The 107,340-nt window shown below is 62.3% G+C and overlaps 6 protein-coding genes and 1 long non-coding RNA gene across 11 annotated transcripts; 4 read left to right on the forward strand and 3 right to left on the reverse strand.

The window, feature by feature from the left end:
* Window positions 1-4,237: 4,237 nt before the first annotated feature.
* LOC138099135 (vasoactive intestinal polypeptide receptor 1-like) lies at window positions 4,238-14,458 on the reverse strand. The gene is made up of 13 exons (XM_068996202.1): window positions 14,390-14,458; window positions 12,490-12,595; window positions 9,563-9,670; window positions 8,274-8,383; window positions 7,991-8,088; window positions 7,409-7,541; window positions 6,333-6,486; window positions 5,760-5,820; window positions 5,360-5,426; window positions 5,164-5,255; window positions 4,839-4,968; window positions 4,531-4,572; window positions 4,238-4,330 (listed from the first exon to the last, which is right to left on the reverse strand). Exons 1-13 carry the CDS (start codon window positions 14,456-14,458, stop codon window positions 4,238-4,240), a joined length of 1,263 nt encoding a protein of 420 aa, XP_068852303.1.
* Window positions 14,459-20,587: 6,129 nt separating this feature from the next.
* Window positions 20,588-33,964, forward strand: LOC138099136 (uncharacterized). The gene is made up of 11 exons (XM_068996203.1): window positions 20,588-20,722; window positions 21,355-21,502; window positions 21,941-22,058; window positions 23,958-24,067; window positions 24,727-24,863; window positions 24,987-25,057; window positions 31,519-31,652; window positions 32,336-32,511; window positions 32,618-32,713; window positions 33,128-33,200; window positions 33,375-33,964. Exons 1-11 carry the CDS (start codon window positions 20,588-20,590, stop codon window positions 33,602-33,604), a joined length of 1,428 nt encoding a protein of 475 aa, XP_068852304.1. The 3' UTR covers window positions 33,605-33,964.
* Window positions 33,965-36,559: 2,595 nt separating this feature from the next.
* Window positions 36,560-48,998, forward strand: LOC138099308 (alpha-2-macroglobulin-like protein 1). The gene is made up of 36 exons (XM_068996477.1): window positions 36,560-36,665; window positions 37,010-37,199; window positions 37,535-37,697; window positions 37,941-37,993; window positions 38,623-38,643; window positions 38,764-38,917; window positions 39,042-39,126; window positions 39,215-39,311; window positions 39,472-39,586; window positions 40,179-40,288; window positions 40,401-40,565; window positions 40,695-40,922; window positions 41,238-41,295; window positions 41,544-41,689; window positions 41,874-42,023; window positions 42,190-42,297; window positions 42,524-42,611; window positions 42,813-42,972; window positions 43,122-43,347; window positions 43,573-43,699; window positions 43,936-44,057; window positions 44,224-44,275; window positions 44,469-44,543; window positions 44,700-44,876; window positions 44,985-45,066; window positions 45,159-45,315; window positions 45,423-45,497; window positions 45,663-45,819; window positions 46,473-46,690; window positions 46,769-46,984; window positions 47,055-47,173; window positions 47,265-47,355; window positions 47,487-47,555; window positions 47,645-47,747; window positions 47,905-47,946; window positions 48,363-48,998. Exons 1-36 carry the CDS (start codon window positions 36,598-36,600, stop codon window positions 48,377-48,379), a joined length of 4,284 nt encoding a protein of 1,427 aa, XP_068852578.1. The 5' UTR covers window positions 36,560-36,597; the 3' UTR covers window positions 48,380-48,998.
* Window positions 48,999-49,047: 49 nt separating this feature from the next.
* FTSJ3 (FtsJ RNA 2'-O-methyltransferase 3) lies at window positions 49,048-56,398 on the reverse strand. The gene is made up of 21 exons (XM_068996483.1): window positions 56,156-56,398; window positions 55,973-56,078; window positions 55,756-55,802; window positions 55,521-55,600; window positions 55,301-55,400; window positions 54,822-55,016; window positions 53,903-54,018; window positions 53,290-53,394; window positions 53,114-53,214; window positions 52,927-53,007; window positions 52,698-52,850; window positions 52,353-52,488; window positions 51,991-52,187; window positions 51,778-51,907; window positions 51,444-51,537; window positions 51,031-51,184; window positions 50,865-50,941; window positions 50,604-50,706; window positions 50,331-50,514; window positions 50,026-50,120; window positions 49,048-49,805 (listed from the first exon to the last, which is right to left on the reverse strand). Exons 1-21 carry the CDS (start codon window positions 56,220-56,222, stop codon window positions 49,616-49,618), a joined length of 2,511 nt encoding a protein of 836 aa, XP_068852584.1. The 5' UTR covers window positions 56,223-56,398; the 3' UTR covers window positions 49,048-49,615.
* Window positions 56,399-57,059: 661 nt separating this feature from the next.
* PSMC5 (proteasome 26S subunit, ATPase 5) lies at window positions 57,060-60,558 on the forward strand. Its single transcript, XM_068996482.1, has 12 exons — window positions 57,060-57,166; window positions 57,622-57,693; window positions 58,189-58,258; window positions 58,499-58,596; window positions 58,790-58,846; window positions 58,917-59,147; window positions 59,227-59,353; window positions 59,433-59,623; window positions 59,705-59,803; window positions 59,900-60,010; window positions 60,083-60,169; window positions 60,448-60,558. Exons 1-12 carry the CDS (start codon window positions 57,128-57,130, stop codon window positions 60,499-60,501), a joined length of 1,236 nt encoding a protein of 411 aa, XP_068852583.1. The 5' UTR covers window positions 57,060-57,127; the 3' UTR covers window positions 60,502-60,558.
* Window positions 60,559-60,655: 97 nt separating this feature from the next.
* Window positions 60,656-76,524, reverse strand: SMARCD2 (SWI/SNF related BAF chromatin remodeling complex subunit D2). Of its 4 annotated transcripts, none has more exons than XM_068996480.1 (13): window positions 76,229-76,524; window positions 69,229-69,416; window positions 66,391-66,433; window positions 65,834-65,956; window positions 65,386-65,505; window positions 64,959-65,054; window positions 64,095-64,196; window positions 63,397-63,444; window positions 63,158-63,255; window positions 62,659-62,794; window positions 62,444-62,566; window positions 61,736-61,837; window positions 60,656-61,646 (listed from the first exon to the last, which is right to left on the reverse strand). In XM_068996480.1, exons 1-13 carry the CDS (start codon window positions 76,382-76,384, stop codon window positions 61,593-61,595), a joined length of 1,389 nt encoding a protein of 462 aa, XP_068852581.1. In that variant the 5' UTR covers window positions 76,385-76,524; the 3' UTR covers window positions 60,656-61,592. The 4 variants fall into 4 exon arrangements, with proteins under 4 accessions (XP_068852581.1, XP_068852580.1, XP_068852579.1 ...); XM_068996479.1 differs by having other exon boundaries at window positions 63,397-63,558; window positions 69,229-69,413; window positions 76,229-76,520; XM_068996478.1 differs by having other exon boundaries at window positions 63,397-63,558; window positions 76,229-76,520.
* A 4,527-nt stretch (window positions 76,525-81,051) lies between these two features.
* LOC138099289 (uncharacterized) lies at window positions 81,052-87,281 on the forward strand. Of its 2 annotated transcripts, XR_011146695.1 has the most exons (4): window positions 81,052-81,462; window positions 83,854-83,947; window positions 84,118-86,275; window positions 86,898-87,281. It is a non-coding gene; the product is annotated as an uncharacterized lncRNA (long non-coding RNA). The 2 variants fall into 2 exon arrangements; XR_011146694.1 differs by having other exon boundaries at window positions 84,118-87,281.
* The last annotated feature ends 20,059 nt before the right edge of the window (window positions 87,282-107,340 follow it).

A 107,340-nucleotide genomic window follows, 5' to 3' on the forward strand; every position in this document is an offset into this window, starting at 1 on the left:
CCGGGCCCACAGCCCTGACACCCAGGGATCTGGGAAGTGAAGTTCCTTGGATTGATTCTGCTTCTCCCTGCGTGATTTTCCTTTCCTGTGTGAGGCTGTGGGAATGAGGCAGAGCCGGAGCTGTTTCAGCTCTCCAGGGAAAACTGGAGCAGGATTCGCTCTGTGCAGGGATGCCAAAGGTGTGCTTTGGGAGGCATAGTTTGGATTTCTTCAGTTAAAAATCAGGGCTCTTCTGGCTGGCTTGGAGCCCTGAGCAGGCTCAGAGGGATAAAGCCAAGGGAAGGAGGGAGGGAAGAGCTGGGATCAGCTCCCAGGGGCGGCTGCGGGACAGGGCTGGCACTGGGAGCCCACTGGGGGCTCAGCAGCAGAACAGCCACGATCCCTGGGCACGGAGCATTCCCTGCACATCCTGGGCCAGCAGGCTTGGCTGGGGGGAGAGCGGGGACAGGGACAGGGACGGGGACAGGGACAGGGACAGGGACAGGGACAGGGAAAGGGAAAGGGACAGAGCAGGGACAGGGACAGGGACTGGGACAGGGATGGGGACGGGGACAAGGACAGGGACAGGGACAGAGCAGGGACAGGGACAGGGACTGGGACAGGGATGGGGACGGGGACAAGGACAGGGACAGGGACAGGGACAGGGACAGGGACAGGGACAGGGACAGGGAAAGGGACTGGGACTGGGATTGGGACTGGGACAGGGACTGGGACGGGGATAGGGATGGGGATGGGACAGGGACAGGGACAGGGATGGGGACAGGGGCAGGGACAGAGCAGGGACAGGGACAGGGACAGGGACAGGGACAGGGACAGGGACGGGGACAGGGGCAGGGACAGGGACAGGGACACCCTCCTGCTGTGGCTGTGGGGATTTCCACTCGCTCTGTTGGTCACAAGGGAATTCAGGGGATGTTTGGTGGCTCCCAGCAGCTGCCCCAAGCCCAGCCCAGTCACCACGGGAGGACTTTTCAAGCTGTGCAGATCCATTTTTGCTTTTCCTGGACTAAAAGCAAGCCTGGAGTGAGGCTGGAACCTCTGGGATGTGGCTCCTGCCCTGTGGATGGTGGGGACACCCGGGGTCCCCAGCAGGGCACAGGGGCACGGTTCTGTCTGCAAATCCAACTGAATCCCGATGGGAATGGGAGCTTGGGGTATCCAGAGGTACTGACAGCACTGATCCGGGTGGGTGGGAAAAATGTGTCCTTGTGTTTCCAGGGTGGGATCAGGGCAATGCTTGGTCCAACCTTGGGGACTGTGGGTTGTTTGGGGTGCCCTGGCTTGTGGTGCTGGATTCACCACAGGATCATGGAATGGATTTGGTTGGAAGGGACCTCAAAGCCCACCCAGTGCCAGCCCTGCCCTGGCAGGGACACCTCCCACTGTCCCAGGCTGCTCCCAGCCCCAATGTCCAGCCTGGCCTGGGACACTGCCAGGGATCCAGGGGCAGCCCCAGCTGCTCTGGGCACCCTGTGCCAGGGCCTGCCCACCCTCACAGGGAACAATTCCTGCCCAATCTCCCATCCATCCCTGCCCTCTGGCAGTGGGAAGCCATTCCCTGTGTCCTGTCCCTCCATGCCCTGTCCCCAGTCCCTCTCCAGCTCTCCTGCACTGCCAGCACTGTCCCCGCCGTGGGACTGGCAGCGTCCCCGGGGCTCTGCGGGTCCCTGGGCACAGCCGGAGCTGCCCGCACAGGGAAAGGTGGGAGCTCCCGCTGTGCTGGGACACGGCGAGGGCGAATTCCCCGAGCTGCGGAGCGGGACCATCCCGGAGCGGGATGAAGGCGCAGATGGAAGCCCAGGGCACCCTGTGCGCCCAGGCAGGGAGCCCTGGCAGCTCCGGAGGAGCGGGGAATGCGGGCACGGACAGCGGCATCAGGCGCGGCGCTCCCAGCCCCCGGCCCCACTCCCGTTCCCATCGCTGGTTAACCCTCACCTGGCCGGGCTGTCCCAGCTCTTCCTGAGTGGCCAGAGCAGTGTGCCCCTTGCCTCACTCGCTGGGGCTCTCGGGGTCGGGGGTCAGTGGTCGCTGTCACGGCGGGGTGCCCCCGCTGTGCCCGGCGCGCTCCGCGGGGACACCGCGCTCCAGCGCTGCCACCCCGGGCCGCTGTCGCCGCTGTGGAGGGGCCGCAGTGCCACCCTCCGGCTCCAGGCACAACACCCCCGTCCCAACACCGCTCTGGCCCCGCGGGGACCTCGTGGGTGATGGGGGTGCCAGGCTGTGGCACTGCCGGCCACGCTGGAGAAGGGATGCGGGAAAGCGACCCTGCTGTGCCCGGGCTCAGCCCTCCCAAACACAGCCTCAGGATCGGTTAGGTTGGGAAAAATCCCTAAGATCGTGAGGATCTTTGGAAGAAATTCCTCCCTGGGAGGGCGGGGAGGCCCTGGCACAGGGTGCCCAGAGCAGCTGGGGCTGCCCCTGGATCCCTGGCAGTGCCCAGGCCAGGCTGGACATTGGGGCTGGGAGCAGCCTGGGACAGTGGGAGGTGTCCCTGCCATGAGCTTTAAGGTCTTTTCCAACCCTTTAAGATCCCTTTCCATGACCTTTTGCAGCTGGAGAGCCTTTGGAAAACCTTCCCTGCCGGCTGAGGGGGATTCCCAGTCCCCTCCTGGGCCCACACTGGGCTCCTGTCCTGCATGGTCCCCATGGGGTTCAGAGCCCAGAAACCCCAGAGGGTCCTTTGGGGTCATTTATCACCCCAGAAACCCCTTTGCAGCTGGAAATAGGTGCAAATCCAGAGTTTTTCAAAGTTCTATGGAAGCAGATGTTCCCACTGAGCATCCCCAGGCCTGGCTCAACCCACTGCTGCCCCATCCCTGCCAATCATGCCGCCCTCCTGATGATGGAGAGGGGTTCTGTTCACCTGAGGTCCCTTCCTGGCTGCGGATGGGGATTTATTTGACAGCTCCTGAGCTCCTCCGGAGGGTTCCCAGTGGTTCAGGATGTGCTGGCTCTGGAGGGTTTTCTAATGGAACATCTCCCATCTCACCCCAAAGCAGCTCTGGGGCTCCGTTCCCCTCTCAGTGCCCTCCCAGATGAGATCTCTGGAGATCCTGCAGTCTGGACAGGGGCCAGCGAGTGGGGTTTATTTAGGGAAGGACACGTGGCACCACGGAGAAATGACAGCCCAGGCAGAGTGAGAAGCGAGGCTGGGATCGGGTGGCTCCGGTCTCGGGAGCATGGGAGAGGCCAGGAAGTTTGGGGAAAGGGCATTTGGGGCCTCTCTCACTCCTGGAGGCGCCGTTTGCCAGGGCAGGAGCTCAGTCTGGGAGGACAAAGGATGTTCACAGTGAGGGAACAGGGCCAGGCTGGGGGGTGGTGGTGGCAGTGCTGGCCCCGAGGGGACAGGGTACCCCAGGACCTCTGGGACAGCTCGTGGGGCTCTTCCTCACCTTCCTCCTCTGTCTCCTCCCTGTGAGCTTCACCAGGCAGGGCAAGAGCAGAGATTTCCTGGGAGCTACTTCCAGGCATTCCACCATGGGCAGGATTTCCATCCTGCAGCACCCCCAGTCCCAAATTCTCTGGGTTTGTGGAGCAAACCAACCCTCTGAAAAGCGAGGTGGGACTTGAGAACGAGATTTTATTGGCAAAACCCTTCCTATCCCTGGGAAATGAACCCCAGGGAAGCCAGGGGAGTCCCATTCCTCAGTGCCAAGGGCTGGGAGAGCTCTCATGGCAAGGGAACAGCTCCAGCTCAATCAGACACGGGAGGGAGGCACGCGGGGAGGAACTGAGGCCACTGGGGGCTCCTGTGGAGCTGTGGGGTTTTGCCTCTCTCCGGATCCTTCCCCCATCCCCAGGGTGGCTCCTGGCTGTGTTTAGGACTCTTCCCAGCAGGGAAATGATTTTGTAAAGCAAGGAAGGGGGAAAATATCCATCAGTGAATCCCTTCAGGGTCGGGGCCGCTCATTTCCCTTCCAGTGCAAGCAAAACCCACCAGCTGTCCTTTGAAAAAGGGGTTTTGTGTCTCCTGCCCAGAAAAGTGGAGAACTTCCCTTCCCTTCCCTTTGCCCAAAACTCTGCCCCGAAGCAAGAAGAGCTCCGGGTGGGTGAGATGCCACCACAGGGTGCCAGATCCACCAGCACTGAGCGGGCAGAGCCTCCCCATGGCTGTTCTCACCACCCTCTGAGGGTGCCAGACCCGGAACTGCCAAAATCGAGGGGTTTGGGTCTTTCTGGGACCGCAGCCATGGAGCTGCACCTCCAGCAGCTCCACTCGCCTGGAGTGCCGTGCCGGTCACGCTGTGAAGTCCTGGGTGGCCAGGTTGAAGACGTTGCTCTCCATGGACCTTTGCCACTTGCCCCAGTTCCTCCTGATCTCAGCCCGGACCTGCACCAACGCCACGGGCCGTGCTGGCACCCAGGGACACCGGGCAGCGCCCAGGGACACCGGGCAGCGCCCAGGGACACCGAGCAGCGCCCAGCCGAGGGGACTGGGGGGGCAGGGGAACTGTCCCTGTGCCCATGTGTGGCTTTGGGGCACCCTCGGCGTGTCCCTGTGCCCGGGGCTTGGGGGGGACACATGCTCACCTCCCCGTTGAGGAAACAGTAGAGCAGAGCCACCAGGAAGCCCTGGAGAGGATGGGAGGAGCAGTTTTCACCCAGAGGAAGGGGCCAGACCCCTCTGTGCTCCTCTCCCCCCCGCCTTTACCCCCTCCCACAGCTCTGACCCACCCCAGGGCAGAGGAAATCAGTGCCAGGTTCTCCAGGCCCAGCCCTTGTGCCCTGCCCCAGGGGTCGGGGGACGCCCTCTCCCAAAAGGGGCCAAAGCCCCACATCCCCGGGGCTCCCGGTGGGGTTTGGGGTGGGACCACGGGGGCTTCCCCTGCCCACCTCACCTGGTAGGAGCCGAGCACCAGCTCGAAGTAGAGCCGGGCGTCCACGCCCACGTGCTCGGGGAAGAGCGCGAACACCACATAGTGCACCCCGAAGAGGGGGATGAGGAGCAGCGTGGACTTGGTCAACCTCCTGTGGGGGGTGAGAGGGGTCTGGGTGCTCCTGCTGCCCCACCAGGCCTCCCCAAAATCTTGGTCTTAACCCCAAGTGGGTTCTGTGTGCAAGGCAGGCCTCGGAGGCTGCAAGATTGTCCTCTGTGCTCCTCCCAGGAGGGTCCCTCTGGCCCAGGAGCCCAGACCCCGGGTGGGCACAGCCCTGTCCCCTTACAGGTACTGCTGCTTGTGGGTTTTGCTGAGGTCTGGGCACCGGATCTTCTGTGCCAACATCCTGGTGACGTTGAGGAAGATGAGGAAGTTCACCTGCCCCGGGAAGCCACGTCTCAGGCTCTGCACAGCCCCTGGCTGGGCTCCAGGCCCTGTGGGACCCCTGGCTCGGGGCTGGGCCTTGCAGGGAACACACTCACAAATATGGCCAGGAGGACAGGAGCCTTGATCACCCACCAGTATGGGCTGGAGTAGTCATCCCAGCACCTACGGGACAGGAGAGGTGGCTCTGGCACCCACTGGGACCCGTGTGGCCCAGCTGTCCCCCTGCCACCTCTTTGGCCAGCCCCCTGCCCCCTTTGCACCCCTCTTGCCTTGGGACCCAGCAGAGAACAGAAATAACATTTCCATAAAGTGCTGGCCCCGTCCTCCCCTCCTGAGCCAAAGGTTCGCCCCCAGGACTTGGACTGGGACACGTGGCCGAGGTGGCCTGGAGAGGGCCAAGGTGGCCTGGAGAGGGCTGAGGTGGCCTGGAGAGAACTGAAGTGGCCTGGAGAAGGCCATGGTGGCCTGGAGAGGGCCGAGGGCAGCTGCTCTTACCCGTGGTTGTCGTACTGGAGCCTGGTGAGCACCCACACCCCGACTGTGACCATGGGGACACCTGCAAGGACAGGACACAGGCAGGGATGGTCCCTCCAGTGCTCTGGGGGGTCCCTGTGCCACCCCTCTGTCCCTCGTCCCCAGAAACGCATGTCCAGGTCAGTTCTGGATGTGGCAGGAAGGTGACAACCTTCCCACCTTCTCCAGGAGAAGGAAATGGTGCCACTGATGGCGCTGTGTCTGTGTGTCACCTCCCGGCCACCCTCCTGCCCCCGTGTGCTCTCACACCCACCCAGCACCTGGCCTGGCTGTTCCCAGCCCCGGCTGGGTGTGGGATGAAGGGAGGATCTGTCCTGGATCAGGCCACGCTTCCCCAGCAGCTCCAGGGGCTGGCAGGAGCGGGTGGTGCCCACCAAGGCCAGCCAGGGACATGCTGGGGTGGGGCCGTGCTGGGAGCAGCCCTGGGGACCTCAGGCTGGGGACTTCTGGCCGGGTGGGTCTCGGATCCGGCCATTCCCAGGTGGTTCCTGCCCGTGGATGTGACGGGGGTGTCCGGGGTGTCCCCACACCCACCCCAGCCGACGAGGATGTAGCCCCAGGTGTAGCTCCTGTCGCAGGTGAAGGTGAGCAGCAGCAGCGTCTGCAGGTACAGCCCCTCCACCAGCAGCCAGTAGAAGTTGGCCAGCACTGAGTACTGGAAGAAGGCGATGGCTGCTTTGCAGGTCACCTGCCAGGGGACGAGGGGGACGCTCAGGGTGCACAGAGCCTGTGCTGGGACCCAGGGGGTGTCACCCCCAACTCAGGGTGCACAGAGCCTGTGCTGGGACCCAGGGGGTGTCACCCCCAGCTCAGGGTGCACAGAGCCTGTGCTGGGACACAGGGGGTGTCACCCCCAGCTCAGGGTGCACAGAGCCTGTGCTGGGACACAGGGGGTGTCACCCCCAGCTCAGGGTGCACAGAGCCTGTGCTGGGACACAGGGGGTGTGACCCCCAGCTCAGGGTGCACAGAGCCTGTCCTGGGACACAGGGGTGTGACCCCCAGCTCAGGGTGCACAGAGCCTGTCCTGGGACACAGGGGTGTGACCCCCAGCTCAGGGTGCACAGAGCCTGTGCTGGGACACAGGGGGTGTCACTCTCCCCATGCCCCTCCTGAGGACACCTGTGATGACCTTTCAGTGATGACCCTTCAGTACGGCCCCAGGGACTCTGCCCCAGTCCCTCACGCCATCTGCACCAGGTTCTGCTCTGCCTGTGCCCCACGGGCAGGTGAGCACGGGCTGGTTTTGTGGGACCTTTAAGAACCCCGTGGTTGTGTCCGTGGTGCTCTCAGTGTCGTATCCTCTCTCAGGGCTCTGTTTTGATTGAAAACCCCAAATCTGAGCAGTACCTAGTGCTGCTGGGGTTTGGCCCCACTGGGACACCACTGGGGACACTCAGCCTGAGGCCAGGGGCAGCTTTGAGGACAGAACCTGTTCCCTGCACAGACGGAAATGCAGAAATGCTGAACCTCCCCACGGCAGGATTTCCTCCACCTCAGAGCCTCTCTCTCTCCTCTTCCCTATAAAATCCACCCCGAGTCCCACCAACCCCTTCCCACGAGCTCCTGCTGCTCTCCCTGCCCCGTTCCCAGGCTGTGGTTTGGGATTTACCGTGGACATCGTGCAGTGGTCGATGGACTCGTCCGAGAAGAGGACGCCGTCCTTGATGAACACGGCGGTGCCCCGCAGGACGAAGGAGGTGAAGAAGTGGATGTGGATGGAATTCCTGGTGCAGTGCAGTTTCCTGTGGGAGGGAGGGATGGGCTGTGCCCGAGCAGGGGCAGAGACGGTGCTTTGGTGTCCCCTTCCCTGGCCAGAGCCCAGCCCAGGGGTCACTGCTAGTGATGGTCACAAAGCCCTGGAGTTTTCCTGCTCTAAAACCAGGAAGGACCGGGCTGTGCTGTGCTTGGGGCTGCTCAGGGACAAGGGGAACATCCCAGAAACCTCTGGAGAGCCCAAATCTGCAGCACAGGGAGATCTGCAAACCCAGAACTCAACAGGGCCACCCGAGGGTTTGGTCTGCGCCACCAGAGAAGGACAACACTGCCGTTCCTCGCCTGCCTTCCCGGTGGTCCTGTCGGCAGGGATGGATCCTGGCTGCTCCGGGAGGGGACAGGCTGAGGGCAGCCACCCCTGTGGGGATTTATCCCGTGTCCCTCCAGCCCCTGGAGCTGGAGCAGCTCCCAGCCCTACCTGAAGCAGGAGAAGATGCCGATGGCCAGGAGCAGCGCTGCCAGCGACGTGGAGTAGCCGCAGGTGTAGAGCACCTTCATGGTGACAAAGTGGCCTCTCTGGAAGGGACAGCACCAGTGGAGTGAGGGGACACGGACTGGGAAGGGCTGGTGTGGCACAAGCAGGGAGGTGACAGCCCTTGCCCCCCCAAGGATGAGGCCAAATGGGATAACCCTGGGAGCATCTCCGTGTGGGGAAGGGGGACATGGGGACAGCTCCCCGCAGCCCCAGGGGTCCCACGTGCCGTGGCCTCGGTGTCGTTGTTGCTGCCGAGGGTCTCCAGCCGGCAGGCGCTGTGGTAGGGAGGGCTGGGGAGGCTCCATCCCCACTCGGTGCAGTTCCTCTGGATCAGCCCTGCAGGACAAGGAGGGACCTCAGGGGAGCCGAGGGTGTCACCTCTGGTGGCATCCCCGAAGTGCCCGGCCTGGGACAGACTGGGACAGCAGCGTGGGACCTGAGTGGCCCGGCTGTCCCACCCCCACTGCATCCCATCACTCCCTCCTGGATCCCATCACTGCCCTGTCCTTCCCAGATCCCATTGCCCCTCCTGGATCCCATCACTGCCCCATCCCTCCCAGATCCCATTGCTCCTCCTGGGTCCCATCACTTCCCCGTCCTTCCCAGATCACATTGCTCCTCCTGGATCCCATCCCTCCCTCCTGGGTCCCATCACTGCCCCAGATCACTTCCCAGATCACATTGCTCCTCCTGGGTCCCATCACTCCCTCCTGGGTCCCATCCCCCCAGATCCCATTGCTCCTCCTGGATCCCACTGCTGCCCCGTCCCTCCCAGACCCCATCACTCCCTCCTGGGTCCCATCACTGCCCGATCCATCCAGATCCCATCTCTACCCCATCCCTCCTGGATCCCACCACCCCCTCTGGCCCCGTGCCTGGAGCTGCCAGGAAAACTTCGGGCAGGGTGTGAAAACAAGCACGGATCCCTCCAGTGGGAGGGAATTGGGAATTGAGGCTATAAAATTGCTCATTCATCCTGTGAGGGCCCCATCGAGCCTCTCCCGAGCTGTTCCTGCCCCAAAGCAAACATTTTCCAACATTTTCCAAATTACAGGAGTAATTTCTTTCTCCGAGGAAGCGCTCAGAGACTGCGGCAGCGCTCGGGTGCTCTGGGTGGGGTCTCCACCAAGAGGGGTGGAGGCAGCTCAGGAGCACTGGGATGGTGTGTGGGACAGGAGGGCACCAAACAGCAAGGGAACCGTCCTGGCGTCACCGGGATGGAGGGTGAGGTCCTCCCACAGAGTGATCAAAAGGATTTGCGGACTGTCCTGGTGTCACCAGGATGGAGGGTGAGGTCCCCGCGGGCTCCACCCACACAGGGATGGAAGGATTTGGGTCCTGCTGCGGCAGCTCCCTGGTTCTCTGCCTTCCCCAGCCCCTGCCTGGACTGCAGTTTACTCCAAGGACATTTATTCTGGAGGGGCAGGAGCTGCGGGGTCAGGGCTGGGGTGGCACAGGGGTCCCAGGCAGGGTGGGTGGGTCCCGCGGGAGGAGCGATCCCGGCTGGATTCAGACCTTTGGACTTCTTGAAGACGTGCAGGATGTCGGGACAGGCGACAGCTCGGGACTGGCCGAGGGGCACGGCGGGCCAGCAGCTCACCCCGTCCCACTCCGTCGGGCAGCCTGGGGCGGAGGGAGGGGACAGCTGGTGACACCGGGAGGGGACGTGCGGGTGACCCCGCAGCCCCGGCCCCCCGCGGCTGCAGCGGGACCATCCCCCGATCCGGGGCCGGGCCGAGCCCCGCGGGAACCGGGACCATCCCGGCTCCGACCCCGGGAACCTCCTCCCCCGCCGCTGGGATCCCCTCTTAGCCCCGGACCCGGCGTTTCCCGGGGCTGCATCCGACCGAGCTCCCATAGGAACAACCCGGGTATGGGATGGGGTGGATTTGCCCGTGGCTACTAAAATAACTCAGATTTATGCTGGATTTTTGCACCTGGAGGCTCAGCTCAGCTCGGGATGCGTCCCCACGGACAGGAGAGAGCCGTGCAAGGCTCTCTGTGAGTGATCGGCTTAAGCAGCTTTTGCTTCCCCCTCCAGCACCGAATTCCTGTTTAAATCACTCTCCAGTTTTCTTGGGAATGAGCACGGCCAGGCAGACTCAGGGCCTGGAGGAGTCTGTGACAAGGACATCCCATCCCAGGCCAGCTTCTGCCCCAGCACAGCTCCGTCATTAACCTGGAAGATCCACATTATCCACCTGGAGCTCACCCATTCCCAGCCAGGGAATGTGGAACTGGACAAGGCCCCTGAGTTTCCTCTGATTTCAGCCTGGGGGTGTCAGTCCAGGCAGGGAGGGATTTGCATCCACAGTGCCAAGGTGGGGATTAATTTTTGCTCTGGAGAATCAGGGAAGTGAGCAGAGATTGGGATCATCACTGAGAGCGGTCACTTCTTTTCTTGGGGTTGTGGAATCAGGGAATCCTGGAATGGTTTGGGTTGGAAGGACCTCAAAGCCCACCCAGTGCCAGCCCTGCCCTGGCAGGGACACCTCCCACTGTCCCAGGCTGCTCCCAGCCCCAGTGTCCAGCCTGGCCTGGGACACTACCAGGGATCCAGGGGCAGCCCCAGCTGCTCTGGGCACCCTGTGCCAGGGCCTGCCCACCCTCCCAGCCAGGAATTCCCAATTCCCAATCTCTCATCCATCCCTGCCCTCTGGCACTGGGATCCATTCCCTGTGTCCTGTCCCTCCATCCCTTGTCCCCAGTCCCTCTCCAGCTCTCCTGGAGCCCCTTTAGGCCCTGCAAGGGGCTCTGAGCTCTCCCTGGAGCTTCTCCTCTCCAGGTGAGCACCTCCAGCTCTCCCAGCCTGGCTCTGGAGGAGTCTTTGGAGCATCTCCAGAGCCTCCTCTGGAATTTGTAGCCCCCACAGCCCAGAGGATGCCATGGAAAAGGTGCAGGGAATAGCAGAGCTCTGCCATGAGGAAAGGCTGGGAGAGCTGGGAATGGTCACCTGGAGAGGAGAAGCTCCAGGGAGAGCTCAGAGCCCCTTGCAGGGCCTAAAGGGGCTCCAGAAGAGCTGGAGAGGGACTGGGGACAAGGCCTGGAGGGACAGGACACAGGGAATGGCTTCCCAGGGCCAGAGGGCAGGGATGGGTGGGAGATTGGGAAGGAATAAGGAGATCCTAGAGCTCTCCTCCCACCCTGTCCATGGGATCTGAGCCCATCCTCGGGTCATGCTCCCCACACTGGCACAGGCAGGGAAAGGGGTGGATGCAGCTCGGGTGGGCAGGGGGGCAGCAGGAAGCCCAGGACTGAATCCAGATTTTAATTCTGCATTCCTGCTTCTCGGATATTTTCCTGCAGTGAGATTCCTTCCCCTCGGCTGGCACAATCCGGGCTGCAGAACGGACCTTTTCCAATCTCTTTGGCTTTTCCCTGCTAAGCTGAAGGATGAATGACACCTCTGCAGAGTTACTTCAGCAATGACGCACCTTCGTCTGCATTTATTGCTTAATTTTTCCATTGCTGTGAGATGAAGCCCCTGGAATGACGCATTCCTTATTCTCCAGGTGACAATTTTTGCCCGGGATTTTTGGGCCATTCCGCTTTTGGATGGAAACTGAGACGCTATTGAAGAAAGGATGTCCAAAAGCAGCACTTGAAAATTGGGTTTTCAGCGGGTGAATTGGTGAATTGAAAACCCCAGACATGGGAAAATGGAGTTGCTCAGAAAATGTTTGGCAGTAAAATTTCCTGAATTAGGAAGGGGAGCAGGTGTGGGATGGTGACACCACGGAGTGGCCCTGGTGCTGGTGGCCACAGCCCTGGCATCAGTGCAGGGGCGTGGAGGGGGCTCCAGCACTGCCATATTCCATGAATCCCGCCCTGTGCGGGTGAGAAACCTCAGAGCCCCTTGCAGGGCCTAAAGGGGCTCCAGAAGAGCTGGAGAGGGACTTTGGACAAGGGATGGAGGGACAGGACACAGGGAATGGCTTCCCAGGGCCAGAGGGCAGGGATGGATGGGATATTGGGAATTGGGAATTCCTGGCTGGGAGGGTGAGCAGGGGCTGGGCTGGAATTCCCAGAGCAGCCTTTGGATCTGCCCTTGGATCCCTGGCAGTGTCCCAGGCCAGGCTGGACATTGGGGCTGGGAGCAGCCTGGGACAGTGGGAGGTGTCCCTGCCAGGGCAGGGGTGGCACTGGGTGGGCTTTGAGGTCCTTCCAACCCAAACCATTCCCTGATTCCCTAAATTCACCAGGACTGAGTCCCTGCTGTTGTTTGTGTCCCTCAATCCCCTCTATCCCATTCCAGCAGCATTTCTGGGGCTCTCCAGGGATTCTCCTTGACCTTTGCCTTGGTGCTGCTCTCCATTTTCCTGGAAATCCCTGCTTTTCCTCATCCATGCGTGCTCTGCAATCCCCTGCATGGATCACCCTCCAGGGACCCCTCAGGAATTCCTCCCTGCTCCCGAGGGAGCTGATCCCAGGCTCAGCCTCACCTTCCTGCCCAGGGGTTTGGCTCTCACTCCGGATCCTCTCCAGACATTCTGCTTCTCGCTTCTGGAAGTGGAGGACGACAGAGCAGTCGGGATGAGTCCCTCGCACCTTGGGAGAGGGGGAAAGGGCAACCAGAACAATCTGTGAGGAGCTGTGGGATGGGTTGGGTTGGAAAGGACCCCAAATCCCATCCCATTCCATCCCCCCGCCATGGGCACCGGCGCCTCCCGCTATCCCAGTGGGATGTGGGCACGGCAAACGCCACATTCCCAGCTCTGGTGATGGGAACACCAGGGAGAACGTCCGGATCCCGAAAACGTGAGAGCTATGGTGGCTCAGTGTGCAGGGATTGGATTGTCTGGGAATTGCCACTTTGGGATTTGCCTCCTCAGCTCCCAGCTGGAGAATGGGAGACTGAGGCTGAACTGAGAGCAGGCCGGGAATTCTGTGTGCCCATTCCCGAGGATCTGAGCCTATTCCCGAGCCTATTCTCACCCGTGTCCATACCCAAGCACTCCCTGCCCAGGGGGATGCAGTGGGGGCTGCACCATCCGGATTCAGGATGTCTGGGCCAGGGATTTGGGGCCCAGACCTGGGATTGGGGTGCCAATTGTTTTAGGTGAGGGGCCAGAGATGTAAAAGCTGGAGAAACAGAGGGATGAGGGTGGATCCATGAACTTCCCAAGGGAGGGGAGTGTGGGACATGGAGCATCCCTTGGCTGAGCCTTGCCCTGCCCTGTCCTGGCTCTGCAGCCGCTCCTCAGGGTCCCTTCACCTCCCCCAGGAGATTTTGTTTCCTTTTCCTGCTGAACACAAGATTCCAAGGGAATTTCCAGCCTGGAAAAGGCATTTTGGGGATGGCTCCGGGCACAGTACCAGGAAGGCCCAGGAATTCCTGCCAGTGATGGAGGACCTGGATGGGGCAGAGGGGTCTCAGCCCCTTTTGGCTGCAGAGCTGCTGGGTTTGGCTTGTTGTTTATGGCAGCAGGGCCTGGATGCTGGAGCAGGAGCAGGGAATGTGCAGGGCTCCTTCCGAGCTCCCTGCAGGGCAGGGAGTTCCTGCTGTGCCTCAGTTTCCCCCTGGAAGGGGCCTGATGCCATCGGTCTCCTCTAAAACCCTCCAAGCCTCCAGTGCTCCCACAGCCCAGCCTAGCCTTGCCTTGCCTTGCCTTGCCTTGCCTTGCCTTGCCTTGCCTTGCCTTGCCTTGCCTTGCCTTCCCTTCCCTTCCCTTCCCTTCCCTTCCCTTCCCTTCCCTTCCCTTCCCTTCCCTTCCCCCTTTCCCTCTCCCATCCCCCCTTTCCCCTGGAGCAGCCTGGGTTCAGGGGTGTTTCCCTCACTCTGGCAGCACACCCCCCCCATGTCCCCCCCATTCCCACAGGGATTTGGTGCCAGCCGTTCCCACGGCTCTGTCCCAGGATGGGGAACACCCGCGGCTGTCCCTGTGCCCTGCACCCTCTGCCACCCCAATCCTTGTGCCTGTGGATGCTCCCCAGGGAGTTTGGGCTCCTCCGAGGGGTGCAGGACCTGGGAATGGTGTGGGATGGAGGATCCGTTCCCAAGGGATCACCCCTGGAATCTGAACCCGTGGGACCTCTGCCCTGAGCGCTGCCCAGTCCTGCGGGGTCCCAGCACCACCCTTGGCATCTCATTGTCCCCAGGAGCTGTGGGAAAGTGCCCAGGGGGGGCTCGGAGGTGTCCCCCGGGTCGGGAGCACAACAGATGGGGATGGGATGGGATGGGATGGGATGGGATGGGATGGGATGGGATGGGATGGGATGGGGGGGATGGGATGGGCAGTTCCCACCCTGGGCAGGAGGACCCGTCACCACTCCCGGGCCCTGGGGGGCTGGCACTGGCGGTCCCCCCCACCCTGTCCCCGCGTTCTCCCCAGGGCCACTCACCTGAAGCGTGGGGAGGAGCAGCAGGAGCAGCAGCGAGCGGGGCCGGGGGGGCTGCCAGGGACCCCCCATGGCTGCACCCAGAGGGGTCCCGGCTGTGTCCCCGAGGGGTTGGGGACAGCCCGGCTCCTCCTGCGTGACCCGGGGGTGCCCCAGCACCTTCCTCCCCTCTCCCCCTTCCCTCCCCAGCCCTGCCCCGTGGGCCTCAGGACCCTTCCCTGCCGCGGCTCTCGGTCCCGCCCGGCTGTGGCTGTCTCCTGCCGGGGCTGTCCGCGAGCCGGGATGTCACCGCTCCGGGATTTGGGATCTGGGATCTGGAGCTCCTCCCTCCGCTCCCCTCCCCACTCCGGGGTTGGATGGAGCAGCTCGGGAGGGACCCCCAGGCTTGTCCTGCCCCCCAGGCTGGCACTGCCCCCCCGCACCCACCGGCGACACGGGACCCGCGGCTGGGCCCCGGGGCACGCACAGCGGGGACACCGAGCCCTTCCCGGCTCCCTGGGTGCCGCCGGGCTGGAAAAGCGCTGGAGAAAGGCTGCGGGAAGTGGGGGCGCAGCCGGGACGGGGTGAGGGGTGCCAAGGGTCACATCCGTGCCCAGGCGGGGACAGGGACGCCCCTTCCAGCCCTGCCCAGCGCGGCTCTGCTGGCCCCAGGGTGACCGGCAGCGCTGCGTCCCTGTCGCAGCCCTGTCCCCGTGCCCACCCTGCCTCTCCTCCGAGGACACCCCCGAACCCCTCCCCAAAATTCCCCCTTGCCCAGAAAGTCCTGGGATGGGCTCTGGGGGTGTGACAGCCCCACCTGCTCTGCAAAACGACCCCAACTCTGCCCAGCCCTGGGTTTGGGGTCATGATTTTGGGGTTTTGGTGGGTGCCGGGTGTGGTCGGTGCCAGAGCAGAGCAGGGTTTGGGGGACCCCAGGAACAACCTGGGATGGACACAGAGCAGGGAACACCGGGAGCGGCGTTCCTGAATGTCCCCCAGGGATGGGGCTGCCCTTGGACCAGAGCCTCGAGCATCACCTGGGCTCTTCTTATAGAAAAAAATAAAAATTCATCTCTGTAAATATAGAAATATCTATAAAATCCATATAGATATGCGCTGTGGATATGTAAAATCAAGGTATTTCTAGAATTCTCCCTGCGGGAGAGCCCCAGCCCCCTGAGCAAGGGGAGTCCTGCCTCAAACGTCACCGTTTTAATGATTTTAATAATGGGACTCCCAATTTTGGGGACATTTCGGCGGTCCCAACCCATATTTTGGGGAGATCTCTAGGGGTCCCATACCCAATTTTGGAGACACTTTGGGGGTCCCAAACCACTCTCTGGAGGAGTCTCTGGGGGTGCCGTCCCCAACACTGGGGAGAATTTAGAGGTCCCATTCCCAATCTTGGGGACACTTTGGGGTTCCCACCCCCATTTTTGGGGAAAGTTTTGGGGGGGGTCTCTGGGGTTCCCACCCAAACTTTAGGGGAGACTTTAGGGGTCCCATCCCTAGTGTTGGGGGGACGTCCCATCCCAAATTTTGGGGGATCTCTGGGGGTCCCATCTCCAGTTTTGGAGAGACTTTTGGGGGTTTCTTGGAGCTCCATTCCCAATATTATTGGAGATGTTTGGGGGGTCCCATCTCCAGTTTTGGGGGGGGGGGGCTTCTGGGAGTCCCATCCCCAGTTCAGGGGAGACTTTGAGTGTCCCATCCCCAATTTTGAGGAGGGCTTAGGAGTCCCATTCCCAACTTCGGGGGAGTCTCTGGGGGTCCCATTCCCAGTTTTGGGGGGGTCTCATTGAGAATTTCTCTGTAAATGGGATCACCCTAAAAACCACGGGTGGGAGAAGCGGGCCCGAGGGAATTCCGAGCCCTCGCTTGCCGCAGTGAGGAGGCAAAGGCTGAGCCCGGGGTTGGGCTGACACCAAAGCTGCCGCGGCCGGGCCAGGCTCATTAACATCTCAAATGGAACCACCCTAATTAACCATTTAATTTTCCAGCAGCCCATAAACACTTGGGACAGAGCTTAAAGCCCGAATTAAACCCGAATTAAAGCGTCCCTGCTGCAAGAACCCCGTGCCCCCTCCGGCACTGCCCCGCGGGGGCTGCTTTGGGGTGGGGGTGACCTCCAGGTACCCCCGGTGTCCCCACAAGGCCAGTTTGGGCTGCGGGGTTTGTCCCCAGCTTGGGAGGTGGCCGGGCTGGTGGCAACGCCAGAGGAAATCGGGAAAGCCTCCCTGCGGTGGGAACCCCTCTCCCCTTTCCCAGGAGGATGGAGAGCCCTGGGGTCCTTCGGGTGACTCCCAACCCTCACATTCCCGAGCTGCTCCCGATCTTCCCCCAGAGAGGAGGAGCTGGGACAGGCGCTGCTGGCCTGACCCCCTTCCCGCTGGGGTGACCTGCCCAGCCCTGCTGGCCTCGGCTCATTGTCCCCTTTGGCAGGAGCCGGGGGAAAGAAGTGAGGAGCCGCAGCCAGCCCGCTCTGGGCTCCCACCGGGCGGTCCCGTCCGTATGGGGTGGCTGTGTCCCTCCATGCGACAGTGACAGGGACAGCGGTGACCGGCGGAGGGGACAGGACAGGATAGGACAGGATAGGATAGGATAGGATAGGATAGGATAGGATAGGATAGGATAGGATAGGATAGGATAGGATAGGATAGGATCATTTGCCCCGGGCTGCCGTGTGGCAGCACGGCCCCTGTGTGCCGATTGTGTCCCTGCCGGCTCCCCAGGGAATGTCCCCAGGGGCTGCCCCGCGGGTGTTCCCACCCGTCCCGCCGGGAGCTGGGGGTGACTCGGCGTTCCCAAAGCTGGGGAAGGCACTGACAGGAATCTTCCTGCAGCTGACAAACGCTCATTGAGGAGGGGCTGGGATCACCGACTGTACTGTGACAGTGGGGTCCGCGCCCCGCTCCGGCTGCCCCTGCCTGGATTTTGGGCTCCGTGCGAGGAAACACGTCTGGGAAGGGAAATTCGGAGGAAGAGGAGCCCTCGATGGCTGGGTGACAGCTGGGGGACGATGAAGATCAAAGCACCGGCAGCGTGAGAGCTGCTGGAAAGGGAAAGGGGATTTTTGTAATTCTCGTTCAAAATGAGGAGCTTAAACCCATTCACGGTCCCGGACACGCAGAGCGTCCCCGGAGGCGTGTCCTGGGTGCCACAGCGGGATGGGGACAGCCCGGGGGACCGCAGCTCCCACACTGCCGCCCATGGCCGGGGTTTGTCCCCGTGCGCAGTGACAAACTGGTCTGGGACTGGTCTGGAACTGGTTTGGGACCAGTCTGGGACTGTTTTTGGAGCTCCTGGGAGGCTGCAGGGGCGGGGGGATGTGTTGCCTCAGCGGCGCTTTCCTCACCTTCCCCGGCTCTTGGGCGTGGCTGCTGATCCTGCCGGGGTTTCCTCACTTTGGGAATCTCTCTGGCTCCGAGTGGTTTCCCGGGAAGGGAAGTCCACAAGGGATGTGCTGTCACCTCCAGGGCAGCTCTGGGTGTCACTGCCGCCGTGTCAGAGCACGGCTCATCCCGGCTCCATTCCTCACCCTCCCGGTGTTCCCGGTGCTCCCGGTCGGACCGGCCACCGTGCCCTGCCTGCCTCTGCTCTCTTACTTTGCCACAGTTTGTTGATGCCCTGCAGAGAGGGGCTGGATCCCGCTGATCCCATTCCAGCAGCTGGAGCAGCACCCACACGGCCCAAGGGGTGGCAGAGCGTCCCTGTCCCTCCTGGTCCCCAGGGACTGACCCCGTTCCAAGGCCTTGGTCCTGAAAAACAAAATCCCTGGTGGAGCCACCCGGTGCCTGAGCAGGGCCAGAGCTGAGATCCTGGCCCTGGGCTGGCTGCAGGGGGAGATTTGGAGGCTTTCCAGAAGAGGAAATCCCAGAGTTGCTGTGAGAGAGGGGCTCCAGAGCTTCCAAAGGGAACAAATCATCTGCTGGGCATCCTCGGGGTGTCCTTGGCACACGGCTCATCCTGGGATCGGGTGGCTCTTCCAGGGGACAGCTGGAATCCTCTGATCCCCCCTGGGCTTTCCCAGATCCCGCCTGGGTTTTCCCGGTGGATGTTTCATGTGTCCCACCAGTCGCTCCGAGGTGGGAACACAAACCGGTGCAGGGCTGTCGCCGTTCCCAGTGTGGGTCACTCAGATGAGGGGGGCAGCAGAGGTGGCACCTCCGGCTGGAGCATCGTTCCTGCCTAGGAGAGGTGACCCAGCAGTGTCCTGGGGACAGCACAGCTGCCTTTGTTCCCATCCCAGCTGCCTCGACGTTGGCATTTCCCTGTGCCCAGGCTCTGCTCTCCTGGCCAGTTCCTGTCCTGCCACTCGGATCCCTCTGGCCGTGGATCCTCCTGCTCCTCCAGAGGGCCAGGAGAGCTCCTGCCCTGGACTGTCCCCACCCTGACCTGCAGCCCCAATTCCGTGACCCTGAGTTTGAAGAGGTTTGGGAGCTGGGCTGATGGGATGTTCTGGGGGCATTGAACAGGGACAGGGGACAGGCTGGAGCCAGGCACAACTCAGAGCTGAGCCCAGCCTGAGCCCAGCCCTGCTGCACAACACACTTGGGCCCAGCCTTGGTGGTGCTTGCTTTGGCTCCAGAAAACTTCCCAAATTCCCTTCCCTCCTTCTCCTTCTCCTTCTCCTTCTCCTTCTCCTTCTCCTTCTCCTTCTCCTTCTCCTTCTCCTTCTCCTTCTCCTTCTCCTTCTCCTTCTCCTTCTCCTTCTCCTTCTCCTTCTCCTTCTCCTTCTCCTTCTCCTTCTCCTTCTCCTTCTCCTTCTCCTCCTTTCCTCTTCCTCCTCCTTCCTCCTCCTTTCTCCTTTACCGTCTCCTTTTCTTTCTTGTCCTTGTCCTTGTCCTTGTCCTTGTCCTTGTCCTCCTCCTCATTCTCCTTCTTCCTTCTTCTTTTTCCTCCTCTTCCTTTCTTCTCCTTCTCCTTCTCCTTCTCCTTCTCCTTCTCCTTCTCCTTCTCCTTCTCCTTCTCCTTCTCCTTCTCCTTCTCCTTCTCCTTCTCCTTCTCCTTCTCCTTCTCCTTCTCCTTCTCCTTCTCCTCCTCCTCCTCCTCCTCCTCCTCCTTCTCCTTCTCCTCCTTCTCCTTCTCCTTCTCCTTCTCCTTCTCCTTCTCCTTCTCCTTCTCCTTCTCCTTCTCCCCTCTCTCAATAATGACCTCCCCGGAGGGGCTCAGGCTGCCCTGGGGGGGCTGAGGACATCCCGAGCAGGTCCCTGTCACCCTTCCTGTCCCACCCCTGGCGCGAGGCTCCCTCAGAACCCTCACCCCTCATCCCGGTGCTTGAATCCCTTCTGAGGGGAGAGAAGATCGGGATCAGCCCAGCCAGGCTCTGCCAAAACGGGCAGGAAGCAGCACAGTAATTAAATGGGCAAATAATGGGAATTTAGGATGATAACAAAAGGCAGAAATGCAATCCAGAGGGGGTTGGGAAAATGAGGAGCACAGAGGAAAATCCAATCAAGCAGAAAATAGCCCGGGCTGGAGCCAAGGGCTGGGGGGCTGAGGCAGCCGGGCTCAGAGCTCCTCCCTGGAATTTGGGGGGTCTCCGGTGCCGTTCTGGGGCAGAACAGAGTTTTGGGAGAGATCCGTTCCAAGCAGAGCTGGCCGCGCGCTGGAACCCTGGGGAAAGCTCCCAGACCGGCGCTGCCGGGGCACGGCAGATCTGGGATGGGAAATCCATGGAAATCTGCCGGAGGAGCGGCCCGGGAAGCGCTGCTGGGGGAGGCGGAGGGGAGGCGCCTGAGGCCGGGGGGGCTGGGATCGGTTGCGGTCTCTGGGCGGACAAAATGGATTTTGCTGGAATTCAACGTTTCCTGCAGATTCCCCATTCCCGGGATTTCCTGGGATGAGCTGGGACACGCTGAGCTCTCCGCCGGGGGGAAACAGGAGCTGGCTGTGCCCTGCTGGGCACGAATCCCCTTGGGAATATCCTGGGAAGGACCCGCGGCAGGGGTCCCCGGGGGTCCCATCCCCAATTTCGGGGAGATTTTGGGGGCGGGCTCTGTGGTTCCCACCCGCAATTTTGGGAAGACTTTTGGGGGCCTCTGGGGTTCCCACCCAAATTTTTGGGAAGACATTTGGATGTCCCATCCTCAGGGTTTTTTTTTTTGGGGGGGGGGGGGGGGTTCTGAGGGTCTCATCCCAAATTTTGGGGAGGCTCCAGCAGCAGGCTGAGCCAGGCTCTGCTGCCGGCACTTCCCGCTCATTCCCGGGTTTCCGTGGGGAATGCAGCGGTCGCTCATCCAGGGGGAGGCGGCGCAGGAGCTGCGGGACAGCCCCACGGCGCCTGGCACGGTGGCACGGACAGCCTGGGCACCCCTGGCACCGAGGCTCAGTGACATCCCGGGGACCAGCCCCAGGGTGGGGGGTCCCGGGGTCCCCACCCGTATTCTGGGGGGGTCTTCTGGGGATCCCATCCCCGGCAGGGGGGGGGATTTTAGGGGTCCCATCGCCAGTTCTGGGGAGGCTTTTGGTGGTTCCCGAAAGTGCCATTCCCGGTATTAGGGGAGGTGTTTGATGATTCCATCCCAAATTTTACAGGGGTCCCAGGGGGTCCCACCCCCAATTTTGGGGAGACTTTTGAGGGTCCCCACCCATATGCTGGGGAGGGGTCTCTGGGGGTCCCATCCCCAATTTTGGGGAGATTTTGAGGAGGTTTCTGTGGTTCCCAAGCCCAGTTTTTGTTGAAAATTTTGGAGGTCTCTGGAGTCGCCACCCAAATTTTAGGGGAGACTTTGAGGGTCCCATCCCCAATTTTGAGGAGACTTCATTAACCCAACGCCCCTCCCATTCCCTAATCAGGTTCAGATCCCATTAACTGCTCCTTCCACCCCCCCCCCCCATCACGAGGCACAGGGTCGGGGACACGGCCCAGCCCCGAGGGGACACACGGACACCCCAGTCCGGTATCCCCAGGACCTTTCCCGGGGATTTCCTGCCGGGAAAACCAGCCCGGGGACATTCCTGGCCCGGCCGGGCCTCCCTCCGGGCAGGGTTTGTTTCTCCCGGGAGCCCTGGAGACGATCCCAGCTCCCGCAGCTCCGCTCCCCTCGCACCCGAGCCATGGAGGGGGGAGCAGCCGGGGACCTCCGCGGGCTCTGGGGGGACCCCCCAGCAGGGACCTTCCTCGTCCAACACGGGGTGAGCCCCGGGAGCGCTCCTGCCTCTGGATTTGTGGGATGAGGGTGGGAGATGGGATGGGGTGAGAGGGGGAGGGCTTGGGCTCGGGGACTTGGGTGGGCACTGGGGCACCCTGCAGACCCCGAGCGGCCATCCCGGCACAGGGACGTGTCCCCCGAGGTGGGGACTCCCCGGGTCTGGAAGTCACCCAGGATGGGAGGGCGGTGTCCCCGGGAAAACCAGGGGAGAGCGACCATTCCCTTCTCCAGGGCTCGCGTCCTGCTCCCCCCGGGCCACCTGCTCCTCCTGCCACCACCCCTGTCCCCTCCCTCCTGCCACCACCCCTGTCCCCTCTCCTCCCCTCCACCATCCTCGTCCCCTCTCTCTCCTGTCACCACCCCTGTCCCCTCTGTCCTCTCCCGCCCCAGGAATTTGCAATCCCGGGGTTTTTCCTTCCAGCTCCGCTCCGTGGGATCCCCCCCCGGAGCCGCCCCCGTGTCGAGGCCGCCGCTTCTGATCCTCCAGCAGCTCCCGGGGCCCGGGGCCGCCCCCGCGGGACCCCCGCCCGGCCGGGGAGGTGCGTGGGGCAGGGCTGGGAGAGGGCAGCGCTAAACCCGGCCTGGCTTCAGCTGCTTCTCTTTCCCAGCCTTTTCCAGGGTGAGAGGCAGCGGGGCTGAGCCACACTCGGAGCGTTCATCCCGTCCTTGGATGGAGTTCAGTCCCACGGGATGGGATTTTGGGGGGTTTTACCGAGTGTGGGCTCCAAGATGCTCCCGGGGAACAGTTTGGGGCTGGATTGTTTTTTTTTTTTTTTTTTTAATTCACCCGATTTTGTTCTCCAAAACTCCATTTCCTGTGGGCATCCCCAGGGAAAGCCAGGGTGCCACGGGCTCCTTGGGACTGCGAGGGGGGATTGGAACCCTGGGCTGTGTCCAGAGGGGCTTCACCCAACCTTGTGCCCCCCAGGCTGCAGCAATCTGGGCTCAGGGGTGACAGCAGGGACAGGGGTTGGGGTCACTGGGGACAGCAGGGACAGGGGCTGTGGTCACCAGGGACAGGGGCCGTGGTCAGTGGGGACAGCAGGAACAGGGGCCGTGGTCAGTGGGGACAGCAGGGACAGGGACTGTGGTCACCAGGGACACACCACGGGCAAAGTGACCTCGCGCTGTGGGGAGGGGGAAGGTGGAGCTGCCCTTAAAAATCCGGGGAGGAAAAAGGATGCTGAAAATCAGCGTGGAAAGGAAAGAGAGCCCCAGCCTGGCCCCTGTGGGACGGGTGGGATCCACTCAGAGCTGCCAGTGCTCCATGTCCCAGCCCGGTTGAATTCCTGGCTGCTGGGATGCTCCTGGATCCGGCTCAGCAGAGTCCCAGGATGTGCTGGGATGCTCCTGCTTGAGGGCCAGCCACCTCCTGGTGTCCTGGGGGCCCAGCCTTGCAGCTCTGGAGCCTCTGGGGATGTGGCACATGGGGTACGGGGAGGTCCAAACCCTTCTTTACCCCAGGTCCAGGTCATGGAACCAGGGAATCCCAGAATGGTTTGGGTGGGAAGGGACCTCAAAGCCCCTCCAGTGCCACCCCTGCCATGGCAGGGACACCTCCCACTGTCCCAGGCTGCTCCAGGCCCCAATGTCCAGCCTGGCCTGGGACACTGCCAGGGATCCAGGGGCAGCCACAGCTGCCCTGGGTGGATGAAGCCAACAGGATCTCAGGGGAATCCAACAGGTTTATGGGAATTTTCCAGGGGAATTTCACACCTGCAGAAAATGGGGATGCTTTTTGGGCATGCAGAGCCAGATTTGGGGTTTCCTCTGTGGGGATTGGCCTCAGCAGCCACCCCCAGTGTGGCCACCCAGCCCTGGGGACAGGGACACTGCCCTGGGCCAGCTCCTCGTGTGGAGCCAGGCAGGGGTGGAGGAGGCTCTGAGCATCCCCACCCTGCTCCTCCCCTGGATCCAGCTCCCAGGAGTGGGGATTGGGATCCAGGGATCACCCCCAGAGGTCCAGCCCCAGCTTCTGCCCCTTCGGGGGGCTCTGAGCCCCTGTGCATGGAGCAGAGCTGACCCTGGCGTGCTCAGTGCCACCCAAGGTCGCTGCCTCTGCCAGCTGGTGCCAGGGCAGGCGCTTCCCAAGCCCCTGAGCACTTCCAGGGCTGAAAAAATTCTCCCCGGAATGGGTGGAAAGTCTGGTGCCTCCAGCCCCAGTAACCACCCCGTGTGAGCCAGCCCAGATGTTCAGTCACATTTGCAGGGAAGAAAAGGCTCAAATTTGGCAATTTTCGAGCTTTATCCAAGCCAAATAATTTTTAAACACCACCCGGGGCTTCCAGATGGGCGTGGAGGAAGTCTGGCTTTGCTCCCACTGCTTGGGAACAGGGAGGAGCCCCGGGGCCGCCCCATCCCAGGCACTCAGCCCAGGCTGTGCCCTCCTGCCCTCCACCTGCTCCCTCTCTGATGCAGAATCTCCAATTCTCCGGCAGATCTGATGGAGTTGATGCTGATTCAGAGCTCCCAAATGCACCAGCTGCTGATGCACAGCCTGGCCATGGCAGCTCTGACATCCCCCGGCGTGGGGCCAGCCCCAGCCCAGGTGAGCCTCAGGGGGGCTGGGTGGGCAGAGGGACCAAAGATGGGGCAAAGAGGGACCTTCCCAAGGCTGTCCAGGAGAGTGGGATCCCCACATCCCGCTTTGGGACCCTCTGGGTGCAGCACCTGGGGGGTCCCAGCCCAGCTCAGCGCAGCCCTTTGGGGTTTGGGGCTCTCGGTGGTGGTTGGAGCCCCAGCTGGGACAGCTCAGGCCCCGTCCAGGCCCTTGGGCAGAGGTTCAGCCCAGCTGGGAAGGGCCGGGGCCCTCTGGAAGCACAGCCCCTCAGGCAGGGGCTGGCATTTAACCGTGCATCTCGAACCAGAACCACCCTGAGCACTTCATCTCCTGGGGGGAGCAGCGCTGCTCCGGGGGCAGGGCCGAGCTCGCTGCCAGCTGGCACCGCCTGGCACTGCCCCCCTGCCCCGCAGTGCCACCAGCGCAGGGCCGGCTCAGACGGCTCCCGAGCACACCGAACAGGCTCTTCGGTCCCACCTGCGGGGCCGCCACCCCCCTGCCCCGGGGCTTTGTGTGGGACCGAGCCCAGCCAGGGGAGCAGCCGGGGCTGACCCCTGGGCAGCGGCGCTCCGGGAGCCCCGGGGCCGGCCCAGCCCTGCCCTTGTCCCTCCTGCCCTTGTCCCTCCTGCCCTTGCCCCTCCCCGCAGGCGCCGGCGGGGCCCTCGCAGGGCGAGGAGGAGGAGGAGGAGGCCGTGGTGTTCCACCATCACTACATCCCCTACCCCGGTCCTGCTCCCGTCCCGGTTCCCGTGCGGTTCCTGCGCTCCTCACCTGGGCACGAGGGGTGAGTGACGGGGGCTCGGTGCCACCTGCCACACGCTGGCCTCGGTGTGACAGCGCTCCCAGCCGCAGCGGGGACACAGGGACACCGTCACTGCATCGCTCACCTGTCCCTGCTCCGCTCCAGCAGAGCTGTGCCCCCCCCGCCGCCCCCCAGTGCCACCGGGACAGTGGGACCCGACGTCCCCCCAGCAGCGGGTAAGGTCACCATGGGGGCCATCGTCCCCATAGCCCCACAGACAGGAACAGCTTTCCCTCAAGCTTCCATCACCCCATGCTGAGCTTCCCTGCTCCCTGAATCTATTGCATCCCATCCCATGGATCCCATCCCACCCCATCCCACCCCATGGATCCCATCCCATCCCATGGATCCCACTCCATGGATCCCATCCCACCCCACGGATCCCACTCCATGGATCCCATCCCATCCCATCCCACGGATCCCACTCCATGGATCCCATCCCATCCCATCCCACGGATCCCACTCCATAGATCCCATCCCACCCCACGGATCCCACTCCATGGATCCCATCCCATGGATCCCATCCCATCCCACCCCATGGATCCCATCCCATCCCACCCCACGGATCCCACTCCATGGATCCCATCCCATCCCACCCCACCCCACCCCACGGATCCCATCCCGTCCCATCCCATGGCTGGAACCCCCGGCACGCCCCCTTGTCCCACAGAGTTCTACAGCGCAGAGGAGCAGAGACCGTGAGCTCGGCACCCTCGATCCCGAAGATCCCGGATGGACACTCCACGACTCCCATCTTTTGGGGTGGTTTCCCCCCGTGAGCCCCCCAGGGCAGGGGTGTCCCAGCCCTGTCACCAACCCCGGTGCCCCCCCGGTCCCAGCTGGGCACTGCCGAGCCGCGGGGCCGGGCTGGCACGGGCTGTGCTGTGTGCCCGGGGGCGGGCACAGGAGGATGTCCCCAGCGCAGGTGGTGCCAGCCCCTCCAGCCCCCAGTGCAGCATCGCCTGCGATTCATTGGCTTTGTTAACAGAGCACCCTGCTGTCGCTAATTAAGCGCCTGTAATTACATGGGCTGGTGGCTCCGTGCCTGAGGGCAGCGGCTCCCTCGGGGCTGGGGGGGGGGGGGGGGGGGCGGTGGTCTGTGAGTGCTTGGGGGCTGCCGGGGTGATGAGAAGGGTCCTGGGGGGTCTGTCAGAACTTGAGGGGTGCTGGAGGGGTCGGGGGGATGCTGGGGGGGTCTGTCAGTGTCTGGGGGGTGCTGAGGGGGTGTTGGGGGGGCTGTCTGTACCTGGGGGTGGGGTCAGGAGGGGTCTGGGGGGGATCTGTCAGTGTCTGGGGGGTGCTGGGGGGGTCAGGAGGGGTCTGGGGGGGATCTGTCAGTGCCTGGGGGTGCTGGGGGGGTGTTGGGGGGGTCTATCAGTGCCTGGGGGTGCTGGGGCTGGTGCTGGCAGCTCCAGGGTGGGATCTCCTGGCTGAGCACAGCGAGAGCAGGATCTCGGTGGGGCCGTGGTTGGGAGAGCGGCCTGAAAGAGGAAATCGCAGAGATTCCCGGGATCCAGCGACCCCTCTGCTCCGCAGGCAGCAGGAGGAAGAGGGCAGTGGAAGCTTTGGGGTGCCGGGAGCTGTCCCGTGTGCCACCTCCCCAACCCCACGGAGGGTCACCAGCCCTGCTCTGCCCTCGGGGGTTCCAGGCTTTTCCCTGGAGCAGAGCTCCTGGCAGGAGACCTCAGCCCAGTGGTCTGGAGCTCAGAGGATGCAGAATGGCGCCTTAAACCCCTCCTTGGGCTGCCCTGCCCCTCCTGTGCCCCTGGAAGGCAGGATTTAGCCTCCCCGTGCTCTGAACGGGCAGATCTCCCCCAGCCTGGCTCCTGGAGCAGCTCCCAGGTGCGGAGCAGCAGAGGCACGGTGCATTCCCTGAGGAAGGTCCGGCTCCTCCAGCTGGGAGGGACTGGAGGAGCCATCCAAGGGCAAAGCTGGGTTTGATGGGAGGGATGGGAGGCCAGGCTGGTGCCCAAAGGTGCCCACACGGACACAGAATGGGAAGGAGGAGGTGAGGAGTCACCTGGGATGGGCTGGACAGGAAGGGTGGGCTCGAGATGTGACCCAATCTTGGCTTTAATATGAGAATAATGAGAGGAATGGGAGGGTGAAGCAATCGATGGGCATTGCAACACCCCTGCTGGACGTAACCCCGGGGTTACTGGTCAAACTGGGGCACCCTCCAGCATGGCCAGAGCCTGGGGACATCTCTGTCACCTGCAGGGGTCAGGGAAGGTGTGGGTGGGAAGAGCAGCCGGGCACAGCGGGGACGGCGATGGCTGGGCTGAGGGCAGGTCCTGCTGGGGAGGGGGGCAGGAGGGCTGGGATGTCCCAGGGGATGTGACACCTCCCCAGGAGCGGCCAGGGGGGACTGGAGACCCCCGGAGCCCCCGCTGGGGCTGTTGTGGGGAGGCACGAGGGGATCTCGCTGCTCCCAGCTCCTGACTGGGGTCAGGACTGACCCGATGGCTCCGGGCAGCAGCACAGGGATGTCCCTCCTTCCCCCCTGGATCCCTGGCAGTGTCCCAGGCCAGGCTGGACATTGGGGCTTGGAGCAGCCTGGGACAGTGGGAGGTGTCCCTGCCATGGCAGGGGTGGCACTGGAGGGGCTTTGAGGTCCTTCCCACCCAAACCATCCCGGAATTCTGTGATTCCCTGATTTGGACCATGGACCAGCGGGGCTGGGAGAGGCTGCTGGGGGCTGGCACCAGCCCGGTGTCCCTGCTGGGAGGAGGAACAAATTGGGACACCAATTTTGGTGTCCAAAAGCAAGGCCGGAGATTTCAGGCGGCTGGCCTGGATCCTGTGTGTGCAGTGCGAGGCACCGGAGCAGGAGGAGAGGTTAATTACAGCCTATGCTAATTGCACTGCAAAAACACCTCCTGCACACAGCTCCTGGCTGCCAACTAGGCCAAGGGCTAGCAGCGGGGGCTGGCACAGCTCAGCCCCCAGGCGCTGTGGGGACCTTGGGGACAAACGCTGGGCCCTGGGAGGGGAGGGCAGAGGGGCTCCTGCTGCCCGGACGGGGCTGGGAGCGCTGGTGCTGCTCTCCCGCTGCCACTCCAGGTGGGAGATGCCTGCCAACAATGCGATGCTGTGCAGGGGAGGTTTGGGTGGCTGCAGCCAGCCTGGCTGGGGTGATGGCCACGCAGCAGGAGCAGCTCCTGCTGTCCCCAGCAGCTGGGACTCCCTTTCCCAGGGCTGGCACCCCCGTGGCCAAGAGAGGTTCCCAGGACAGGGGCACTTGTGAGCAGCAGATCTGATCTCGTCAATCTGGAGCCACTGCCACGGCTCCCAACAGCGCGGCGGTGACACCTCGGGTGACTCAGGGTCCCGGTGTGACTCACGGCCACTCTCCGCCCTTGGGGGGGTGTCCTGCTTCCACCTGAGCCGCTCCATCCCCGGGATGAGATCCACGCTGAGCCTTCCCCTGGGCCAGCCCCAGCCGCCCACGCAGGATGCTCCTGATTCACCTGCCACGCTCCTGGCTGCCCCGGCCACTCGCCCGATCCTCTCCCGGGCCGTGGCTGAGCTCCGGGCGGCACCATGGACGTGCTGCTGCTCCACGGGCTGCTGCTCCTGCCCCTGGCAGCGCTGCTGCTCTACAGGTGCAGCCCCCCCTTCCAGTACCTCCTCAAGGTGGCCTTTTTCAACTGCTGGATCGTGGCCATGGCCACCCTGCTGTCCCCCTTCGCCGCCTTCCGGGGCCGCTCCGTGGAGAACATGAAGTGAGTGTGGGCTGGGGAAGGGGGAACTGGCTGGGGCTTGGCTCAGCTGGAGGAAATCCCGTGGTTTGTGGCCACGGGCTCTGTCCTGCCCTGGATGTGTGACCCACAGCTGGGTCACAGCTGGTGGCACTGCCCCGGGGCCACGGTGAGGGCTGTGGTCACATCCTGTGGCAGCGAAGGTGCACACTGTGGTGTGAGAGGTGCTGGAGGTGCCCAGGGAGGGTCAGGCCACGATGGAGTTGGGATTTGTGGTCCCTGAGGGGTGAGATGACATAAAAGGGATCACTCCTGGCCATGGCAATGTTGGGGTCATCACTGGGGTGGGTGACAGGGGAGTTTGGAGGTGCCATCAGGGCAGGGGGCAAACACACGCCCAGTGCTGTGAGCCTGGCACGGGTTTTGCCCATGGGAGACCCGGGAACAGCACTTTGGCAGAGGGATTGAGGGTGGAGAGGCCCTGGCACGTTATTCCATGGCTGCCCCTGGATCCCTGGCAGTGCCCAGGCCAGGCTGGACACTGGGGCTGGGAGCAGCCTGGGACAGTGGGAGGTGTCCCTGCCAGGGCAGGGGTGGCACTGGAGGGGCTTTGAGGTTCCTCCCAACCCAAACCATTCCATGGTTTTATGATTTTGGGATGTCTTGGTGCCGTCAGCTGTCCCGATCACAGCCATGTCCCCGTGACAGCCATGTCCCTGTCACAGCCATGTCCCTGTCACAGCCATGTCCCGATCACAGCCATGTCCCGATCACAGCCATGTTCTGATCACAGCCATGTCCCGACTCGTGCTTGCTCCCGGGGGTGGAAGCAGGGAGGTAACATCACTGAGATGAAATCACTGTGCAACACCAGAGGAGGGTCTGGGTGCTCTCAGGGTGTCGCAATCCCGTTTCTGGATTCCTGGCGGGATGAGCACACGGGAAGGGATGCAATTACGGCACAGGGAAAATATCCCAGCTCGGGGAATTTACTGGGGCTTTGTGCGGATGGATCCCGGTGGATCCCGGCCCTCGGCGGGAGCGTGGTCAGAGGTTCGGTGTTATCAGAGGAGGTTCGGTGTTATCAGTCAGAGGTTTGGTGTTATCAGTCAGAGGTTCGGTGTTATCAGAGGAGGTTTGGTGTTATCAGTCGGAGGTTCGGTGTTATCAGTCAGAGGTTCGGTGTTATCAGTCAGAGGTTCGGTGTTATCAGAGGAGGTTCGGTGCTATCAGTCAGAAGTTCGGTGCTATCAGTCAGAGGTTCGGTGCTATCAGCGGAGGTTCGGTGCTATCAGAGGAGGTTCGGTGCTATCAGCGGAGGTTCGGTGCTATCAGTCAGAGGTTCGGTGCTATCAGCGGAGGTTCGGTGCTATCAGCGGAGGTTCGGTGCTATCAGTCAGAGGTTCGGTGTTATCAGTCAGAGGTTCGGTGTTATCAGAGGAGGTTCGGTGCTATCAGCGGAGGTTCGGTGCTATCAGCGGAGGTTCGGTGCTATCAGTCGGAGGTTCGGTGCTATCAGCGGAGGTTCGGTGCTATCAGCGGAGGTTCGGTGCTATCAGTCGGAGGTTCGGTGCTATCAGCGGAGGTTCGGTGCTATCAGTCAGAGGTTCGGAGCAGCCTCTCCCGGGCCGTTCCCGCAGGAATGCTGCGCGCTCCCAGCACCCAGGGCCGCTCCAAGGCTTCCGGCTCAGTGGAAATCCCCGAGGGAGGCAGAGGTGACTCCCCTGCCTTATCAGCGCTGCCTTATCTTGTCCCACCGACACCTCGGTGCCCGGCGCAGCACGCCCAGCTCCCTCTCCTCCTAATCCCAAAGCCTGCGGCTTGCAGTGCCTCCCTGTCATTAGTCCTGGCTTTGGGGCACCGCTTCTCCTCGGATCCCCAGGGATCCCCGAGCCCGCGGCTCCCGAGGGATGGGCGATACCGCGGACCCGGCGCCTCCTTCTCCCTTCCCACCCCGCCTGGCGCTGAGCCCTTCCCTGTCCCCTGCCCTGTCCCCAGATGTGGGGACCCTGGCACAGACACTCTGGGCTGCACAGTGCCCCATTCCAACACCGGCGCGTCCCGGGATTTTATCTCCGGAATCCCTGGTGCTCCCTGCTCCCTCCGTTCCTCTCATTATTCTCACACTGAGCGAGCGTCACCTGTCGCTGCCATCCCGATATTCCCCTTCCTGTCCAGCCCTGCCGGGGTGTGACACCCCTTTTCCGCCCACATCCAGCTCTTCCTGGCACTTCCCGCAGGTCCCCTGGAGCGGTTTGTGATTCCCCCAAGGAATGTAGCCGGGCTGGTTTTCCCTTCCCCGCTCCTTCCCTTCCCCCTGCAGCACCAAGCTCTGCAGGGGCAGTCCCTGGAGCCACCCGCATCCCTGGGGATCTGCCTGTCCCTCTGTCACCCCTCCCCAGTGCTCATCCATCCCAGCTCAGCTCCCGTGCGCTGGGATCCGGCTCTGGCTTTGGGAGTCTGGGATTTGATTTCCGTCCCACACACGGACCCAGATGAGCACCTGGGGAGGCTCCTCTGGGCAGAGGCACTTTGTCCTCGCAGGGATGTGAAGATCCCCATCCCCATCCCCATCCCCATCCCCATCCCCATCCCCATCCCCATCCCCATCCCCATCCCCATCCCCATCCCCATCCCCATCCCCATCCCCATCCCACCCCTTCTCTTTTTGCTTTCCCATCATCCCTGGACATCAAAATCCTGGTTTTTCCCTCCCACCACCTCGTGCTGGTCACTCTCCGTCCCCAGCAGCTCCCTGTGCTCTGAGCCAGGAGCCGGGCTCGGCTCAGGTGGGAACAGCTGCCAATGTGTGAGAAATCCGAGCCTCCCTGAGCCTGAGCCCGGCTCCAGCCTGGCCCAGCCCGCTCCCCCGGGCCGCTGCAGATCTGCTCCCCACACGTGTCCCTGCGCCTTATCTCGTCCCTTATCTCTGGCAGGATCCTGCGCGCCGCGATCCTGCCCCTCAAGCGCTTCTACGGCATCAGGATGCGGGTGAGCGGCTCCGAGCGGCTCCGGCTGCCCGGGCCCTTCGTGATCGTCTGCAACCACCAGGCTTCCCTCGACCTCATGGGTGCGTGCGGGGCAGGGCGGGGGCGGCCCCTCGGCACCTCGGGGGGCTCCAGGGGTGCGCCAGGATCGCTCTGCGGAGTCAGCACCGGGATATGGGCAGGGATGTGTGGTGGGAGTGGATCAGGAGAGCTTTTGGGACGGGGCTGTGCCGCAGGGAGAGGACTGGGACAACGGGAGGGGATGCCACGGGTGGTTCTGGGTGTAGGGACAGCCTAAAGTCCTTTGAATCAAGACTAAAAACACCCAACCTGGTCCTATATTAGGGTGTGAGTGATTAATTAATCTGTGCACTGATGTCATTTAGCCTCTCCAGAGAGTTCCTCCCTGCAGTCATCACCTCTCGGGTCTGGCTGAGCTGCAAAACTTATTCCTGATGCTCAGCTGGTTTGTCCAGCCTGGGGATTCAGCTTCCAAGCAGTCAATAATTTTCTGAGCTGATTTTTCTACTTCTAAAAAAAAAACCTTATTCTTGATATCCAGCTGGTTTGTCCAACCCGGGAAGTTTAATTCCAAGCACAAAATAATTTTCCACGCTGATTTTTCTGTTGCAAAACTTATTCCTGATATCCAGCTGCTTTGACCAGCTGAGGACTTCCACCTCCCAGCAGTTTTCCAAGGTGATTTTTCCGCTGGCAGTCCCACGGGGTTGGGAAGATGTTGTTAATGGACGTCATCCATCCCCAGGAATGGTGGAGGTCATTCCCGAGCGCTGTGTGCCCATCGCCAAGCGGGAGCTGCTCTACCTGGGCACGGTGGGCTGGGCCTGTTGGCTCAGTGGCATCATCTTCATCGACCGCCACCGCAGGGACGCGGCCATCGAGGTCATCGCCCACACTGCCAGCACCATGCGGCGGGAGAACGTGAGGAAAACTGGGCTTGGGGCAGGGAAACACCCGTGGGGTGAGGGGATGGGGGCAGGACTGAGCTGGCTGAGGCCCGGGGTCACCTCTGTCCCTGTCCCTGCAGCTCCGAGTGTGGGTTTTCCCGGAGGGCACCAGGAACCCGGGCAGATCCATGCTGCCCTTCAAGCGGGGCGCTTTCCACCTGGCCGTGCAGGCCCAGGTAAGAGCGTCCTTGTGCTCAGTCAAAGGTTGCACTCGATGGCCTTGGAGGCCTTTTCCAAAATGATTCCTCCCCTTCAGCTCAGCCTGGATGGAGTGGGGTGGGGTGAACCCTGGGGCTGAGGGAGGGGGGTTTGGTGCCCAGGGAGTGGGGAGTTTGGTGCCCAGGGATTGGGGGGGGTTTGGCCCTCAGGGATGGTGGGGTTGGTGCCCAGGGATTGGGGGGTGTTTGGTTCCCAGGGATGGTGGGGTTTGGCCCTCAGGAATGGGGGGGTTTGGTGCCCAGGAATGAGGGGTTTGGTGCCCAGGGATGGACACGGTGCTGTGCAGGACCAGGGAGGGACAGGCAGGAGCTGTGGTCCCACCTGGGCAGGGCTCTGCTTGGGGGATGCCCCTGACCCTCCGTGTCCTGCAGGTCCCCATTGTCCCCATCGTGATCTCCCCGTACTGGGACTTCTTCAGCCCCAAGGAGAAGAGGTTCAGCTCCGGTAAGGGATGGAGTTCCCGTGGCAGAGGGCAGGGCTGGCAGGGATCAGGCCCTGCGGGGTGTCCGTGGGGCGCTGAGGTGTGGGGAAGCATCTGGGGATGGAGATGCTCGGGGGAGTACCCAGGTCCTGCCAGGACCCTCTAACAGCATCCCTGGCTTCTCCCTCCTCTCCCAGGGACCTGCACCATCCGAATCCTCCCCAGGGTGGACACGCGGGGCCTGAGCCCAAAGGATGTCCCCGAACTGACTGAGAGTGTCCGCCAGGCCATGGCTGAGGCCCTGGCCGAGATGTCCACGAGTGACCACAGGGACCAGGACAAGGAGCAGCCTCTGTGGGAGCCGGGGGCTGGCGGGGACAGGGGCAGCCCCCGGGGCCAGGGGGACACACCCGGGAGCAGCAATTAGGCAGAGGGAGTGAGTCCCTCGGGGACACCAGGGAGGTGTCCCTTGTCCCCTGAGGAGGTGTCCTGCAGCCCTGCCACCACCCCGGCAGGACGGGGCTCTAAGGGAGCAGAGCAGGGCGGGGACAGGACCAGGCAGCACCCCCAGAACAGAGCAAGGTGCCCCCCAAACCCCTCGCTGTGACTGTGCATCCCCTGGCTGTCCCTCTGCCAGACCTGGGGCCGGGGCTGTCCCCTGGGATGGCCCCTGCCTGCTCGCTGGGCCGGGCAGGGATGCTCCAGGCAGGGCTGGGGGTCCCAGCCCCATTTTCCACCCCTGATTGTTGGGTTCCCCCATGGATTCTCCTTCCAGAGGCTCCTTCAGGCTGGAAATGCTGTTTGGGGGCAGCCAGCGCTGGGGAGGGGCCCAGAGTGTGTGGCCTGGGGGGGACACGAGGTCCAGGGGGTGTTGCCGGGTGGGGAGAGCGTCCTCGGTGCTGAGCTGTGAGCCAGGGCTGGCAGATTAAAGAGTCTGGAGCTGGCACCGTGTCCTGGCTGTGCTGAGGGGGCTGAGGAGGGGATCCATCTCCTCAGGGAGGCTCCATCCCTGCACGGGGAGCATCCCTGAGCGTGGAGCATCCCTGAACATGGAGCATCCCTGAACGGGGAGCATCCCTGCACACAGAGCATCCCTGCACACAGAGCATCCCTGAACATGGAGCATCCCTGAGCGTGGAGCATCCCTGCAGACTCCTCCACGGCTCCTCCAGGGATGGTGTGAGGAGCACGTGGCAGGGTGAGGGGCTGCCCGCGAGGCAGAGCTCTCCCTGCCTCAGTACCTGCACAGGAAGAGCGTCTGTTAAAGCCCCAAATTCCCAGCAATGCCTGGACTGTGCCCACCTGAACACAGTCCCACCTCCATGGCCTCTGGACCACGACCCATCTGCCAGCTGGATGGTTCCCCGCAGCCAGGCAGGGATTTGGGATCCCCTGGCTCCTTCCCAGCTGAGCAGCTCCTGTGCCAGCAGCCCAGGGTGGCAGCGGGGCAGGGACGGGGCAGGGCGTGGCTGTGCCCTTGCTGGGAGCAGGGTGGGCAAGGCTTCCCCTCCAGCCCGGGATGAAATGTGCGAGGCACGGGCACAGAGCTCTGGTTTGGGATCGTTCCTGCTCTCAGGAGCCGCTGGATTACACAGGAAATCCTTCCAATCTGTTGCAATCATCTGACACCAAGCAGCAAAGAGGAACAGCCCACGGGATCAGGAGCTGTCACACAGACATGGCCAAGGGCACAGGAAGGTCCCGTGTCCCAGAACATCCCTTTAATCCTTTCCTGCTTCCCAGGATTCCCAACATGTGGCATCGTCTGGCAGCTCTGAGCAGCCTGGCGGTCCCACCACACCCCCACCACCTCGGGAGTGGTTTGGCTGCCCAAAGTTTGGGTTTGGGGGATTAAGGATCAATGGATTCATGGAGTGGTTTGGGTGGGAAGGACCTTAAAGCCCATCCAGTTCTGCCATGGGCAGGGACACTTCCCACTGCCCCAGGCTGCTCCCAGCCCCAATGTCCAGCCTGGCCTGAGCACTGCCAGGGATCCAGGGGCAGCCCCAGCTGCCTGGGCAAAACCTTGTCCTGCCTGGGGGGCTGGGGTCCAGCCAGAGCCCTCGCTGGGTTTTTCACTGTCAGTGGGAGTGAAAGCTTGAGGAGAAGGAAAAACCTCGGAGCAGCGGCTCTGGGAACAATTTGCTTTTCCTGCTCCTCCACGGCCTGCCCTGCCCAGCTGCTTTGGGCCCCATCCTGCCAGGGATTTCTCAGCCCTGTGCATGTGGCACTTGGGGACAGGGGTCAGTGGTGGCCTTGGCAGTGCTGGGGGAGCCGTGAGCTCCTCGTCCCATCCAACCACCCCAGGATGTGGGGCAGGGTACTGACCCCTGGGACTCGTGCCCCCTGCTGCTGCCTCGTGTCCTTGGGGGTGGCAGGTCCAGCCTCCTCTGGCCACCCACAGCCTGTGGGGCTGTTCCAAAGGGCAGGGAGGTGGGCACGGAGCTGTGTCCAGCAAAGCCTGAGCTGGGCAGGTGTGGGGACAGAGCTGTGATCACCTGAGATCCCATGGGAAAGGCCAGGCCCATCCATGGCTTCCCGTGAGGCCCTGGCACAGGGTGCCCAGAGCAGCTGGGGCTGCCCCTGGATCCCTGGCAGTGCCCAGGCCAGGCTGGACATTGGGGCTGGGAGCAGCCTGGGACAGTGGGAGGTGTCCCTGCCAGGGCAGGGGGTGGAAGTGGATGAGCTTTAAGGTCCCTTCCCACCCAAACCATTCCAGGATTCCATGGATCCAGCACCCTCCAAGGGAAGGGAACTGCAAGGCCCTGGAGCAGGGGATGTGCTCAGGACACCGTGGGGCTGTCGTGGAGCTCCTCAACTGTCCCAAATTCCCACCAGGACAGAGGGAAGCAGCTCGGCCCTGCCCTGGCAGGTGTCCAGCTGCCACGTGTGGAATGGGAGCAGAGGGAGCGATGCCACATCCCAACACTGCCCTGTTCCTCTGTCCAGATTGGGTGAAACTGGAGAAAACCGGGCAAAAAGCCAGCCTGGGATACGTGATCAGCCCAAACTCGGTTCACTTTGAAATACCTGTAAATTTTCTATTTCTGAGAAGTCACCCCAGCTCTCAGCCTCTCCTTGTGTTGTGCTCCGTTTTTGTTTTCCATTTGTTCCCGCTGCCTCCTGACATCATTTCCCAGCAAACCCGTGTGGAGGTGGCTCCTGCCCCACACTGAACCTCCAGGGACCTTTCCCAATATTTGCAAAATTCCCTGGGATCCTTGACCCCTGGAGGCCGTGGGCAGAGGGCAAACATTGCCCGGACTTTATCTGCAGGTGCCTGGGGTTCCTCTGCCAGCCCCCATTTCCTCACTGCACGGGACACAAAGATCCCATTTCCGAGCCTGCAGCGGGGCAGAGGCAGATCCAGAGCGATCCCAGACCTGCAGGAGGAGGCTGTCGCTGTTCCCAGCTGGAGACATGAGCTCTCCAGCACTTCCCATCCTCCTCCTCATCCTGCTCCTCTCAGCCGGGGCCTCTGCAGCACCGTAAGTCCCCCCCGTGTCCGTCTGTGCCTGTTGGGGTGGTTTAACCTCGGCTCCTCGGCAGCTCCTGGTGGGATTCAATCCTTCCCATGCCCTGATTGCTGCTCGGCCTGGGGGGTTGTCCCTGCCCAGCATCACCGAGGACATGGCCCTGGTGGCCCTGGTGGCCCTGGTGGCCCTGGGGTGTTGTTGTCCCCTCACCTGCAGAGCTGAGCTGAGGAGCCAAGGGCAGCCCAGAGGCAGAGAGGGGAGGCTCGGGTGGTTCCTGTGCTCCCAGGGGCTTTTCCAGGTCTCTGTGGGGCCGTGCTGGATGTGCCTCACCCCCAGGGCTCTCCTGTCCTCGCCAGGAGTTTTGTGGTGGTGTCCCCGGCTGTGCTGTACCACCCCCACCCTGCCACGCTCTGGGTGCACCTCAGTGACCTCCAGGGGCCCGTCCAGCTCCGTGTCCAGCTGCAGGGGAGGAGTGGGACCCCGGCCACCACCCTGCTGAGGAGAGAGGTCCTGGAGCCTCATCTGTACCTGAACGTCACCTTCCCCGTGAGTGCCACCCCAATGCCACCCCAAACCAGCCGGCAGCAGGGAGGGGGGCCCTGGGTGGTCTCCAGGCCGTTTCCATCGGCTCCACACAGGGCTGGGAGCGGATGTGGCTCCCCTGTGACTTCCCCATCTTTTGGAAGGGTCTCACCCCTCACCCTGACAGAACTCCAGGCTCAGTCATCCCATGGCTGGAACGATCCCATTTGTGGACCCGCAGCGCGCTGGGGGGACGTTTCTTCCCAGCCCTGTTCCTGGGGTGGGGAGTGCTCTGGGTCACCCCGAGGGAGCCCAGGCACCGTCCTTGTCCCCACCCTGAGCCTGCTGCTCCCCTGCAGGCTCCAGCCCCCGCCACAGGGAAGGAGGAAATCGTGGAGCTGCACGTCTCAATCCAGGGAGATTCCCTGAATGTCTCCGAGTCGAAGAAGGTGATGCTGAGAGCCCTGGAGCCCGGGATCTTCATCCAGACAGACAAGGCTGTCTACAAGCCTGGGCAGGAAGGTGAGGGCGGCAGAAGGGACCACCCAGCTCTGGGGGACCCCCCTGGTTGGGGAGAGGGGTGAGGAGGCCCAGCCTTGCTCCTGCACTGCCTGGAAATGGGAAGGATCATCCTGGGATGTCCCTGGGCAATGCCAGGGCTTGCCGGAGGCCCTGCTGTGTGAGGGCCAGTGCAGGGCTCAGGGAGGATTTCTTTCCACCTTCCCATGGGTGAAGCCACTCCTCCATCTCCGCTTCCTTTCCCAGTGAAGTTCCGAGTTGTCTCTTTGGACAAAGACCTGACCCCCAGCAACCAGAAGGTGAGAGCAGGGCTGGGGACGTGGGGAGGTGCCGAGGGCTCCCTGCACCGTCCCAGTCAGCCGTGGGAGAGGTGTGGGAGTCACCTCTCCCCTCGGGAATGCTGCCCCAGCCAGCCCTGCCCGGGGAGCTGCCCCCGGGGCAGGGATGCCCTGTGCTGCTCAGGGATGCAGCAGGGTCGGGAAGGAGAAAGCAGAGGGCACGTGTGACACGGGAATGTGCCCACGCCAGCTCCCAGCCAGGGATGCAGCCCTGGTGAGTGGGAAGCAGGGAATGCGCTGCTGATATCCATCAAGGCATCAGACACCAGGAACACCGGCAGGCTCAGCCTCTGGCACCCCTGGGCAGTCCCTGGGGTCTCTGCAAGTGCAGGATCTTCCCAGATTAAAGGGGTTCTGGACTCTTCCTAACGCACTGGGAGATGCCACCTGTCTGTGCCATGCTGGCACTGCCCTCGGGCTCATCCCGGCCACAGCCAGGCTCAAAATCCATCCCAAAGCATCTTGAGGGCTGGGAAGTTCACAGCATCCCACGGAAAACCCTCTCTCTACCCCATCCATGGCTGTGCCCACCCCGGTGAGACCCCAAGGGATGGAATTGCTCCTCTGACCATCCTCTCTTTGCCTTCCAGCTGCCCCTGGTGTTCCTGAAGGTCAGTTTGGGACACCCGGGGGTGGGGTGGGCTCGGGAGGGCCGGGAGAGGGGACACAGGACGCAGCCAGGGGCTGTTTGCTGGGCTCCCCCGGCGCTGATCCCGTGTGTCCCGGCGCAGGATCCCAGCGGGAATCGCATCGCGCAGTGGCGGGAGGTGACCCCTCGGCAGGGAATCGTGGATTTGTCCCTCCCGCTGGCCTCAGAGCCGGCCCTGGGCACCTACACCATCAGCGTGGAGGGGAAGAGCCATTCCTTCAGCGTGGAGGAATACGGTACATGGGGACTGGGAGGTGGGATCTCACCATGGGCAGCAGGTCTTGACCCCCTCCAGCCACCCAGGCGGTGTTGGCACTGTCCTGGGAGTGACCACCCTCTGTCCTTGTGCCTGTCCACCAGTGCTGCCCAAGTTTGAGGTGACCATCCATCTCCCCAGCGCGCTGCGGACGAAGGACAAGAAGTTCCCGGTGGAGATTTGCGGGCGGTGAGCTGGGAACAGGGAATGGGGAAGGATCAGGGGGTCCAGCAGGGTGTGGCCACCCCAGCACAGCCTCTCCACTGTCCCCACACAGCTACACCTACGGGAAGCCTGTCCAGGGGAAGGTCCAGGCTGACCTGTGCCTCAGCCGGAGGCTCTACAGGGAGACCTGCACCCAGCTTACTGGGCAGGTGAGCATGGCAGGACTGGGGCTGCCACTGGGACGCTGGGAGTGCCACTGGGATGCTGGGGGTGCCACTGGGATGCTGGGGGTGCCACTGGGACGCTGGGGGTGCCACTGGGATGGCTCCTTCCCGGGAATGCTGCTGACGGGGTTGATTCTCCCTCCAGACGGGGAAGAAAGGCTGCTTTTCCACAGAGGTTTCGTTGGCTGCCTTCAACAAGACCATCTTGGAGGCGGGGAAGAAAGTGGAAGTCAAGGCATCGCTGGTGGAGGATGGCACAGGTGGGGTGTGGCCATCCCCACATGCTCCCACGAGATTGGTCTTCTCCAGGAACACCCAAAAGCACTGCTGGGATTTAGGGGTGCACACGCAGGGATGGGGTTTGGGTGGGGATGCGAGTCAGGTCAGCCTGGCAAGACTTGGAATTCCAAGCAGAGGAAAAAAGCCTTTCCAAGGTCCAGCAGCTCTGCCAGTGCAGGGCGCTGAGTCCTGGCAGCGCAGAGTGGTTGGGTTCACCCAGGCTGGTGGGGTGGCCTCCTCTCCGAGCTCGTCCCTCGCTCGCCACCTCCTCACACCGGGAGTGCCTGGCTTGGCCGGAGACAAAGGAGAGCAGGGCTTGTCCCTGTGCCCATCGGCCCAGGGTGGCCCCTCACGATGGTGTGAAGTGTCTGCCCCCAGCTGCACCTTGGATCAGGTCTGAAATATACCACAGGGCTTCTGCTGCTCCTGTAGGAGATGCAAACTGTGCTGGGAGCTGCAGGAGGAAAGCCCAAATATCCAGGCACCCTTTCTGTGTGGGGACAGGGGCACTGGCTGGAGCGAAGCCGTGTCCCGTGTCCCTCAGCACCCTGAGCTCCCCCTCGCTCCCCGCAGGGCTGGAGATGAAGAACACCAAGAGCTGCGAGGTTCTACCCGAGAAGATCACGGTCACCTTTGAGAAACCTGATCACGTCTACAAGCCCGGCCTCCCCTACACCGGGATGGTAACGGGAGCTCCCTCTCCCTGCGGGGCTCACCTGCCCCTGCCCACCCCCAGCCCCGTTCTGCCACGGCTGCAGCCCCAAACCGCGGCATCTCCCCTTCCCTCCCGCACAGATCCAGCTGAAGGGCGCCGACGGCTCCGGGCTGCCCCAGAGGCAGGTCCTGCTCTTTGTCTGGAACCAGGGACAAGAGAAGACCCAAAGCTTCCTGACAGACAGCTCGGGGAGAGCCTCCTTCCAGCTGGACGCCTCTGGCTGGAGTGGCAGGGTCTCCTTGCGGGTAAGCCCCCCACCTGTGCCCCCCCCCGGGGTCCCTGAGCTGCCTCCTGCAGTGGGGTGGGGCCTTGGAGTTGCACCAGCGACACCTCGGGGGCTGCTGCATGGATTCAGCCCCCGATTCCCACCTCAGGCTCAAGTCAACAGGACAGCTCAGAGCCAGGACGAGCACTCAGGAGTCACCTACGAGGATGACTTTCTGTCAGTCATGCCCTACTTGTCGAAGAGTGGGAGCTTCCTGCACATCCGCGACCCGAAGGGGGAGCTGCCCTGTGGCCGTCCCCAGCTGTTCCACGTGGATTCCATCTTCAGCGAGGAGGCTTTAGGCAGTGGGCTGAAGAACCTGGATCTGGTTTTCATGGTGAGCCCCGGCCCGGGGAGGGAGGGCAGCAGGAATCAGCGCGGTTGTGTGGGAAGGGCCACATCTCCACACACGTTCGTGGTGGTGTCCCCGGGGACAGGACAATGAGCAACCAGTCCTGGAGAGCCTGAGGGACCTGTTGGAGAAGGTGGCTGCTGCCACTGTTGGGCCTGCACCCCCATGGGAGGTGTTGGGGGGCTGGAGATTGGGCATGGTCAGAAATCATCCCAGAACATCCATGGTGGGTCCGTTCTCCATCAGGGCACTTTGATTCTACACTCAGCACCAGTTTTGTTCTCACTCCCTCCTCTGCAGGTCCTGGCCAAGGGGACCATCACCACCATCTTCAAGAAAGAGGTCTCTGCAGAGCCTGGTAGGTCCCATGGCACGGAGGGGCTGCGCAGGGCTCTGCTCCCTGTGCCTGCTCCTCACAGAACCACGGAATGGTTTGGCTTAGAAGGGGCCTCCAAGCCCATCCCATTCCCCCCCCCTGCCATGGGCAGGGACACCTTACGCTCTCCCAGGGTGCTCCAAGCTCTGTCCAACCCGGCCTTGGACGCTTCCAGGGCTGGAGCAGCTGCAGCTTCCCTGGGTAACATCTGCCCCCTTTCCATGGCCCAGGACAGAGGGTCTCCATCTCCCTGGAGCTGCCCATCGGGCTGGAGCTGGCGCCCATGGCCAGGTTTCTGGTCTACGTGGTGCTGCCCAACGGCGAGATGGTGGCTGACAGCACCGAGCTCTACGTGGCCAAGTGCTTCCCCAACCAGGTGAGAGGAGCTGGGCTGTCCATGGCTGCTGCCTCGGGATCCATCCCACTGCATGGCAGTGCCGTGGTCTCTCAGCCCATTCCCTGGTCCCCAAACCCTCCAAGAAGAGCTCTCCCGTGGCTCGGTCCTGCCCCTCCACGGGAGGTGACCGCTCTCTGCCCCATCCCCTGCTGTCCATGCGCAGGTGAGGATGGCGTTTTCAGAGGCCAGGGCCCTGCCTGGGGCGGCGCTGAGGCTGCAGCTGGGGGCGGCCCCGGGCTCGCTGTGCGCCGTGCGAGCCGTGGATCGCAGTGTGCTGCTCCTGAAGCCCGAGGCTGAGCTCAACGCCGAGGCCGTGAGTGCTGGCCCTGCCTGGGGTCCCGGTGCAGCCCCAGGAGCAGCCTGGCTGGGGGTGGGGTGCCATTGGCTCAGGTGTCCCTCGCAGGGACCCGGTGCCGCGGTGGCTCCTGGGCAGAGCTCTGCGCTCCAAAATTGAGGATTTTGCACATGTTCATTCCCAGATCTACAAAGCACTGCCCGAATTCAGCTACCCCCCCAGGATCCAGGATGAACCATCCTGTCACTTCTACTGGGATGACTCCAAGATGGAAACCTACAAGTTATTCCAGGTGAAGCCCTGCCCACCCAGTTCCTCCCCACCCCAGAGCCGCCCGCGCTTTGCCCAAGTGCGGGGAAAGCCACACCTGTGGCAAAGGACCTTCCCTTCCCTTTCCTGCCAAGCCCAGGCTCCTTCTCCACGTGTTTTCTGTAGCCCTGGGACTGACTGCTCTCTGCTGGAATGGGGATATTCCTCCTGCTGGCTGGGGGAGGTGCTCAACCTCTGCTTTTCCACAGGGTGCAGCCCTGAAGCTCTTCACCAATGCCAAGACCAGGGGGGATTGCTTGCGAAGGTTCACAATGTTTAGAATCCCTGTTCTGAGAGGTGAGCACAGCCCTTGTGCTGAAAAGAGCAAAGAGCTGGTGGCCAGTCCTGGCTGCCGTGTCCTCAGGGGGACTCGGAGCCATCCAGAAAATACCCTCAGCATCAAAGAGGATGGAAGAGGATTTTGGTCACCTTTGTGCTGGCTGCAGGTCAGGTCCGGCTGAGACCTGAGGCCCCCAAGTTCTGCTCTGCCTTTTCCAGGAGAGGAGCTACTGCCCCGTTTCACGATGGAAAGCGAACCTATCCCAGTACTCATGAGCATGCCCATCACAGGCATCCACATCATCCAGGACAGGGAAGAGCCCCCAGCCCCCCGGACATATTTCCCAGAGACGTGGCTGTGGGACCTGGTCCCTGTGGGGTGAGAGAGGACAGCTCCCAAGGGAAGGGAGTTGGGGACCTCAGGACTCCTTGTCCCTGCGGGATGGCTCCAGCAGTGTCGCAGCGGTGACACTCAGGCGATGCCACTGGCCGTGGTGGGGTGGCCTCATGATGTTCTCCGTGCCGCAGGGAGGGCGGCTCTGCCGAGGTGACGGTGACAGTGCCCGACGCCATCACAGAGTGGGAAGCTGGGATGTTCTGCATGGCCCCGCAGGGCCTGGGGCTGTCCCCTGCTGTCACCCTCACGGCCTTCCAGCCCTTCTTTGTGGAGCTGGCGCTGCCCTACGCCGTGGTGCGCCACGAGACCTTCACCCTCAGGGCCACCGTCTTCAACTACCTGCGCCAGTGCCTGAGGGTGAGCGGGGATGGGCAGGGGACCCTGGGGGCTGGCAGGGGCTGATGGAGCTGTGCCCGTGCCCCGCAGGTTCAGGTGAGGGCTGGGCAGGTGAGCCTGGCTCTGGGGGCTGGCAGGGGCTGATGGAGCTGTGCCCATGCCCCGCAGGTTCAGGTGAGGGCTGGGCAGGTGAGCCTGGCTCTGGGGGCTGGCAGGGGCTGATGGAGCTGTGCCCATGCCCTGCAGGTTCAGGTGACGCTGGCGGAGTCGGCGGAGCTGGAGGTGTCACCAGGCGCAGAGGACAGCTACAGCAGCTGTATCTGTGCAGACGAAGCCAAGACCTTCCAGTGGGGTGTGAGAGCCACCAGCCTGGGTACAGAGCTGCCACCACCCCGCCCTGATGCCCGGGGACCCGCTCAGGGGTGGGGAGGGCAGGGAGGGCAGGGAGGGCAGGAACAAACCCCACGGCACCTGGAGAGTTCTCCCTCGCTCCACTCCCACCCTTCCAGGGCATCCCCAGCCCAGTCCAGCCAGCCCCAGGCCAAGCCCAGGGGCTACGCTCAGGTTTGGGGGCTCCCTGGGGACTGAGGGCTGCGTCTGCACCCGCAGGGCAGGTGAACATCACCGTGAGCACCGAGGCCCTCAGCTCCACCGAGCCCTGTGGTAACGAGCTGCCCCTGGTGCCGGCCCAAGGCCACGTGGACACCGTGATAAAGCCCCTGCTGGTGCAGGTCAGAGCGTTGTGGAGGAGGAAAATGGGATGGATTTGGGAGCAGGATGCAAGCAGCCCTTGGGGGGCAGTGGGAGAGCACCCAGATGTGAAGCCAGGGTGACCCAGGGGACAGGGGGACAGGCAGGTCCCTCCTCCTGACTGACTCTGGTGCTGCTTCCTCACAGCCCGGGGGGATCCTGGTGGAGAAGGCTCACAGCTCCCTGCTCTGCCAGGAAGGTAGGACCAGCCAGGGGTGTCCAGCAGCACCGGGGGATGTGGACAGGGGTGCTTGGCCACTGGTCACAAGGGCCACCAGCCCAGAGGAGCCAAGGGCCAGGGTGCCTGGGTGGGAAGGGGCTGGGTGAGGCTGCCACGGGGCAGGCCGGGAGCAGCTGGGCATTCCCACTGTCACGGCCCTGTGTCCCCACAGGTGCTGAGGAAGTCTCCTTGGAGATTCCTGCAAACATCCTGGAGAGCTCCCAGAGAGCCCACGTCACCGTGATGGGTAAGGGACAGGCCGGGGGCCTGGGGACCGCGGGGGACAGGGTGGGTGCGGAGCTGCCCCCACTCAGCAGGACGTGGCACCAGCTGGAGCTGACAAGGAAGGGGACAGGGGCGCTGGTGGCAGGGGCACAGCTGATGGCGTGTCCCCCTGGGACAGGTGACATCCTGGGCAACGCCCTGCAGAACCTGGACAGTCTCCTGGCCATGCCCTACGGCTGTGGGGAGCAGAACATGGTTCGCTTTGCCCCCAACATCTACATCCAGCAGTACCTGGAGAAGACCGGGCAGCTGCTGCCGGACATCCGCGCCAAGGCACAGGGCTTCCTGCAGAGCGGTCAGTGGCACCCTGACCCCCCGCTGGGAGGGACACACAGCCCCCTCCCCACTCCACATGGCTCCCCTGGGCACGGGAAGAACGCCCTGTCCCCGTGTCCTGCCCCAGGGTACCAGCGGGAGCTGCGGTACAAACACGACGACGGCTCCTACAGCGCCTTCGGGAAGAGCGATCGCAAGGGCAACACCTGGTGAGGGCTCTGCAGCTGCACCCAGGGCTCCTCCTGCCACCCAGGGCACCCCCGCGCTGACCCCCGGCCCTGTGATGTGTCCCTGGCTCCAGGCTGACCGCGTTTGTCCTCAAGTCCTTCGGGCAGGCCCGCGCCTACGTGGCCATCGAGGAGCGGCACATCACGGACGCGCTGCGGTGGCTGCGGCGGCACCAGAGGGACAGCGGCTGCTTCCGCAGCGTGGGCAAACTCTTCAACAACGCCCTGCAGGTGGGGCAGGGGCTGGGCTGGGGACCCGGAGTGTGGTCTGGGCACTGGGGCGTCCCCGTGCTGGTGCCACAGCCCGGCCGGACCCGCGTCCCGCTGTCCCCCTGCAGGGCGGGGTCTCGGACGAGCTCTCGCTCTCGGCGTACGTGGCGGCAGCGATGCTGGAGCTGGGGCTGCCCACGCAGGTGAGGACGGGCCCAGTGTCCCCACAGGGGCTGGGGGGTGGGGACGGCTGCTGGGACAGAGGGTTGGCCGTTCCAGGCCACCTCGCAGCACGAACTGGGCACAGCTGGTCTCGCTGGGCAGCACCGGGGTCTCTGGGCCGGCTCCTGACTCCGCTGCCACGCCAGGAGCCGGCGGTGAGCTCAGCCCTGAAGTGCCTGGAAGCCTCTCCCACGGACAACCCCTACACGCAAGCCCTGCTCGCCTACGTGTTCGGGCTGGCGGGGCTGCGGGAGCAGCAGCGGGCGCAGCTGCAGCGCCTGGCCCAGCACAGCGTCAGCGCAGGTACCGCCCGCAGGTACCGCCCGCGGGCACCGCGGGTACCGCCGGCACCGCCGCCTCTGCGAGCGAGCCCCGCCCGGCCCGGCCCGGCACGGCCCAGATCGGCCCCGATCAGCCCAGCCCGGCCCGGCCCGGCCCGGCACGGCACGGCACGGCCCGGCCCGGCCCGGCCCGGCCCGGCCCAGCTCAGCCCGGCCCAGCCCAGCCCGGCCCAGCCCAGCCCAGCCCGGCTCAGCCCAGCCCAGCCCAGCCCAGCCCAGCCCAGCCCAGCCCAGATCAGATCAGCCCGGCCCAGCTTAGCTCAGCTCAGCCCGGCCCAGCCCAGCCTAGCCCAGTCCAGATCAGCCCAGCCCGGCCCGGCCCAGCCCAGCCCAGATCAGATCAGCCCGGCCCAGCTTAGCTCAGCTCAGCTCAGCCCGGCCCAGCTCTGCTCAGCTCAGCTCAGCTCAGCTCAGCCCAGCCCAGTCCAGATCAGCTCAGCCTGGCCCGGCTCAGTCCAGCCCGGCCCGGCCCAGCCCAGCCCAGCCCAGCCCAGCCCAGCTCAGCCCGGCCCGGCTCAGCTCAGCTCGGCTCGGCCCAGCCCAGCCCAGCCCCTCTCAGCCCGGCCGGGCCCTTGTCCCGCAGCAGGGGCTGAGCCGCCGGCCCTTGTCCCGCAGACGGGCAGCTCTCCTGGCGCAGGAAGGGGCAGGCTCAGAAGGTCCCGGAGCCGTCCTGGGCCGCGGCCGCGCCGGCCGAGGTGGAGATGACGGCCTATGTCCTGCTGGCCTACCTGTCGCAGCCCTCCGTGTCCCCGGCTGACCTGGACACGGCGGCCCGCATCGTCCGCTGGCTCTGCAAGCAGCAGAACCCCTACGGGGGCTTCGCCTCCACGCAGGTACCGGCCCTGGGCTCCGAACCGGCCCCTCCTGGGAGCCGCACTCAGGGCTGAGCCCGGCGCTGTCCCCGTGCCCAGGACACCGTGGTGGCCCTGCAAGCCCTGGCCAAATACGCCGCCCTGACCTACGGCAGCAACGGGGACTTCATGGTGACGGTGACAGCGCCCAAAGGGACCGCGCAGGACTTTGTGCTGGACAGCAGCAACCGGCTGGTGCTGCAGCGGGCGGCCCTGCCCGAGCTGCCGGGCACCTACGGGCTGCGAGCCCGCGGGCAGGGCTGTGCCCTGGTGCAGGTGGGTACAGCCTGGGCTCCCCGGCCCCGGCCCTGGCCCCTCGCTGGCCTCACCCGGTGCTGTCCCCCAGGTGACCCTGCGCTACAACGTGCCCCCCCCTCCCAGCACGGGGGCGTTTGAGCTGCGGGTGCAGACGGAGCCGCTGCCGGGCACACAGAACCCCCAGTTCCTCCTCCGGCTCTGGGCACGGTAGGGACGGGGCTGTCCCGGGTTTGGGGGGACAGGAGCAGCCGGGGAGGGAGGGAAGCCCCAAGCCCACCCCGGGGCTCTGCCCTTGCAGGTACAGCGGGGAGCGTCCTGTCACCAACATGGTCGTCATCGAGGCCAAGCTGCCATCAGGCTACAGCCCGGACAAGAAATCCGTGGCGGAGGTGAGGAGCCCCCCAGGTTGGTCAGGGGAGAGATACCCCATCCCACAGGTCCCTGCCCCTCGGGGGCTGTGGGACACGGAGGGACACACCCAGGGAGCGGCTGTGGCCCTTCCTGAGCCGTGTCCCTGCAGCTGAAGATGCAGAGCCTGGTGAAGAAGGTGGAGGTGCAGCCCGACCAGGTGACCATTTACCTGGAGCAGGTGAGAGGGGGGCAGGAGCAGGAGCCCTGGGATGAGGGGGATTTCCCCACGGTGGGTGGCTGCACCTCCCCCCTGTGCTGTCTCCACAGCTGAGCAAGCAGGAGAAGACCTTTTCCTTCCGAGCCCAGCAGGACTTCCCGGTGAGCAACCTCCAGCCGGCCACTGTGTCCCTGTACGACTACTACGAGACAGGTGAGCCCTGTGGGGCCGTGTCCCCTGGCCCTGCTGCCACCCCGGCAACCCCCGTGGCTCAGTGGGGTCTGGCTGAGCTCCCAGCTCACCCTGATGAGCTGTGGCTCGTTCAGGGAGCAGCTCCTCCCACCCCATGGTCACCACCCCTCCCTTGCAGGTGACCGTGTGGACGTGGCCTACACTGCACCCCCCAGCTCAGGTAGGGGCTGAGCCTGCCAGGCCAGGGGTCACCCCACCCTTGGGACCCTGATGGGGACCCACCCACCCTGGGCTGTGCTGAGGCCCAGGGGATGGAGGAGCCCATCCTGGAGTCCCACACAGATTGTTGGGGGTTTGCTGGCCAGAGCTGGGGGCAGAGGTCAGGGAGGGCCCAGGTGTCCAGGGTGGGGGTGCAGAGAGGTGCTGTGCCTCTCTGAGGGGCCCCAGCCCCCATCAGCCCTGGCCTTCCTCCAGCCACCCCCTGGAGCTCCCCACGCCGGGGTTTGGGGTCACACAGGAGATGGGATGCTGAGCTCCAAGGGATGGGGCTCAGCCAGAGGCTCTGGGGCAAACAAGGGGGGTGGCGGGGGGCTGTGGGGACTCTCCTCTCACAGGACCCCATATTCCATTTTGAAGAGGAGGACAACGTCTAACCCAGCCTGGAGCCTGGCAGCCCATCCCTGCCCCTGCCCCAGCTCCTGCAGCCACCAAGGACAGGGGTGGCTGAGGCTCCCTGCTCCCACCCTGGCCACGGCCCTGACCCTCCACGGGGTCACGAGGTGGCCCAGAGACCCTCCCAGCACCACTGGCCCCTAGCAGGGCCCCTCTGGATGGAGCCACAGCTCCCTTCCCCAGGACCTGCAGGCCCAAGGACACGCACGGCTCCTCGGGCCTCGCCACGCGATGGACTCAGCTGAGCAGCCACAGTGGGAACTGCACAGGGACACCCCGGGGCCACCTCCTGCCACCCCTGTACGGGGACTCTGGGGGGCCAGCTCTGACCTCTCCCCTCCCCACAGCACCTCAAGGGGACCCAGAGCTCCTCCCTCCTGCCAGGACATCCCTGGCAGGTCCCCACCACCCCTCAGCCTCCCTGGGAGTCACAGTGCCACCCCAGCCCCGTCCCCAGCACTGCCACGGTGCCAGTGTCACCACGAGGGCCTTGGGGACACTGCAAGCCCAGCACAAAGCACTCAGCTGTCCTCTGGAGAGAAGCCAGGGCCTGGTGCACCCCAGACCCTGCCCTGGGTCTAAATAAAGACATTTAGTCAAGCACTTCTTTACTCTTGGTCTTTGTGTGTGGGGGTCCCACCCCAGGTGGGGGTGGGGACAGAGGGGCCAGGGTGGCTGAGGGGCTGGGCTCCCTTGGCATGAGCAGATGCACAGACCCAGCCAGCAGTGCCCTCTCTGCCACCCGGCACAAGGGGCCATGGCAGTGCCAGCACGGCTCCCTCAGCTCGCTCAGGCGCAGGACACAGCCCCGGGCAGGCTCCGGCTGCGGTTAAAGGCCGCCGTCCCCGGGCAGCCGCTCTGGGCAGAGGCACCCCTGTCCTGCCACCTGAGCGACAAATCCGGCCCAGGGATGTCCCCCAGAGGCCCAGTGTCCCTGGGGACAGCTGGGGCTGGCGTGGATGCTCCTGTGATCTTGGCCAGCCTGGTGACACCTGGCTGTGGCCATGGGCAGGGGGCCGGGGCCGCAGCGCTGGGGCCAAATGACCCCTCCCTGCCCCGGAGCAGGGCACGAGGCACTGCCACAGCAAGGCACAGACTGAGCAAGGTGTGGCTGAGCCCCAGTCCTGTCCCCAGGGCTCCTGAGGTGGCAGTGGGGGACAGGAGCCAGCCCTGTGCCCCGAGCTGAGTCCCTTGCTGGGGATGGAGCCGCTCCCACCTCACTTGTGGCGCTTTTTCTTCTGCTCTTTGCGCTTCTGAGCCCTCACGTCCTTCTTGAGGCGGCTGTCCACCACCTTGAACTGGCCCTTGACGCCCGGGGGACGCCGTACCCGGGGTCCCACGCCCTTCTTGGCCACCAGGTAGGTGACCTGGCGCTTCTCCTTGGCCAGCCCGGCCTTCTTGTAGATGCTGCCGGAGAAGGACAAAGGTCAGGGTGAGTCTGGGTGGGACAACAACCAAACCCCAGCCAGTGTGGGGACAACATCGGCTCCCACCCCTGCTCTGGGCTCTGCCAGCCCCGCATCAGCCTGGCTGGGGACACAGAGCTGTCCCTGTGGCTGCAGGGACACGGCCCCAGCAGCCAGCCCAGCCCCGAAGGGAGGAGCTGGATCCTGGCTCGGCCACTCACCGGCGCAGCTGGGCCACCTTCTCCCGCTCCGAGATGTCCACGGTGCTCACCACGGCCTCAGCCTTCTTCTTCATCTGCTCCAGCTTCTTCAGCATCTGGGGGACAGCCGGGGGGGACAGGGGGTCACAGGGGGCACAGAGGGGTTGGAGGTGGAACAGGGGGTTGGAGGAGGAATGAGGGAGGCAGCAGAGGGATGGAGGTTGGAGGAGGGATGGGGGATCAGAGGGGGGACAGGGGGTTCAGAGGAAGGACTGAGGCCCTGGGACAGGACTCAGAGCACCCCTGGGAGCCCACCCTGCACTCACCCTCCGCTTCTTGCGGGCCTTGGCCTCCGCCACCTTCTTGATGGGGCGAGCGTTGATCTCCCTCCAGCGCTGCCGATAGGCCTCGACCGTCTGCTTGTCCACGGGCAGCTGCCGGCGCCGGTGCTGCCGCTCCTCCTCCGTGAACCACTCGGGCAGCTCCCCCTCGTCCTCGTTGTAGGAGTACCTGGGGGGCTCAGGTGAGCTGTGAGCAGGACGTGGGGGCCCCGCCTCCCCTGCCCCCGCTGGGGAACAGCCCCTGCAGCCCCCAGGTACCTGTTGAAGGAGTCGTCGATGAGGTCCCGCCGGGCCTTTTTGGAGGTGACAATGACAGAGCCAAGGGCCAGGCCCTCTGCATCCAGGACTTGGGCTCTTTTCACTGTAGGACACGAGAAAGCTTGGCCTGGCTGCAGCCCAGGGGAGCAGCCCTGGGGAGCATAGTCTGCCCCCTGCCCATCTCCTGTCCCTCCCGAGGGACCCCCAGGTGTGTCCCTGCCTCCCATCCCTCCCGAGGGACCCCCACGTCCCCCCACTCACCTGGGTTCTCAATAGGCACCACCTCGAAGCCACAGGGCTCGACACGGCCCCGCTTCCTCCCCACCGGTGCCAGTGGCCTGTGGAGAGGAGCGGGCAGGGCTGGGGTCCCTCAGCTCTCCAGGGCTGTGGAGCTGAGGAGGACACCCAGACCCCCCCTCAGCCTCACCTCTCGTCTTCACTGCTGCTGTCATCGTCACTGCTCTGCTCCTCCTGAGCTGTGCTGGCATCAGGGGCCGTGGCTGCTGCAGGGCTGGGCTCGGCTGCAGCCTCCTCCTGGGCCACCTTCTTCTTCTTCTTCTGCCCTTTTTGTGTTGTTTTGTCTGGGAACGGGAGTCACTGGGTGAGACAGAGCCAAGGCAGACCCTGCCGCAGACTCCTCCAGAGATCCTGCTCATTAACACTGCACTCGTTAACGACGCAGGCTGGGAACAGCCGCTGGTCTTGTGGGAGCTGTCCCTGTCCATGGCACAGGTTGGAACTGGATGCTCCTCAAGGTCCTTTCCAACCCAAACCATTCCACGCTGCTGCTCAGGAGCCGGTGCCCCAGGGCTGTGGGACCGTCCCTCTGTGTCCCCTCACCTCTCTGAGCCTCACGCTGCCTCTCAGCCAACATCTGGGCCTGCCCCAACTCCAGCTCCTCGTCCGCGTCATCCTCGATGCCGGCAAAGGCGTCCTGGGATGGGGAACGGCGGGGTCAGCCCCAGGGAGGGGGGGGTCAGCCCCAGGGCAGGCCTGGGGAGGGCTGGTCAGCCCCAGGGAGGGGTGGTCAGCCCCAGGGAATGGGGGTCAGCCCCAGGGAGGGGGGGTCAGCCCCAGGGCAGGCCTGGGGAGGGCTGGTCAGCCCCAGGACAGTCCTGGGAAGCTGCTGGGGCCAAGGCTGCTCCATCATTCCTGCCCCACAAGTGGGACCCACCTTCCCAAACCACAGGCTAGTCTGTCGCTCCTCCAGCACCGACTTCTCCTCCAGGGGCACCAGCAGAGGATTCTCCACTTCCTGCTCTTCCTCCTCCTCCTCCTCCTCTTCCTTCTGCTTAAACTTCGCCCTGTGACACAGAGCAGCAGGATCAGTGTCTCCTGGAGCTGCTCCCAGGGCAGCCCCTGCCCCAGGACACCTCTCCCCTCTCACCTCTTCCCACCCCGCTCCCGCTCCAGCTTCCGCTGCCGGGCCTCGATCTCCAGCAGCTCCTCCGGGTCCAGGTCGCTGGCCAGGGACACGTCGTCGCCTTCGTCGTGATCCGACACATAAATGTCATCGTCCCCAGGGCCGATCTCCAGCAGGGCGTCAGCCGAGGCCATGTCCCCCCGGGACAGCTCATCCAGCAGCTGCAGCACGAGTGACACAGTGACACAGTGACACGAGTGACACAGTGACATGAGTGACAGTGACACAGTGACACAGTGACACGAGTGACACAGTGACACGAGTGACACAGGTCACACACCAGCCCCTGCCCCACCCTGATGTCCCCGGGAGCTGTCCCCACACACCGGGGTCCTGTGGATGCTCCGCAGGGAGAACATGCTGGTGTCCCCATCGTCGGCGATGGACACCCCGGGCAGGTCCATCTTCAGCTCCACCCGCTCCCGCTGCTTCCGCTGCTCCTTCAGGATCTTCTTCTTCTTCCTGGGGGAGCCAAAGGGGTGAGGCCACACTGTCCCCTCCCCACACAAACACCCCAGAGGCTCAGCCACAGCCACAGCACTGCCAGCCCCGGTGCTGCCAGGAACAGCTGCTTGGAGGAGCCCAAACCCACAAAGCCCCCGTCAGAGACAGGCTCTGGCACTGGCACCAGCTGTCCCCATGCCTGCAGCCCCCATCTCTCCTCCTTCTACCTCTTCAGCTCCGCCAGCTCCTTGGCCTTCATCTCTGCCAGGGCCAGCTCCACCTCCTCTTCCTCCTTCGCCTCCTCAGCAGCTGCAGCTTTCGCCTCCATCTTCTCCTTCTTCTCCTCCTCCCTGCCCTCCTCCTCCTCACCGGAGCTCAGGCTGCCAAAAGGAAGGAGCTCAGAGGAGCTGTGCTGGGGACAGCCCCACCCCAGCCTGGGGGCAGCCCTGGTCCTACTTGATATCCAACTCCTTCGCCTGCTCCTTCAGCTTCTTGGCCAGGAACCGCCGCAGCTTCGTCCTCCAGTTCAGCAGGGCCCTGGGCGGGGTGGCAGCTGTTAGGGACAGCCAGCAGCCCCAGCTGGGGGCTGTGGCTATCCCCCAGGCCCAGCAGGGTCATGTGGCTGGCCCAGTGTCCCCAGCACCTGAGCTCCTTGCGGCCCAGCACTCGGATGTCCCTGCAGCACTGGCGCAACTCCTCCGTGGTGGAGCTGTGATTCTCCAGCTCCCCGTCCCCCAGCGTGATCTGGCACAGGGAAAGGGATTTAAATCCCAGCCTCCCCTTCACAGGACAGGGACAAGGACAGGGACAGGCACACACCTCGTTGGCCTTGGAGAGGAAGTCCACGGGGTTGGGAGCCTTGAGGAAGTCCATGAGGGTGAAGCGGTGGTAGAGGGTGGTGTCACCCTCAGCGTAGCCCTCGGCCTGGGGGGAAAAGGGGCTGTGGCAGCCAGGGCAGGGGACAGCCAGACAGCTGCCACCAGCCCTCAAGGACAGATAGGGTCGCCTAACTCGTGTCTTGCTGCAGTGGCCACCTGAATGTGTCCGTGGCTTGTACTTGAGGACTTCAGGAATTGTTCCCAGCCTGAGCTTGAGCTGGGACGAGTCACCAGCCCCAGGCCAGCAGCTCCCAGCTCCAGCTCAGACACAGGAGCTGACAACGACAGGTTTGTGCCAGCTCCGTGCTCAGCTGAGGCCGCCTGACACAGATTTACCATCCTAAAGCCACCTCAGGGACACAAACCCCGTGCCCAACCCCTGCAGGGTTGAACTGACCCAGCCCCAGCCTCAAAATCTCTACTTCAGGCTCCAAACCTCCCCCAGACTGGCTCTTCCAACACAGCCCATCCCAAAACCTTTCATTCTCCTGACCAGTCTTCATTATCACAACCTCCTGAGGCCCAGTCCCGTGTGTGTCTGGCCTTGCTCCTACCTTGGGCTTCTTTTTGCTGACCAGCTCGCTGACGGACTTGGTGGGAACCTCCACGTCCTTGAAAGCATATTTGGGGTCAAAGAACTTGCTGTCGATTTTGTCTGGAGCCTGATAACCTGGGATGGAGGGGTCAGGGCTGTGAGAGACATTCCTTGGGGATGGAGGGATCAGAGGCACCCAGAATGGAGGATCAGAGCCGTGAGAGCCATTCCTCCTGGGATAGAGGAACCACAGCCATTCCTCTGGGATGGAGGGGTCAAAACCATTCCTTCATCCCAGGAGGAATCAGAGCCGTGGAAACCATTCCTCCCAGGATGGAGGGATCAGAGCCATTCCTCATGGGATGGAGGAATCAGAGCCACCCAGAATGGAGGAACCAGAACCATCAGAGCCATTCCTCCTAGGGTGAAGGAATTGGAGCCATTCCTCCCAGGATAGAGAGATCAGACCCGTTCCTCCTGGGATGGAGGAGTCAGAGCCATTCCTTCATCCCAGGAGGAATCAGAGCCGTGGAAACCATTCCTCCCAGGATGGAGGAATCAGAGCCATTCCTCCTGGGATGGAGAGGTCAGAGCCATCACAGCCATTCCTCCTGGGACGGAAGCATCAGAGCCACCCAGAATGGAGAAACCAGAGCCATCAGAGCCATTCCTCTGGGATGGAGGGGTCAGAGCCATTCCTCCTAGGATGAAGGAATCAGAGCGATTCCTCCTGGGATGGAGGGCTCAGAGCCATCAGAGCCATTCCTCCTGGGATGGAGGGCTCAGAGCCACCCAGAATGGAGGCACCAGAGCCATCACAGCCATATCCTCCCGGGATGGAGGGCTCAGAGCTATTCCTCCTGAGATGGAGGGCTCAGAGCCACCAGCAGGTTTTCCCAGCCCCATCCCAGCAGCTCCAGGTCCCCGCGGGTGCTCACCCTGGCACACCACAAAGATCTCGGCAGACTCGTTGCGGGAGGCCTGGGGCTTGGTGGCCTGGACCTTCTGGAAGAACTGCTGGAAGATCCACAGCAGGGGCTGGTAGTCCCGGGAACGGAAAACCTTGGTGATGAACCAGCCACCCTTGCACAGGAACTCACAGGCCAACTTCAGGGCCATGAGGGTCAGGTTGGCTGCAGCAGGAGAGAAGACCAAGTGAGAGAATGACCCTTCCCTGGGAGGGTGGGGAAGGCTGGGATGGGTTCCCAGAGCAGCTGGGGCTGCCCCTGGATCCCTGGCAGTGCCCAGGCCAGGCTGGACATTGGGGCTGGGAGCAGCCTGGGACAGTGGGAGGTGTCCCTGCCAGGGCAGGGCTGGCACTGGAGGGGCTTTGAGGTCCTTCCCAACCCCAGCCAGGGTGGAATTCTCAGAGAGCACTGCGATGCCCCCGTTCCCCCGGGTCCCCACGCAGCCCCACCCTGCGAGTAGGCATCGTGCACCCAGCTGGCTCCCACGTTGGGCGCTCCATCGTTCAGCACCACGTCCACCTTCCACGTCTGCAGCTCCTTGCGCAGGGCCTGTGGGACGGGGACACCCGTCTGTCCCTCACCCAGAACCCCACCCCACCTCCTGTGCCCCCCCTGCCCCCACAGGGACCTGTGCAGCCCCAGGCCAGCGGGGGACACCTGGGGCAGTACCTGGCGGCACTTCTCGGTGGTGATGTCCTCCTGCAGCGTCACCACGTTGGGAATGGGCTTGATGGGCACCAGATCCACCCCTGGTTGAACAGAGACACCAAAACCCCCTCAAAAGAGGCTCCCAAGTGGTTTCCCCACCCTCCTCCTCCTCCTCCCAGGATCCCCTTCCCCTGTCACATCCAGGGGCTGGGCTGGGCGTCCCTGCCCGCAGCTCTGGCCAAAGCCCAGCACTCACCGATGATGAGGCTGGACACCGGCATGAACTTGGAAGCCACCTGGAGCCTGGGCAGAAGAGAGAGGAGCGAAGCTGCAGCAGCGCCCCAGGACAGCCCTCGGCGCTGGGCTGTGCTCCCAGGGGTGGGGCCGAGGACAGGGACACCACAAGGAGCACCCAGGACGCCATGAGGGTGGCCCGGGGCAGCCGGGGGCACTGAGGGGCCGTTGCCACTCACCACCCGCCGGGGGCCGCACACAGGTCCAGCAGCGCCCGCGCCTTCTGCAGGAACTGGAACTTGCGGTTGAGCTGCAGCAGCTTGAAGGAGGAGCGGGAGCGGAAGCCTGGGGGGGGAGCAGGGGGTTATTGGGGTCACAGGGCCGGCAGCCCCCCCGTCCCCCGCAGCGGGCAGGGCCCTCACCCGTCTCCTTGGCCAGGTGGTAGAACTTGTCCCGCCGGCTCTTGCCCAGTTTGCTTTTCTTGCCCATGGCGGCGGCGGGGCGGCCTCGAGGGGGGGCTGGGATGTGCCGTCAGCCGAGGGCTCGGGCCTGGGGGGGAAACAGGGCTGAGGGGCGGCCTGGGGTCCCCGAGGCTCTGCAGGAGAGCCCCGGTGCCCCTCAGGGTCCTCTCAGGGTCCCCTCCAGTGCCCGCTGTGTCTCCTCAGCTCTCTCAGTGCCCCTGCCCGCAGTTCTCCCCTCAGTGCCCCCCAATCCCTCCCTCAGTGTCCCCCCGGTGCCGCCCTCGTGGCTCCCGTCTTTGCCCCACAGGTCCACCCGCACCCCGCTGCCCCCGGGGCGCAGCCCGGCCCCGCTGAAGCCTCTGAACCACCTCGGCTCCAGGTCCCCCAGCCCTGACAGCGCCGTGCCGCCTTCCTCAGCCCGAGCCGCCGCCCCCGGACACCGAACCGGTCCCGACCCCGATCCCGGTCCCGCTCCCGATCCCCATCCCGGTCCCGACCCAGACCCTGCTCCCGGTCCCGGTCCCGCCGCGTGCCCGCGCCGCCTTCCCAGCGTGCTCCGCGCGACCCACCCAGCTTCCGCTTCCTCCTGCTCAAGCCGCCATTTTAGGAGTGGCGCACGCCCCCCTCCGCAGCCAGCGGGCGGAAGAAGGGGAAGGATAACGGGTCACCTCGAAGGTTTGGGAAATAATAACGGGTCCGCTCGGTGGCGCGTTCGCCGCCCTTTCCTTCCCCTGCCGTGCTTTACTACGCGGAGGAATCACCTTTGACCGTTCCAAGATGGCGGCGCGCTCCCGACAGGAGTGACCGGCCATTGCGCACGCGCACTGTGCGCACCCGGAGGGGCGCGTTTCGGAGAAGGAAGTGACGCCATCACGGCGGGCGCGCAGGGGCCGGGCAGCGGAAGGCGGCGGCCGCCATCTTTGTTGGGGCCCGATGCCGGCGGAGAAGATGGCGCTGGACGGGCCCGAGCAGGTGCGGACAGGCCGGGACCGGCGCTGGGGCCGCGCTGGGGCTGAACCGGCGGGGCTCGGGCAGGGATCGGAGCGCTCCGTGCTGCCCCGGCTCTGCTGCGGCCGGGGCTGCTCGGGGCCTGGCAGCGCCGTGACTCGGCGGGTCTCGCCTCGACGCCCCCGGGAGGGCGGCGGGGCCTGAGGGGCGGGAAGGGATCGGGATCGGGGTCGGGATCGGGGTCGGAGCCGGGATCGGGGTCGGGATCGGGCGCTGCTGTGGGCGCTGCTGTGAGGGATGAAAAGGGGGGACCCAGGACTGGGCTTGGGGGCGTCGGGAAGGAAGTGGGGGGGGAGGGGCCACTGGGGACCCGGTGCGGGGAAATGGGGCCTGGGAACAGAGGATGGGAGGGTCGGGGCTGCTGATGGGCGAGTTGGGGCCCTGCGGGGTGCAGGGGGTGCTGAGGTGCGTTGTCGCAGATGGAGATGGACGATGGCAAGGGCGGCTCGGGGCTCCGGCAGTATTACCTGTCCAAGATCGAGGAGCTGCAGGTGAGCTGCGCTGCACGGCACCGAGGCACGGTGCTCACAGCCCGCGGGGCGCGGCCCGGTCCCTGCCGCTGACCCTGGGGTGTCGGCGGGCAGGACCCCCCCTGTGTGCTCTGGGGCAGGAGTTTGGGGCTGTGCTCGGAGCTGGGAGTGCTGCTGCCCTGCCTGAGGGGCTGTCCCTGTCCCAGTGCCAGAGGGCAGGGACAGATGGAATATTGGGAATTGTTCCCTGGGAGGGTGGGCAGGGACTGGCACAGGGTGCCCAGAGCAGCTGGGGCTGCCCCTGGATCCCTGGCAGTGCCCAAGGCCAGGCTGGACATTGGGGCTGGGAGCAGCCTGGGACAGTGGGAGGTGTCCCTGCCAGGGCAGGGGTGGGTTGGGATGAGCTTTAAGGTCTCTTCTTCCCACCCAAAGCACTCCGTGGTTCTGTGCTAAAAACCGTGCTGCTGGGTGTGGGTGAGGCCAGCACAGCCCCTCAGCAAAGCCTTTCCCCTCCAGCTCATCGTGAACGAGAAGAGCCAGAACCTGCGGCGGCTGCAGGCGCAGAGGAATGAGCTCAACGCCAAGGGTAGGGCCTGGAGCCTCCTCTGCTCACCTGGGGCGTGGGCTGGGGGTGCTGGGCTGGGCTTTGGGGGTCTCTGAGCTGGGCTAGGGGGTCTCTGAACTGGGCTGGGGGCTCTGGGCTGGGCTTTGGGGGTCTCTGAGCTGGGCTGGGGGCTCTGGGCTGGGCTTTGGAGGTCTCTGAGCTGGGCTTTGGGGCGCTCCATCCCCTGGGGCCCGTGTTGAGCTGTGCCGTCGCCGTCCCCAGTGCGGCTGCTGCGGGAGGAGCTGCAGCTGCTGCAGGAGCAGGGATCCTACGTGGGAGAGGTGGTGAGAGCCATGGACAAGAAGAAGGTGCTGGTCAAGGTACGAGGCCGAGCTGCCCCGAGGGTGGCAGGGCTGCGGGACCTCGCAGCGTCCCACGGGGGATGGGCCAGCTCTGGGCCGGCTGGGCTGGCTCTGCTGGGGCTGGGGCTGCTGCTGCTGCCAGGCCCTGTGGGTGTCCCTCGGCAGGGAACTCCCAGGGAAACCATTCCCGGGGGTGTTTGCTCCTTTGCAGGTGCACCCAGAGGGGAAGTTCGTGGTGGATGTGGACAAGAACATCGACATCAATGACGTGAGTGGCCGGGGCTGCGGGGGGTGCCCAGGGCTGGCAGGGACACCCAGCCGCCCGCGCGTCCCCACAGGTGACCCCCAACTGCCGCGTGGCCCTGCGCAACGACAGCTACACCCTGCACAAGATCCTGCCCAACAAGGTGGACCCGCTCGTGTCCCTCATGATGGTGGAGAAGGTCCCGGACTCCACCTACGAGATGATCGGGGGCCTGGACAAGCAGATCAAGGAGATCAAGGAGGTCATCGAGCTGCCCGTGAAGCACCCGGAGCTCTTTGAGGCGCTGGGCATCGCCCAGCCCAAGGCAAGTGCCGCCCTGGGGGGGTCCCTGGGCTGTCCCCGCTCCCCCAGCCAGGCTCTGAGGTGCCACGGGGCTGTTGCAGGGGGTGCTGCTCTACGGCCCCCCCGGCACGGGGAAGACGCTGCTGGCCAGGGCCGTGGCCCATCACACCGACTGCACCTTCATCCGCGTGTCCGGCTCCGAGCTCGTGCAGAAGTTCATCGGGGAAGGTAACGGGGGCGGGGGGTGGCTCTGGGGCACCTCGGGGCTGGGTGGCCCCGGGGCCAGGCTGAGCCCCGTGGCCCCCAGGGGCCCGCATGGTGCGGGAGCTGTTCGTGATGGCCCGGGAGCACGCGCCCTCCATCATCTTCATGGACGAGATCGACTCCATCGGCTCGTCCCGCCTGGAGGGCGGCTCGGGCGGCGACAGCGAGGTGCAGCGCACCATGCTCGAGCTCCTCAACCAGCTCGACGGCTTCGAGGCCACCAAGAACATCAAGGTAAGAGGGGCCAGCACTGCCTGGGGCCCTGCCAGCCCCACGGTGCCTGGGGTGCTGACAGCTGTCCCCCTCCCCGGGCAGGTGATCATGGCCACCAACAGGATCGACATCCTGGACTCGGCCCTGCTGCGCCCCGGCCGCATCGACAGGAAAATCGAGTTCCCCCCTCCCAACGAGGAGGTACCAGAGCCACCCCAGCTGGCCCTGTCCCTGCTGTCCCCACCCTGTCCCTGGGAGCCATTCTGGGGCTCCAACCCTCCCTGTGCCCTGCTCCAGGCCCGCCTGGACATCCTCAAGATCCACTCCCGGAAGATGAACCTGACCCGAGGCATCAACCTGCGGAAAATCGCGGAGCTGATGCCGGGGGCCTCAGGGGCTGAGGTGAAGGTGAGCTGGGGAGCCTGGGGACACCGGGGCTGGCATGGGGGCACGGCTGACGTCCCTGTGCCATCCCCTCAGGGCGTGTGCACAGAGGCCGGGATGTACGCGCTGAGGGAGAGGAGGGTGCACGTCACACAGGAGGACTTTGAGATGGCCGTGGCCAAGGTGGGTGCCAGGGGCTCGGTGACACCGGGGGGCGACGGGGGCACAAAGTATCCTGGGCAGTGTTTGCCAGGACCTGGGAGCTGCAGGGGGACAGACGAGGGGGTTGTCACCATGTGAGTGACACGGGAGGGGCTGCTGGGACACACAGCCTGGCTGGCCAGAGAGGCTGCTGAGCCCTCACTGTGCAGGGCTAAAACGTGGCCTTGGAGGCGTTTTTGGGGCAATTAACACCCAGTTTGGGTGCTCAATGTTGGACCCGGCCCTGTCCCCTCCCCCAGGTGATGCAGAAGGACAGTGAGAAGAACATGTCCATCAAGAAGCTCTGGAAGTAATGGTGAGGCCGGGGCTGCTCCCGCTGTGCCGTCAATAAAGAGCTGCTGTGGCCAGGCCTGGGCACTGACTGGGGACTGATTTGGGGACAGGGTGGGGGCTGCAGGACACTGCACCCCCCCAGAGCTGCAGGACACAGCACACACCCCACAGAGCTGCTGCTAACTGCTTTTATTAGAAAAGATCCAAAATAGACAAAAACTGGTTACACAAGAGGCAGAGCAGGCACCCCTGAGCCCGACCCTGGGAATCTGTAAACGCCCCCCCACCTCGGGAGCCCGCGGGGGGGCCAAGGCACTTCAGCGGTGGTGGCACTGGTGGCACCGTCCCCGTGGTCCCCTCCCTCCTCCCCAGTATCTCCAGTTCCTGGTGCCCCCACTGCCCGCAGGCTCCTGGGACGCAGCCACCCCCTCTGCCCCCCAGACCTCGTCCAGACAAGTGGTTCATGATGGAATTACGTCAAACAGCGGGGGGGGGGGGCGAAGAAATAAACTGATTGTCACAAACTGAACCCCAACCCTCGGTTCTGTGTGCCCAGAGCAGCCCTGGGAGCCCCCCCCGAGCCCCTGCAGAGCCTAGTGCAGGAAGAGGAACTCAATCAATATATATTAATTAGCTCATCAAATACAAACCCACTGTACAAAACGCTGCCTTTTTCTTTTTTTTTTTTTGTTTGTTTTTCGTTTTTTTTTATATAAAACCTGTTCACAAAAATAGTGCAAAACGTCGGGGGGAGCTGGCGTTTGGAATGACGAACTTTGGTTGAGAGGGCAGGGCGGGACCTGCTGGGCTCGGCCTGGGGCTGGCAGCTCCTCCCCCGGGCACGGGCAGCGCTTCCCGCCTCCCGGAGGATTTTTGGGAGCGCCAGAGGAGCGGGAATCCCGCGGGGGCTGCGCGGGGAGGGGCGCGATGCAAAGCGGAGGAGGCGCTGCGGGGGGAGCGGGGACCCCGCTGTGCTCGGCCCGGGGGGCCCAGGGGGGCCGGGGGGCTCCCACCCCCCTCCAGGCACGTCGGGTCTATGCAAGTGCTGAGGCTTCCAGTCGGTACCGTGCGGCTCGGGCAGCGGGGCGGGGGCGGCCCCGGGCCCCCCGCCTTAAGTGAGGCGGATCCCGAGCACTTGTTCCAGTTCCTGCCGGCGCTGCTGGACCTGGGGACACCGCGGCCGTCAGGGGGGCACGGGGCTGGCCCAGGGAGGGGCCACTGCCGGCCCAGCCCCGTGCCCAGCCCCCAGCTCACCTTGGCAAAGATGTGCCTGCCCACGGCCTCCTGCGCCCAGGGCTGTTGGTAGAACTCGGCCCGACGCTCCTCCTCGGGGTTCCCGATCACATCCGTGATGATCTGACAGGAGCACCGGGAATGAGCTCCACGGGGGATCCAGCCCCTCCGTGGGCTCCAGGGACATACCCAGCCCCCTCCCAGCCCCTTCCTGGGCTCCAGCATGGACCCAGACCCCTCTCTGGGCTCCAGGATGGACCCAGACCCCTCCCAGCCCCTCCCTCAGCCCCATGAGGGATCCAAACACCTCCCTGAGCTCCAGCATGGACCCAGAGCCCTCTCTGAGCTCCAGCATGGACCCAGACCCCTGCCAACGTCTCCCTGAGCCCCATGAGGGATCCAAACACCTCCCTGAGCTCCAGCATGGACCCAGAGCCCTCTCTGAGCTCCAGGATGGACCCAGACCCCTCCCAACCCCTCACTCTGCCCAGCCCCAGGGCTTCAGAATCATGGAATTGTTAAGGTTGGAAAAGACCTTCAAGCCTTACCCCACCACCATGTTCACCCCTGACACCTGTCCCCAAGTGCCACATCCATGGCTTTGATCCCCTCCAGGGATGGGGACTCCACCCCTGTCCTGGGCAGCTGTGCCAGGGCTGGACACTCCTTCCATAAAGAAATTTTTCCCAATATCCAACCCAAACCTCCCTCACAATTGCTCCCCTTTACCTTGAGGTCCCTCCTCTGGGATTTGATCCATTCCTGGATGAAATCCTGGGGGTTGTTGCTGAAGCTCAGCATGAAATCCCTCTGTGTCTTCAGCTGGTTGATGGACTCGATGGTCTCGTGGATCTGGGGAGGTGACGGGGTCAGAGGAGCTGTGTCCCCACAGGACACGGCTGCCCCGGCCCACAGGGCTGGCCCCTGGTGCTGTCCCCTCCCACCTTGGCATCCAGGGAGGCGATTTCCTGCTGGTTGGTGGTGGAGGCCAGGAAATTGCTCATCTGGGCTTTGAGGGGATCGTCCACCTCCACGTCGATGTCGTAGCAGGCCGTCTTCTTCTGGTCGTTGGGGTCCACACTGAGGGAACGGGGTTGGGGGCACCTGCTGAGCTGCTGGGGGTGGATGGACCCCCGACAGCAACACAGGACCCCAAGAAACCCCAGATTTGGTGGTTCTTCCCCTCTTGTGCTGGTCCTTCAGGCTCCTCCAAGCCTCCTGCCCGCCCAGCCCATGGAGGCCCCCCAAGTCCTGGGGACACTGCCCAGCCCAGTGCCCACCCACGGGGCACCCCAGGACACTGCCCAGCCCACTGCCCACCCACGGGGCACCCCAGGACACTGCCCAGCCCAGTGCCCACCCTGCAGAGCCCCCAGGGGCAGTGCCCAGCCCAGTGCCCACCCCACAGAGCCCCCAGGGGCAGTGCCCACGCCGTGCCCCCACCTGATGGTGTGGTTGATGATGATGGGGTCCGGGTGCTGCAGGAGCCCCGCCAGCTTCATGGGGATCTCGGAGAAGCGCATGCGGACACAGTTGAAGATCTGGGGGGCAGAGCAGAGCCTCTGGCACCCTCACCTGTGCACCAGGTGGGGCATCCCCAAGCTGGTGCTGCAAGCCAGAGCCCAGGGAAGGGGCACAAGCAGAGCCTGGAGGGGCTGTGGGAGGCGGGAACGCGCCGGTACCTGGCGGAAGTAGCGGTTGCAGTTGATGAACTCCTTCTCGTGGCTGTCCTGCAGTTTGTTGTGTTTGATGTAGAGCCACAGGGCCTGCATGATGCTGGCCCTGGTCTGGGTGTGCACCCCCAGCAGCCGCGCCAACCGCGGGTCCAGCTTGTACTGGGGGGGCTGCGGGGACAGCCGGGCTCAGCCACGGAGCCGGCCAGGGCTGCCGGAGCAGAGCCCAGCCTCCGCCCCACCCCCACCCTGACAGCCAGCCGGGAGCACTGGGAACCCTGTGAGTCCTGGGACAGAACCCCAGCCCTCCCTGGGCAGCCTGGCCCAGTTTTCAGCCCCCTTTCCATGGAGAAACTCCTCCTGCAGCCCGAGGAAGAGGCGCTTGGAGTGTCCCACACAGCCCCTGTGCCCATGCCCAGAGCTGCCTGTGCTCCTTCCAATCCCTGCATCCCCCCACCCTCACCCGAGGCCCTGTCCCAGTTTTTAACTCTCTTTCCATGGAGAAATTCCTCCTGAAGCCCAAAGCAGGGGGGGTGTCTGTGTCTCTCTGGCCCTCAGGAGTGTCCCCCACAGCCCCGCTGTCACTGCGGGTCCATGTCCGGAGCTCCCCCTGCTCCTTTCACTCCCTGCACCCCCAATCCCTCATCCAAGGCCCTGGCCCAGCCCATCCCCACCCCGGGCTGTCCCCAGGTGGCCCCAGGCCGTACCTGGTGGTCCAGCATGAGCAGCAGGGTGCACTTCACATTGACATCCCCGGGACGCTTCACCTGGAAGCCGTCGGTCTCCTGGGTCGTGGGCATCCGGTGCCACTGCGAGGGACAATGGGGACACTGCTCGGGCCAAGGCCATGGCGGCCACCTGCCAGCAGGGACTGTGCCAGCAGAGCTGGGCTGGGGCTCTGGGCAGCCTCTGGCACAGCCCCACAGCCTGGGGCAGCCCCTGATCCCAGTGGGGTCAGCTCAGAGCCCTCCCAGCCCAACCCAGCCCAGCCCAGGATGTGCCCCAGCACCGGGATGGAGCAGCACTGGGATGGACTGGGGCAGCTCCAGCCCTGGTGTCCAGGGCTCCCACAGCTTCCGATCAGCCCTGCAGGGAACGGGCACCAGAGCTGCTCCCAATCCCCCCTGGAAGGGGATTCAGCCTCTCCACAGCATCTCCCAGGGGAAAAGCACGAGCTGGGAGCACCCAGCAAAGCTCTGATCCCTCTCCCAGGCACTGCTTAGCCCCCCCAGGGACCCTCCAGCTCAGGGGCAGGCAGAGGGCAAATCCTTCTTGCCACACGGCACCGGGATGAGCCTCTGTGGGATCTGCACCAGGCTGGGGGGGAGCTGCCTCTGGAGCTGCATCCCTGCCCCTCGCACCCCACAGCTCCAGCCCCGGCTGAGCTGAGCTGTGCCAGGGGAGAAAATGCATCCCTAAACTTGGGCTGGGGAAGCTGGAGAGCCCAGCCCCCACGGCACAGCCCCTAGCCCCAAAAACCCAGCAGGGCAGGCCCTGGGCTGGGGCTGAGCATCCCGAGGGAGCAGCAGGGCCACGTCCCCATTTCCCAGCGGGATCCCTGCCCACCTCACCTCCACCAGGTGATTGTCCGGCCCGTAGAGCTCCTTGTCCAGCTCAATCACGAGGCTCTTGAAGAAGGAGGAGAACTTCCTCTTCTGCTTGCTGGGCTGCAGACAGGGCAGCAGAGATTCCTGATCCCAAATCCAGCCCCAGACCCCAGAGTGGGGAGGGGGCCGCCCCAGCTGAGCTCTCAGCACAGCACCAGAGCTCCCAGCACCTCCTCATCCCTCCTGGATCATCCTCACGGGCCAGAGCTCCTCCTCCCACCTCCTCATTCCTCCTGGATGGTCCTGATGGACCAGCTCCTCCTCCCACCATCACTCCATCCCTCCCGGATCATCCTCACGGACCAGAGCTCCTCCCCTCACCACTCCATCCCTCCGGGATCCCCACGGACCAGAGCTCCTGCCCCATCCCTCCATCCCTGCTGGTCCTCACATCCTCCAGCAGCTTCCCCTCCACACGGAGCTCCCAGGAGGCCACACGCTCCCCGCCCTCTCCTTCCTCCTTGGCCGGGGTGAAGGTGTTGGAGATGTAAATCCGAAGCTTCCGCTTTTGCTGTGGAACGGGAACAGAGCGAGGCAGGAGCAGAGTGAGGGGCACTGCAGCACCCACTGCCGGGTCAGGGTGAGAGGAACGGCCTCAGGGCACGTTTAGATGGGATAGCAGGGAAAATCCATCCCCAGAAAGGGCTGTGAAATACTGGAATGGGCTGCCCTGGGCAGAGCTGGAATCCCCCAGCCCTGGAAGCATCCAGGAAACACCTGGATATCCCACCTGGGGCCATGGCTTAGTGTCACGGTTGGACTTGATGACTTTACAGGGTTTTTCCAACTTTAAGGATCCTGTGATTCCATGAATCCACGATTGCCAGCCCCCCACTCACCGTCAGGGGTTTCTTGATGGCCTCCTGGATCTCCATCCTCTTCCGAGCAATGGTTTGGTCCAGCTTGCGCTCGAAGGCCAGGAGGTCCATGTAGGCCTGGGATTCCGGGACCAGCTCCCGGATCTGGACACAGGAATGGTCAATCCTGGTGTGCTGGGATGGGCTGGATCCCCCCCACAGCCCCAGCAGCCAGGGGGACACCAGGTGACCAGTCCAGTACCCAGCTCTTATTTTAAACCCAGCCTGGAGCCCGGCAAAGCTCTGCCCAAACCAGTGTGGAGCCTGTCACTGTTCCCAGCAGCATTCCTGGTGTCCCAGCATGGAATGGAACCCTGGAATCTCAAGAGGGACTCAGAGGGACCTCCTGAGATCTCCACCCCACCCCATTCCTGCTCCTCGCTTGCTCGGAATCCAACTTAACCCACCCCAACCCTCTCCTGCAACGCCAAGGGAGAGACAGAAACATCCCAGGGTTCTTTGGGATTGAGCAGAAATTCCCAGTGGGCAGGAGGGAACTCGGGGTGATCCCCCCCACCCTGGCATGAGGCGACACTCACCCTCTGGGGCAGCACCTTGTCAGCCATCTTCCTCCTCTTCACCCTGGGAAACAGGGAACAGTCACAGCTCCCATGGGACAGCCGCTCCTGCCCGTGGGGGGATGGGTACTGGGAAAGGCTCTTCCCCCAGAGGGTGCTGGGCACTGCCCAGGCTCCCCAGGGAATGGTCCCGGCCCCGAGGCTGCCAGAGCTGCAGGAGCGCTGGGACAGCGCTGCCAGGGATGCCCAGGGTGGGGTTGTTGGGGTGTCTGGGCAGGGCCAGGCTGGGACTGGCTGATCCCGGGGGGTCCCTTCCAGCCCAGGATATTCCAGGGGGAAGGTGTTGGATGTTAGAGCCCGACACCAGGGAAGGAAATCCAGGAAATCCTGGAGCAAGGGGAGGTGATACAAGGCAAAGCCAGGGCCTGCAGGACAGAATTCCCAAATTTCCCCTCTGGAAGCAGCCATCCCATTGTCCCAGTGCTCCCAACCAAAGCCACTGCCAAGAACTCCCTTAAACCCAGCTCAAACCAAACCCTGCCTGTGGTGGGGCTGAAATCCTGGGAAAACCCAGCTCAGCTGGACCCAATCCTGCCCAGTGCAGATTCCCACCATCCCGAGCCCATCCCAGCGCCCGCCGAGCTCCTGCAGAGCCTGGGCACAGCAGGGAATGCTCTGCTCCTGCTTTCCTGCACGGGACACGGGGCCAGGGGCACCGGGGAGTCCCATCTCTCCAGCTGCACGTGGAGCAGCAGGATCACACAGGAGGGATCCAGGATCACACAGGAGGGATCCAGGATCACACAGGAGGGGTCCAGGATCACACAGGAGGGATCCAGGATTGCACAGGAGGGATCCAGGATTGCACAGGAGGGGTCCAGGGTCACACAGGAGGGATCCAGGGTCGCACAGGAGGGGTCCAGGATTGCACAGGAGGGGTCCAGGGTCACACAGGAGGGATCCAGGGTCGCACAGGAGGGGTCCAGGATTGCACAGGAGGGGTCCAGGGTCACACAGGAGGGATCCAGGGTCGCACAGGAGGGGTCCAGGATCGCACAGGAGGGGTCCAGGGTCGCACAGGAGGGGTCCAGGGTCACACAGGAGGGGTCCAGGGTCGCACAGGAGGGGTCCAGGGTCGCACAGGAGGGGTCCAAGGAACGCTGGATACTCCAGAAGGACTCTCAAGGACAGCTCAGAGTCCCTCTCTGGAGCAATTCCTGCCCCATCCAACCCCTCCTGCCCGCAGGGTCTGGATACCCCAGAGCAGTTGGCAGCTCCCCTGATCTGCTGGCTGGGAGCAGGTAATGCCAGCCAGCTGAGCCTGGCTGATCCCAGATCCCAGTGCCCAGCCCGGGGTGGCTCTGATGTCCCTGTGGCTGCCAGGCTGCTCCCTGACCCCAGCTGGCTCCAGCTGTGCAGCTGCCGGGATGCTCCGGGAGGGAGCACGGAGCAGTGGAGCTCCAGGGAAGGGAAAGGGAGCTGAGCATCCATGAGCATCAAGGGATCCTGCCCGGAGACTCCTGGAGTCAGGAAACCCTCATGGGGCGGGATCAGCAGGGCTGTGAACTCATGAGGAGCTCCTGGCACAGCCCAAACAGAGAGCCCTGCCCTGCCTGCAGCTCCAGGGGGCATCCCTAAAACCCACCAGCCCCATCCTGCCCTTCCCTAAAACCCACCAGCCCCATCTTGCCCTTCCCTAAAACCCGCCAGCCCCATCCTGCCCTTCCCTAAAACCCGCCAGCCCCATCCTGCCCTTCCCTAAAACCCGCCAGCCCCATCCCATCCCTCCTTAAAACCTGCCAGCCCCATCCTGCCCTTCCCTAAAACCCGCCAGCCCCATCCCATCCCTCCTTAAAACCTGCCAGCCCCATCCTGCCCTTCCCTAAAACCCACCAGCCCCATCCCATCCCTCCCTAAAACCCACCAGCCCCGTCCTGCCCTTCCCTAAAACCCGCCAGCCCCATCCTGCTCTTCCCTAAAACCCACCAGCCCCATCCTGCCCTTCCCTAAAACCCACCAGCCCCATCCTGTCCTTCCAGCCCCATCTATGCCCGCCAGAGCCACCAGGGACCCCTGGGAGCATGAGGAAGACCCCCAGGAGCTGCTGCTGGGGGCACCACGAGGCTCTTTGGCTCCTGGTGTGGACATCAGAGCGAGGGGAAGCTGCAGACTGAGGGATCTCTGCCCCCATCCCGAAACATTCCCGAGCTCCGCAGGTGCCGGGCTGGAGGAAAGCCCTGCTGGTCCCCCCTGCAGCAGGACAGGAGCTGTGGCACTCTGCACGGTGGGGCACTTGTGGCACACTCGAGTGGGGACCTGGAGAGGCTTTGAGGTCTTAAAGAGAGTCAAACACGGACTGGACACCGCCCCGGGATCCCTGTCCTGGATGGAATCACATCCATGTTTTTACAGCTCTGTACCTGCACTGAGAGCTCATTTACCCCTACGCTTATATTAGATATTATTTCTAGTTATATGGATATTCCCAGAACAGGGCTCTCCTGTGCTCTGGGGGATTTTCCCAGCAGAAAATCCTGTTGGGACTGAATTCTTGTGCCTGGCTCGAACAAAGCAGCTCCTGGATGGAGAACATGAGCTAAAACACCCTGGATTCGTTGGGAAGCAGGGACGCCGCCTCCCGTCAGCATGGATGAGCCTGGCAGTCCTGGGAACGTTCAAGGACAGGGCTTGGAGCACCCTGGGATGGTGGAAGGTGCCCTGCCCACGGTGGGGTGGCACTGGATGGGTTCAAACTCCTTGCACCCCAACCATTCCATGATTTTATGACGCGCAGGATCCACCCCCCTCCCCCCCCCATCCCAAGGGAATCCCCCCTGGAGGGGACATCCCAGCCCTTACCCTCTCCTGGGGGTGGCCATGGGTGGCTGTGCCTGAGGGGTCAGCAGGCGCTTCCTGAAGGGATCCATCATGGCCTGGGGCAGGCCAGGCCTCAGCGGGGTCGCTGCTCCGTAGGGGGGGGCTCCCGGGGGTCCCACCTGCAGCCCGGCCATGGGCATCCTGCTCCCGGGGGGCATCCCGGGGCGCTGCTGGAAAACAGGGACACGGGGGTTAAACAGGGCCCTGACACGGTGCCACCCACCAGGTGCCACCCAGCCGAGGGTGAATCCTGGGGCAGGGAATGACAGCAGAACGGGAGGAGAAGCCATGGGGCACGGGGAAGCCTGGCCTGGCAGCACTGGAGGCCAAGCCCCGCTGGTGGCCCCGTGCCACCACCCCACAGCTGCACAGAGGACACTGCCAGCAACGTCCCCACGCCAGGCAGCTCGTGGGTTCCCCTCTGGAAAGCAGCACCGGAGGGGGAACAGGGCAATCCCAGCTCCTCCCACAGGCAGGAAGGAAGGGAGGGATGGAGGGGGCAGGAGCTCTGCGCTGCCAGCAGCCAGCTCCTGTCCTTCCCCTCCAGGGACACACACTGGGAATTCAGGAGCCACGGCACAACCCCGAGGGGTCCCAGCCCTGACAGCCCCTCTGCACCCCCGGAGCACTGACTGGCAGCACCCACTGGTGCCTCGGGTGCCACCGAGTTGTCCCCACTGGGGACAGCCGGTCCCAGCCCCCACCAGCCCCCGCTCCTCCTCCTCCACCTTCGGCCGATCCAGCAGCTTCCCGGGATCCTTTGATCCTCGGCTCCCCCTGCCAAGGTGGGAGGCTGCGAGAGCCACCGAGCCAGCAGAGCAGCATTTCTGCCCTGCCCCGGGCCCCTGACGTGCCAGGACATCCCCACAGCCCGGCAGGGCAGGCAGCCAAGGGAACAGCTCATTCCCTGCACACAGGGATTCACCTGGGAGCAAACCTGGGATGCAGCAGGGTCGGGAACACGGGGTGCAGCCAGCCTGTCCTCCACAGCCCAGAGCTGCAGCAGGGGCTGGTTTGATGGTGCTGCAGCCTCAAAAACCCTAAAAACCACTCCCACCTCCATGAGCAGCTGCTAAACACAAACCCAAGGGTCTGAGCTGCCCCTGGTGCCCGTGCCAGGGGGAGATCCCAGAGGAGCGCCGTGTTCCAGCCGGGAGCAGGGCACAGCAGGGCCCCAGGATTAGCGCTGCACGAGGAAGCTCAAACCCCGCCAGGCGCAGGCTGAGCCCGTTACACAACAAACACAACCCCACACTCGCTCCAGAGCCTTTGAAGCAGCAGCCCCAGAGCCCGGGCTCTGAGCTGCCCTTGCCCCAGGGCAGGAGGCTCCTTTTTCCTCCTCCCAGCTCCCAGATGTTCCTCTCCTTCCGCTCAGCCCCCTTTGCGCAAGGCCTCGTGACTCTGGCAGCAGCAGCAGCAGCGAGGGCGAGCAGGGCCAGCAGCACCTTTCTGTGCCAAAACCACAAGGCCAGGACCCAATTTCTGTGGGTTTATCAAGAAATCCGTTGTGGCAGGGCCGGGAGGACCCACACCCTGTGTAACATGACAAACACAGTAAATACTCTTCTTCCACAGCCCAGAGCTGCAGCAGGGGTTGGTTTGATGGAGCTGCAGCCTCAAAAACCCTAAAACCACCCTCACCTCCGTGAGAAGCTGCTAAACATGAAGCCAAGAGTCTGAGCTGCCCCTGGTGCCCGTGCCAGGGGGAGATCCCAGAGGAGAAGGATCAGCTCCGGCAGGGCTGGGTAACCCCTGTGCGACCCAAACCTGTGCTGACACCTGCCAGGGCTTCTGGAGAGCACAGAAACCCCCAGAAGGAGCTGGGAAACTTTTGGTTTGGAATTCCTGGGCCCCAGGAGCAGCTCAGTGCAGAGGCCAGGCTGGAAGCAGAGCCTGCATTCCCTGGAGCCACCGGGAAACCCTGCCCTGGGTAGTTTTCAGTGCCTGGAGGGCCAGGGAGGTTCCACGGCTACAGAGACATTCCCTGTCCTGGGAATGCTGTCAGGAGCTTGCCTGGAGCTGACCCAGCCGTGCCCAGCTCCTGTCCTTCAGCCAGGGCAGCCCTGAGGTCTCTCCTCCCTCCTTCTGCCACTCCGTGGAGCACATTTCGGATCTACCCCTGAAATGAGAGGTTTGGAGGCTTCCGGGAGTCTTTGACAGCTTCACGTCCTTGGGCCAGGTCTCTGGCGTGTGCAGCTGCTCTTTCCAGGGCTCCACTGGGACAATTCCATGGGCAGGGAGAGGTTCAGCACAAGGACACACGGATTTGTCTCACTTTAACGTCCCCATCACCCCCCAAAGCATCTGAGAACCATCAGGCACAGCTCAGCTGCCCGGGCAGCGACCTCCAGCCCACAGGGACCCGCGCTGGATCGCCCGGATGAGCAATAAGGGGACAGCAGAACGCTCCACACGGATTTTTCCTCTCACTTTACCCTCAGGATTTTCACATTTGCCGCAGAGAAGCCTCTTGGCTCAACCAGTCCCCAGCGCCTGGGGCAGACTTGTCCCCAAAGGCTCCCAGACCCTTCTGACACAAGCCCAGCCTAAAACCTGCAGCCAATCCAGGCAGCAGCACCAGAGCGCTGGGTGAAGGCTGTCCCCAGCCCCTTTCGGAAAGCCTGGCAATTCCCAGGATGCAGAGGGCTTAAACTCAGGAAATTTGATTAAACCAGCTCCAAGCAGGAGCTCGTTCCTGCCCAGCACCCCCTGTCCCTGTGCCACCCCCGGGGCCGTCCCGTCCCCTCCCCTCAGAGGGGCGGACAAAGGGCAAACCCTGCAAGCTCAGCGCGAGGAACAGCCTGGATCCCGGCCAGCCTTCCCTGCGGAGCCTCTGGAAGCAGGACAGCAAACAGCTCGTGTCTGTCCCTGCCAGGGCCGGCCGAGGGATGGGGCTGCGCTGGGGGTTCATCCCAGGTCACCGCGCAGGCCACGGGCCCCGGGGCAGCTCTGCTCGGAACCGGCCCCGGCTGAATCCAGCGGCTCCGGCTGGAAGGATTCCCGAGGGATGTTTGCTGGCATGGCAGGAGCCTCCGAGCCTGCCAAAGGCCCCTTCTTGAGGAAGCACAGCCCAGAAGTCGGGGGCTGGTCGCAGAAAGGAGAAGCAATAAATCCCAGGATGGATCTGCAGGAAGAAGCTGGGCTGGAGAGAGAACTTGAGGCAAAGCAGGAATTGTGCAAACAGCTCCAGAGCCTCTTCCAGGATCCTGGCTCTTCCCTGCACCTCCCCAGCCAGGGGGAAGGCTCCTCCCCACAGCCACCCCAGGATCCAGCTCTGTGCACACCGACAGGGAACGAGGGAGCCAGAGCCCACATCCATCCTCGCCCGGGGCTCTGGGAGCAGAGCCTGGCCCAGCACCAGGAGCTCTTCTGCAAGATCCTCCCCTCGTGCCCAGGCATCAGCACTTCCCATGGGGATATGGAAACCACCCCGGTTCAAGCTCCACATTGGGCTGGGCTCAAGGAGAGCTCTGCTGCCCAGGGCTTTGCATGGACTGGGATCAACTGAGCCCCCAGCACACCCCCAAAGGGTGATTTTTCCCCTTTGTTCCTCCTTATCTGTGAGCAAATCCCTCTTGGGAGGGTGCCAGGGAGAGCCTGGGCTGCTGCTGGCACAGACCTCGAGCTGGGAGGTGCTGCTGGGATGGAGATGCTGCTGCAAACTCTGCTGCAGATCCCTGCAAGCCCCCAAATCCCCCACGCTTGGAAAACCTCAGTGTGTGAGACATGAGGGGCTCCAGGAGGCAGATCTCAGCTGAAAACCGGACAGGAGGAAGTGGTAAATCAACGGGAGAAGGGCACAGCGCAGGCACAGCCCCCAGCAGAGCCAGGACACCGTCCTGGAATGTCTCCAGCAGCAGCAGAGCTGTGTGGGCTGGACAAACCTGCCTGTCCACAGCCCCACAGCCCGAGCCCTGCACCTCCCAGGGCAGGGAAAGGAGAGGTCGCAGGGATTCAGATCCCACAGGGGCAGCAGCAGGAACAAGGAACAAAGGGTTGGCTCCTCCTGGGAGCTGCAGGAGGCTCTGGGGAGGAGCAGAGCTGGGCCTGGCACAAACCCTGCCCGTGGTGCTCCTGCAGCGCCAAACTCTCCGGGAACGGCCTCAGGGGCTCCCAGGAAGGCCCTGTGGAAGCAGAGGGAGCAAAGCCCTGGAGGTGCTGCTGCTCCCCCTTCACTGTCACGTCCCCAGGAGCAGCAGAGCAGAGCGTGCCTGGGCTCTGCCGCTGCCCTCCTCCCCCTGCTCCAAGGGACAGTGTCCATCTGCTTTGGATCAGCGCTGGAAGCAGCTCCAGGCTCGGGCTCTGATGAAACCTGCCCTGGAAAGCCTCTCCCTCGGGAAGGGTGGGGTTATCCAGCACCAGCAGCTTTCTGGAGCAGCTCCAGCCCTGGCTGTTGTCCCCCAGCCCCCTCCAAGCCCATCACAAGTGCTCCATGAGCAGCAGCCCTGCTCTCCCTGCCCCCAAAGGGGTGGATTTCTCCGGCACTGCACCCTCTCCAACATGTCCAGGCCTCCCCAGTTTCACCTGGCACAACATTCCACACTTCCTCGGCTCCTCCGTCCCGCTGCCCCCGTGGATTTCTCCATGAAGCACGACTTTCCTTCCCACTGCCATCTGCCCAGGGACGGGATCACTGAGCTGCTTCCTGGCTTGGCAGTTCTGGGACTGCAGCAGCCTCCTGTCCCAGGGAATCCAGGCTCTGGCTTCCCAACACGTGCCAGTAAAACCCCTTTAATGGGGACCTAATTCTGCACCAGGGAAGCATCGGCTGGGGGTAACTGCAGGGCCTGAGTGCTGCATTCCAAAGCCTCATCCCACACGGATCCATGCTGCTCCAGGCCACAGTGCCAACCCCAAAACTCAGGAAAAACTCTCCTAAACCTGGAACCAGCACCTGAAAAGACAGGAAGGCTCCTTCTGGCTGAACTTCCATGGAACAGCACAACCTGGATGCTGGGACTCAGCCTGTAATCCCTGCTGCTCCAGGGACAGGGATCAGGGTGGGGGATGTGCCCACCCCCCCCTCCTCCAGCCTGATCCTCCTGCTCCTGGGAAAAGGCCTCTCCTTCCTGCTCCAGGCACGGCCCCGGCCCCTGGCTGCTCTGGAAACATCAGCTGCCCCCAGAGGGAGTGATCCCCTCGGATTCCCTGCTGGGGCTGCCAGGAGATCCCCAGCAGGCACACGAGGATGTCCAAAGGACGAGCATATGTTTAATAATCCCGAGATTAGAGCCCCTAAGTCCTCGTTAGCCTGGCCAGGGCCCCTTGTGTCTCCTGGTGCCCAAACAACGCAGCTCTTCCTTAAACTGGGACAGAAGCAAGCCCCGGGGGGATGGCAGCGATGGGAGGGGCTGTTTTCCCCAGCCTGGGAATTGCAAAACAAAGGGCAGACCCTCGGGATCCTCTCCTTTCCCAGGCTCAGGGAGAGGCCGCTCAGCGCCAGCCCCGGGGCTGGATCCCGCTGGATCCCGGGGGGACATCACGGCGGGGACATCACGGCGGGGACATCACCCCCTGCTCCCGACACCTGCTGCCACCCCAGCAGCGGGCAAGCAGCATCTGCCAGCCTGTTTACCCGGCTGCTCCCGGCTGGCTGCAGCTTCCCAGCTGGATTTTGCACCCTGCACATGCAAGGTCAGGCAGTGCCCCCGCCTCGAGTTACCGGCGCCTCATGCTTGGCCAGCTCAGCTTCCAACACCATTTTCTGCCGTTTTTAAGGCTGCAGGAGGAAGTTGTTTCCTTCTCCTGTGTTAAGGAGCCAGAACCTCCCTGAGCTTGGTTTATTTCCTGAGTTTTAAATCATGCAAATCAGGCACAGCTCCGGAGGAGGCGGCCCAGGAGAAGGTGTTGCACAACTGGGCTCCTCCATTTCCAGCCTGCCTGGAAAACTGAGCTTTACACCCGAAAACTCATTCCCAAAATAATCAGCACGAGCTTGGGAGCGAACTGAGAAGCCGGGTGTGCAAGCGGGAGCAGGAATGCGTGTCAGACTGTACTTCTTACTGCTGGAATCTCACAGAATCCTGGAATGGGTTGGGTTGGAAGGACCTCAAAGCCCCTCCAGTGCCAGCCCTGCCCTGGCAGGGACACCTCCCACTGTCCCAGGCTGCTCCCAGCCCCAATGTCCAGCCTGGCCTGGGACACTGCCAGGGATCCAGGGGCAGCCCCAGCTGCTCTGGGCACCCTGTGCCAGTCCCTGCCCACCCTCCCAGGGAACAATTCCTTCCCCAGTTCCCAATATCCCATCCATCCCTGCCCTCTGGCACTGAGAAGCCATTCCCTGTGTCCTGCCCCTCCAGGCCCTTGTAAACACAATCCTTACTTCCTGAATTTACTTGTAAAAGACGCCAGGCTGGAAAATGACCGATTTCTTGTGCTTTTTGAGGGCTGCTCGTTGTTTTGATTTACTTTCCCCAGCATTACCGAGTGCCTGCTCTCCTCTCCCACCACTGAGCAAGCCCTTGTTCTTCCGGAGGATACACCGAGAATACTCCGAAGATACACCGAGCCCACACCTGCACACCACGCGTTACCTCCGCCTTTGCCAAGGACGCAAACGTGTTCCAGGCGGGTCCGTGCCGGGGGATGGGAAGGACGGGGTGGGATGGGAAGGGAAGGACGGGGTGGGATGGGAAGGGAAGGACGGGGTGGCTGCGGAGGCGGATCGGGCTCTCGGCCCCACCGGAGCGGCCCCGGCCCAGGCCCGGGCTCGGCTCAGCCGCTGCGGGAGGGGACGGGCCCGGCCGAACTTTTACCGGGCTTTGAGGGTGCAAAGTGAGAGCAGGGGAAGAGGCAGGTGTCCCGAGTAAAAAGGGCAGCAGAACGGCCCCACCGGGGGCCCGGCCGGGGGTCCCGGGCCCGCTCCGGGCGATGCCGGCCGGGCCCGGCCGCGCTGCCCCGGGAAGGCCCCGCCGGCCCCCCAGCCCCGGCCCGGGACCCTGGGTGCCCTCCGCGCCCCTCCCGCCGCCCCGGAGCGCCTCACCTGGTACTGCGCGGCGGCCGGGCCCATGGCGCGGTAGCCCGGGGCGGCGGCGGGCGCGGGGCTGGGGCCGCGCAGCAGGGCGGTGCCGGGCCCCGGGGCCGGCGGGGCGGCGGCGGGGGGCAACGGGCTGAGCGGGAAGGCGCCGCGCCCGGCCATGGCAGGGCCGCAGCGGACGGGACGGGGCGGAGAGGCCCCGGCGGCGGCTCCGAGCGGCGGCGGCGGCGGCGGCGCCGGGAACGGGAACAGGAACGGGAACGGCTCCGCGCGCGCCGCCTCAAGCCCCGCCCCCGGCACCGCCCCGCCCCTCGGACACAGCCCCGCCCCCGGATAGAGCCCCGCCCCCGGATAGAGCACCGCCCCCGGGATAGAGCACCGCCCCCCGGACACAGCCCCGCCCCCGGATAGAGCACCGCCCCTGGGATAGAGCACCGCCCCCCGGATAGAGCACCGCCCCCCGGATAGAGCACCGCCCCCCGGATAGAGCACCGCCCCGCCCCCCGGATAGAGCACCGCCCCCGGATAGAGCACCGCCCCCCGGATAGAGCACCGCCCCCCGGATAGAGCACCGCCCCCCGGACACAGCCCCGCCCCCGGATAGAGCACCGCCCCCGGATAGAGCACCGCCCCCGGGATAGAGCACCGCCCCTCGGATAGAGCACCGCCCCCCGGATAGAGCACCGCCCCCCGGATAGAGCACCGCCCCCCGGATAGAGCACCGCCCCCCGGATAGAGCACCGCCCCCCGGGTAGAGCACCGCCCCCCGGATAGAGCACCGCCCCCCGGATAGAGCACCGCCCCCCGGATAGAGCACCGCCCCCCGGATAGAGCACCGCCCCCCGGATAGAGCACCGCCCCCCGGATAGAGCACCGCCCCTCGGATAGAGCACCGCCCCCCGGATAGAGCACCGCCCCCCGGATAGAGCACCGCCCCCGGATAGAGCACCGCCCCCCGGATAGAGCCCCGCCCCCGGATAGAGCACCGCCCCCGGATAGAGCACCGCCCCCCGGATAGAGCACCGCCCCCGGCACCGCCCCGCCCCTCGGACACAGCCCCGCCCCCGGGCACCGCCCCGCCCCCGGATAGAGCACCGCCCCCCCGGGCATCGCACCGCCCCCCGGACACAGCCCCGCCCCCGGTACCGCCCCGCCCCCGGCACCGCCCCGCCCCTCGGACACAGCCCCGCCCCCGGATAGAGCACCGCCCCCGGACACAGCCCCGCCCCCAGGCACCGCCCCGCCCCTCGGACACAGCCCCGCCCCCGGACAGAGCCCCTCCCCCTGTGGTCCCGCCCATTCCTCAGGCCCCGCCCCCAAAGGGCCCCGCCCCCAAAGGGCCCCGCCCCCCGCCGCGCGCACCCGGCAGCTCCGCCCAGCCCGGCAGAGGCTCCGCCCCCAGCGCGCGCTTGTGACGTAGCGTGGGTGACGTCAACGGGTGTGATGTAGGTGACGTGGGTCTTGTGCACGTGTGTGTGCAAGGGCGGGCAAATGAACGCGCGTGAATGGACACCCGTGCGGGTGTGCGCGTGTGTGTGCGGGGGGTGTGTGTGTGTGTGTGTGTGTGTGTGCGGGGGGTGTGTGTGTGTGTGTGTGTGCGGGGTGTGTGTGTGTGTGTGTGTGTGTGTGTGTGCACGGTGTGGGGGTGTGTGTGGGGGGTGTGTGTGTGTGTGTGTGTGTGCGTGCGGGGTGTGTGTGCGGGGTGTGTGTGTGTGTGCGGGTGTGTGTGTGTGTGTGTGTGTGCGGGTGTGTGTGCGGGTGTGTGTGTGTGTGTGGGTGTGTGTGTGGGTGTGCGGGTGTGTGTGTGTGTGTGTGTGTGCGTGTGTGTGCGCGGGTGCGTGTGTGTGCGCGGGTGTGTGTGTGTGCGCGGGTGTGTGTGTGTGTGCGGGTGTGTGTGTGCACGGTGTGTGTGTGTGTGTGTGTGTGCGGGGGTGTGTGTGTGTGTGTGTGTGCGGGTGTGTGTGCAGGGTGTGTGTGCACACGTGTGTCTGCCCGAGCACGTGTGTGTGTGGGGGTGTGTGCAGGTGTGGGGGCTGTGTGTGCACGGTGTGTGTGCAGGTGTGCCCCTGTGTGGAGGCGCGTGCGTGTGCACTGACACGTGCGAGTGACTGGGGTGTGCGGGGTTGTTTGCACACCTGCTGGCGTGAGGGCTCGTGTGTTCACACCTCAAGTGTTTGCACACACACGTGTGCGGGTGTGGGGCACGGGGGGATGGGCACCCTCGGGTGTGGGTCACAGACACGGGTGGGTGCGGCTGCGGGAGTCTCGGGGGTCCCGGTAGTCCTGGGAATCCCGGCGGTCCCAGTGGTCCTGGGGGTGGTGGGGATCCGGGGGACCCTGGAGTCTCGGTGATCGCGGGGGTCCCGGCTCTCCCGGGGCTCTCTGGGACCCCGTTAGCCCCGGCTGCCCCGTTGGCCCCGTTAGCCTCGGCTGCCCCTTGGCCCCGGCTGTCCCGGCTGCCCCGTTAGCCCCGTTGGTCCCGTTAGCCCCGGCTGCCCCGTTAGCTCCGGCTGTCCCGTTAGCCCCGTTAGCCCCGGCTGCCCCGTTGGCCCCGGCTGCCCCGTTGGCCCTGTTAGCCCCGTTAGCCCCGGCTGTCCCGGCTGCCCCGTTGGCCCTGGCTGCCCCGTTGGCCCTGTTAGCCCCGTTGGCCCCGTTAGCCCCGGCTGTCCCGTTGGCCCCGTTAGCCCCGGCTGCCCCGTTGGCCCCGTTAGCCCCGGCTGCCCCGTTGGCCCCGTTAGCCCCAGCTGCCCCGTTGGCCCCGGCTGTCCCGTTAGCCCCGGCTGCCCCGTTGGCCCCGGCTGCCCCGTTGGCCTCGTTAGCCCCGTTAGCCCCGGCTGCCCCGTTGGCCCCGTTAGCCCCGTTGGCCTCGTTAGCCCCGGCTGTCCCGTTAGCCCCGTTAGCCCCGGCTGCCCCGTTGGCCCCGTTAGCCCCGGCTGCCCCGTTGGCCCCGGCTGTCCCGGGGGTCGCGGCTGTTCCGCGGCGCGGCCGCCAGGGGGCGCTGCAGGGCCGCGCTCCGCGCTCGGGACGGCGCGAAAACCCCGAAATCCCCCAAATTCCCCTTAAATTCCTCAGTCCTGGCGGGGAACGCTCCGGGCCCGCATGGAATGAGGGTTTAGGGGTGTGTTTGCAAATCCTCCGGCTCTGCAGCCGCACCTGGACGCTACCACAGCGGGCTGGAACCATCACTGAAATCCTTCGGAAGCGCTGACACCTCAATAAAGGCAGCAAAAGCCAGTCCCGAGGCGATTTGAGCCGCTGGTAACCCTCAGTGAAATCCCGGGAAAGGCTGGAATTTCTGGGCACTCAGAGATGCTCAGGGCCCACTCCGTACCCGGGAATTCCTCAACTGCTGAGTCCATCCCCGGGCTGGCATCACACCCTCACTGCAGGTGTAGCTGCTGTCTCTCATCCTAGCAGATTTTCCCATGGTTCTGGGGAGGTTTCCAGGATTTTGGGGCAGTCTGTGTCCTATATAGTCCCTGTCTGTCCAGTGAAGGCATCGGGATGGGCAGGAAAAGGGATGATGATGTTCCCCTCCAGTGGCTTCACCACAGCACCCCAGGCAAAGCCCAGCTGCGGGTGGCAGCTGAGCCTCCTCACACCGTGGGTGTCACCGAGGTCCTTCCCCCGAGCAGAATTCCTGCGGATTCAAGCTTGGAAAAGGCTCCTTTCTCCTTACAGGGCTCACGTCCTCAGTGGGATTTGTCCCAGTCTCATTCCTGGTGGCTCCGTGGGGACAAGGGTTCGTTCCCTGGGGGACACCCAGGGCTCTGCTCTTCGCTCACTGAGATGATTTTCCTACTTCCTTCAGAGAGGGCTGTGCTGGGCACTGCTTCCCTTTCCCACAGGAAAACCATTCTCCAGGATCCAGAGCTCCTTTTCCCACTTCTAGGTAGGAAAAAGCCCTGACCCGGGGAAGCCTCTCCTTGTGGATTTTTTGCTTTTCCTGAAATGGAAGCAGCGCTTCCAAAGCAAAATAAACTGGACAAGGCTGGAGCTGAGCCCGGTTTCTCTCCAGGCAGGTCCCAGCCATCCTTCTGGGATGCAGAAGGGATGGGATTCCAGGGAAACCAGGCAGGGATTATGATTAAGATTAGGGTTTTGTTGCCTTTCCAGCTCTGTTGTCATTGCTGTTGTCTTACCTGAGCCCATGGAGAGTCCCAGGGCTTGGGGACACCCCGGGGCCTCCTCCCATCCCTCTCTGCTGTGCGACCTTCAGGACGTTGCTTCTTTCCCCCTCTCCTGAGTTTTCCCCCTCCCTGCTGGACTGGGCGATGCTCCATCCCAAAGTGCTGCTGCAACAGGAGATTCCCCTGCCTGGGGCAAAAATTCCCGAAGAGCCACAGCTCCATTTTCCCGGCAGGAAAACCCCTCTGGGAGTCTCCCAGGTCCTCAGTAGGATTTGCAGCTGCTGTGTGGCACCTCCGTGCCCCACTGCCCTTCCAGGGGGCATCAGGCACTTTGGGAAAAGCCTCCTTCCCGTTTTCCCTCCCTGCAGCCCCTGGAGCTTCCTCCTCTCCCCTTCCTCAGGTGCTGGTGCCACTCTCCTCCTCCTGGGGCGTTTCCCAGGATGTGGAGACCCCAGCAATGAACGGCTTTGCTGGAATTCCTCTGGAGATGGGGAACGTTTCCAGCGTCCCAGCAGGTGCCAGCTCAGGGCAAACCCCGAGGCTGCTGATTAAAGGATCCTTTCTGTGGCGCTTACAGGTGATTACTCTGCTGCCTGCTCTGTGATTGGGCTGGAAATCAATTAACCAGACCCTGTTAATCAACGCAGGTGAGGCTCAGTGCTTCCCTGGAAAGGTGCTTGTTCCTGGCTGTCTGCAGGGACCAGGCAATCTTCCCCTCCAGATGGAAAACCGGGAGCATCCTGGGCATCATTTTCATTTAAATCTCCTTTTTTTGAGGTCATTCCAAATCCGTGCCCGTGGCCACTTGGGCATATTCCACAAAAACCCTCCTAGGGCTGGAAAACTCTCCCAGGTGGTGGAGGAGGAAAGCAGCAGGATCAGGATTGTTTGATCCTGCCGAGGAAAGGCCCGGAGCCCGGGCAGCTGCAGAGATTCCAAACCAAGCTGTGCTCCAGAGGGAGGATTGAGGGAGCCACACGGAGCCACCAGCACAGCCTGGGCCTTGCAGATTCCATGCCAGGCTTTATTTCTTGGAGCAGCAGGATGGGTGCACGCCTTGGATGTTAAGCCCCTTGCCAGGATCCTGTGGCTCCCAGGAAAGCAGCGGAAGTAGGTTTTGGGGGATAATGGGCTGGGGATGGCTCTGGGTCCTGAGCAGTGGAGAAGTTTGGGTGGGAGGGACATTCCACGCTGAGGTCTTGGCCATCCATCACCCCGGTGCTTCCAGGACAGCTCTGTGAATCCACAGACAAAGCTCTGGATTTCCCTTTGGGAGGGGTGACACCTCCAGGGACGATGTCCCCTCCCAGTGGGACAAGTGGCTTTGTGGCACCCATTTCAGGGCTCCACAGCTTGAACTGAAACCTGGAGAGGGACTGGGGACAGGGGATGGAGGGACAGGACACAGGGAATGGCTTCCCAGTGCCAGAGGGCAGGGATGGATGGGATATTGGGCAGGAATTGTTCCCTGGGAGGGTGGGCAGGCCCTGGCACAGGTTCCCAGAGCAGCTGGGGCTGCCCCTGGATCCCTGGCAGTGCCCAAGGCCAGGCTGGACATTGGGGCTGGGAGCAGCCTGGGACAGTGGGAGGTGTCCCTGCCAGGGCAGGGGTGGCACTGGGTGGGATTTAAGCTCTCCCAGCCCAACCCATTCCATGCTCCCGGTGGGGTGGAGCAGGTTCCAAGCTCAGAGCACATCACTGCCATGCCCTGGGCAGGTGTGCTCCTCATCTGAGAGAACGAGGAAATTCCCTGCTTTTCATCCATCCCCAGCCTGGCTGCTGCACAATCTCCATCCAGCCACGAGCCTTTGCCCAGCCCAGTCTATCCCAGTCTATCCCAGTCTATCCCAGCTGCAGCTGGTCCAAGCTGGGACACGGCTCTCACATCAGGCACGTGACAAAACTTTGCGTTACCATCCTGAGAGCTCCGGTTTGAAATGATTCCCCTGGGCAGGGAAGGTTTTCCTGTCAGGAAGAGCCAAAGGAACGTTGGGAATTCCTCTCCTGAACCCCTTTGAGTTTGTCCTCTCCCCACAGGGCTGTCCTTGGCACCGGGAGCCTCCCAAGCTCCATCCGCGTGTGCTGGGCTCGGGATGGGCTGCGTTCCCTGGGGACAGCCCCTCCCTGTCCCCTCCATCCCCTGGGTCAGGGGACAAAGGCCGGGTGACGTTTGGTGCCCTGGAGCAGAACTGGGATGGATTTTCCAGCTGAGCCAGGAGGTTTTGAAAGGAAAAGCAGCAGCAGCAGCAGAACCTGAAATCTCCTGCCCCAAATCCTGGATCCCCCGTGCCGGGAAGCTGCACCCACCCTGCCAGGGAAGCTGCGTCTCCTGGCACGTCCCTGGCATCAATTCCAGCCCCGCTGCTTCCTCCCACACCCCGACTGTCACCGGGAGTCACCCCAAGCCACGGGACCCCTCGTGCCCAGCGCTCCCGGGGTTTAGAGCATTAAACCCAATTTTTGTGGGGTTTTATCCCTTCGGGGGGTTCAGGATCACGCTGAGGGGGTTGATCCCAACGGAAAAACTTCCTCCCTCTTCCCAAAACCACCGAGGAGACGCATCCCGGGCTCAGCCCCTCCGTCAGTTCGGGCACCAGAGGGCACCGAGCACCGCGAGCATCGGGAGCCACCGAGTCCCTCCTGCCCCTTCCTCCGGGCTGGGAGCGGAGCGGGCACATCCCGAGACCGCTCCTACCCCACCCCATGGAATCCGTGCCCATCCCGGGCCCTTCCCTGGAATTACGGCCCCTTCAGTGCGGGGAGCACGGGCAGAGCTGCGATTTCTGGGGCTGGGGCTGGAAAAAACAACGAAACCCCTCAGGATTTGTGGGGTTTGAGGTCAGACAGCTGCAGAGCAAAATCCCCTTCACCTGCCAGGGCTGGAGCCCGTGGGAATCAGGGGTTGGATCCAGTGGGAATCAGGGGTTGGATCCAGTAGGAGTCAGCAGCTGGAGCAGGTGGGAATCAGGGGTTGATCCAGTGGGAATCAGGCCTGGGCTGCACTCCACAAACCTGGCAGCTGTTAATTGATGTTAATCCCATCAATGCAAATCATATTAAGCTCCCTGGACCCTTCCCAGTGGCAGCGCTGATAATTCCCTATAAATCAAATTTAGCGGCCCATAAACATTGGAACATCCCACGGCCGTTTTCACCCTCCTAAAAACTCATCAATTGCTGCCTGCCTGGATTAGAGGAAATAAATTCGGGAATTTATCTCCCTGCCACGATCATGGATGAAACCACATGAAAGAGACACTTGGAAGCTGCTTTTGTGTTGATTGTTACGGAGCTGCTGCTCCCTGGCTCCTTCAATCCACTTGGAATTGGGGATAATTGAGGGATTTGAAGTCCTTCAATGCCTAAATGATAGAATTGTTGCTTCTCCGAGCCCTCAAACACCTGTGGGAGAAATTTTGGTGCAGGTGAGGAGAAAAAAAAACACCTCGGAAGGATGAGTGTTTGGAAAGGAGAATAAATCCCTTTATTTTCTCTTTTTAGGGATGAGGGGAAAGGAGAAAGGATCTGATGGGGGAAGAAAGAGTTTGTGCTGTTCAGCTCCTCGAAAAGAAGACTGGGAAGTGTTTTTATTCCGGTGGGTGCATCCCTGGGAGAGCTGAACATCCAGAGGGATAAGGAGCAAGGAGGGAGGGAACGGGGGGAGGAATGAGGTGATTGCAGCAGGGGGAGGTTCAGCACATCTGAAGGAAGAGTTGGGATTTCCTGCGGAGCCCGGATGCTTTGGGAGCCGCTTTGTTCCCACAGGATTTACAGGAGCGGTGCCGGGAAGGTCTCGAGGTTGAACATCCCCGGGATGAGGAGAAAGGTGGGGACCAGGAGACTTCAAATCCATGGGATGTGCCTGCCTGGTGTGATTGTCCTCGCAGCAGGGACAAGGCTGATCCTCCTGGACCTCAATCCATCCTTCCCCAGACACGCTGCCGGCTGGTGGGGTGTGCTCTGCAGGAGATGAGCGCGGGGACGTCACCTCCTTAAGGGACGGCCACTGGTGGCTTTCCCAGCCATGAGGTCATGCAGGAGCTGCCGGTGGCCCCGTGTCCCTCCGCCTCCCATCTCCTCTGCCTCCTCTCTTCCCGGTTTTCCTCCCTCCTCCTCCCGCCTGGCCAAGGTTGGAGCATCTCCCCCGTTCTTCTGCCCCTCTCTGCTCCCTCCACCTCTCCCCCGGGGCTGCTCCGCTGCTCCCGTTCCCGTGTTTCCATGGCATTGTCTCCCCAGCTCCGGGCTCCAGCGCTGTCACCCCTGGAATGTCCCTGCCCGGGAGCGCTGCTGTCCCCTCCCCCTCGGGATGGACGCCCCGAGTGGAGCGGCCGCCAAAAACCCCTGGAAGCCTCAAATCTTGGTGTGGTTGCCCAGACTGGGGACCAAGGCCCAGGGCAGGGCTGGCCAGGGCTGGTGGCTCGTGCCTGGCTCAGCCACGGCTGGGTTTCGAAGGGATGCCACCCTGGATGGTGGCACCTCATCCCTCGGGGCAGGGAGGGACTGAGAGGGTCCAGAACTTGGATTTATCCTTTGTTTCTCTTGCCAGAGCGCTGAAGTGGCTCCAGGGGGATTTAGGCTCAGGGAAGTATCTCAGGGATGCTTCCCTCGGCACAGCCGGGGGTGGGACAATATCCAAGGGCAGGACACGGCAGCCCCAGGGGAGCGTCGGGATGGGCTCAGCTGGACCGTGTGAGACCCCTCCCGCTGGTTTGCAGGGAATTTGGGATTTTCCTGGGACGTCTCAGTGCTGTGTCTGGAAATTATGGTGAGAAAAGGGAGGGATCCTGCTCTGCCACGGAGCACGTGGAGGGGATGGATGGGGAGCTCGGGATCCAGCAGGAATCAGCATCCAGCAGGAATCAGGATCCAGGATTTGTAACCAGGGAAAAGCCCTCCACGGGGATGGAGCTGCAGGAATCCCCAGCGGGGCTGAGCCATAGCTCCGGGAAGGGTCTCCGAAGGATCTGAGCCCCCTCCACCAGCCTGGATCTCCCTGGATCCCTGGAAGTTCCCCGCCCATGGACCTGGGTGATCCTTAGGGACGCTTCCAAGCAAACCATTCCACACTCTGCGATTCCATGCACTGTCAGCCTGCAAAAGCTGGCTTTTCCCGCAGCCGAATCCCGCTTTTCCCGGGATCAGATAAACCCTCCCGCCAGCGCAGGTGGAGCTGGGAAGCTGCTGGATGCTGATCCCTGCGCCAGCACTGCCCGGAGCGCTCGGGGCTCTGGCACGGGCTGATCGCCGGCTCCTCTATCCCGGTGTTTAATCCCAGTTTTCAATTGGAAAAACCAGGGCTGGCCCCACGGCGGGGTGTCCCCGCTGTCACCTCCCGCCGCGGGAGGCCTGGCTTTGGTGTTCCTCAGCTCTGATTGATTGATTGCTGTTAATGAGCGCTAATTGCCCCGCTAATGACTCCTCCGCATGTCCCGGCTGCCCTGGCTCATCCCGACTGCCGGGCAGGGAATGCTCGGAGCCGAAAGGTCGGGAATGGGAGCAACATCGGGACGGCGTCATCTCCTGGGCTGCTGTTTTCCAGGGGCTATTCCTGCATCCCACCAGCTCCCGCTCCATCCTGCGGCACCTCCTGGCTGGATACGCGGTGGGCTCTTCCCGTGGGCTTGGAATTCCGGCGAGTCCTGGCACAGGGAAGCTCCCTGGAGCAGCACATGGAGGCATGATCCCGTTTGCTGCTGCGTGATCATTGCAAAATGGAAGAGAAAACGAGAGGGAATTGGATCTCCACGGATTTCATGTTTTTCAGGAAGGGGCAGCGCTCAACAAGTTCTGGAGCCATGGAATGGTTTGGGTTGGAAGGGAACTTAAAGCCCATCCAGAGCCACTCCCAGGGCCACCTCCCACTGTCCCAGGGTGCTCCAAGCCCCGTCCAGCCTGGCCCTGGGCCCTGCCAGGGATGGGGCAGGTAAATATTCCTCAGAAGATGCCAGGGAGCCTTTAACTGGACCCTTCCATGTTTTCTGTGTGTTGAGGCTGCTCTGGCTCCTCACCAGGAGCCCACCTGGACCCATTGGAGCTGCTCTTCCCAGGCCAGCTCAGAGGCAAAGCCCTTTCCTGGCTGATCCTGGGCTTTGGTGACCTGGATTTGTCACCTCCCGAGTGAATCCCCTCTCAGTGCTGGGCAGGGGATGGGATAAGCAAGGAAGGACTTGGCCATGGCAGCTTAAAAAATCACCTGGGATTTTGGGATCCCGTGGGATGTGTGAGGCAAGGACAGCAGGGCCTGGAGCCCATCCACAGCTGGTGGAGATCCTGCTGGGCTGGTGGACATCCTCCAGCTTTGTGGAGTTCTTGGCCAGATAAAGAGAGCCCCAAATTCCTGCCTTGTCCAAGACTTTGGTGGTGGCTGGAGCAAGTCTGGAGCGAGCTGGAGGTTTCCTCTCCCTCCGGAGGACATCGGGAGCAGCTGGAATTCCTGTGGAATATTTGAAGGGGCTGAGCACAGCAGTGCAGGAGGAACCAGGCTGCGATTTCCCCTCCTCACAGAATATCTCGGTTTTCTTTTTCCCTCTTTCCTGTAAATCCAGATTTTGCCATTATCCCTGTAAGAGGAAGATCCCTCCTCAGACCCTGCCAGGGGACAGACGACGGCAACGAATTCCAGAGGTCTGTCCTGCTGCTGGGAATTCCTCCAGTGGATTTTATTTGCCTGTTCCCATCCCTCCCGCTTCCTTCAGCAGAGCATTCCTCGCACAGATTGGGAGAAGGGCAGGGATGGGGCTGGATCAGGGAGTCCCATTCCGGGTGGTCCTGAGCCTTCCTTCATCCCGGACACATCCCCAGCTCCCTCCAGCCTGAAAACCTCTGGGACAAAAGCCTCTCCTGAAGACAAACAGTGCTCGGGGAGATTTATCATCGCTGCTGCTGTAATTGCCTGTCAGGATTAAAGGAATGGCCTTTCCCAGGGAACGCTGGGGCTGTTCTTTAAGTAATTAATTAATTAATGTGCAGCTTGTCACGCAAAATCAAGGTCACAGAGATGGAGATGGAGATGATGTCCCAGCACTGCTGCTCCTCACAGCCTGGCACAGCCCTGGGGGGAGAGACCGGAGGAGAGTGGGGAGGATTTGTTTGGGAATCTCGCTCCTCGTGGCCCTACTGGGCCAAAAGTGGATTTTTTAATACAAATTATATCCTTCAAATTGAGACACAGAGGGTTGAGATGGGATTTGGGGAAGGAATTCCTGGCTGGGAGGGTGGGGAGGCCCTGGCACAGGGTGCCCAGAGCAGCTGGGGCTGCCCCTGGATCCCTGGAGCAGCCTGGGGCAGTGGGAGGTGTCCCTGCCAGGGCAGGGCTGGCACTGGGTGGGCTTTGAGGTCCTTTTCAAACCATTCCAGAATTCTGGGATGATTCGGGACTCCCTTCGATCTGGGAATGCTCAGAGGAATTCCATGGATTGGTTTGTGCTGGGACACACCAGGACAAGGTTTCTACTCCCAAAATGTGCCAATCCCAAAGAGATCTGCTGGCTCTGGAGTTCCTGTCCTGGGACTCTGCAGGAGGAGCTGCGAGACCTGGGCTCATCCAGCTGGGAAGAGGCAGCCGGGTGGGATCTGAATTTCGGGTGTCCTAAGAGCCACCAGGCCCCGTGTCCGAGTCCCTGCTGGGCTGGTTCCTCCTGGAGAAACTGCCTGGAGAAAACTGGGATGGCACAGGGGTATGAAATAATCCCTAAATTCAGCTGTTCCCTGCACACACGGGAGGAGGAGGAGGAGGGCTCTGTCAGCACGGGAGGGACAGGGAATTTCCCCATTCTCCTGGTGGGATGTCCCTGCTCCTCCTCCCACTCCAATCCTGGTGTATCCCAGAGCTTTTCAGAGCCTGTTGCCTTCTGCTCCAGCCCTCGGGATGCCCCAGGACGCTGCTGTCCCTGGGCAGGATCATTTCCCTTGGAGCACAGACCCCATTAGCAGCAGGAGTTGCTGCCGGAGCTCCGGAGACAAATGCTCCCGTTCTTCCCGAGAGGGATCCGTTGGGTTGGGATTGCGCTGCCCATACATTCCGGAGACAGGCTCAATTCCAGCGGCTTTCCCGGCTCGTAATTGGAACTCCATTAGAAACTGTAAACACGGGCTTCGGGATAGAAATGCTGCTTAAATTCATCGGAGTGGGGAGGGATGGGAGGGGGAGAGCGGAGAGCAGGGAACAGGGAAAGGGGAATAGGGACAGGGAATGGGAATAGGGGACAGGGAAAGGGAATGGGGGAACAGGGAAAGGGGAAAGGGGAATAGGGGACAGGGAACAGGGGAACAGGGAAAGGGGAATAGGGGACAGGGAAAGGGGAATAGGGGAACAGGGAATGGGAATAGGGGACAGGGAATGGGAATAGGGGACAGGGAAAGGGGAATAGGGGAACAGGGAAAGGGGAATAAGGAATGGGAATAGGGGACAGGGAACAGGGGAACAGGGAAAGGGGAATAGGGGAACAGGGAAAGGGGAATAGGGAATGGGAATAGGGAACAGGGGAACAGGGAAAGGGGAATAGGGGACAGGGAATAGGGGAATAGGGGACAGGGAACAGGAACAGGGAATAGAGGACAGGGAATAGGGAACAGGGACAGGGAAGAGGGGAGCAGGGAATAGGGAACGGGGACAGGGGACAGAGAATAGGGGAATAGGGGGACAGGGAATAGGGAACGGGGAATTGGGGAATAGGGGACAGGGAATAGGGAATAGGGACAGGGAATAGGGGAGCAGGGAACAGGGAATAGGGAACAGGGGACAGGGGATAGGGAACAGGGAATAGGGAATGGGGGTCAGAGAATAGGGAACAGGGACAGGGAATAGGGAATGGGGGTCAGGGAATAGGGGACAGGGAACAGGGACAGGGAATAGGGGACAGGGAAGAGGGATCAGATCTTCCAGCAGCAGCTCCAGGGGGTGGGGAAGGGGCTGTGGAACAGCTGTGGGGGAGTTTTGGGGCAGATCCTCAAAAAGTGTGAATTTTGCGCTGTTTACAGAGAAGCTCATGGAATCCCAGGATCTCTGAGCTTGGAAAACCCTCCAAGGTCACCGAGCCCACCCTGTGCCCAATGCCCGCCTTGTCCCCAGCCCAGAGCACTCAGTGCCACCTCCAGGAATTCCTTGGACACCTCCAGGCACTCCAAACCTCCCTGGGCAGCCCCTGCCAAGGCCTGAGCACCCTTTCCATGGGGAAATTCCTGCTGCTGTCCACCCTGAGCCTCCCCTGGCCCAGCCTGAGGCCGTTCCCTCTCCTCCTGTCCCTGCTCCCATCCTGGGCTGGAATGTCTGGAGCCTCTGACCAGCACCAGGCTAGAGCTGGAGGGTTTCTCCAGGAAATGTGGGCTTTGGTCTGGAAAAAAGAAATAAAATAACTTCCAAAAAACCAGGACCTTCTCCTGGATTTGTTATTGGATTTTAATGTTAATTTTAATGTTAATGTTAATTTCTAAATTTATTTTTTTTATTTTTATTTTTATTTTGTATTTTTATTTTTATTCAAAATATTTTTTATTTTTATTCGTATTTTTTAATTTTTATTTTTATTTAATTTTGATTTTTATTTTACTGCAATTTTTAGTTTTAGTCCTATTTTATCTGTCTCAGTCCACGTTTTCCTCCAGCTGAAATGCCAAATTCCCATCAAAACCTTAATTTTTAGCGCTCCCTTGCCTTGATTTCTATTTCCAGCCATCCCTGGAGCTGCTCCCGGGCGGAGGTGACGGGGCAGCTGCCCGGTGTCGCGTCCGTGGTTTGCAGGGACAGGAGCCTCGGAGCCACCCGCGGCGCGGAATTCCCGGGAAATCGATCTCCGGAGGAGCCGGGAAGCTGCTGCTGCTGCTGCAGGAGGGGCTCCGGGAGAATCCGTGTGGGGGAGGGACATTGGTGGAAAGTAAAAAAGGCCCGGCGGCTCCGGCGGGGGGAGAAAGTTGCAGTCCAAAACCAATGTGGTTGATAAGGGCAAAAGTCCGTTTATTAGCGATCCAAAGGCACTTATATACTATACCAGCTTGTTAACTCTTAAGTGGCTTAAAGCTTATCAAAGCGAATTTCTGCTTCTACCTAACTGGACTTACATTGGCAAGTTTCTACAGTTATGTTATGATTAAAAGAATTCAGAGTTTACCTCCCCCTCTCTGGGTCTTATCTGAACAGCTGCAAGTCTTCAAACTCCCTCTTTGTTCCCAGCCCTGTTTTTTTTCTTTCACACAGAGATTTTCTCATGGAAAGTTTTTCTCACACACAGGCCTTTTGCTTACAGGCCTATTGCTTTTATTGATCCCGTAATTCTATCAATGATCCATGCCCCTGATCCTCTAACCATTCTTCAACAGGACCTGGAAGTTCTGGATGTGCAGGAGAAAACCTGGAAACGCAGGACGTGGGATAAGATCCAGCGCGGGATGCGGGATGGGAAACAGGCACAGATCCAGAGGAAATTGGGATCTCTCCCCAAAGCGCTCGGGGCTGTTTGTCCCCGGATCTTCCAGAATCCCGTGGAGGTGTTACTGACCCTCCCGGGAAACGCCGGGATCGAAGGGGCGGGATCCAGCAGGGAGAGGAGCGGGAACACTCCTGACCCTCGCGGGACGGGGGATCCCGGAGCGGGACACGGCCGAGGTGAGAGGGCGGCTCGGGATGTCCCCAGGAGAGCCCCCGGGGACAGGCGGGGCCGGGGCGGCTGCAGGGGACGCTCTCCCTCGGCTCCTCTTCCCGTGGACCGCGGGGACAGAGGGACAGGGGGACAGGGGGACGGGGGGAAACGGGGACAGAGGGACAGGGGGGCGGGGGGGCGGGGGGACACGGGGACAGAGGGACAGGGGGGACAGGGGGACACGGAGACAGAGGGACAGGGGGGACAGGGGGACACGGGGACACGGGGACATGGGGACAGGGGGACACGGGGACATCGCCCTGAGGTGCCTCTGGCCTGGGGATCCCCGGGAATGGTCCCAACCCACCCCAAGGACCGCTGGGACAACGCTCCTGCTGGGAATGTTGGGCTGTCTGTGCACTGTCCGACCCTCGTGGGGCACTCCTGCCTCAGGATATCCCATTTTTCCATGATTTTCCATCCCTTCTTGGCTTGGGGACTGAGCCAGAGTCTCCCTGCCGGCATTCCCAGGGGGCTGGAGGGAGAGGCAGGGATTGGAGGCTGGATGAGTTCCCCGCGAGCACCGGCACTGCTCACTGATCCACTCCTGGATTACGGATGAGACTTCCTGGGAATCTTCCTTCCAATCCCAGTGAATTTGCCGGGCAAGTATTGACAGCTCTGAACAGCAGGAGCAGAATGGAGCTCGGGTTTATCGGGAATAAATCGGGCTGGACAAACCTAACTGCATTTTGGAATTGCTGAATTAGGGGCTGGAGATGTTCACAGATCCTGATTTTAGCCAAGGGCTCGTCTGGGCCGGGTGCAAATCCTTGGGGAATGTCCCTGCAGGGATTCAGGGATGGCTCTGGAAAGAGTGGGGTCACGGCGCGGCTGGAAGGGGAGGGAACGTTGTTTGTCCTGTGCTGGGATGTCCCAAAGGCCGGGCCGGAGCACCCCGGGACAGGGGAAGCTGTCCCTGCCCATGGCACCGCAGGGGCTTTACGGTCCCTTCCATCCCAAACTGGCACTGCGGGATTTGTGCCCCACGTGGGGAGGTGCAGAGAAGCCCTGGGATGAGGGAACGATCAGGAACGAGCACGTTCAGCTCGGGGGGCTGGGGGGCACAACACCCCAAGGGGGACAGCTGGGGACAATTGTCCCCAAAAGGGACAATTTTTATGGAAAACACCAGGAAACAGATCCCGAATGGATCCAGTATGGAAGCCGGGCACACTGGAGGGGGGGAGGGGACGTTCGGCCATTTCTTTCCCTACATTTATTTTCAAAGGTTGGGAAAACCTTTCCCAAGATCTCCCCGGCCCTTTGCACTTCCTCAGCCAAATCCCTTTAAATCTGACAAGCTCCTTCCCGCGGCATCCAGGTGAAAGCAGCCGGGAGAAGGGAACCGCAGCGCTGTCATCCCTCCAGAAAGGCCGGGATGGGAGCCCGGGGATTGTCAGGACCGGGAAGCGGCTGCTCCGCTCCTCCTGCTCCATCCGGGACCGGCTCCCTGCGGGAAAGGGCAGCCAGATCCCAGTGCCAGCCTGCTGGGAGCGGGGCGGTCCCTGGGGATAACGAGAGAGCGGGACTGGCCGGGAGCATCCCCCAGAGGGAATTCCCGGCAGCATCCCACAGCGGGGAGGGAAGGAATTGAACGGGACTCAGTGATCCAGAGGGACATTCCTGCCTCATCCCCTGCGGACACGCTCCTTCCTCCTTTCCCTACCTCGGCCATCCCAGCCCACTCCGGGAGAGGCTCATCCAAGCTCCTTCTGCTCCCTGCGATGCTGATTTACAGGTGGGAGAGCTGGGAATGTTCCCCTGGAGAAGGGAAGGATCCAGGGAGAGCTCAGAGCCCCTTGCAGGGCCTAAAGGGGCTCCAGGAGAGCTGGAGAGGGACTGGGGACAAGGCCTGGAGGGACAGGACACAGGGAATGGCTTCCCAGTGCCAGAGGGCAGGGCTGGATGGGATATTGGGAAGGAATTGTTCCCTGGGAGGGTGGGCAGGCCCTGGCACAGGGTGCCCAAAGAAGCTGTGGCTGCCCCTGGATCCCTGGCAGTGCCCAAGGAATGCCTGGATATGACCCAGGACCATCCATTCCTATGGATCCCAGCATCTCTGCTGGGCCCCACCCAAACCTTTTGGAGAGCTCCAGAAGGAAAGATGTCATTCCCTTATTTCATCCTTTAGGGTTTCCTGAGAACCACAAGGGAACGATCCAAAATTTCGGGATGATCCTTAAGGCTCCTCCAACCCAAACCTGTGAAAACCCCATTTAATCTGGAAGTTCCCATGAAGGAAAAGCTGGAATTGTGGCTCCTGGCACAGTTTGTGTCCCATCGTCTGCTTGCTGCAGCCCAGCCCATCCATGGCCAAAGCCTGGACACCTCAGCCATTCAGTCTGGGGGGAATTTGGGATGAAAGCATTCCCTGGTGGGATTCCAGCAGAGCTGAGGGGCAGGAGAGCTCTGGCAGCTCCTGCTGGATTCATCCCAACCTTTCTCAGCGGACAAAATGATCCCTGAAGGGGCTTCTCCAGCATTTTTACTGGGATCGTGTAAGGGAAAGCGAGGGAAACGTTTCAGGCAGTAAAAAATAAGTGGGAATGGGTTTTTAGGGAGCTGTGAGCTGAGGATGAGGCCTCGTTCCAGCAGGAGCATGGGAGAAATGGAATTTAAGCTGCGTTTTATGGGAAAAGCAGCAGAGGATGGACTGTGGAACATCTTATTCCCATCACTGCTTCCCTGGAAATCGTGCTGGGGGTCGGGAAGGAACGAGAACTGCAGGAGTTTGTAATTCCAGGAGAAGGCTTGGAGTGGGTTTGAACTTTGGGAAGAGCATCCCCTCCTTCCTTTGGGAATTCTTCTCAGCTCTTGGAAGTGAGTCCGCAGCAAAAGCTCCCCCATCAGAGCCTCATTAACACCCTGAGCTAATTATCTTCATTAATTATGAATATTAGAGCCACTGAGCCCCCGCCCTGCAGGGCCTGAGCTGCTGTGGCCTGAGGGAACCCTGCAGGGGGAGGGGACACGGGCAGGGGACAAATCCCACCGGTGCTTCCCATGGAATTCCTGGATGGGCCTGGATAACAACTCCCCCACATTTCAGCTTCCCAAGGCATCCCTCAGTGAGGTCCCAACAGGAATTCTTTAGGCCTGGCCGGCCTGGTTTGGAGGCAATTCTGATCTGGAAGAGGCTCCCGCTGGGATTGGGGTGGCACCACCAGTTCCAGGTGCAACAGAGGGGATTTGGGATGCCCCGGCAGGGGAAGGGGGGGATTTATGCCCTGCTGGGTTTTGTAGGATCTTCCCAGGCTGCTCTGGGATGAGGAAGAGGAGGAGGAGCTGAGGCTGCTGGGGCTGGGCGTGGCAGAGCTGGCACCGCTGGCACTGGTGACATCTGGACCAGCTGGCCTGAGGTGGCCTCGGCTCTGGGATGTTCGGAGCCTCCCTGGCCATGGGAGCAGGGCTGGGATCCCAAACCTGGCCCGGGATTTCACTCTGTGCCCCAGCTGGGCCTCTGCTCTGGGAATCCTGGGAGAGCTCAGGGCGTTTCCTGGTCCCAGATGGTTCCAGAGGTCGCCTCCACCAGGGGATGGGGTCTGGGTGTCCAGAGAGAGCCTCTCCCTCCTTCCTGATGCTCCCAGCCTTAATTTTCCTTTGCAGCCCTTTCCTGCCCTCATGGATAATGGATAAAGCCTTTCCCTCCTCCTCTGCCCCGGATGATCCATGGGGACCCTTTTCCAAGGGCAGATCCATCCCAAAACACCTGGAAATCTTCGTGGAGTCCTCGGGATGTCTGGCTGGTGTCAGACTGACCATGGCAAACTCCGACATGGATCCGTGCTTCCCACGAAAGCTGAGGGATGAGCTGCACCGAGCGTGGCCAAGAGCAGGATCAGGAAACGTCCTGAGCTGGGAGGGATCCACAGGGATCATCCATTCCCAATCCTGGCCCTGTCCTGAGCTGGGAGGGATCCACAGGGATCATCCATTCCAAATCCTGGCCCTGCCTTGAGGTGGGAGGGATCCACAGGGATCATCCATTCCCAATCCTGGCCCTGTCCTGAGCTGGGAGGGATCCACAGGGATCATCCATTCCAAATCCTGGCCCTGCCCTGAGCTGGGAGGGATCCACAGGGATCAGCCATTCCCAATCCCAGCTCTGCCTTGAGGTGGGAGGGATCCACAGGGATCAACCATTCCCAGTCCTGGCTCTGCCTTGAGCTGGGAGGGATCCACAGGGATCAGCCATTCCCAATCCTGGCCCTGCCCAGACACCCCAACAATCCCACCCTGGCCTGGGAGCGCTGTCCAAGCCTCGGGGCCGTGTCCATTCCCTGGGAAAGACGATCCCTAAGGTCTGAGTTAGGCTTTGGATTCCCTGGTGAGACTTTCCTTGGCTTTTCCAGGTGGAAGATGATTTTTGGGAGCTCGGAATGAAGAAGGCAGCCCCTGCCAAGGCAATGTTTGAGCTCTTTGGAATTTTCTCCTTTGTGCCCCAGTTGGGTTTCCCCAGTTTTAAATCTCTTGTCTCTTTAGAGGATTCCGTAATTCCCATTCCATAGGGGAGAGCTCGGGGATGGTTTTGCTCACGGAAAATGAGGCAGATAAAGTTGGGATTCAGCCATGTGAGAAACAGCTGGATGGATTTAGGTGGGATTTGGGAAGGAATTGTTCCCAGGGAGGGTGGGGAGGGGCTGGGATGGAATTCCCAGAGCAGCTGGGGCTGCCCCTGGATCCCTGGAAGTGTCCAAGGCCAGGCTGGACATTGGGGCTTGGAGCACCTTGGGATGGTGGGAGGTGTCCCTGCCATGGCAGGGGTGGGATTGGATGGGATTTGAGGTCCTTCCAACCCAAACCATTCCAGAATTTTAACCCAAACCATTCCAGGATTTCAACCTCTGCAATAACAAAACAAAGCACCCCCATTGGTCCTTGGCTCTCCCTGTCCTGGTGATTCCCTTGGGAGCACCCACAGCCGCCCCTCCCTCCCCAGGGAGGCACTGCAGGAATTCCTGGAGCCCAACCCTGCTCCAGCAGCTGCAGCATCCCAGGAAATCTCCAGGATTTGTCCCTCTGGAGCAGCCACAGGAGCGAGGGGTGCCCAGCGACCCCCCCAGCTCCTGCAGCTCCAGGTGAGCTCCAGCTGCTGTTTGGTCATTCCAGGTGGAGGCACCACAGGAACATTCCCTGTTTCCATCCCTGTTTCCATCCCTGTTTCCATCCCTATTTCCGCATGGATTCCTCGGGAGCTGCCAATTTCACTCCTGATTTCTGTTTGCTCAGTGAGCAGTAATGGGGAAAATGGATTTTTCTTTAATGAGGCTTTTTGTTATTTATTTGTTAAATTCCCAATAAAACAAACAGCTGGGAGCTCTGCCAGGCTGAGATTGATTTTCCACCCGATCTCCAGCTTTGCTTGGGCTCCTGGAGGTCATGGAAAAGTGGGAGAGGAGCAGGAGCTGCAGTTCCATGTCCTGGATGTGTTTATGGGATGGATAAAGGGAGGATTTACGGTGAAGGAACATTCTGGCCTCCAGGTGAGGACTTGGGAGCAGCTCCCAGACTCCCGAACTCTGACCCGGAGCACACAAACCAAATCCACCCTGGAATTTCCACTCCAACAGATCCTTCCTGGAGCAAAGGCGGATCCTCCAAGGCTCCAATGAAATTTTACAGCCTTTAATTAAAACCCCATCAAGCCTGGGAGGGTCAATCCCGTTAATGACCCCAGAGGTGCCGTGTGGGGCTTGTTCCCATTGGCCTGTGAGGTGATGGGGGAACATTCCAGGTGGTCCCAAATCAGCCTCTCCAGGGCTATCCCAGCCTGAGGGAGAAACGGGAGCTTCCTGCTCTTCTTTGCATTCAGAAATCTGATTAAAATGAGTATTTTACAAAAATACTGCTGGGTTTGGTGGCCACAGGAGCTGTGGGGCTGGCAGCAAACTCCCACTGGAACAGATCCCCCTGGAATGTGGTTTTTGGGTGGAAAACTTGGAAAACCGGAGGTTGTGTGTGAAAAAATGCTCCTTTTACTCGGGAGAAATCAACTTTGTGCATAAAGGCACAACCCCAAAGTTTGGAGGCAGGGAGGGTCCTTTGATTCCTCAAAAAAGTCGGATGCGAGGAAAACAAAGGGAAGCAGATCAAAAACTGGGATGGGGAAGGGCTGGAGAGGGAGACGGGAGCTGTCACCAAACGTCCCCAAATCGGCCCTGATGCCGCTCCCTGAGGAACGGCTTTGGGAAGACAAGGAAGGGGGAAAAGCAGCTCCTTTCATCCCACTCCAAACCCATCCTTTGGCCCTGAACGAAGGGAAAATGTTTTATGTGTCCAGAGAGGCACGAGGAACGTTTGTGTGGGGAAAATCCTTCATCCTCCAGCAGGAGGGAACAGGGAATCACTGCTAAACTGGGCCTAGAAAGGGGAATTGGGGCTAAACTGGACCTGGAAAGGGGAACTGGAGCTAAACTGGGCCTGGAAAGGGAACTGGTTCCAAACTGGGCCTGGAAAGGGAACGGGAGCTAAACTGGGCCTGGAAAGGGGAACTGGGGCTAAACTGGGCCTGGAAGGGGAACTGGTCCCAAACTGGGCCTGGAAAGGGGAACTGGAGCTAAACTGGGCCTAGAAAGGGGAACTGGAGCTAAACTGGGCCTGGAGAGGGAACTGGGGCTAAACTGGGCCTAGAGAGGGGAACTGGGGCTAAACTGGGCCTAGAGAGGGGAACTGGGGCTAAACTGGGCCTAGAGAGGGAACGGGAGCTAAACTGGGCCTGGAGAGGGAATTGGGGCTAAACTGGGCCTGGAAAGGGGAACTGGAGCTAAACTGGGCCTGGAAAGGGAACTGGTTCCAAACTGGGCCTGGAAAGGGAACGGGAGCTAAACTGGGCCTGGAAAGGGGAACTGGGGCTAAACTGGGCCTGGAAGGGGAACTGGTCCCAAACTGGGCCTGGAAAGGGAACTGGGGCTAAACTGGACCTGGAAAGGGAACTGGGGCTAAACTGGACCTGGAAAGGGGACTGCGGCTAAACTGGGCCTGCAAGGGAATTCAGGCTAAACTGGGCCTGGAGAGGGAACTGGAGCTAAACTGGGCCTGGAGAGGGACAGAGATGAGGGCAAAGCTCCCATTTTAGACCAAATCCTTTGGCAAAACGGAAGGGAAGGACATTTCCAAGCTGGAGCACCGAGAAATGGGAATGTTTTGCCCGGAGTGAGTGATCCAGGGACGAGCAGCTGTTCTGGGAGACTTTCGATGTAATCAAATCCTCAGGTCTGTGATGGGAACAATCGGCAGGGGCACAATTCCAGCCAAACCCTTGGAATCCAAGAGGAAAACGGGATAAAGGAGGCGTGGGAGATCCCTGGAAACACTTCCCCACCACAACCTGCTTGGGAACCTGGACTTTCCTGAGGTTTGGGGGGAATTTACACACCCAATCCCCGTCCCAGTCCCAGACCCAGACCCAGACCCAGACCCAGACCCAGACCTAGTCCCAGTCCCAGTCCCAGTCCCAGTCCCAGTCCCAGACTCAGTTCCAGTTCCAGTCCCAGTCCCAGTCCCAGTTCCAGTCCCATACCCAGTCCCAGTCCCAGTCCCAGTCCCAGTCCCAGTCCCAGTCCCAATCCCAGTCCCAGACCCCGTCCCAGTCCCCGTCCCAGTCCCAATCCCAGTCCCAGTCCCAGACCTAGTCCCAGTCCCAGTCCCATACCCAGTCCCAGTCCCAGTCCCAGTTCCAGTCCCATACCCAGTCCCAGTCCCAGTCCCAGTCCCCGTCCCCGTCCCAGACCCAGTTCCAGTCCCAGTCCCAGTCCCAATCCCAGTCCCAGACCTAGTCCCAGTCCCAGTCCCAGTCCCATACCCAGTCCCAGTCCCAGTCCCAGTCCCAGTTCCAGTCCCATACCCAGTCCCAGTCCCAGTCCCAGTCCCAGTCCCAGTCCCAGACCCAGTCCCAGACCCAGTTCCAGTCCCAGTCCCATGCCCAGTCCCAATCCCAGTCCCAGTCCCAGACCTAGTCCCAGTCCCAGTCCCATACCCAGTCCCAGTCCCAGTCCCAGTCCCAGTCCCAATTCCAGTCCCAATCCCAGTCCCAGACCCAGTCCCAGTCCCAGTCCCAGTCCCATACCCAGTCCCAGTCCCAGTCCCAGTCCCAGTCCCAGTCCCAGTCCCAGACCCAGTCCCAGTCCCAGACCCAGTCCCAGTCCCCATCCCAGTCCCAGTCCCAGTCCCAGTCCCAGTCCCAGTCCCAGTCCCAGTCCCAGTCCCTGAAGACTTTGGTGGCTCTGCCAGGCCACGCTGCCCCAGCAAGGCTCGGAAACGAGTGCTTGGGATGTGTCCTTGGGTTTGTCCTTGGGTGTGTCCTTGGGTGTGTCCTTGGGGTGTTCTTGGGTGTGTCCTTGGGGTGTTCTTGGGATGTGTCCTTGGATGTGTCCTTGGATGTGTCCTGGGATGTGGGGAGCCAAGGTGGGAGTCCCAAAATGGATTTTTAAGGATCTCTTTGTGCTGTCCCTCCTTGTGTTGTTGCTCCTTGAGGTGGGGTTGGACCAGGTGTCCTTTAAATGTCCCCTCCAACCCCAACCGTCCTGGGATTCCTTGGTTCTGGGATTCTGGGATCTTTGAGGATGGGATTCTCCTGATGCCTTTTCCTGGTTTTAAAATCAAGACTCAAACGCGGTTCGAAGGGAAAAAGGGGTTTTACCTCGGTATTTATTTTAAGGATCCTCAGGTGCGCAGGTCCAGGTGGGATGCCCCGGAACGCACCCGCCACGCCCCCCCGCCAGATCGGGATCATTTGATGGGCGTCGCTAATTAGCACATCGGGCAAAGATTCCCCAGTGAGAGGCTCAGGGAGCCCCCTCGCCGAGGAACCTTCCCCTGGTGGTTCCAGCTCCGTGTGCAGAGCGTGTTCTGGAGGGGACCCTGGGCTCTGCGGCCTCGGAGATGTTTGGGTGTCCCAGCTCGACAAACACGGCCAAGAACGCAGGGGAAAAGCACCGAGAATGCAGGAGTTGTAAAAAGGTAAAAAAGGGGAATAAAAGAAAAGGCAAAAAATCACCGTGGCATCACTCCGTGTTCCTGACCTTTCGCTCCTGCCCTGAGCACCCTCGGGAAGCGGCACCCCAGGGATGGGGGCTGTGACCGGGCTGGGCTGGGGGCTCGGGGGTGTTGGGGTGACCTTGGCTGGATGCCACCAAAGCCTCTCAGTCCCCTCTGCAGGACAGGGACAGGGAATAAAAGGAAGGATTCAGGAGTTGAGAGGAAGAGAGGGAGAGATCCCGCCCCGACCCCATCACAGACACAACAGACGGAACTTGGGGATATTAATTGAATTTATTCCCAACAAAATCAGGGCAGGAAAAAGAGAAGCAAAATAAATCTCAGTACCACCTTCATCCAGCCCTCCCTCCTTCCCAGACTCTCCCTCCTTCCCGGGCTCTCCCTCCTTTCCAGGCTCTCCCTCCTTTCCAGGCTCTCCCTCCTTCCCGGGCGCTCCCTCCTCCCTCCGGCAGCGCGGGGGGCCGGGAATGGGCTCAGGTGCGTTCTCCCCTCGGGGTTCCCGCTGCTGCTGCTGCTCAGGGACAGCGCTCGGAGCCCTCCACTCCCCGCCCAGCTCCTCCTCCCCTTTCCCGTGCCCTCCTTCCCCCTCATCCCTCTCCCCTCTCCCCGTGTCCCTCTCCCACCTCCCCCGTCCTGTTTCCACAAACTCCTAACTGGGATTGGGATTGGGTCTGGGTCTGGGTCTGGGTCTGGGACTGGGATTGGGATTGGGATTGGGAACGGGACTGGGACTGGGAATGGGAATGGGAATGGGAATGGGAATGGGAATGGGAATGGGACTGGGACTGGAACTGGGTCTGGGACTGGGATGGGGACTGGGACTGGGACTGGGACTCTGACTGGGAGTGGGATTGGGACAGGGATGGGGATGGGGACTGGGACGGGGACTGGGACTGGGACTGGGACTCCTGCAGCATCCAGCACTGGGACCCTCAATCCTCTTCCCAGTTTTTTCCACAACCCTTCCTGAATTTTCCACCCTGGGCTTTGGGGGGGTTGCACATTCACAGCTCTCATTCCCTCTGAAATTATGGATGAGGATCCACAACCTCGGTTCCAGCCTAACAGTTCCTGCTTTATTACCAGGATCAATCAAATCAAACCCCGATGGCTTCCAAACGTTCTCCCTCCTCGCTCCCGTTGTTATTTCCTTGTTTTTTATTAGGAGAGACAAGTTCTGGCTCCGGGAGATTTCCCTGCCAGTAAACAATGCCATTAAAAACAAATCAGGAGCCTCGTTTTCCACGGATCCGGCAAATTCCTGCGCTCGGCTCCGCGGTGCCGCCGCGGGATGGGGACAGGGCTGTGGGTGGCACATCCAGGTGGTGTCCAGCTGCTGCTCCTGCTGCCTTTGGGGCTTTTCCCTGGATCTGTGTCCCTGAATCCCGTCCTTGCTGCTCCAACACAGCTGCTCTGGCCTGGATGTGCGGGACTGGGAGGTGGCTCAGGATTTGGGATGTCCCTGTCCCCCAGGAGGGGCGTGGGGTCATCCTTGCCCTGAGTGTAGAGGGGCTGAGCTCCTCACGTTGTGGGGATCCAGGATTTTCCCTTGGGATTCATTTTCCCCTTTTCACAGAGCTGATCTCCTCACGTTGTGGGGATCCAGGCTCTTCCCCTGGGGTTCATTCCCCCCTTCCTACAGGGCTGATTTCCTGATTGTTTTGGAATCCAGAATTTTCCCTTGGGATTCATTCCCCCTTTCATTAGTCGGATCCCACATTTTGGGGATCCAGGCTGGATTCCTCTGCTCCAAAGTGCTGCTGATCCCTGGTTGGGGATCTCAAAGCTCCTTCCAGTGGGAGGGATGAGGAGCCTGGGATGCTCCTCCCACAGCCCCGCTCCGTGTTTGGAGGCTCCCAGGCCTGGCGGGGGGGCTGGAATATTGGGAAAGGATCCCAGTCCTCTTCCCAGCCTGCTTTGGTGGCTCTCTGCCCCTCCAGCCTTTGGGATCTCTCTGATCCCTGTCCCCTTCCTGGTGTCTGATCCCTGTCCTTTCCCAGTTTTTAATCCCTGTCCCCTTTCCCAGTTTTTAATCCCTGTCCCCTTTCCCAGTGTCCGATCCTCGTCCCCTTCCTGGTGTTTGATCCCTGTCCCCTTCCCGGTGTCCGATCCCTGTCCTCTCCCAGTTTTTAATCCCTGTCCCCTTTCCCAGTGTCCGTCCTCGTCCCCTTCCCGGTGTTTGATCCCTGTCCCCTTCCCCTCTGGATTCCTGCACACAATTCCCAGCTCCCAGCCCCCCTTCCCAGCCCGACGTGGGAATTCTCTCCCACAGGGAACCAGGCACAAATCTGGAATATTTAAATTTCAGTTTAACTACAAACTGGGAGCCCCTCTGGAATGATTTTTCCAGGTCCTGGCAGAGCGTTTTCCAGCCTGGCCGTGAGGGGAGGGCTGGGAATTCTGTGCAGGGAAAAAGGCACTTCCCGAGCTCCTGAATTTTTCAGGGGTGCCCCACATGACAAAGTGCTGCTTGTAAACCCATCTGTTATCCCTTCTTTTCTCATCCATAATTGAAAAGCCGGCTCCTGTTCTCCGCCAACACGCCGGGAATTCACAGGGATGCTTCCCCCCGGATCCTCCCAGCCCCTGGAGCAGCTCCCGCCTCCCCCGGCTGCTGCTGGATGGTGCCAGGGATGGTTTTCCACGGCTGCAGCTGGAGAACCCCTGCGGGAGGTGGCCGAAGGTGTTCCCAAGGCTCCGCCCTTCTCCCAAATCCTGTTCCCACCGTTCCTGGTCTCTGCCTCCAACCCTGGCCTGGGGCTGCTCCTGGACTTGGATCTTTGGGGATTTTTCCTGCTCCGAGGGCTCCTGGCTCAGCTCTGTCCAGCCAAGGCTCCCCGGGGTGCTGCCACATTCCTGTCACTGCCATGGGAATGGGAATGGGAATGGGAATGGGAATGGGAATTGGGCACTCCCAGTGTCCCCGAGGTTGGGGTTTGGGTGGGAATTTATGAATGAGCTCCAAGGTGACAAATTCCGGTGCTTCCATCCCTTGTTTAGGGGAATCCCGATAGAAAAAGGCTCCGGGGGGCTTGGGAAGCCCCTTGCCAAGGAGGGGGGATGGGAAAGGTGATGGAAAAGGGAATTCAGGCTGGTCCAGTGAAAATAATTTCTGTTGGAACTGCGCTTCTGGGTTATCCAAAAGAAAGCAGCTCCCCAGAATCTCAGCCATGGATTTAACTGGGAAAATCCGATGGAGCCTGAAATCCCAGTGCCCTGGAGGGGCTTGGAGCTGTTCCTGGGGATTCGGGGATCTGGGAGAGGTGGGATCCACAGGGCCAGCCCAGAGGGGAGGTAAGAGCAGAGTGATGCCCGGAAGCGTTCCCTGGAGGGCTCCTCTCCAGACTCCTTCATCCCACGTTTATTTTGGGATCAGCTTGCTGGGATTTTCCCGGTGGCTGCTTCCCTTCTTCTGGACATTCCTGTGCCAGCCCCAAACCCTGCCAGGGTTATTCCTGCAGATCCTGCCCACAGTGCTCCTGCTCCGGGAGCAATGGTTTGGGCTTGGAGGTGAAATTCCCAGCTGGGAATTCAGGAATAACGACCCCAAAGATTAAAATCCCCCCAGGATGACCAATGTCCTCCATGGAATGTGGGAAACCAGGACAAACCTGGACCTGGGAAAACCATTGGGATATTTCCAAGAAGAGCCAAAGGTGGGATCTCCCCCTCAGTCCAGCTCTGCTTTGCTCCTCTCCCATCCTGCTTTCCTGGAGGAGATCAGTGGGAAAATGGGATTTATGCTCTGCAGACTTCCCAGCTCTGCCCGAGGTTTTCCGGCTCTTTGCCGAGTCCCTCCCACCAGCACCAGGAGTCTCCAGGGAAGGATGTGGATCCTGGAGGGGACCAGTGGGAATTTCAGCCAGGCTGAGGAAAAGGGAGGATGAAGCTGGCACTGGAAAAGCCGGGAGCTGCTGTGGAGCCAACATCCCATCCCTGCAGGGAGCCAGCCCTGCCCTTCCCTCGGGAACAGCTCCACAATTCAGCGGGGCACTCCTGGGGGTGTCTGGAGTGGGGAAATGTGGGAACAGCCGGGATGGGATGGGAATGGAGCAGGAGCAGCCTGGATGGCTCGGGAATGTGGGACCCGCTGTCCCGCTGCAGGGCCGTGTTTGGGTGGCCCTGAGTAGGACCCAGAGCCTGGAGCAACCCCTGGAGCTGCCCTGGAGCGATCCCAGATTCCAGCGGCTCCGGCTGGTCAGGCACAGCCGTGCCAGGAGCAGCGCCAGGGCCTCGGGAATCCCGGAGGGAGAAATGAAGGAATTATTGAAGTGACGGGAAGGGTTTTGCTGCGGGCACAGAGGGAGCCTGGGGAGCCCCAAATCCCGGCCAGGCTGCAGGAAGGACACAGATCTAAGGAAAAAGGGAACTCTGGGAGGGGTTGGAGAGGCCAAGAGAGGGAAAAATGCAAAGCTGGGAGCAGGAATTCCCCAAATCAGTGACCTGGGAAGGGTCCCACCCCACCGGCATCCTGGAGCTCCACGGAAATCCCAGGGATGTCACTGAGGATTCCAACGCTCCGATCCTTCCAGGAATGCAGCTGGGATCAGCCTATTCCTATTCCTATTCCTATTCCTATTCCTATTCCTATTCCTATTCCTATTCCTGATCTCCCTACTCCGCAGTTTTCCCGGATGAAACCCTGGATTGTCCTGATCCCCGGCCCTGGGTGTGCTCCGAGCTCAGGAAGAGCAGGAACCCTGCGGAGTGTGCAGATGATTCCTGTAAGGAGGTGGGGAATATTCCTGCCTGGAATACCGATGGAGAGGCTGGGAAACACAGGGAGGAGGGGAGGGAAAACTTCTGAGAGCTTAAACTGGAGTCAGACCCGGAGCACGTTAATAGGGATGGGCTCAGACACAGCCAAGGATACAGCGACTGCAGCTCCCAGGAATTGCAGGAATTGCAGCTCCCAGGAATTCCAGGAGCTAATGGATCAGCGTTGAGCTCTTGGAGTGGAGAAGGCAACAAAACCTTCAGAAACCACCAAGGCATGGGAGAGGAACCATCACAAGAATTCCCATCGGGATGGGATTGGGATTGGATTTGGGATTGGGCTCTTCCCTCCCAAACTGACACAAACCAAGGACAATTTTCCTGCTAAGAATTCCCGTTAATTGCCTCTAATTGCTGGCTCGGGGGGAGGAGCAGGGAGGATGGACCATGGAATGTCCTTCAGAGTCGGTGATTCCCGGGAATGATGAGGTGCTGGTCCTCGGAGCATCCCGTGGGATGCAGGAGCCTCCTGAATGCCGGGAATGAAGGAGGAGCAGGGAGAGGTGCTGGGGCGACCTTGAGTGAGTGAAAGTGACTCCAGGAGCAGTTCCTGGTGTTTTCCCAGTCCCTGTGGGATCACAGCTGTGGGAGCTGCTCAGGGATGTGGTGGCTGGGCCATAAATCCCAGGAATGTGCTCTGCCCTGTCCATTCCAAGCTGAGCCTTCCCATTCCCCAAAAACGCGGCTGCACCTCAGAAATTCCTCCTCAGAGCCGGTTCTGTCCTGTTTTCCTCCCGAAGCATTTCCATGGGATGTTCCTCACTGTCCCGGCCTCCAGCGCTCTGTGCCCTGTGGGGATCATCCCTTTGGATGGCAATTCCAGCCTTGTTCGATGGATTTGGGGTTGAGGATGGATTTCCTGAGCTCCAGCTGAGCCACACCCCCCATCGGTCCCACTCTGGATTTTCCCCCCTTATCCATGGGATTTTGGAATTTTCATCTCCCACAGGGGTTCTTTTATGATTTTTTCCAACAGAATTTTGGGGTTTTTGGGAGCTGATGGCTGGGAAAAGGCTCCTGTGCAGGGAGCATCCCCTCTGCCCCAATCCCTGCTCTCTGCTCCCATCCCTGATCCCTGACCAAATCCCTTCTCCAATCCCTTTTCCCATCCTTGTTCCCATCCCTGCTCCATCCCAGCTCCATCCCTGATCAAATCCCTACTCCATCCCTGCTCCATCCCTGTTCCCATCCCTACTCCATCCCTGTTCCCATCCCTACTCCATCCCTGTTCCCATCCCTACTCCAACCCTGCTCCCATCCCTGCTCCATCCCAGATCCATCTGTGCTCCCATCCCAGCTCCATCCCTGCTCCATCCCTGTTCCCATCCCTACTCCATCCCTGCTCCATCCCTGCTCCATCCTTGCTCCCATCCCTGCTCCATCCCTGCTCCATCCCTGCTCCCATCCCTGCTCCATCCTTGCTCCCATCCCTGCTCCACCCCTGCTCCCATCCCTGCTCCATCCCTTTTCCCATCCCTGCTCCATCCCTGTTCCCATCCCTGCTCCATCCCTGTTCCCATCCCTGCTCCCATCCCTGCTCCATCCCTGTTCCCATCCCTGCTCCATCCCTGTTCCCATCCCTGCTCCATCCCTGTTCCCATCCCTGCTCCATCCTTGCTCCCATCCCTGCTCCATCCCTGTTCCCATCCCTGTTCCCATCCCAGCTCCATCCCTGTTCCCATCCCTGCTCCCTCCCTGGGCACTGCCCAGATCCATCCAGCACCGAACAGGGTGGGTTGGATCTGCCGATTCCTTTTCCACTCCTTTCTCCTTTCCTTGGAATGTGCTCTGAGCCACTGTGGGGTTAATTGCAGCAAACAATGGAGCTTCCCTTTTCCCTGGCAAATCCCGCGGCACTGGAGCAGAGCTGGGGCTGTGCTGGGGTTTGAACTTTGGTTTTTCTCTGAATTCCCAAATCATCCTCCCAGCTTTTCCTCATCTTTGATCGTTATTCTTTTTTTCTGGAAAAGGATCCCTTCATCCCAATGAGGTTTGCAATTGGAAGTGAAATCTCCTCCCATCCCTCTCCATTGGGGCTCAGGGCCTTTTCCAGGCACCCCAAACCCTCATCCCTTCCTGAGGGTGTTTCTCAGAATTCCCAGGTCTCTCCCAGGGCTGGAGAAGGGGCAGAGCAGCCTCTCAGTGCCTGGATCCAGGGATGAAGCTGCTGCCGACACATTTTGGGATGCACTTGGATGGAAATGGATTTTCTTGTTACGCCTCGGAGCCAGGTAAAGTGGATCAGTGAAGGAAAAGTTGTAATCCCAGAATCCCAGATGGGTTTGGGTTGGAAGGAGACAAAAGATCATCGAATTCCCACCCCTGCCCTGGCAGGGACACCTCCCACTGTCCCAGGCTGCTCCCAGCCCCAATGTCCAGCCTGGCCTGGGCACTGCCAGCGATCCAGGGGCAACCCCAGCTGCTCTGGGCACCCTGTGCCAGGGCCTGCCCATCCTCCCAGGGAACAATTCCTGCCCAATCTCCCATCCATCCCTGCCCTCTGGCACTGGGATCCATTCCCTGTGTCCTGTCCCTCCATGCCTTGTCCCCAGTCCCTCTGCATATTTTTTCCAGGCTC

This window comes from Aphelocoma coerulescens, chromosome 27 (assembly GCF_041296385.1).
Source record: "Aphelocoma coerulescens isolate FSJ_1873_10779 chromosome 27, UR_Acoe_1.0, whole genome shotgun sequence".
Taxonomy (NCBI): Eukaryota; Metazoa; Chordata; class Aves; order Passeriformes; family Corvidae; genus Aphelocoma; species Aphelocoma coerulescens.

What these genes read in the sequence shown, in the direction of transcription:
- LOC138099135 (XM_068996202.1), bottom strand. Translation starts at nt 14,458, where the DNA reads ATGGGGGGTCCCTGGCAGCCCCCCCGGCCCCGCTCGCTGCTGCTCCTG. An exon ending in CCAAACCCCTGGGCAGGAAG is followed by an intron (nt 9,671 to 12,489) that starts GTGAGGCTGAGC and finishes CCTCCGCCCCAG; the next exon opens with GCTGCCCGACGGAGTGGGAC. An exon ending in ACCCACAAGCAGCAGTACCT is followed by an intron (nt 4,969 to 5,163) that starts GTAAGGGGACAG and finishes CACCCCCCACAG; the next exon opens with GAGGTTGACCAAGTCCACGC.
- LOC138099136 (XM_068996203.1), top strand. Translation starts at nt 20,588, where the DNA reads ATGCAGCGGTCGCTCATCCAGGGGGAGGCGGCGCAGGAGCTGCGGGAC. An exon ending in ACCCCCGCCCGGCCGGGGAG is followed by an intron (nt 22,059 to 23,957) that starts GTGCGTGGGGCA and finishes ATTCTCCGGCAG; the next exon opens with ATCTGATGGAGTTGATGCTG. An exon ending in ACCTGGCCGTGCAGGCCCAG is followed by an intron (nt 32,714 to 33,127) that starts GTAAGAGCGTCC and finishes CGTGTCCTGCAG; the next exon opens with GTCCCCATTGTCCCCATCGT.
- LOC138099308 (XM_068996477.1), top strand. Translation starts at nt 36,598, where the DNA reads ATGAGCTCTCCAGCACTTCCCATCCTCCTCCTCATCCTGCTCCTCTCA. An exon ending in ACCTGAACGTCACCTTCCCC is followed by an intron (nt 37,200 to 37,534) that starts GTGAGTGCCACC and finishes GCTCCCCTGCAG; the next exon opens with GCTCCAGCCCCCGCCACAGG. An exon ending in CCGGTGGAGATTTGCGGGCG is followed by an intron (nt 39,127 to 39,214) that starts GTGAGCTGGGAA and finishes GTCCCCACACAG; the next exon opens with CTACACCTACGGGAAGCCTG.
- FTSJ3 (XM_068996483.1), bottom strand. Translation starts at nt 56,222, where the DNA reads ATGGGCAAGAAAAGCAAACTGGGCAAGAGCCGGCGGGACAAGTTCTAC. An exon ending in CGGGAGCGGGGTGGGAAGAG is followed by an intron (nt 51,908 to 51,990) that starts GTGAGAGGGGAG and finishes TCTGTGTCACAG; the next exon opens with GGCGAAGTTTAAGCAGAAGG. An exon ending in ATCGACGACTCCTTCAACAG is followed by an intron (nt 50,515 to 50,603) that starts GTACCTGGGGGC and finishes TGAGCCCCCCAG; the next exon opens with GTACTCCTACAACGAGGACG.
- PSMC5 (XM_068996482.1), top strand. Translation starts at nt 57,128, where the DNA reads ATGCCGGCGGAGAAGATGGCGCTGGACGGGCCCGAGCAG. An exon ending in AGAACATCGACATCAATGAC is followed by an intron (nt 58,847 to 58,916) that starts GTGAGTGGCCGG and finishes GCGTCCCCACAG; the next exon opens with GTGACCCCCAACTGCCGCGT. An exon ending in CCTCAGGGGCTGAGGTGAAG is followed by an intron (nt 60,011 to 60,082) that starts GTGAGCTGGGGA and finishes CCATCCCCTCAG; the next exon opens with GGCGTGTGCACAGAGGCCGG.
- SMARCD2 (XM_068996478.1), bottom strand. Translation starts at nt 76,384, where the DNA reads ATGGCCGGGCGCGGCGCCTTCCCGCTCAGCCCGTTGCCCCCCGCCGCC. An exon ending in ACAAGGTGCTGCCCCAGAGG is followed by an intron (nt 65,957 to 66,390) that starts GTGAGTGTCGCC and finishes TCCTGTGTCCAG; the next exon opens with ATCCGGGAGCTGGTCCCGGA. An exon ending in CCCAGAGGAGGGACCTCAAG is followed by an intron (nt 61,838 to 62,443) that starts GTAAAGGGGAGC and finishes TGCTCCTGTCAG; the next exon opens with ATCATCACGGATGTGATCGG.